This window comes from Homalodisca vitripennis, chromosome 4 (genome assembly GCF_021130785.1).
Source record: "Homalodisca vitripennis isolate AUS2020 chromosome 4, UT_GWSS_2.1, whole genome shotgun sequence".
Lineage (NCBI taxonomy): Eukaryota > Metazoa > Arthropoda > Insecta > Hemiptera > Cicadellidae > Homalodisca > Homalodisca vitripennis.
Window position 1 is genome coordinate 40335179 of NC_060210.1, and position 144179 is coordinate 40479357.

General features: G+C 32.8%; 3 protein-coding genes across 6 annotated transcripts; 2 read left to right on the forward strand and 1 right to left on the reverse strand.

The window, feature by feature from the left end:
• The first annotated feature begins 4235 nt into the window (after positions 1 to 4235).
• LOC124359183 lies at positions 4236 to 33237 on the forward strand. Of its 2 annotated transcripts, none has more exons than XM_046811718.1 (5): positions 4236 to 4306; positions 17677 to 18902; positions 22104 to 22327; positions 24372 to 24524; positions 32647 to 33237. In XM_046811718.1, the coding sequence occupies exons 2-5, from the start codon at positions 17681 to 17683 to the stop codon at positions 33076 to 33078; spliced, it is 2031 nt and encodes a 676-aa protein (XP_046667674.1). In that variant the 5' UTR covers positions 4236 to 4306; positions 17677 to 17680; the 3' UTR covers positions 33079 to 33237. The 2 variants fall into 2 exon arrangements, with proteins under 2 accessions (XP_046667674.1, XP_046667673.1); XM_046811717.1 differs by lacking the exon at positions 4236 to 4306 and adding an exon at positions 4313 to 4471.
• A 7503-nt stretch (positions 33238 to 40740) lies between these two features.
• On the reverse strand, positions 40741 to 56234 carry LOC124359184 (RWD domain-containing protein 1). Its single transcript, XM_046811719.1, has 5 exons — positions 56005 to 56234; positions 52852 to 53057; positions 50990 to 51133; positions 45972 to 46158; positions 40741 to 41138 (listed from the first exon to the last, which is right to left on the reverse strand). Exons 1-5 carry the CDS (start codon positions 56072 to 56074, stop codon positions 41047 to 41049), a joined length of 699 nt encoding a protein of 232 aa, XP_046667675.1. The 5' UTR covers positions 56075 to 56234; the 3' UTR covers positions 40741 to 41046.
• A 15564-nt stretch (positions 56235 to 71798) lies between these two features.
• On the forward strand, positions 71799 to 118079 carry LOC124359185 (repetitive organellar protein-like). Of its 3 annotated transcripts, none has more exons than XM_046811721.1 (12): positions 71799 to 72336; positions 75030 to 75209; positions 76815 to 76996; positions 77566 to 77670; positions 77964 to 78105; positions 83694 to 83742; positions 90745 to 90797; positions 94065 to 94501; positions 96640 to 96763; positions 105879 to 110802; positions 114676 to 114799; positions 116983 to 118079. In XM_046811721.1, exons 1-12 carry the CDS (start codon positions 72294 to 72296, stop codon positions 117100 to 117102), a joined length of 6483 nt encoding a protein of 2160 aa, XP_046667677.1. In that variant the 5' UTR covers positions 71799 to 72293; the 3' UTR covers positions 117103 to 118079. The 3 variants fall into 3 exon arrangements, with proteins under 3 accessions (XP_046667677.1, XP_046667678.1, XP_046667676.1); XM_046811720.1 differs by having other exon boundaries at positions 71800 to 72336; positions 94062 to 94501; XM_046811722.1 differs by lacking the exons at positions 114676 to 114799; positions 116983 to 118079 and adding an exon at positions 100052 to 100122 and having other exon boundaries at positions 94062 to 94501; positions 105879 to 105999.
• Positions 118080 to 144179: the final 26100 nt, after the last annotated feature.

The following is a 144179-nucleotide window of genomic DNA, read 5'->3' on the forward strand; positions in this document are numbered from 1 at the left end:
GAGTGATGAGAGTGATTTGGAAGGAAAAGAAGATACCAGAAGACTGGAAAATGGGAATAATAGTGCCGATTTTTAAGAAAGGCAATAAGCAAAAATGCGAGAATTACAGGGGAATAACTTTGTTGTGCCATACTGTTGTACCAAAATTTATGAAAAAATACTGTTGCAGAAAATTAGACCAGTACTGGAAGAAACAGGAAGAGAGGAGCAATGTGGTTTTAGGAAAGGTAGGTCAACGGTGGATGCTATTTTTGTGATGAGACAAGTGTTAGAAAAGAGGTGGGAATACGGAAAAGATACAATGGTAGCGTTTATAGACCTACAGAAGGCATATGATAAGGTACTGAGAGAAAGGATATGGGAGAGTATGAGAAAGAGAGGATTGCGTGAGGGAATAGTAGAAAGAATAAAGAACCTGTACGGCATATGTAAAAACAGGGTAAGAATTGAAGAAAAATATACAGATACTTTTAAAACAGAGAGAGGAGTAAGGCAGTGAAGCATATTGTCACCTTTCCTTTTCAATATTATAATGGATGAAATTATTCTAGAAGTACAAGGAAACAGAGGAGCAGAAGAACTTAAGACAATAGCATATGCGGATGACATAATGATATGGGAAAATAGGGAAGAAGAGTTAGAACGAGAGTTAAACAAATGGGCAAAAGTGGCGAAGAAATATGGTTTAGAGATGAACATACAAAAATGTAAAGTAATGAAAGTAGAGAGAAGGGATGGAAATAACAAAGACGTGTTAGTTGAAGGAAAAAGACTTGAAAAGGTGAAGGAATTCTGTTATTTAGGAAGTATCATAACAGATAGGGGCACAATAAGAGAAGAGATAGGAAACAGAATATGGAAGAGTGGAAAGTTTTTCAATATGGTGAAGAAGATTGTGTGGAGTTGGAACATTGGGAAAGAATCAAAAGTATTGATGTATAAATCTTATTTCCAACCAATTTTATTATATGGAGCAGAGACGTGGACGTGGACTAAAAATGATTTAAGCAGATTGCAAGCTGCAGAAATGAGATTTTTAAGAGGGATAGAGAAGACTACAAGAAGAGATAGAATAAGGAACGAAATAACCAGAGAAAGATTGAAGGTAGTTTCACTGCAAGAGACAATGGAAGGAAGAAGAATACAGTGGATGGGGCATGTGAAGAGGATGGGAGATAATAGAATGCCTAGAATAGCACTGGAGAAGGAGGAAGGAGGAAGAAGACCAAGAGGAAGACCGAGAGGAAGATGGGAGGACCAAGTGTGGAAAGACATAGAGAGAAGGGGACTACAGAAAATACAGGTGGATGAAGAGGAGACCTGGAAGGATAGACTAAAGTGGAGGAGGCTGTGTACGACGACCCGTGAGAACGGAAACGTCTGACGATGATGATGATGATGAATTACTTTCAAGTTAAGGTCTTAAATGAGTGTCTGTCCGACCACAACATGATTGAAATTTCTTTCGTTCCTGAACCCCAGACTAAGAAGAATTGTCAGGAGAAGCAAATCGAGGTGAGATGTTTAGCTCCTAGCAATATTGAAAACTTAATCTCTCATCTGACATTGATTGATTGGCCAACCATTCTTGCAGTAAATAACAAGGAAACAATATTATTTGACATTTTTTTGGACAGATTTGTAACTATTTTTGATCTATGTTGCCCTGTTAAAACAAAAAATCTTAAAATCGTTAGCAACTCTAAGTTGAAAAGCGTTAAACTCAACTGGTATACCGACCATTTAAGGGATCTTAAGAAACATCTAATGGCAATTTATACAGTCTACTGTCATACCAAGTCTGAACCTTCACGAAGGGCCTACGTCGGTGAAAGAAACAAGTATAAAAATGAACTGAAGAAGGCAAAGCTTAAAGCAAATGAGAGGTTAATCAGCTCTGCGTCTAATCCTTGTAAAACTGCATGGTCCATTATTGCTGCAGTAAGGAGCCCAACCCCTCCATCCAGTCCAGATATTTCGCCGGAGGCTTTCTCCGACTTCTTCGTTGAGACAGTGAAAGAGGTACGACAAAGCATATCTCCCAGTAACGTGTCTGCTGAGGATCTCCTGGGTCAAGCTCCACGTACTCCTAACACCTTTAAATGGAAGCCAGTGTCTTGTGATGAGGTTTTGCAAGTGGTGAAAGATATGAAATCTTCAAATAGTAAAGATATCTATGGCCTGTCTAGTGTTCTTTTAAAGAGAATCTGTTTCTCTATCATATTGCCTCTCACCTGGTGTATAAATCAGTGCCTGTGTATTGGTGTTTTCCCAAAATCTTTAAAAACATCTAAAACTGTGCCTATCTATAAGAAGGGTCCCAAAGATTTACCCGGTTCCTATAGACCGATCTCTGTGGTACCCGTTTTTTTTCAAAAATTTTGGAATTCATCATGAATGATCAACTCGGTAAATACTTTGAATGTTTCAACTTTTTTCAAAACTCTCAATTCGGCTTTCGAGCAGGAAGAAGTACTTTGGATGCGGTCGGAGCTTTGGTGAGATCGATTTTCGATGGTTTTGAATCTAAAGCTGCCACCTTGGCGACTCTTTTCGATCTTACCAGGGCTTTTGATTGTGTCCCGAGAGAAATCCTGCTCTCTAAATTATCTTTTTATGGCATAAAACAACCTGAATTGGCGCTTTTAAAATCATACCTGGCTGAGCGTGGGCAGAGAGTTTGTGTTGGTGGTGTTCTTTCTGCCTATCGCTCGGTCGAGTTTGGCGTGCCGCAGGGATCGGTACTCGGACCCTTGTTATTCTTAATTGTTATTAATGATCTCCCTTGTAATGTTAAGGCCAACGCCATTCTGTATGCTGATGATTCTACTCTGTTTAGCTCTGACAAAAATACCATTAACTTATGTAAGTTTATTGACGAGGCTTGCCTCGAGGCTAAGACATGGTTTCAGGCTAATGAACTTGCTCTGAATGAATGTAAGACACAACAAATATTATTTGCACTACAACCCGATCAGTGCACTTTTTTACCTAATGTCAAACTGTTGGGAATTGTCTTAGATAGTAAACTAACATGGTCAGATCACATTAGCCAAGTTTGTTCTAGATTATCTAGAGTTGTATTTTTGTTAAGACAGCTAAAACACTTTGTACCTAAAGAATACTTAAAAAACTCTTATTTTGCCTTTTTTAACAGCATACTCTTATACGGCTTACTTTTTTGGGGAAACGGAGTTGGAATTGATAGAGTTCTTCTAATACAAAAGAAAGCAATTAGGATTTTAACAAACTCAGACAGAAGTGCTAGTTGTTGACCTTTATTTATACAAGAATCCATTCTTACAGTAATAAATCTTTATATATACACCTGTCTTGTTTATGTTAAGAAGAATTCAAATGATCTTGTCCATAGGAGTGATGTGCACTCTCACAATACTAGAAATAGGCATTTACTAGACAAAGATTACTGTAGATTAAGCAAAACTCAAAAGAACTTTGGTTATTTATCCATTACCTTTTTTAATAAACTCGGTCGTATGGCAAATTCTGTAGACTTAAAGAAATTCAAACAGGTTATTTTCATTTGGCTTGTAAAAAACCCTTTCTATTCAATCAATGAGTACCTGACTTGTAAAAATGTAGATTGTAGTTTTTAACTTAAGAAAGTCCACATTTTTATTTATCTACTAAATTTTATCTCGTTGATTCTATCTTGTTGATTTTGTCTTGTTAAATTTTATATTTTTGGATTTTAACTTGTTATCAATTTTATAGATTTTTTATATTTTTTGTTATTGACTTGTTGATTATTTGTTCTCTTGTTGACTCATCATTGTTGGTGTTTAGTTTATAAGTTACTCTAGTATATAATTATGCTGACTGATTAATTGTAAGATGACTGTGTCCATTGCTCACAAGGCCTAAAGACATGAAATAAATTCAATTAAATTCAATTCCATAATATGACTAATTCAATATACAGAATGTTTTCCTGTTTTGAAATCCTGCTCTTCTGTTGTAGTCCTCACAGCTTCAGATAATGTTACAACCAATACACATTATCTTAAATAAACTGACGCTACTACCACGAATTTGTAGCATCACTAGGGAATATTAAAATTTCGTCTATAAAACCACAGAAAAGTCAGTCATCAGTCTACAAAGAATTATATTTCTGAATAAAAACATTAATGAAGAAATATATCGCATCAAAAAGGTCGATATTAAAACACCGACTTTTGTAACGAGAAAATCGATTCACCCCCCCCCCCCCCGAAAACATGACTTATGTTTTGCCACAAGGTTTTCCTGTTTATAGGTTATACAGGCTTATTTATTGGTAATGGTATGTACATGTAATTTTAACCTCTTTCAAAGAGTTCTTGATTATGAATTTAGGATTTACAATGATTAAGTTATGTTTGAGTAATTTTGTTCCTGTACCATTAATGATCATAACGTGTAAAGTAATAACAAATTGGGTTCACTTTCTGTGAGGAAATATTCATAGGTAACCTAAATGAGTTTGTAACACTACTTTTTGGACAACATATAAACTTTGTAGTCATTTTGATTCATGCTTTTATAACAACATTGACTGTAATATGGGGCAAATATAAATTTGCTTTAGATATGTAATGATTTAACTGGGTACACTATAATAAGAGGCCACCACCACAATAGAATCATATTTATGATTATCTAAACTATAGAAACAAAAATGTTGACACGAATTATGTTATATCAAAACTATCTATGTTGTGTATCTATAAAATGTAACAAACAAAACAGTTTAATATTTAGTTACTTTGTACTGTTTTTAAGGATATAGGCTACTTTAATTATATTGTGGTGGTGGCCTCTTATGGTACTGCAGCCGGCTTTTGGGCTGCAATGTAGTAAGAGGGCACCATCATAATCGAATCAGTACCACCAAATTATCAATTATAAATACCCAAACTACTATGGAGTATAAAAACATTTTAATTATAGTTATTTACAATTGATGGTGTGTAGGGTACAATAAAGAGACCCGGTTTTTTTATATCACAATTATCAAAAGAATACTTAATTATTATACCCATCGGTATAATCAACCAATAGTAATTAATTTGAACAGTAAATAAATTATCTGCACCAAATGTACACACATTTTCATATTCTAAGTTAAACACAATTTATTCTTTATGTAACTTCTAAATAAGTAAGGGTTAAACTTAACTAAGCGGCATACATTTGTTATTCGGTTGTTTATATTGAATGGTTCGATGTTTTATACAAAGGAATAATTCAATATTACAATTGATTTAACCCTTTTACTGCCGACGTCCGACATATCGGTATTTTGGTTGTTTAGGAGGAAAGGATAATGAAAGAAGCCATTTGAAGAACTTTGGATTTCTATTTTCGTCGTCTTTGACTAGAATTGACGAACTACCTAGACAGCTGTCAAAACCAGATGATCGGGTTAGATTACTGAAATCTTCGTTCATTGTTGTTGTTTACAATGTTATCGAAAGTTTTTTGAAGTGTTACTTTTGTTGATCAAGGATAAAATGAGTAAAAGAGTTACATCTAACTCTCCTGTGAGTGAGGGAACAATAATTAACAGTCTAATCGATGGTGGTGTCAAGTGCAAGACGAACTGAGTGACAATTTCCTTCAGAATTTGTCAGATTCAGATGCCGAGAACGATTCTGATATTAGTGTTAGGGCTATTGATGACAATGAAAGTGATGTGGATGACACTGATGACGATCCTGACTTAATCTTACCATCAGATAATGAGGAGTTATTAGATAGTGAGGGCACAGATAAGTTTACCTTAAACTTCCACTGGTAGGCCTAGAGGAGGCCTACCAGTTTTGGGAAAATCCTCATAGTGCAGCTATGTTTCAAGGTAGCACCTTCAAATTTGGTATATGTTCTAAGCAATTGCTCTAGTTTATAATGATATCATGCTCAAAATTTTAGTATAATTTTAAAAATAAATTATCAGATGCCAAACACAATTTTTATTTTTTTATTTATTTTTTATTTACATAAGTTTTAAAATTAAATAATGAGTTTGTTTCAAATTAAAATTTCTTTTTATTATTTAAAAAACAGCATTTAAATACGAGTAAATAAAGTAAAAATTCATGCAAATCTAATGAAAAATAAAAAAGAGACAGCATTTTTTGTAAATGAATGCACAACAGCGATTTTCCCCCTTGGCAATTTTGACTGGTACGATAAAAAAATGGCCGGCAGTAAAAGGGTTAACTTAGCATATGATTTATAATTATTAGTTATAGTAATTTTAACGTAAACAATAAACAGCCAGAAGTAATACTATTTTGAGACTTTGAAAATGGCAATGAATATGAGAAATATTTCGAGATTTGTCTCAGTGGCTTTGACATGTTGGTTTGCCTCCTGGTAACCCATAGGGAAAATTCTTTCCTCAATTTCACATAAGCTGTTACTCACTGATACCAAGGTAGGCAAGTTATATATTGTAAGGTTTCTTTGATCTCTAAGTCTATGCCATAGTTGGTTTTGTTGTTTTGTAATATTAATGTTAAATTTATGTTTTACAATTGTAATGTATGATATTCTTTTTGTTACAGTAATTTATTATAGGCCTAACTATTATTGTGTACGATTTTTTTACATATCAAAGTTGGATAATATATTGAAATTTTTGATAAAAACAACCGAATATCAAGTGTAAGCCGCTTATTAAAGTCTCCCCAAGTAAAGTTAGTTAACTTTAGAAAATTACAAATAATTACATGGCTGCAGTATAATAAGTTGTCACCAACACAATCGAATTATGATTATCGAAATTCATGACTATCCAAAAGACTGAAAGCAAAATGTCGGAACAAATAACGTAATACATATTTCAAAGAACAATGGTTTTGCTAGTTTTAAATCTTAGAAATTAATGTATAAATATTAATGTAATTTACAAATTATAATATAATTACGACAAAATGTGAAACAAAGAAGAAATGTACGTCACTGTTCTTGCCGCCATTAACGAAAAACATGATTTTAATTTTGAACTTATTTTAAAACACTATTTTACTTTGAACTAATTTGGAGTGATAACATCGAACTGAATTGTTTTAGGCTTTTAAAATCGTATTATAGTGAAGCTATACTTTTGAATGTAAAATGTAAATTATATGTATTTGTTTCAGATTACGTAAATTAACTATACTTTATTTAAACAACATTTGATCAGCATAGTACTTACGATAACTTGAGCCAATCTGAAATGGTATTTCTGCAGGTACTGATCCCGTTAAAAGTAAATTTATTAATAAAAAAAGTAATAGTTTGTTTGATTTCAACTAATTAGTTCACAGTTTTCCATTATATTCATAATACTAAATTTAGAATGTTCAAAACAAGACTTCTCAAGATCGTTTTTAGATATGTTGTGTTTGTTCTTACTTTTCATGCAGCGAAACACTATTTGATTTCCACTTTTAATTCTAGTTTTCATCTCGTCAATAAAAAGCTGGACAATTTGGATTTAAAGGAGCATGGCCATTATCTTGTAAACATTTAGAACATTGCTTAGTGTTTATAAAAACATTTTGAGCTAATGTCTGTATATTCATTGCCATTGTTCTTGTCATTGTCACTAACCTTCTCCTACATAATTGAAATAACAACAGCTGGTAATGACATCACTAGTCTAAATAAAGAAAGCTGGCAATGATTATTTATGAATATCTATAGGTCAAATGTAGTATTTAAAGTATCGATATTTAAAATCAATAATCATAATCTGATTGTGTTAGTGGCCGTTTTTAATACTTTAGCCAATTACACTAAAAGATGATTTAATGTTTGTGGTTTCAAGATGTTTGTTTTGTTGTTATGTTTTCTTTATTATGGTGACGATGGCTGCAGCGACAGTCTATCACTCTCAACAACTGGTGACTGTCGCTGCAGCGACGGTCAAACATCATCATGAAAAAGCAACTTTATAAAGTATCTATAATTTTTTACAACAAAAGTAATGGTAGCATTCGATAGCGGATTAATAAATGTGTGGATTAGTATGAAGTTGGGAACTTTTTAATCTTTGATACGTAGGAGAGAAGAAGAATATATTTAACCTGTTGACGAGTGCGCACAGCATTTGCCGTGCCGCTATGACGGTCCATACTGAGTGCCTCATTGACCAGTGACAGACTTTTAGGGAGTAAAATAAAAAACACTTTTAAATGTTAATAAACTTGTTTATTGTAGTTTAAATGTATATAAAAATACATTGTAGATTGTTAAAAGCAATAATCTCGTTTTAAAGCTTTGCTAGGGTGTGATACCTAGTTTTTTATATTATTTACTAATGATTTTCCTAACGTTTTACATTCATACAGTAATTTAGTCATGTATGCTGACGATTCTATGCTATTAACTGCCAATAGCTCAGTGGAAAATCTAGAAATAAATTCATACATTGCTGTTAACATTGCTATGGACTATTGTAGAAACAATGACCTGGTTTTCAATGAATCAAAGACGAAACAAATTTCATTTGGGAACAAGAAGGATGACATTTCAGATCTACCAAATCTTCAATCTGTCAGCTCAACTAATTATCTTGGAATCATTGTTGATGACAAACTCTCATGGCTAAATCATATTAATAACTTATGCCTTAAACTTAGCTCAGCAATCTATGCCATAAAAAGGACGAAAGCTATAAGCACGACAAAAGCCACAATAACAGCCTATCATGCTCTGTTTGAAAGCCATATGAGATATGGCTTAGCGGTTTGGGGTGGTTCAACTGAAAGAAATCTCCAACGAATCCTCATTCTTCAAAAAAAGGCTCTAAGAATCATGGCCGGCTTGGGATGTAGAGAGAGCTGTAGAGGGGTATTCAAAGAGTGGAGGTTATCAACAGTAGTCAGCCTTTATATTGTAGAATGTAGGCTATTGTGATAGCTACAACTCATAATGTCCAAAAGCACCAAGACATTCACTCTTACAATACTAGGAATGCCAATAACTTTACTTTGCCGATCCACAAGTTAACTCTCTCTGAAAAAAAACCAACCTATGCTGGGGCAAAATTCTTCAATAATCTCCCTGATGAGCTGAAGAAAATGGAAGGAAGGAAGTTGAAGAAAAGCCTGCACTCCTGGTTCCAAGAGAGACCCTTTTACTCAGTAAAAGAATTCTTGAATTGGAGAGCCGACTCGCAGAGAATGTGAAGACCTAGGCAGCTAATGACAACAAACCTGGGAAAATTTTTTTAAGATAATATGTATTTGACGCCATTTCCTTCTTGATGAATGTGAAAATAAAGAATTGTCTTGTCTTGATACTGCTCAAAACAATGATATATACAAAGGGCGACCTCACATGTTCATCATTCATAGCTGGTTTCTTTTCTTGTTTGTCCAGTTCGAGTGGTGTGTTTACACACATAGCACTGCCTGAGTAGTTTATACTTCTTTGTGTCATTCTGGGGGAGTGGCCTTATAAAATGGCGACCTTGGAGGCGTAGCGGGTCTTATGTCCTGCCTCCGTAAAATAGTTTTAAAAGTTATCACCAGGTGCCACCACGATACAGGACTAGCAACACTGTACAGCGACACTATTAGGAACAACTGAAAAGTTCCAAAAATCTCCGCTAGACGTCACAGTAATTCAGTGAGAACGAACTTGACAGTCATTAGTCTGCAATGGCAAATGCCGTGCGCACTCATTTGGGTATGTTTTGCCGCACTAGTCGACAGGTTAATTGTCATAGTTGTAATTTCTTTGCTCTTGTTTACATACGGTTAGTTTTTTGTTTGTTTCTTGTATGATTTTTGTTTATTTGTTATGGATAAGAACTATTTAGATAATTCTAGTGAGAGAATTATTATTTGAAGTTATTATTTAGTCAAGTGATACATGCTTTGAAAAGATTTTATCTTTCACGAAAGTGATATAGTGAAACTGTTTTTGTAATTAGTGTTTTGTTTCAAAATAACCCAAGTTTCGTAATCTATGTAGGCCCAGATTAGGAGTGTCAAGTTTGTATTTTAGCAAGGTTTATTTATTTTATATGTTGAATTTTACCAAATAGGAATTTTAAAATGGATAGGAACTATTTAGATCAATCTAGTATTATAAGAGAGCTGTTAGAAAGTGAACCAGTAGCGGCGGTGAATCTGATTAGTCCTAGTTTTAGATCTAAGTACCCAAACCGAAGCTGGGTTTATAATTGTACATTTTTGTAAATACATTTTTATAACAATTAGGAAAATGTGTTCAAAATACAGAATGTGTTTAGTATATAAGTAAAATTTTACTTTTATACATGAGAAGAAAATTTGAACATTGTTTCTAACTTTGAAGATATTTTCACATGTAAGAAAATTTATGCTTTCCGGATTCATAAATATGATGAGTTATGTTACATAATTTTATACTTGTACATATTATTGATAAATTATGTGTTATTGCTAACTCTTGGTGTGATATAATACTGTTTCATGTAAGGAATAACTATTATTATTGTTATATAGTGTTATATAGTATGTTACCAGGGTAATGTCAAGTTTCATAAAAAATGCTCCGTTGCAAGTTTTATCAATATAAAAATAAAAGTTCATGACATAAGTCCATCAAACTATATTATTTTCTGAAACTAGAGAAATGTATAAATAATTTTTATATTTTGGGATTTTTATTTACTAAAACAATACTATTTCTGTAGGTATGGTCCAACCCCCTTAGATAAAAAAATATATCAAAAAGTTTGAAATTAAAAAAAAAAACAAATTAACTTATAAAAGTAAGCATAGTAAAATAAATACAGATTTTAATTAAAAAATTATATATGACAATGCATAATTAAACAACTTTAATTGTATAATTTTTTGTGAAATACCCTAGTAAAACCAGGAAAAAGTAGCCTTGCGAATAGATGCAATTTAGTTGCCAGTTCTTGGGTTAAATGAAATTTTTTCTGTCACCTGTTTAAATTAAATTAAATCAAATTAAATTTTATTGTTTGTTATGGTCCTTTTATTATTTATGACATTACGTAACTGTTTAAACTATTTTTATTAATTTTAAACATGTGATTTTAATTTAGTATTTTAGACACATTGATATTGATTGATTTATTCTATAGACTGTATAAAGTATCGATGATTGTACTAAGCGATATAAAAACTGAGTCCCTTTATCATACGTACCCTGACCTTGATTGTAACTGTGAACTTAAGGCTGGAGTGGGAAAATAAGATTCACGTTATTAACTTATTGCTATCATCCTCCTGAACAAAACAATATAAAGTTTCAATGGATGGACATGACAAATAACGAAGTTAAGGAACATTAAAAGTGAAACTACTTTCTTTGCGCAGAGTAATATTTACATAATTGTTCTACAGGCATCACTTGTTCTTTTTATGATAGTAAGTCAACCTCCTATTGGTTGCTGCTGACGTCAGTTGTCACCTATTATTGTTGCTGTAGTTTTTTTTATTCACAAAAAGGTTTACCTTGAACTAGCCTGATAAGGATGCCGGTTCCAATTCAGCTAATAGTTCTCTCAAATCACTAGATTTATTCCTAAAATTAAGCTGGACTTCATCAGCCATATTACTAATAACCAAAACTAAATATAAACTAAAAATAAATCAATTAGTCAGACACCAAAAATAACAACAGCAGACGTAACTAGTAAGACAGTCGGCAAGTCACAGCGGTCAGCTGGTCACAGTCGTCAAAACAGTTGCTTGCAAAGACTTGTATTCTCAGACCGTATACAAAGAATTTCTAACCATAAAAAGAGGAATGAAGTTTGTTTTTCTGAGTAATAATATACCCCAATCAAAAGTTTGATTAGTCTGCCATCGATTGATATTTGGTTTTAAACCAAAATGGGAAGGTTGATGTTGCTTAACTAAACTGTTCTAACCACAGAACGCTCAGATAAACTATCGGGAGCAGATAACTCTGAAAATAATAGGTAAGAAGAAGCACAGTACAGAAATATACAAATTAATAAATATACAAATTTACACTTCAATTATTAAAAACAAAGTTATTTGTGATATCTAACCCATAAACATTTATATTTTTGTTCAGGAGGATGAGCAGAATATGTTAATAATGTTGAAATTTTGATCTCACTGATGTCTAATAGATTATTGCTATCTTTTTTAATACATTAAATAACAATATTGTGTCCTTTAGTATTATCCGGAGGTCATTAATTTTAGAACAGTTTTTCCTACTCGGGGTCTAAAAAAACTTAATTATTAGAAGAAACAGAATTTATTTTACTTACTGTGAAAATTAAATGCAATTATGACGATCGGTTCTTGTTTCCTACCTCCCAAAAGAAAGTGATGCTGGCAAGAGGGAAGCCACGTTGTCCTTATCTTACTTGTTATCATGCAATATAAGTAGGTTTAGATTAAGTTATAATAAATATGGTACTAGTTAAAGATAACCTTTACGTGCCCTCACATGATCTGGGCTTGAATTTGTGTACTATCTCGAGGGATGTTTTCTTTTTCTGCCAGAAATCGCGGAGTGGTGCCGAAGGCTTTTTCAATGTCAGATCACTTTGGTCGATATAGCATGTCGGGAAAGTAGCAATCAGAAATTCCCCAGGTCATCAGTGCGTTCTTCGGTAGTGCCTGCAACCCTGCACTTTTGAAAAAAAAGAAGTACATCGCTCAAGATAATTAATACCTAAATTCAAGCTCGGGTCACGTGAGTGCTCGTTCATTTTTTATATTATAATATGTAAGTACATTTCTCTAAAACCCTTAACTTATTTTCCAATATTAATAAAACTACATGGAAAATAATAAATAATGAGGCTAGGAAGAACACCTCAAAAGAGAATACAATAATTATTAAGCTGCACAATAAGCTTATTTGTGATCCTGTTACTATATGTAAAAGTTTCAATTATCATTTTATAAATTTTGTTGAGTGCAATATTTTACCTCATGTAGATGATAGTAGGACAAATGGCAATAATTATGTAAATTGTAACTTATCTACCATGAGGTGTAAAATCTTTAGATGTATCGCAATTGATGGGAAGGAAACTTTAAAAATAATTAGAAGTCTATAAAACAAAACAAATTCAGGCTTTGATGAAATAATAAATTACCAATAAATTTAATAAAAATGTGAAATTTCAGTTAGTAAAACCTATATTACATTTAATCAACTCATCCTTCAGAACAGGGGTATTCCTAAGCAAACTTAAAATCTCTAAAGTCTTACCATTCCTTAAAGAGGGAGAAAAACTTATATTACAAATTACAGACCAGTGTCGTTGCTTCCTGCAATATCCCAAATATTTTAAAGAGCTTTATGTAACCAATTAGTTGATTTCTTAACAAACAATTTAATCCAAGATTGCCAGCATGGTTTTTGAAAGGGAAAATCAGTAACCACCGCAGCAACAGAATTTACTGAGTCAGTAATAAATTTATTAGATGAAAAAAAAAATGATGGGGGTTTTTATGGACTTAAGCAAAGCGTTTGACTCTATATCTCACCCATCCCTGCTTAAAAAGTTACAAAATTTAGGCATAAGAAGCAGGGCATATGATTGGGTTGAATCTTATCTTGGAAATTAAAAACAATTTGTTCTAATAACACACCTTAATGGTAAAAATTTCAGGAATGATTACAGATCTTCAGTAAAAATAATTAAATATGGGGTTTTGCAATGCTCTTTTCTAAGTCCAATTTTATTTATTTGTTATATAAATAATTTTCCAAAATTATTCTTATACGCAGACAACACAAGTCTAAATATTGATGCATCCTCATCGGATAGTGTCGAAATCAAAATATATAGTAATCTAATAAGTCTTGCTGATTATTTCACTAAAAAAAAATATACTCCTTAATTTAGAAAAAACTAATTATTTGTTGTTCCAAACAAAAAACTGGAAAATTAATGAGCCACCAATTAGCACAGGTGAGTTTAAAATATCCCAAGTAGAAGAGGTAAATGTTTTAGAATAAAATTGTGAACAGAAATCTTAACTGGGACAATCATGTTGATAAAGTTCTTTCAAAATTATCCTCCCATTTATATGTAATGAGAAAATTAAAATATCTGTGTGATTATAAAACCTTAAAAATGATTTATTTTTCTTACATACACTTCATAATTAGTTTTGGCATATTGTTTTAATGGAGCAACAACTTCCAAAAATCTTGATTCAATTCTAAAAGTACAAAAAAGGCAATAAGAATTGTATTGAACCTAAAGCCACAAACCTCAGTTAAAGAAAAATTTGTGGAACTACAGATCTTTACTGTTTATGGACTAATATTGTTAGTCAGGTCAAGAATCGGAGAGCAAATGCTTAATGGTACTAATCATCAGTACAACACAAGGCAGAGAGACAAATTGGCTACTCCTCATCGATTGGCACTTTTTGAAAAAAACAATATGCTGAATTAACTTTTACAAGAAAATACCTGAAAATATAAAATTAGAAACTTCTTTTTCAAAATTTAAAAACAAAACGAAAAATATATGTAATAAATAAACCCCTTTATTAACTCGATGGACTTTGAGGATATTGTATGGTACTCTATTTTAATTTAGTACAAGATCAGAAATACATGGTCTTAATTTGTAAGTTTTTAACACCATTCAATTGTATTCATATAATATAGTATAAATAAAGAATATTTTGACGTGATAGAGTAGAACTCCCAACTATCCGGATTAATTGGAACTGGACCTGATGTGGATAGTAAACAAATCTAGATAGTTGGATTTTTACTGAAAAAGGCACTTTTAGGAAAAAACTTAGACTTCAGAGAACATAATCACAGTAGAGAACATTTACAGTATTTATTATCAAAAAACAATATCAATGACAATGTTTACATTACGTGATATTGAGAAACAATACTAAATCACAGTAAAATACATCATTTTTAAACATATCAGGCAGAGTCAGCTGTTTGGCCGCCTTAAATCGATTCTGCACCACTAAGTCTCGCATGTGTTTGATGGTGAACAGTTACAGGTGATCACACTGGTTGCCTGTCCATCCATTTAAGCACAGTCTAGGTTTGGAGTTCATTATCATCATCTGGAATCTGTGATCTATTGAATCTGATAATAGCCACTTGCCTATAATCCTCTACATTGCATTCGGAATATCCAGGAATATAATATCTTTGATTTCTTCAACCGTCTCCTCTCTCTCTCTTCCTTAACTGTTTGATCATTTTTATTTTATTTTCCAAGGATAACACTACACTTTTCTTTTTAGAACTTGTAGTACTGCAAACGATAATCAAACACTAAAGAACATGAAAGAGTCAACATATCAATTCCTCCGCTATCACTACACTATGTTCGCAGTTAGATGGGTTATCTACTGCGCACGATTCCTGCATACTAACTGCTCGCAGGACAATATGTCTTTAAAAACCCGATTTTTAAATTTCTCTCAATCTAGTCCGGATAATTGGTGATCTGTTATTCGTCTGGATAATTGGAGTTCGACTGCAAGTATATACATACCTACATATATATCCTAATAACAAATAATACATAGGAACAGATTCGTTTCCTTTTTGCCTACAATGCTTCCTTTTGGGAAGCATAAAACAAAAACTGATCCTCATAATGACATGTAGTTTTCTCAGTAAGTAAAATAAATTCTGTTTTTTGTATTAATGTAGTTTCTTTACGTTGCCGGTAAAGAAAACTGTCCCAAAAATAGTGGCCTCTTCCGTATAATACCAAAGTACCCAATATTGACCCAATTTAATTCAAACAAAGTAGTCATTTGTATGGTATTTAAGTAATGGCCACAAGTACAATAGCGATGTAAATGTGTCACAAGCTATGATACTAGTTAATCTTTCAAAATATTAAAAAGTAACTATATATCACACTGTTATGTTTATTACAATGTATAAATACGCATAGCATAGATAGATTTGTATTAATCATCATATTATTAATTTTTAGATATAAAAATAGCTGAATTCTGTAATTTGAAATACTTATAACATAATTCGATTTGACATTTTTGTTTCGATAGTTTAGATAATCATGGATTTCGATGATTATCTAAATACAGATACAGATACAGATAACTTTATTCATGAGCTTCAAGCACAGAATGGTGTCAAAATTTTTATAATTATAATTTATTTATTTATTTTTTGTAGTGTAGTGTCAAGTAGCACTGCTGACGTCAGGTCTTACGCGAGCGATGAACTCCTCCATGCTGTATAGTGGGATGTCTGCAAGCCATTGCCGGAGCCTCTTCTTCAACGTGGAGGGTGTGCCTTCTTTTATTGACTGTGGAAGCATATTGTACAGTTTTGCTCCAGCGTATGAGGGTTTCTTTGAGAAAATAGAAGTTCTGTGGATGGGAAGATTAAAGTTGCTATTGTGCCTTGTGTTGTAGTTGTGAAAATTTCTGTTTCTTGGAAGAGGTGATTTTATAGCGAAATCAACTGTCTCTAGGATGTATAATGAGACTGCAGTTAAAATTCCAAGGCTTTGAAAGGAGTTCCTGCAGCTTTCTCTTGGCTGAAAACCCGCCATGGATCGAAGAGCTCGTTTCTGGAGCACCAGCATTCGTTTCAAGTTTTCTTGCTTTGCCCCACCCCAGAATATTATACCATATAGTCTAAACTAGACTTATTTTAGATTGTGGTGAAGGCCACTTATTAAACTGCAGCTGGCACTTGCCTCATTGTAGTGTTAGGAAGCCTATCATTTATAAGGCTGACCAAATTCTCTTCTGTCTGTCTGTATGATATATTGAGCCTAAATTGGGCTTCAGTATTGTAAGCGTAATCAGGGAACCAAATTATCGATTAGAAATACCTATATTATTGAATACATAAACATGCTAACTATAGTTATTTACAGTTTTAATTATTGTCAGCTCTTTTTATTTTTAATATATTGAATAAAAATATTGTTCAAAATTAATTCAAAGTAAAATCATTTGTACCCATATGTTATTTGAGTAATAGCCACGAGTACAATGGCAATGATCATTGATTATTTGTGTCATAAACTGTCATGACATGTTTATCCTTCAAAATAGTAAAAAGAAATTAAATGTTATAATATTTAATAAATTAATATGCATAGCCAAGATATTTTTTTATTCGTCATTAAAATATTACTTTTTTAGATATAAAAACAGATTAACTATGCATATACTGTAATTTGAAATACATATAACTCAATTTACAAGCATAGTTTGGGTCCCCTTATTATATTTGTAATACAATTGATTTAGTTTATTATTACTAACCAATAAAACAAAATAAATAGTCAGCAACAACAAAATCTATCTGAGCCAGCAAGTAGACAATGCACAATTGGATCACTTGAACAAAAAAATTAAACCACAAACAAATAAATTCCAAATAAATGGTTATGTAAAATATGACTTTTTTTTAGAAGTGGTCAAGTAATTTATATGTTTTTTTAAATTCTTTGTAATGGATTGAAATTGGAGCTCTGTGACAAAATAGAAAATATACAACTTATTACCAAGCAGAAATTACTTTGCTTATTACACTACAAATGTGCAGTAACAAAGTTTTGTGTCTAAATATTTATAATACTTTTGAGACAAAACACTAAACAGTCCTGTTATTGTGTTTTATTTCTATAAAAATAATCAAGATACAAACCATTTATTAATTAGTCATATTTGATTTCAGGTAAATGGATCATTCCTGGCTTCTCGATGATGATGATTTAGATAGTTCTAATTCTGAATCAGAAACTGAAACTCAAACTGAACTAGAGAACCGGCTATACTCCATAGTCCATCACAATGACTTGAGTCAACCACTGCCTCCTGAATTGGCCAAGCATTACTCAGTACATTCAGATGGTAGTGGTGAAGTTGTTGTAACATTAAATGATTCTTTGGAGGATATAAAATTAGAAGAAAGCAAAAATGTGAATAGTCAATTAGACAATATCGAGTCAATTGATACCAGTACTACTACATCGGCTGTTGGCAATAGTGATTCTTTAGTCACTGGTGTCAAAAAGACTCAAACCATCCAGAATATTAAAAAAAGATTCCGGTACAGTGATATAAATCTTGATGACTCCAGCTCATTAAAAGATTTTAAAGAAGTGCAACAAGAAGCAACCACACAGGATATAAATTATTTTCAATTACAGCCAAATTTCTTTTCTGGTAAAAGAAATAAGCAATTTGCAAATCTAGTTATACCTATGCATTTTCAGAATGAAGCTCCAAATTGGAAAACTAGTGCAAATTCTAGTTTTATATCATTTGAATCTAAAAAAAAATCAAAAAAAATTATCAGAAAAATGGCAAATTCTCTAATAGAAGTAAATCCTGGAGTTAAGAGAGATATTCTGTTTAATTGTGCTCAATTACTGTTTAGGAAAAATGTTCAGGCTTTCAAAAAGAATGAAATAATGCAACATAAAAAAGCTATTAGTCAACGGACGAATAAGTCAGACACCTCAAATAATTTACCTAAAACACAAGGTAATTTAAGAAATAATTCCAAGATAAATGATAATCAAGTAAATCGTGTAAAAAATGTACCTAAAGTAAAAAGTAAAGATAGAATGAGTGGAAGCATTTCCTTGAACATTTCTCCCTTTAAACCATTTCCACAGGTGATAGATTTGGTATCTGAAGATGAGAAGAATTCTCTAGTATCAAATAGTCCTCCACTTGACTCTGAATCATCTACAATAGACTTGACTTCTGAAAACAGACAGACTACCTCAACAGAATGTAAAAATTCAATACCCAAGACCCAAGTAAAGAGATCTAAAAAACTGTCACGTACGCATATTCCTGATAAATGGAGCAAATCAATGGTTGAATTTTATACTTTGCCTTCAAAGGAATTAATGAATATGGATCTCAGTGCAGTATTTGAACAAATGAAAAGTAAGTCCATACACAAGAGTATTAGATTAAATAATTAAGAGCTGGCTGTACAGGTGGCCATCTTGATTATAGTTCCATAAGTAAGAAAAATTATAAGAACCTCATGCACTTTTACGATCTTATTTTTAGTCATAGAATTATGGTATATCTCATTTTAAAAATATAATTAATTCGCATCCAAACTTATTAGGTATTTCATTTTAAGGTTACTCAGAGAAAATCTTAACTATTTTTGCACTTTGTTGTTTAAATATTCAAGAAGTATATACTTATAAAAGATATCAAAGAAGTGCAACAAGAAGCAACCACACAGGATATAACTTTTTTTCAAAAGATGACATATTTACATTGTCATTCATCATTTGTGCGACCTTCTTTAGAACATGTCATTATAATCTACCCTTGAATTTGTGAAGAATTTTTTATCTTAGCCATGTCATAACAAATAAATTATCAGATTTTAAAACATTTTTAAAAACTTTCTCGCTTAACACTTTTTGATCTCTTAAGGTTTCAAAATAGTTGCTGTATAAATTTTGAGAAATTATGATAAACATTGAATCACAAGTGGAAATGTTTACAAACTTAATTTCTAATTAATTGGAATCAAACAAACAATCTTATATATTGCAATTTCAAAAGTTTTGAAAGTTTATGTGTTTTTTTTAACACATCACCATTATATTCATAACACTAACTTTTAGTAACTACCTTCAAAACTATGAATAGACTGATATGTTGAAATGGCAGCAACACGTGAAATCTATGTTTCTTCCAATTTTGCTGAAACAAATATTTTTTCATCACATATTTTCTGTACATATGTTTGTACATCTTCTACATGTATAAAAATGAATGTTTGTTTGTATGTCCTTTATAGAAACATTAACTATTTTACCGATCATTATGAAAATTTATGTGTATATGTATTTTTTCACGGAGAAGGTTTATATGCTATGCCCATTGGTGTAACTCGCCACTAGACGGTGCTGTAAAAGATAAAAGTTTTAAAAGCGTCTGCACATTATAAACTGCAATTACGAGCCAAGCACTATTTGAAGGCACTAAGTTATGATATATATATATACTTACTTACTCTTACTCCCAGGGCCATTTATATCGGAGGTGATATTTAGCCGCACCAACAAAGCTCCTCCATCTTGAACGGTCCTCTGCATCATCCTCTGAAGCGCCCATCTTCTCCATATCAGCCTTCACCTGGTTCCACCATCTCACTTTCGGTCTCCCACGGGGCCGTCTTCCTTCTGGGTTACCGTACATTACCCTCCCAGTTAGCATTCCTATTCTCTTCTCAAAACATGCCCTGCCCAATGGAGTCTTCTGCACTCTATTTCTCCTATTACATCCGTACTATTGTAGAGCTCCCTGATTTCTCTATTATGTTTTCTTCTCCATACCCCTTGTTCATATGATGGCCCATAAATTTTACGTAAAATTCTATTCTCGAAAACTAGAAGCTTTTTCTCATCCTTCTTATTTAGCCTCCATGTTTCGGATCCGTACACACATATATATATATATATATATACATAAATTATATATATATATATACACACACAAAATTGGTATATATATATATATATATATATATATATATATATATATATATATATATTTGTCTTTAAAATAAATTTCTGGTCGAACTTAAAGCTTGAGTGTTAGACCACTTTATAATAAAGTACATGTCAACAAGCCAAACTATATTGGCATTGGAAATATAATTCACTGAACCAGAAGTGCTCATATATGGGCAAAGCTTGCGAAAAGTGTGTCAAGCCGTGGAAAACAGCTGGTTTTTAATATCAAACGTACTATGTCAAACAGATTTTGATGTTAGTATAGAGCTCTAAATGTGGCATTTAAAAATTATTATTAACTAACCATCAAAAACTTTTTGAGAGTACTCAACAGAAGTAAAGAAAAGTGCTAGACAGCAAAGCACCTTGATTTGACCAGCAGTGCTACCAACAGAGAATGAAGAAATTTCCACTTCAGTGGATTCTTGCTTGAATATAAGTAACAATACTAAGGAACCTTTTGACTGTATCTCATAAGTTGCAGAAGTAGTAACTTCATTATACTATAACAAACCAAAATGTAATCCATGAGTGAATAAGTCTAACAATGAAATTTGTTTACTAATTTTGGTGCAATGGTTTTTATTATACATTTAGTATTTTCATTAATTCTAGAGATGGCAGCTAAAAATCCTGTAGTTATGGGCTTTTTTTTGTTAATTGAGCACTTGTCTCTACACTCTATTTATTCTAAATTATCACTACACTTCAAATACTGTGTTTTTATAATGATATCATTGGTTGTTTTATTTATTAACACTTTTAGAATAATAAAACATACTAACAAATGTAATTAATTGACATACATATTTTTCAAATTACAAGAAATTAATATATATATATATATATATATATATATACATTATACTGGTAAACTCTTTCTAAATTTTCGTACATCTCAGTATGTTTCTTCATATATATATATATACACACACACACACACACACACACACACACACACACACACGTCTGAAAAAGCACACTGAGTCATACAAAAAATTTAGAAAGAGTTTACCAATATTTGGTGGTTTTTTTCTTTTTGAATGAAGATAATTCATATATATATAGAGTTTCAGAAAATACATAGCTGTATTGGGTTTATACAATAAAAAAATGAAGAAGCTATTTACACCAACTTAGGCCTATTTCAAAACGGGTTAGGTTCAAAACAATTTTTTCATAAGCTTAACAGCAAAACACCAACACACATGAAGTTGAAATAAAAATAGATAATAACACAATAATATATTGTCACTCACACAATCAAACAGCTTTCTTTATCATTTGCTCCAGTGTAATAATTAATCAAATTCAATTAATAAACCATTCAAATAATTGTTTTACCAAATGAAAATAAGGACACAGTAATTACACACACACCAGACAAGATCACCAACTACAAACAACAACAGACAATCAGAAATAACAACCATTTAGAAGGGGGAATAAGAAGAAAACGACTGCGAATTTAAGGGTCATAGAAGTTTTAGAAAACAAATTTATTTATATCTGAAAAAATGAAAAAACTACAATACAATGAACAGGGTTCAAATAGGATTAAATAATAAAGATTATTTAATTTGAACTTTTGTAACTTTTACAGAAACGACAAAACCAAGTGATTGGAAGCTAGATCCAAGAGACCAGGCTGGTGTGTATCAGCGGACAACCCCAAAGGGTAAACACGCTTGTCGTAGATGCCCCAACTGTCATGAACGTGGCCACTTGGCACGGGATTGCCCTAAGCCTAAAAAAATACCAGTTTGTTGCCTATGTGGTGAATCATTTCATACAGACTACTCATGTCCCAACAAGGTTTGCCTAAAGGTAAGACCATCAGAAGTGAAAAATATACAGAAGTCTCACTTGAACAACTGTCCAACTGCCAGTTATAATATATATATATATATTCTCTTCATGTGAAAATAAAAACCAAATATTGGTAAACTCTTTTTATGAATTTTCGTATGTCAGCATACTTCTTCAGATAACAAAATGTGTATAAATATTTACAAAATCAAATAATTAAACTAACTGAGTTTAATTATTTGGATCAAATGACGAATAATAAATAAATGAGTTAGTTTAACCTATTTGATTTTGCGGCAATGTGTTCTATACTAAGACCATTTTGATATATCTGAAGAAGAAGTATGCTGACATACGAAAATTCATAAAAAGAGTTTTACCAATATTTGGTTTATTTTATTTTCACATGAAGAGAATACATATTGATATATATATATATATATATATATATATATATATATATAATATATATATATATATATATATATATATATATATATATATTGAATGACAAAATGTGCTTGCTCTGCCGGGACTCGAGTATTTATACAGAAAGTTATTCACAAAAGAGTGTCACAAACTTCTGTGGGTGATAGTATTCATCATTTCAAAGAAAAATATCATATGAACATAGGACGGGAAATGTCTTGTTTAGCCGCTAGCCGCCATTTTGTATTAAAATGGCATCTGTTGAAATTTTTTAAAGTAAAATAACAAAAAAAACCAGTACCAGTATAGTTATAAAAGATTAAGTAGATACAGACTATTTGATCATGTTTATTACAATTCCAACAGTACTTGTTTTAACGAAATCCGTCAATTCATAAGTGAGCATGACTACTTTAAAGGTAGGCTTGCACAAGTCTGGAGCAACAAACATTTTAATTTGATAATAGGCATCAGCTGTTTTACATCAGATATAAAAAATCTACAAGATGCCAACTATTTTGAAAGTTTTATAACTATTTAAACGGGAACTTTTGCAACGAAATCTGTCAATGCATACAGTGTTTTATTTGTGTGTGTGTGTGTTTGCGTAGTAGTTTTTTGTGGTGATTTATAGGTAGTGGTACGATGATAAATCTTGTAGTAAAGACTTTATTTTGTGCAATTTTTTTGTGGGCCAAAAAATCCATTGAGGTAGTGAGTATGTATTTTGCACTAATGAGAAATATGATACTGGTTAGGTATGTTTGTAACAATTTATATAACTCTTAGACTAAAACTAAGGAAATGGATAATATAGCAAACAGAGATCAGAAAGCAAGGACCTTTGTACTGTATTGTATCAGGCTTATATTTCAAATACTTTCCAAGAATGAAAATTGAGCATACAAACGAGGACAATGAGGGGGGTCTTTTGAAGCAAGCAGATTTGTTCTTTTAGGGATTTCATCTAATCATAAATTTTATAAGATGTGATAGTTTGTGCTTCTTTTACACAAAAGCTAATATTGTATGATTGTTTTGAAATCTTACAGAAATACCAAAATAATACAAGTATGTTACATCACAAGTTTTCTCATTAAGAAAGCTATGGACTCTTCTCCATGGCTATAATAGTTGTATTAAATTCAACTGAAATCTTTGGAGCTATTCAATCAAATGTGATGGAATGTTGCATAGAAATTCGAGTTATTTCATTGTGGATAAAGTGCAATATATTACCACTGTATATACCACTGTAATTTTTATAACAATAACAAATGTGCAATATTGTATCATCCTTTAAAATTATAATTTGTCAATAACATTATTTAAACAAAAAATGTCATTGTGCTTATAAAAACAACGAACAATCTTCTTGAAATTTTAAAGTTAAATTTTTATTTTACATTTGTAACAGCGATTTAAAAAAAATAAAAACTAGGTAAGTTTAAGAAGTTTCCTGAGTAAGTTTAGCCCTTTGTTAGAAACTAATGGCACTGCTACCAGCTGCAGGAAGAGAAATTTCATTGTAATCAAAATAATGCTTAATTTCAGGAAGTCTCTTAATTGTATCTTGAATAAAAGTGAAACATAATGTTTTAACGATAAGATGTTTTTTGTATTTTATGTCCAGTGTGGAGTGTACTTACCAAGTAACGGCTACACTGGGGAGTGTGACACATGCTACTATAGTACGCTGGAGTGTGATGTTCCCTGTGATATCTGTGGGAAAGTCACGCACCGGTCCTCTGTGTGCCCAGATCTTTGGAGAAGTTTTCATGCTACTGTAAGTAGACACAGATAGGAGTTATATTATCTCTGCAAATATGCATTCACTTTATGCATAAAATATCAGGAATTAATATTAATTACTTGGCATTCATCCGCTCCTTACGTCTTTCCAAAGATTGAATCTTTTAAGTGTAAACTATCAGCAATGACTTTGAGTAACACCATACCAGTATTAAAACATTTCATATTTTTGGTTTGTAAGCAATTTTAGATAAATGTTGTAGAAATCCAATCATTTGGATCGCCAATTATATGAAACTACTGTTAGTGGTGGCGCTTGTGTTGACTCGTGGCTATACACTATTGTTTGATGTTGTCAATAGTCATTTTGTGCGTCATCACCTCACAGCTGTGTTGACTTAACGGTCTTTTCCTTCATTTCTTGGTATGTGAGTGCTTCAAGTGCGTACTGTACCATGATGAGTTCTTAAAGGTACTGTACCATGATGAGTTCTTAAAGGAAACATGTATATTTATAGGGAGAAAAATAACAAATTATTCAACATTTGGATAATTTACAAAGGTAAATAAGATTCTTGGTTAAACGTACAGTAAACGTGATAACGTCATTGGTTTTTGACATATAAAGAAAAACATATGTTCCATTATGAAATTTGTATCAGTCGTCGAGTGAAGATATCAGTTACAGTACAGTACTTAATTACATATTTTATAGTACTGTAGTAGATACTATGTTTCTATAAACTATTAATAATGTTGTTTTTATTTTCATAGCATTAAATACCACAGTTTTCTGTAGAGTTTATGTTTATTTCCCAAGAAATGGCTTTTTCAGGGAAAAATCAAATTATCTGAAATTTTGTTTATTCAAGTGGGATCTGGGACCTCACTTGATTCACTAATTCATGTGGATAATTGGATTTCTACTGTATATTAACCCTTTGTGATCAACATTATATGATTATCCTCTCAGATCATCTGGCCGCAAGGATGGCCATGGCTGTTCTCTGCGTCAGGTAATTGATTTATGAATATGTCCTGTCCCTCAGATTGGTAGGCCACACCTAATAGCCCTCGCTATTTTGCCATTCACCTCGTCAGGCAACAACTACATGAGGACCACTGCATTTCATAGTTATAAAGTTCAATCCTTATTCAGTTGTAGTTTGAAAGAGCTGCAATAAGTAACTAAAATACTATTTCTTTATTTGCAACACATACTGTAGTAAACATTGTTCATAATTTATTTTTATCTGACTGTGACTGTAGCTGTTATAATGTATTCTATCAAATTATTAAAATACTAGTACATTTGGTAGAGACAAAGCTCAAAATATAGAAACCAGTTTATATTCTGTCGATACTATTTATACCTACTTATACAAAAAAACACAAAAGAGTGCAGTTGAGGGAGGAGCCTATTTTGCCCGTGACCTTGGAGCGGCCAACAAGAACTGAGCGACGTTGCCAAACTTGTTCCCCGCTGTAACCACAAGCCGCGCGAGTCCAGGGTTCTTAAAATACTTAACCGTTACGCTCAAAAGAAATGTTAGAGCTGTCTTGAATTAATTAACTACCTATTACAAAATGTAATTTTACGGTCATTTAAAAAAAAAGTACATCTCTGTAGCTTATTTCCATGTTGAGTTAAATGGATTGAAATAAATTATTGTATTATATTACTCATATACGAAGATCGTAGGATTAAAATCTTTAGCCGAAATATAAATTAAAAAGAAAACATAAAAATACCGCAAAAACGTTAATTTCCCGTATTTAACAGTTAGATAATGCCATTATCACTGATATATAATAAGGCATTACATGTTTGCATAGTATGTTATGTTAAATGGATTTTCAATTTGGTAAGAAAGTTATCAAATACATCTGAAATATATGTTCTTTTCCATAAATATACTTATTCAGTACATAACGGTGGGAATTGTTGCCGCAACGGTTTTGTTACGCACTTTGGTTCTCATAAATTTATAACCATTTGAAAGCATTTTTCCTACCTGGCTATTAATAGTCTTGAATCTGTGTTATGTAAAATTGTTTTCACACGTGGGTGATTTAAATATTTAAACTGGCCATAGTTGAAAAATCATACAGCACAAGTATTTTTAAAATATGAATGCACTTTCTTATAAAATTCTAAAGTCACGGTTTTCTATAACATCCAATGAAATTTGAACACAGTACATAATAGATGATGTCAGACGAGTGAAAATGTGGAGGAAACGGGTGAAATACCTGTAAACAAAAGCCGCACCAGCCAGCAGTGGTGGTAATACCAGACGGATGAGTATTACCACCCCCTCCCTTGGATGAGTATTCCAAGAAACAGCCCCTTCCTCCTTCCGGTCTCTGACCGTCAGTCAGTGCCTATTGTCGCTTAATCAGTGGCGGTTGAAAATACTGCATTCTCTTCAATTCTAGTACGCGTATATTATTTTGTGCTGAATTTTACTGTTGATGAACGTTTACGTGTTTTTAAGTGTTGTTTATTGGTAGCTATTACAAGTGTACCGATTATTTTCTGTGTAGTGTCATTAAATTGTAATATACTTGTTATTGTGATTCCTTATTTAGACAAAATGGAGTGTGATGATGTTTGTTCAAGTGCACAGCCATCCGGAAGTAAGAGCGGTAGTGGAAAAACCCTACGTAGTGGAGAACGACGTATTATTTACAACGTTTACAACTTTTTCAAAAAACTGTCGTTGACAAATTTCCGAGAAACTCTAAACTTTAAGCAAAGTGGGAAACTGTGTGCTGAGGCCTGCGGTGTAAGTGAAAGAACCGTTAACAAAATAAGTAAAGAAGCTAAGCTGTCCGAAGAAGATGGACCTTCATTATCAGAAATTAAGTTTTCAACGCCAGGAAAACAAAGAAGTTGAAAATCAAAAATAACAGGCTTTGATGACTTTGAAAAAGATGTTTTGAGACGAACTGTCCTTTCGTACTACGACAGAGGGGAATTTCCCACATCAAAAAGAATCACGCAGGATCTCAAACAAAAACTTGATTACAACGAATCGGTAACTTCAACAAATAGATTATTGAGGCATGTTGGTTTCAGGTATAAGAAAACCAATGATGGTAGAAAGTTTTTATTGGAACGAAATGATATTGTAGCGGCTCGTTTAAAATTTTTGAGAACTATGCAAGAGTTTAGAGAATCTGGTGATTGTAGGCCCATATATTACCTCGATGAAACATGAGTTAATAAAAACCATACTCGAAAATACATATGGCAGGATACGACTGAGTCTGGTGGACTAAAGGTTCCTCTCGGCAAAGGTAGAAGATTAATAATTTGTCATGTCGGTTCGGCAAAAGATGGGTTTTTGCAAGAATGTAAGTGGGTTTTTCGTTCTAAGACATCATCCAGTTCGGACTATCACGATGAAATGAACGCTGAATCGTTTAGAAAATGGTTTAAAAAATTGCTATGCATTTTGGAAGAAGGCTTGATCATCGTTATGGACAATGCTCCATACCACTCAGTACTCACCGAGAAAATTCCAAATTCATCGTGGAGAAAGGAAGAGATTCAAAATTTGCTGTCTCGAAAAAACATACAATACTGTATGAAAGAAACGAAACCAGAACTTATAATGAGGGTTCTCCCATATAAAACCCAACAAAAAACTTATGAACTCGACGTATTAGCCAATGAAATGGGACATACAGTTGTCAGGCTCCCTCCTTATCACTGCTAGTACAATCCCATTGAAATTGTATGGGCTCAAGTGAAGGAGAGGTAGCACGTAATAATAAGACATTTAAAATAACCGACGTTGAGAAACTTGTTCATGATGCTCTGGACAAAGTGACTAAAGAAGACTGGCAATCAAGAGTTCAGCACGCAGAAGCCTTGCAGTAAGCTGATTTTGAAAAGGAATGTATCCGCACAAGTGTTGTAGAGCAAATAATTATAAACTTAGCAGACAATTCTGACACGAGTAGCAGTGAGGCAGAAAGTGAAAATGAAGAAGACTCCGAGGTTTTGGCTACGATATTGCCGCCTGAGAGCGAATAAATAATATACAAGTGCAAAGGTAAGAATATTATTAAGTCAATCATGCTTTTTAACGTATTTCATTTTATATAATAGTAGGCCCTAAAAGTTATTTAGTGGAAAATTTGATTATTTCATAATTTAAAAATATAATTGTTCGATAATTTTAAAATTGATTATATTGTTATATTTTTTTAATTATTTTTAATCAAGCAACACGTCATGCAGTCTCCAATATAAGCAACATGTATATTAATTTTGTGTGTGTTTAGTAATCGTTTAAAATCACTGAAAAGATTGTTGTATCGTATGGAAATAAGCAAGTACTTTACTCTGACTAACTGACGGGACGATTTGTTTGTTTTAATCGATAGTTAGTTTGTAATAACATTAATAAACTATACAAGTAATTTAAATATAATATAGCAAACTGTCAACGCATTTTAAATATTGTTTTTCAATTATACTGATAAGTTTTAAATGTTCAGTATCAGTGTTAGTTGTGACAGCGCAGCGGTTTATCAGCCACAATGCGCCAGCCGTGCCAGGCGGCAGCGGCAGTTGTGTGGCAACGTCGCGCAGGCCAGTACATTCTATTGGTCGCCGCCAACTGCACTCTCTGGTGGTTCCTTGTATAAGACTGATTGTATTTTTATTCTGCAAATAAAATACTTTTATAACAGATCAACCTATAACTTAAATTATAATGATATTGGTATGTTTAAAAGCAAAAAAAAAATAAGGAACCAATCTAATTAAGTTTCAACCTTAATGCTAATAAACTTTGTTAACTATTTGAGAATTTATTTAAATCAGTCATTTAAAGTGATGTATATGGTTACGCTGGCATCAGGTGGTGACGCAGAACACAGACGGCCACTATGTGTGGCCCAGTCAGCTGAGAGGACAACCACCTGAGTTGGTTTGGTGTGAAATTGCTATATTTTTGTAATTTAATTAGCAAATTAATTGTCCTGTATGAAGTCAAGCATCTTATTATTTACAAATAACAATCAAAACATAAATTATTAGATAGACCAAAAGAGCTTATCTCTGTGAGGTGAAATCCTTCTGGATTTGCTTATCACACCCAGAACTTATGGATATTTGCCCCCTTAATCACACCAAGACCACTTAAATCATATCTTCTTCATTTCAAATAAAGCAAGGTTACAGTGGGCTCTTTTCAAAAAATTCATTAAATGAGTATATTGGAGTATATCAAACGAGTACCAGGTACTTTTTCAATTTAGTGTTTAAAATATTAAAATTACATTCTTTTTTTTATAGAACTTAGAAGACTTTAAAAAACTCTATTCCTGCGTATGATGGTCTCTTGGTATACAGCTGTAACCTATGAGAGGGAAAAGCAAGATCATTTCGACTATGAGTATTGTATTGATGATGTGTACCAAGAGTGGGTAAATCAATGCTGTTTCTTTTAACATAAAGCAATGTGTCATAAATGTATTAGCAGAAAACGATCATAATTCCCAATTCGGAGAAGTGATGTTTTATAGAATTTCACCTATTCAATTTTTAAATTACTCTAAATCGCTTCTTTTTGCATTAAAAGGAATTAATTCATATTTTTTTAAATGTGGCTCCATATACAATTATTCTAAAAGCTATAAGAGAATGTATTCATGAAAAATAAGCTATATGTAATGTTTCTACATTAATTATATGTGACATCTGTCTCAGCGCTGTACCGCTTTACTGGCACATGAGGGGTTAGCTTCGAAATTTAAATGTTTGTGAAGGTTCAAAAAAGGAAAACAAAAATCTTCTGAAATAAATAAAGTTCAAACTAAAATAAAACTTCTTGAAAATAATTACTGGATTTAAAATTAAAATAAAAACTTTTTGATGACTTTTAAGTTCAAACTTGTAATATATTTTGTCACTCAAAATGTACAAAGTTCTTACAGCTTGTCTTTATTCAATTTTCAAAATTCAAAACTTTCACACTCTAATCTGATCTGGCAATTCTTCACTTTAATTTTTCTTCAAAATTCAATTTTATTTTGTTACTAATTTTCTTTACTTTACTTTAAATATTACTTCTTTTCAGCGTTAGAATTTTTTATTTATTGCTGAAAGCATCTGTAACAACCACAAAACTCTTTTAGTATTTTTACATAAAATTTTATATACATGTGCTCACTGCACCAACAAGTTTTATATTGCACAGATCAAAAGGACAAGTTCCTAAATTCCCATTAAATTTAATTTTTACAATATTTATTTCCCCAAAATTATTCAAAATAACTAAGAATGAATATTGACTGAACTCCAGTTTAAAAGTTCACTTACCCGCAGGTTCGATGACGATTAGCAAAAAATTAACTCTAAGCACTTTCAAAGACTACTCGTTATTACTACTTCCGATCAACTGAGACGGAATTTCGTTATCAAACCCTGCCATATGCTATGCGCGCCTCGCTGATAGCAACCTCTTTTGTACTGTCCAGTCCTTATCATTCTTCTGGGCCTACTCCTTCCACCGGTAATCCAGTTACCCCAGAATTACAATTTAATACAATCGGTACAGCGCAAAAAGACCCAAGCTAATTTTTTACAGACATGGCTAACATGTTGACTGTATGATAACGTCGTGTCGACATGGAAGCGCAAGAATTTTGAACATTCTACCCCTTCCAAGACATTATCATCAATCAAAATATACATTTAATTAATATTTGTATTTTGAGCTGTGTTATATGTGATATTTAGTTTTATCAAGGTTCATTAAAATATTTATATAACTAAGAAACTGATTTATTTTAGCTAAATCTATGCAGGACAAAACTTCTAAATTATTTTTATCAGAACTAGCTTTCTTTAGGCTTATATCATCATAGAGCATAGAGAGTAAGTTTATCTGGTTTGCTAACTACTCTTAGCAATCCATTTAAATAAATTATTAAAAGCAGAGGGCCTAGAATTGAGCTTTGTGGCACTCCATATTTAACCTTTTACAAGCAAGATCAAACAGCTTCTTTATTATTAAACTTATCTATATAGTCTATTTCAACAAACCGTTCCCTATCATTTAGGTATGACCGAAACCAAGAGAGACATCTTTTATTTAGACCTAAACTTGCCAATAAATTTAACAACTCCTCATGCGAAACACTGTCAAAACCTTTCAACATATCCATGAGAATCCCAACAGCGTCCTCCCCTTTATCCAAAGAGTCAATGACCGACTTAATATAATGTGCTGCAGCCGTGATGACAGATCTGTTTTTTCGAAAACCGTACTGTTCTGTTTCTATTAAATTGTTGGTTTCTAAGAATTTAGATAACTGAGTAAACATTACCTTTTTGAAAATGAAGTTATAGAGAAATTGGACGATAGTTCTTTATTTATTTTCGAACTCCACTTTTAAAAATTGGTTTTATTTTTGCAATCTTTAAGCTATTAGGAAAATTACCAATGATGGGAGATGAATTTATTACATGTGTTAAGGATTTTAATAAAAATGAACTGGCATGCTTAATGGCTGGCATTGGAATGTTGCCATTTTACGCACTCACTGTTTGTTTACTTGACTCAGCTGTCACTGAACTGATCATCTGTTTATTTTGACTTCCCTAACTGTAGTGTTGCCATTATGTAAAGTAAAATCATTCTATTCTCAATAGTCCATTGAACACAGAAATGAAGTTAAGACTGAGTAATGCTGATATCTTGTGAGAAAACATCTTGTCAAAGTAGGCCCATGGGTTAATTTTGTTATTCAATATTTTAAATTGAAAAAATTAAACTGTGTTACTTTAATTATGTAACTGAAATCAGCGTTTTTATCAATACTTATAATTAAGTTTTAAATATATGTAACTCAAATTTAAAATTTCAATCTTTTTGATTATTCGAACATTTCATATTTTTTTCACACTGAAAAATAATATTACTTTAAGGCACTCTGTAATGGCTATCAAGTTTTACTTTTAATTTTTTTATTTTCGGTATGTAAAAATTAATTTTGCTAGTGTTTTCTAAGGATTATTCAAATGCAATCTCTGATCCAGTGCACAATGGGCAAAGTTCAAATTGAGAGCAACACTGTGTTAACTGCAATAAAAAATAACTTATCAATTAAAGTTAAATTACTATTTGTTTCAGACTTCAGGAGAGAAGAAAATACCTTCTGTTGTAAATGAAAACAAACGAAAATACTGCTGCAACTGTGGCCAAAAGGGCCATTTTTCACACAACTGCCATTTACTGTCGTATGCTGGTCAACAAACAAGTCCATTTGTTACAAACTATTCAGCCCAGCCTTTAGAGAAAGGAATAGCTGAAGTTCTGGTTGCTGAACATTACTCATATTTAGTTAACAACAATGAGATGAATTCATTCCTGCAGCATCTCTCAAATTCCACTTCTGCTATAATTGTCATTGAAAAGAGAGAAACAAATTTTGTATTTAGAATAAGTGGCACCTTTGAACAATGCAACAAAGTCAAGGCCGAAATAGAGGGATATGTTAACACGAAAAAGAGAAAAAGGAATTCACCTTCTCACAAGAAGAAGAAACAAAGATTACGATACTGAAACATTGAGTAACTGTATATTATCAATAAAATACTATTTTTTTATAAACTTGACATTTCTCACGGTGATTTAATGTTTGTAAAACTGATAATGACCATTGTATTTATTAAATAAATGTGGTTAATTGTTTACTTATAAACATAATCACAGTGAACTTAACTGACTGTCATTTTGCTCTTTCCTGTTTGTTATAAAAAGTAGTCTTCAGGAGTCTTTCTGAGTTGTATCTAGAGAATCGACAAGCTAATTCAATTCAAATTAAGTGTTAAATACAATAAAAAATCCATATATATTTATATTAAATCATTAATTTTGAGTATTTTGATAAATAAGAACTTCCACTCAAGCCTAAGACTGGATGGAATCTCAGTGGGTTTGGCACAGCAGATGAGCCAATTTATAACACTGTACTTTAAAGCTAATTGAAGGTATGATTTAAACTCAAATTTAATTATTCATTTATGTATTATTATCTATTATCTCTTAGTCTGGCATTATCTATTACATCCTTGGTCAGTTAATATTTTGTATTCATTATACACTAAGGTCAAAATGCTGTTTTGAAATTTAGAGCAGTTGAAGTATACTAAGAAATCTATATTGTTTTTATTAGGATTGAATGTTATTATTGTATGCAATGTAAAATACATATGTAACCGGCAATGTGTTAAATCAGGCTTTATATAGAATACCTAGGTATTATATAAATTGCCTAAATATGGCCCAATTTTATACTTTGCCTAGACACTCTATAGGGCAATGCTCTTCTGGTAGAGTATGAAAATCTGTGTTTCATCCGTGTCTTTCATGACTAGAATGTGTCTCCCATTGCCCCTGTCTATCCTGCTCTAACGCTACCGTTAGTCTGGTGTGCCTAGTAACTACAAAGTATTGTGCTACATTTCAGTTTATTTGTATTGTTTCTTCAAAACGTCTATAGTGGATACCAGTGTTTATAGTCCTAGTGATCGTTTATTAGTAATCACACTTTGTTTAAATGCTAAACTTGTTAAAATACACAACTCCACTGCTAAAAATAGTGCTTTTTGACAGAATATGTCTGTAAGAAGCTGGTATTGGAAGTCGAAGATGCGAAGTCAAAATAAAAAAAAGAGCCTTGTCACTACTAGCTACCCAACAAGTACGCTGCAATGCTAGTAGAAAATGCTAAAAAAACTTTAACCATTGAAAGAAGGAGACAGTGTTATAAAATATTATGTTCATAATTTTGATTTATTTTTATTATCTTCAATAAATACCTAGTTTGCTATAATATATGAAGCTCATTTAGCTGTTGGCCATGGTGGATGAGACTGAATATTAAAAGAGCTAAATAGCAAAAATGTTACACAACATAATATCGAGCTCTACATTAGTTTGTGCGAGCCGTGTCAGAAGAAATAAAAGGGTTTGAAAAAAGGGTTGGATGTTGGGACCTTAAAAAGTTATTTAAGTTAGTAGCCTCAAATTCAGGGCAGCGTTGAGCTTGTAAATCAAAGTATCTATTAAAAAAATTATTCCTATTTGACGCAAGATGAAAATACAGACCGTTGGAGTAAGAACTGATGTTTGTCCAACTTATGAAAAATAGAGCCTGGCATTCTAGAATAAAACGAACTGCCTACAAAAGTCTTTGGCTGTAAAATAAAACTTGGTCTTACGACATCTTGTCTACCTTGAGATACTTTAGATTCTATTAACAGTAAAGAAGATTTGGAAATGTTGTTAATAACATGCACACAACAGAAGCATCATAAAATCTTGTACCTCCATCCAAAACTGATCATAACACATTAGAAGTTAATGAAGCCTCCACCAATTTATTAGCTGATAATATAGCTGTCATCCAAAATCCTTCAAGCATTCTAAAATTTGTAATGTTTGTATGCCAATGAGGAACAATACTGCACAAAATGTTTTGCTGTCATATTTTACAAACTTGGGACTGCCAACGAAGTTCTAAAACAACCATTCGCCAGATCACAATTTACCGTATGCCAACAAAGCTTAGTAGTTGAAGACGTATTTGCTATGAAACAGGATTTGGTATTTGTTGCAAAAGCTCAGGAGTTTGGAAGTGTCCAAGGCTTTTTTCAGATGCAAAACAAAATGTCAAAACAAACAATGAGCTTGTGTTGACGAATGGAAAATCTAACTCAAAGTGTCATAGCTCTCTTTTCTGCTGTAACAAGTTACAAGTTTTTAATTTAGGTTCGGTAAAAGTTTGGCATATAATCTCTAGGTATTAGATAGAATTCCCAGATTTCACACATTGCTGGTAACATATGTTAACCCTAGTAGTGGCAGTCATTTCACTTGTTAATGGAAGGCTGTTTTGTGTGTTGCGTAAGGTATTTTTCTTTTTATGTTTAAAAATACATATATTAACAGCAATTATGATGTATTATACATTTTTCCAGAAAAGATTGGAGAATAGAATTTGGTTCAGATAACTTGAATTTAATAGGTGTATATTTGTTATATAATTTATATTACTTAAATTTTTAGGTTTTTTTACATTAATTGCATGGGACCTTAGTTTTAATATATTTTTATTCCTAGAACTTTGAAACTTTGATAACCAAAAGTTGTAAAATATTATGTAGTTTTTGAAAATGTGTGTGATAATGTAAAAACGTGACTAAATCCCCAAACACGAGCAACTCATGCAATTTAACTCAAATAAAGATAACTTACACGTCATTTCAATACAAAATAATGCCTTTTGTTACACTTAAAACTATAAAAGAAACAAAAAGTAAACTTACAGCATGGTTGCAAAGTTTGGGGAGTCCAAAAATAAAACATTTTTCAATTTTCAAAAACAATTTTCTTGATTCAATCTTCTACGGATATTATGTTATGTCAGTTGTATGTCAAGATGTACAAAAAGTAAAATTATTTGTGTAGTTAGAAATATATACAGAGCTTGGAAAAGTAAAAAAAACACACACACTATACTACACTAGGTGTTTACAAGATTACTAGTCAGTCACCGTTTTCTTCTGCAACCCAATTTTTCCCCCTGCGAAGTTGCCTCTAATAATGTTCCAATTTATGAAAACATTCTTTGTGGACTCCCACATTGCACTCCAGTGGTGGCCAGCTATGTCTCCTCCAGGCCCAACAACTGGAATGAGTGTAGGAGATGCCAGGTCCTCCCTAATCAACTCCAGGATTAATTTCTCCCTGGACATGGGTGCGTTAGGGATGCTCTGATGTGCTTACACATTTGATGACACACACATGTCCAGCAAGTTGAAAAAGATCTTTTTCTAATACCTCATTCTGTGTCTGGAGCAGAACCAATGGTACAGGGACTTGTCTTTTCTGTCCACAGCACCCATCAGTTTACTGTATTGGTTTATCACATTGGGTTTGATGGCTTTGATGTCACTCCCACGACTGTGGACAACTTGATCCTAGGAATAGTACGCAGTCGAAATCAGGTAGGCTGGTTTCCTTGTAACATACAAAAAGAACCGGGTCTCCCGGTTGATTGTTGAAGTGCACAGTCTTCTACATCAAGAGCAGTACTCAACTCAGACATTAACAGGTCCTTAAGAGTTTTTGTTTATAGTCCCTGTCAAGTATGTGCTGTTATCCAGCAGTCACAGAGCAAGGGGCAACTTCGTTTAGAATTTGGAATGACATAATAGCCCTTACTCCAAGACACCCACCTTCTCTAACAGATTTAGTACAACTTTTTGGGTGAATGGATCTCGTCCCTCTACCAAGTAGTCCTTGCCCGAGTACAGCTCAACTCGAACGACATTCAGTGTTTTAGAGTCTACAAGTTCAAACTTTTTTACTCCAAACCTTGCATGCCATTTGTTTGGCATGTACGGTATGAAAGCACAAGGATTCTTCATACTTCCGTCCAAGCTTAGATTTTGATGTGGAATATAGTGCCACTTAAACGCACAGTACATTGCATTCAGGAAAGGTTGGCTTTTTACCTTTACATGGCCTAGTTGACCTTTGGGTATCTCCTCCCTGGATGTGAGAGATTCAGCATTGGCAGGCTCATGGTTTTACCATACCAAGCTATGAACTCAAGGAAATCCGTAGACCAATAGTCTGCCATAGCTTTGCGTCCGGTAAGGCCCATGTTGAGTATGATTGCCACAAAAACTTTCATCTCTTGTACAGTGGTATTATGCCATGAGTGAAGTAGTAATTTTGTTTCAGACCACCAGCACTTTTTTCTCTCAGTTTCCTCATTACAAATTAGTTGCCCGGTGATTACACTAATCTGTCCTTCAGTCAGAAAAAGTGGAAATAATCCAGAGGTTTATGGTTGACAGGGCAATCTCTCGGACCTGGCTGTGCCACAGTGAATTTTGATTCTACATTTAGAGGTTCCTCCTTATACACCCGAACCAAACTCCTGAGCTTGGTAGTGGTGCTACAGGCCGGTCATCTAGGCCTGCGGTGTTAAGGGACTGATTGAACTTGTCTGGCAGCTTATGGTGAAGGTGTCACTTGGTATGCAGAGTCAGTGACTTGTTCAGATTTTCCCTATCTATGTCTACCATGTTCCTCATAGGACCTTCCTCATATAGAGTCATCAGAGTCAAAGTCTGAATCAGGAATAAATAGATCATCACTCCCTGATGAGTAGTCTAGTAACGATTCACTCATTAGCGATTCTGTGTCCGACACATCACTCTCATCTACACCTAGTTCATGCACAAGTTTTCTCAAGTCACCGGATTGATCCTTGAAGTTGTCCATTGTGCATTGAGTTTTAACCAAAGAAGAGTTCCTGTAGAAAGAAGTCCAGAAAAGGGAAGTCAAATAAAGTATATAGACCGAGAGAAAACAAATCAATAGCGAAGGATTTTTCCGGACATTTGCCATCAAATCAGTAACACTACATCTTTGCAATCTGATCTCTTCTTCAGGTAAATGACTACTACCTAACACATAATTACAAACTAGGTTAAAATAAACACATCATATCAGAGCGTTGTAACAAGCGTAAGTCAGGAATCACAACCACCATGTGTGTCAACTACACTAACTCTAAAACATGCACTTAATAAAAAACTAAACACAACACTAATTATTAAAAATTAACTACAGGATACAGGTCACAATAGGTCAGCATTCTTCGACCAACTATCTACGACTGACCAGAGGCCAATGGCAAATGGTGATCGTCAAGGCAAAAACAAGATGGCGGCAAAGAAAAGGAAGGGGACAGGAGTGGACCCTTTTTTTATTGGTTCATGCTAGATGAACTTAACACCATACTGTGACTCTGCATTGGTTTATTACAAATATCTATTCTGTTTGATACTTTTGGTTTTCTTTTTAGTTCTTTTTTCAGAATTGGCAACCAAAGCAGTCTAATCTTGGCTGGTGGTCTGCCAATGTAATGTATGTTACCTCTATTAATTTCTCTGAGGTTCTAGATATATTATGTTGACTTCATCCCAATTACATGATGGTTTTCGGACCAACAATGGTGTGCAATTTTTTACTTTTCTGTGAGACCCTTACTTGTTTTCTTTGTGTTCTTTTATCCTTACGTTTAATGGTCTTTATGCCTCTCCTATGTATTCCCTATTGAAACTACATTTTATACTGTAAACACAGTTTTTGGAATCCTGTGTGCCATTTTTTGGTATTGTTTTACGAGTCTTTGTCTAAGAGTATTGTGTGTTTTAACCGCGGTTCTAATGTACTTTCTACCTACTCTTCTGATTTTCTCTGATAATCCAGCACATAAGGGATTGACATAAACGTAAATTTACCACTATTCTGTTTTTCTGACTCAGGACTGAAGAATCACATATAATCTGAAGAATCTGGTTCGGTTGCACTTATTTATTACTAATTGAGGGTATCCATTGCGTCCAAGGACTGATTAAACTTTCTTAATTTCCTCTTTTAATCCATCTTTATCTGAGCATAAGCTCTTTGCTCTATCAAATAACAAGTAGGCCACGTCTTATTGGATGTGTGTGTATTATAGAAAGGGATGTCCTTAAGACTATTGTTTTTCAAAAGAAAACACTCAGGAAAATATTTATCAATAAAACCATCAAAAATCTGTTGAAGAAGGAGTGGCCTACTCTATCATCAAAACTAAGCAAGTTATGAAGAAAGTAATGTACATTACTATTTTTTTATCATAAAAAAATAGAGAAAATCTTACCTTCTCTTACACCTCATTTGAAAAATTCAGCCAATTTACAATTCACTTTATTTCTGTTCTTATAGTATGTTCTGAGTGTCTGACCAGTTTAAAGTACTTATTTTTAAAATATATTGAGCTTGAAGTGAAAAAAACTCAAAAACTATTAATGATACACAAAATTTTTAAGTACAAAATTGTAGGTCTTTCTTTTTTTAAGGTTGGCATTTTAACGTTTTGTGGAGTAAAAATTGAGCAAGATATGGCCATTTAAAGTTTGTGTATTTGCGCAAAGTACCTTTTTTGAGTCCTTTTAGCATAAATCTTTTTAAAAATAAGACTTGAAAAAATATTATTTAGATGACCTACCTTATAGCTCCTAAAAAACCTACAAAATGCTTTTTTAAAAGACTTGATAGCTTAACAACTAAGCTAGTTATGGGGAAAAACCAAAATCTCATTTTCGTAGAAATCTGAACATCTATATAAGTATATTGATGAATACACATAGTGGCTCTATTTTAGGGTGTTTACAAAAGGGCATCACAAACTTCTGTGGCTGATAGTAATCATTATTTCAAAGAAACAAATTTTATATAAACATAGGTCGAGAAATGTTTCATTTAGCCACTAGCCGCCATTTTGTATTTTTTATAAAAAAATATTTCTAAAACTAGGTAAGCTAAAGAAACCAAATTTGGCACATAAATTTGAATTAACAAGATAAAATATTTTTAAAACAACTTTGGTATTTTCTATAACATTAACAAAATAGCGTTGGCTGAAAATCTTAAGTCAAAAAAAAAAAACAAGTAGTTATAAAAACTTTACTAAACACCAACTATGTCATTAAAATTCCAATGGTACTTGTTTCAAAGAAATCCATTAACGCATAAATATGCACGATCACTTTAAAAGATATGCTTGCACAAGCCAGGAGCGCTAAACACACACAGTTTAGAGGTATCAATTGATTGTTGCTCTTGGCTTGTGTAAACCTACCTTAAAAGTGGCCATGCTCGCTTATGCATTGAAACAATTTACACATTTTTTCATTCAATGTTTAATTAAATTAAATTCAGCTATTGCCAATGATGCAACTTTTATTAATGTTTTTATATATATATATATATTATATTATATATATATATATAAATATATAGTAATTCACTGGTTTCCCAAACATACCTTCCAACAACCAGTTGTTTTCATTGTTTGGCTATAAACTAGGTTCTTCTAGGTTTCTATGTGTTCTTATTTTGGTTTCATTAGTGTTACTATCAGTCGTAATAAACTGTAAAAACTTAAATCACATATAACCAAAAGGACAAACTACTACACTTTGGTTTAGCGACATGCTCGCCCAGTAAATGAGAGTCAGGCCATCTACACAAATTTAATTATATATATTTCTTAATTATATAATGGGCCTATATACATAATACATTCATCTTAGTTAAAACTATATACTGGAAATCAATTATGATCAAATGTTGTACAAATACTGGTTGAATAAGTAGGCACAGCAGATTATATTTATTTTTCAAAAATATGGTTTGAATATTAGAAAGTCATTAATCAGGTGAAACATTTTTAGATTAGTTAGGAAATAGTTTAAATAAATGTTTTCTCAATGTTCGGACAGGAGAATATAATATTGTTACTATCGTGTGATCCAAACTAAATAGGAAATAGGTAATGACATTTTTGTATAAATAACTGGTGTATATTCACAAAATAACATAACAATATCATTCATCACATTATTGCTTGCAATGAAACAAAAGGCAATATACAAAAGACATTGCGCAAATAATTTCCAATCATCCATCATCGTCTTGAAAATCCTCATCTTCTATGTCTAGCTCATCCAAATCTTGAAATAGAGACTCGTCAACCTTGACAACCTCACCTCCTATAACAATTGTCATTAGTATTTACAATATTGTCAATCATTATGACTTAATCTATATAACATAGTAAAGATATCAACACACAAATTGGACACCTTTCTTAATACTATCTGGTTACAGAGACAATTTATTAAGAGTGAAATAATTTAAATTTTAATAAAAGATCATTTTAAAATAGTTACTGACAGACAGTTGTTGTTAATACAGCAAGTGCTGTTTTGGATTCAATGTTTATTTAAATTAAATTATGCTATTGCCATTTAAACAAATTTAATTAATCTATGTATACATATATATATATATATATATATATATATATATATATATATATACATTAATTCCAAGCAGATATTACATTGATTCCATGGTACTTTCACATAATTTAAACAGCAGTGGTTTATGGTACTTTGGACAGGATTTTCATTAAATTACTGTTGGACCCTAAAGTGGCCAGAACCCTCATATTCATATCTACGTACGTGTGTGCGTGCGCGTGTGTGTGTTCAAGCTAAAAACAACATCAGTTTTGCATATAGTTAAAAAAAAGTAACAAGTTAGTCAATAATGTCAAATCTAATATTTGTACTGCAACAATTACATTGTTAGGCAGGGAAAACAGGCAGGCATTTTATTACAATTACTCAGATAAACTGTCTGTCATTAAAATGGTTAAACAACCACTTTTATTACTAACCTCTGAAACAACTGACAATTCTCCTTGTACACTCCTCTATTTATAGAAGATAACAGTCTGCGGCCTATTTTATTTTTTTAAACAAAACTGTAAATTGAAAATATTGAAACTAGTACAATGTTTAAAATAAAATTCTAAAGTAAAGCAAACATTAGGGTCAAATACGCATGTGGCTTTGTTAATAAAAAAAAACAACACATCTGACAGCACTCCATGGTGTGAAATGTGTAGATAAAGAGGAGAAAATGCGGTACTACTAGACTTTTGGGTTGGCATTGATTTTACACCTCTTTCAACTTGGCACCCTTACTCTCCTATGCCTGGCTATGAGCTATACTTAACAAGGTGTGCCATGATTCCAAATGACACACACCAAATTCTTGTACTGAGCTGTATATTATCTCTTCTGTGACACAGGTTCACACCAACAAAAGTGTTTTTGAAGTGTTCTGTGTAACCACTTAATCTTTCAGTTCAGTAGTAAATAGTGGTGTTCACCATACATTCTGACCCTAAGCGATTATATTCTCAACCCATTAAGAACATAAATTGGTTTAATGACCAGGGATGATAACTTCACCCTGCACAGCATTAAAACCAGGGAAATCAACAGTCAGAAAGGGAACACCAAAACCTAACAGAAACATATTTAGCCTGCTGCAGCTATCAATAATGTAATGATCTCAACATTCCCAATGCTCCTTAACCAAGTAAGTGCAAAACTATGATGAAGAGGACAGGGATAAAGAGCAAAATTGAGACTGGGTGTGTGTCACAAACTGAAGTCTCATTGTTCCCAGTTATTATGACACCACATAACAACATGTTGCACAAGCTTTGCTAAGGTTGCATGTAGTATTTCAAGCATATAGCTCATTTCATTCTCAAGATGTTCTGTGGTCAAATAGACAGAGAGACATCATACAGAAAAAAATTTCAAAAGAAAATTGTGTCAACCTACTGAGTCATAGGCTTCAATGACACATCCAAATTTTATGGTTGGGTACGCATTATCATAGAATTTATTTTTGTCTATGTAGAAATAAAGTTTCAAGCAAAATTTAAAGTCCACAGATGATATCTTTATCTAGATATCTTAACGAATAGTTAGTTATGGATATATGTTTCTATGTCACATACTAAATCTGCAGATAATATTTGTCAGAATATCTTGGCACAGATGCATTCATATTTTTGTTTGTTGAGTTACATTTCATCGCAGTATTCAAATAATGAAAGTTGCGGTGAGGTAGATAGGGCACTACAATGCTAAAGTGTGCTGAAAGATCCTTTCACCAACTTTTAACATTGATCTCCTTGTCTCTATTATATCTTTTTATCCTTTTTACTGTATGAATAATCTATATGTGATAATATGGCACATGTTAAAACCTTGTATGCTTGTTTACAAGTTTATTTATTCTGCTATTTTCTCGTTGGAATCACTGTTACCACATACGACCAATATAAAAATATTTACTAACGCACAGCCAAATCCCATGGAGTAGCAGCGCCATAGTATTAAATGAAGTTTCAAGTCTATAGGTAATTTTGTTTCTGAGATATTGTGTGAATAAACGGGCAGACAGATGAAAATGAAAATTGCAAAATGACAGATCAAATGAATTATAGCAAAATTTATGGGGCTGCTTAAATCAAATTGCCAGCAATCAAGAGATCGTTTGGTGTCTTGAGATTTCTTGATATTCCCAGGAGATCCACCAAATTGCTACTAATCTGGAGATTGCTTGGTGACCAAATTACAGAGTGTGAGGCATCAAGCGACCATCATGAGCAATATCCAAGGTCAGAGCATACACAGTACGGTCTCAGAGTAGCTACAAGGCACTCTCTAGTGCTTATCAGTTGTATTAGGTGAGTGACTCCACCAAACTAAGATGACAAAAATTAATTTCATACATTCCAAGATAGTTCTTGAAGTTGTTTATTTCTGTTTTAATGTTCTTCAAACCGTTATGCCACTGAACTAATTTCTGTATTCAAACTAATTTTTTTTGCCAAAACCTCTTTTGTATTTTCTTCTTTTACGTCCATTAGGGTGGTACAAAAACTAAAATGTTAGAAAACGTATTCTCCACATTCATGCCCTTGTTCTATTTGGTATTATATAATACAGAAACAATAGGTTAATATGGCAATATTTAGAGGTCCCCATGATTTGACACTTTAAAGAACAAAAGTGAATTTTTAGTAAAACATAGATACTTTGGTACAAAAACAACTTTATTAATTAAAGTTCGGATCAGTAGGCCACAAGAAAGAGTCCTTGCATAGGAAAGAAGATGCTTTTTCTTTACCATTGTCCGCTATGTAACGTATGTTTCGATAGGACTCTTGTGATTAAATTATTTACTAGAGAGTAACTACATACTCACATACTGTATCATTTCACATACTTAAGAGATTAGAGAATCTCTGAAGGGTCTTAGACTTTGGTGGGTGCTGTAGGTTTTTAAAATCGCAATTTTGGTATTGATACTGACGCGATAATCAAAAAGTGCTAATCCAATCTAGTGTTCCGAAAAAACCATAGTTGGCCTTTTTAATGCTACTAAAGCGACATTCCTAAGAATGCAGTTAGGATATGCTTCAACTTGCTTTAAAAGAGGATGTCATTCATAACTGCCTTCTTAGCTTTGGACTTATCTCAGTGATTGCCTTCTTTTTTCTTTAGATGTAAAGGTAAACTGATCCTTAAATAAATATATTTTGAGACTTTACTTTCGATTCGAAGCTTTTATCACTAAGAAAACATTACACAACTGTAGAAGCTCTAAGTAGTCATCTCGGGACTGCTTGATTGATTTAATTCTAAGTTAGCGCCATAATAGTCCATCATATCTTTTCTGAGATTTTTCGTTTGGTCATTAGCTTCAAACAAATTATTTACTATCGGGAGGAAATTTTTCCTTGTCAATCTGAGACGTTTCTTGAAACGCTTAAATATGGCAACATCAGAGCCCTCACTAACTCCAAAAGCTGTACTAAAAACGAAGGACAGCACAACTTCAAGTACATGGTGATTACATGGAATCCACATAAGGCTAGAATTTAAATTGTTTTCAAGAATGGCACATGCGCCACTCTTCAACTCTGTATTGGTAGCTGTTGTGTCAAATACTAAAGCAAGCAAATTTTTTCTGTTTCCAATCATCCAGAGCATGTAGACAAGCTGTAGCCTGTTCATGTCTAGTCCCACGATCAATCTTTGGGACTCCTATTTTTAGCTGAATTGCTTAAAAATAACCTTTAAACGGTTAATTTATACAAATTTAAATTAAAAACGAGAACTTTCAAATCATAGGGACCTCTAAACATTCTCAGATTGGGCCAAATGTTTTTCTTGTGATTCAGTATGCATATTGGAACAAAGGCAGCAATGTGGAGATACATAATTCAAACTTTTTATTTTTCGTATATAATTGTGAACCACCCTAACGTCCATTGCAAAAAAATGAATTGGTACCACTACAAATCTCTTCCATCATCCATGGTGCTTGATCAAGAACCAACAAAATACTAAGCAGAAGATTGCCCACACAAGAGATTGTTTGCTTGATTTCAAGGACAAAAAGAAACCCTTCGACCAGCGATGTGATTGCCAGCGGCAATCAGATTTCTGGTCGACAAGCAACCACATTGCCTAATCCAAGAGTATCTTTTCACCAGTTAGAAAAAATCAATTTGTTGCTGTGCTTATTATAAACAGTTATTTTTACAAAACTTTTTTAACTATAAAATATACTACAATTTGAAATAATTTAGTTTACACCAATACCGAGAGAACAGATTTTTTCCAATGGTGATATTAGCCATTTCATTATGTCATTGCTTGGTAAACTAAGCAAAGATAGCATTGTTTTGATACCCAATAGTAATATGAATTAGGGGGGAAATTACTTTGATTCCTTTTATTCCCTATGGCCATTCAAACGAATGTTGGCCCAGATACAAATCCTATTGAATGTTTAACATTGAAAATCTTTCTTTCAGTTAGTGTAAACATGTTTTTTTCCATAGTCATTGATTTTATCAGTGAGTGCACGTAAATCATACTTTAGTGTAGTATAATAAATCCAAAATGGCTGTGTGTGTGTGTGTGTGTATATATATGTCTTACCTTCAACTTCTAGGAACTTGAGGTCAGATTCATTTAGCGATTTATCTCTCAGAAACAATTCTTTGCCTGTTAACTTCTTGTTTTTTTCTTCTAAAACCTTCTTGTTGTTCAATCCCAATTCTATCTCAAATGCTTTTTTCCAAGCCAAAAATGTTTCAACTGTCACTCTCGTGCCCTCAAATCGTTTCTGAAAAATAACATACCGTACACATATTATATTATATACAATGATATTGAACATTCACATAGACAAAATAACTTGAAATTAATGGCATTTTATGTGTTCAAATAGAATGTGTTTTAGATGTAAAATCTTTCTTAACTCAGGGTCTATTAAAATCCATAAAGGACATATTGTTAGTGTGATATAAGTTGTCATATTGTTTTGAGGTAATATAGTCATAATAATTTTGGTAACTATTTACAATTTTGTAAACAATAAAAAGTACTCACTAAAGTTTTGGTACTCTACAAATACATAACTAGGGCCATTCAAAATAGTTTTTTTCTCAGTATCAAAATTTCCACCGCCTGACTTAGATTTTAATTTTATCTGTACTGGATGGCCTTACTTACAACAGCTCAGCATCGAGAAGACTGACACCTAAAACCTTTCTCATCTGTATGTGTTTCCCAAGGTTAAGTACTTGGGCATAATCCTTGATAGGATGCTAAACTGGGAACCCCATTTAGAAAGAGTTATCGCCAGAGAGAAATGGTCTTTAACGCAATGCAGATGTGTAATAGGAGAGGCTTGAGGACTTAAGCCGAGGCTTTTGTATTGGCTTTACGTCTCCTTGGTCAGACCTGCACTTAATGTTTGGGGCTGTTGTATAGTGGCCAAACCCCGGTGCTAAGATGGCGGTAGCTTGTCTGGCTGGCATCCAAAGAATGGCTTGCCTTGCTATCACTGGAGATTTCAAAGTGCACCGGGTGCAACTCTATACTGTTGTCACGACCTCAACCCCCCCCCCCCCAGATTTGGTCATCTGGGCTATGGCCAGACAAACAGCATGGCTGTCTTCAGCAGGCAGGACTTTGGTCAGCCTCGAGCTACAGCAGAGGGGTCTGCAGAAGTAGCATTCTGATTCAGGAATGCTCTGCACATGATCTCTAATCAGATGCCACAATATTTTTTTTGACAGACCCTTTAACCCTTTGAACGCCGATATAAATTTAGTAATTTTTTAGATTACGCTCATTTAACCCTCGAGCTGGCAGTTGAAATTTCCTCAAGTGGCAGGCCATTTTGAGGTGTTTTGCAGTAGTATTGGTTTTTATTTTTTTTTAAATATAATTTGATTATAAACCTATATGTATTATATATCACTGTTTTCACAAGAAAATTTACTTTTTATTCATGGAAATAAAAACCCAAAAATATAAGAAATTTATCACTTTTTTTTACTAAGTTTGTTTTCAAAAAATAAAAAAGGTATGTAAAAGTGGTGGGGGTGCACCTATAAAAGACATTGTGTGAAAAAAAATATTTCCGAAATACCCAAAATGTTGAAAATTTTTTATAGTTTTAGAAAATGTATAGTTTACTACACTTTTTTAAATTAAAACAATTATGAAATACTCTAATCTGAAGATAGTACAATACGGCTAAATTCGTTGCTATGGATACGACTGTGTTACAAAAATTCATCAAAACCTTAATTATTACTCGAAAAATTCATAAAATACATTAAAAGTAAGCCCATAAAAATAAATAAAGAAGCTTTATATCATGATCATCGCATATGAAAATGATCCTAAAGCTAACTAAAACTATCACAACACTGCACATAGCCTAGAACACAAAATCTCACTAATATATTTTTTCACATATATTTCTTCATAACATGACAAAATAAACTGATAAAACACAATATACGAGAATTTATACGCATGAATAAACACACTTATTACATAAAAACACTTATTTCATGTAATAAACTTACGTTTTAGATGGACAAGAATAACGCGACCGGGTAACAATACAACAACAATGGCCGACTGTTTACAAACAACTCTCGTTTTCAATATGTCATACTTAAATCATGGCATACAAAACAAAACAAAATACATCGATCAAATCAGCAACTATTTCTGATTCCAGTGGTATATGAATCATTGCAGTTTAGTTCGTGTATTGATTATAACAGATGTCAAACGGGCACGTGTCAAATCGACTGATTTTCAGGCGACTGCCACTACAGAAACATTAATATCGACTGACAATCAGGCGACTGCCAGTTGTAGGGTTAAGGTGAAAAAATAAAAATTCCTTAAAGCTAATTTTTTTATTCATTCCTAATGACTAATTGTCACACACAAAAAAATAAATTTTACAACAATGAAATACTTGTATTAAAATAATCACATTTTTTCATAATAATGGAATATTTCAATCAAAATCGAATTTAGGTTACAGAGTAATCAAATGCATGTGATGAAAAATATGAAAACTATGTACAAGGATAACAAAACAAATAAAGTGTAATATGCTGATCTTGATTAGTTTTATAAGTTCTGATAATATTAGATTTAGGCAGTTGTACGGTAAACTTCAAAACAAAAATCAGGATGAAGCCATGGGGTCTCGGGACATGACTTGCAGCCATAATTACTCAACAGAAAAGAAACAATAAAAACTTTATTATAACACCTAAAACATGGTAACAAGAACTTTTTACAACTGTTTGTATAAGGAATGACAACGCAAGAACATTTCCCAAAGGCACAATGCGTGCTCCACTGACAGTCGGTAATGGCGGATAGTATCGTCATCGGCGTACAGACGGGAGTGGGAGAACAGCTGCCAGCAACAAAACAATTTACTGTTTACCTACTGCGGCCAGCTGACAGCTGCAACTGGATTATTTGGTCAAGCCAGTGTATTACTTTGTATTGTGGCTTATGTATTGAACTTATAAACTTCAAAAACAGTAATAAAATATATTTTTATCGATCGGCGGATTATTTCGTCTTTAGCGTTATAAGACCAAACAACATCGCGGATTATTCCGTCTACGGCGTGCTAAGGGTTAAGATTGAAATATGTTTTAAGGATGATTAGTCAGAGGGAAAGAAACCTCTTCCATCAGTGGAGCTTGAATGGTTTACAGACGGCTCTAAAACAAGTGGCACAGGTGTCGGAATTGTGGAGTCTCACATGTAGGAAGCTAGTGGCCACTATGGGTCATTATCCCACAGTCTTTCAGGCAGAATCACAGCCATTATGGAGTGTGCTCGTGAGAATCTTCGTCTGCGGTATAGGAGTAAGATGATTAGCATTTTCACAGATAGCCAGGCAGTATTGAAGGCATTGGACTCTTGTGTGTTCAACTCCAAACTTCTCGGGGATTCCTATAAAGTCATTTTTACCTTTGCTAGAATGGACAATGTGACTGTTTGTTGGGTTCCTGGTCATGAGGGGATCTCTGGGAACAAAAAAGTTGATGCCCTGGTCAACTTGGGCTCAACATCCAATAAGACGCCGACCTCAACTGTTCTGTGGCATTTCCATGTGTGAATCCTTTGGGGTTGTCTCGAAATGGGTTCATATTGAACATGAGAGAAGGTGGAGGTTGCATCCGGGTATGAGAATGAGCAAAATGGGTCTACAGTCACCTTCCCCCAGCATGGCGTCTGACCTTCTCTCACTAAGTAGATCAGTGTCTTCTCAGGTTATGGGTCTAATCACGGGACATAGTCACTTGAGGAAGCATCTTCACAGAGGTGGTATTCTTCGGGAGGATCCACTCTGTAGAATGTGTGATGAGCAGGAAGAAACTGCTGAACATCTGCTCTTTGATCGTCCTGCAATAGCTAGGGAGCTATACACCATGTTTGGTAGTTTGGAGGACAATGGTGATGAATTTCCACAGGAGGATCTGATCAGTTGTCTTCAGTTTAATGCTTTACATTTTTTTCATTTAACTTACAATTATAATTCATACATCAAATCAAAGAGCTACTCAAAGTTTTGTTCGTTGTACCAGTGTGCATGCAGGTGCAATGTTTCATTTAATTTATAAACAAATTAAGCTACATAAATAAGTTCATTTCTGCACTTGTGTGACAACAAAATTCTACAGGCCACGACAAAATACAACAACAGGGAATCCATCAACATCACTCTCTAGAATCCCTATTCCAGCTTATATATCGTTTATCCATCAAGTGTTGAGAGTGATGCTCACCACAACCAATCGGAGAGAGAAACTTACAAAAGTCGATGTGAGTTACACAAGTTCCAAGATATTTGGCACACCACATTCACTAGCGGCCACTCGCACCATTCTGTTTGTCTATTGGTGCTGCTGTAGACTGCAAAGGAATTTGCCTGTCACCACTTCACGGTAGGTACTGGTGGGTGGCACCTCACTCTCAACACTTGATAAATGGACTATTGTCTGGAAAATTAAATCTCACTTGAAGAACTGACTTAAAAAGAAAACAAATATCATATCTATCTTATAGAACTCCATTTTTAACCAATGAGTTGACAGAGTTCAAAGTCATATCCGAAAAAACAAAAGATATTGAGAGCGCGCAAACAAAGAAGGTATATCAGCGTAAACAACTTTCCAACTTAAAGAGCCAGTGTCACACAACCAGTAATTGTGGAGAGCACAGGTTTAGGGTAAACCCGCCTCCAGGCTGTGGCAGTCAGTACACGTGATGTGTATACCTGGTGCACCGCACTGAATTTGTTATTCAACAACTGGATTTTTATTGACTAAGTAACTGTTTGTGACAATTTTTCAATTCTCAACAACTACATAAAATGAAGAATATTGTGTATTGTATTGTGCCACCATCTAATGAACAACAACCAAAGCTTGTTAACAGTTTTATATATTTATAAATTCTTTTTCGTTTTTACCTGCTAACTCAGGCTACCACAGGAAAAAGTAGCAAACTCTAATTTTAAATTTATTAAATTAAATTAAAACTATTAATGAATTACACACACACATATATAATATACTGATAAAATAAATAAGTTAATAATTTTGCATACAAACCCTTTCAGCTTCCTCTTCATCCTTTATTCTTTTTTCTTCTGCCATTTCAGCCATTTTCCTTCTCATATCTGACTGTGAATTGAGCCATTCTTGCGCTGCAGATACTAGTGTGAAGATCATTACCATTCCAATATTTTCATTGCACTAAATTAAAAAACCAAAACACTACAGACTCGATAATTGCACTTTGAAATTATTTTCAGATAATACATAAAATATTAATGCATTAGACTTCCAGTTACCCAACCTTAGTTATTCAGACCACTGGTCCAGCTTGGTCATTCAACTAACATTATTCAATGTAAAAACTAGAATGGAATAAGTAAGTGCTATACGGTGTTATGATTGGCCTAATTTCGATGTATTTGATATGGAAAATAACCATAAACAATGTTATTGATCTAGCAAATAGCACAACAGTTGGCAGGGTGTGTTTTTGCCACTAACCAGCTGTCCTATTGCATCAGCCACATCAGTAAATGAGTTGTCATCAATAATATTAAGAAACGCCAAAGACAAAAACTCATAAGAATATAAATCAGTAATTTTTGAATATGCAATGAATGTAACAAATTGTACATAGGACAAACAAAAATAAATGCTATAACACGATTTAATGAACACTATGCAAATATGAAATATGGATGAAACAATGTACTATTACCAAATACTGAATTGAATCTGGACAAGCTTTTACAAACACTCAAAGAAGTTACAAATATACTAGACTCGAATGCTTGGAAAACATTTTAAATCAACAAAAAATAGTAACAGACTAGTTATAAAATAAAAAGACCTACGAAACAAAATGGTTCATTTAGATAGCTGTGGAAAATGCCGAGGGAATAATTGATTTGTATTGGCTTTTAATTGGCATGTATAATACATATATTTGTGAAAAACTAATTGATTTAATGGTGAGTTTCTGAGAAAGCTAGAACTTGCAAGCTGTTAGAAATGATTTTTACAGGTAATGACAATCTATGGCGAGGACATGTCTGATATGTTCAAGTCCAAAATAATTTTGTTATAAGTTTATTTGATAATTTGGTATTATCTGGAGGCCACTATTTCTGTTTTCTGAGGAGAATCAATAAGTCGAGGACCAAAATAAATCAAAGCATTAAAAAGAACAGACTTTAACCTATTTTGAAATGTACAAGTCATTACGACGAATGATTATCGTATTCTGCCAACCAAAAGGAAGCGATTTTGGCGAGAACTGAGTTAAATGCATCGCCACATGTATTCTGCCAATAAAAATGAAATTATAAATTAATCAACTGAACGACCATCAATGAAAACAAAAACTAAAAGAACAACAATTAATTATTTGAAAGTGACAGGTGATTCGTGCGTTTAGGCCTACTTGAAGGGTTGCTCTTCTAAGCCTATTTGGAGGTAGTTTAGTGAAAGAACGTATGATTTATCAGGTATTTTTTTATTCATTATGAAACAAGGAAAGTACTAGTAACATTAATGAAGTTTATTTTGGTCAATAATAAGGAAAATGTCCATAAATAGTGGATTGAATTGAAATTTGGATAAATGAATAAATCCTATAAAATAATTTTGTAACCACTGTATGAACATGTTTTGAAGAATGACATTACGCTATCTATGAAAACCATTATACAGTCTCATCAGAACTCAAATATTTGTAGTAGACGAATTAATTCTAGGCTATATAATGTTTGGTGATTTAAATAGATTTGAAAATATACAACAAACTTGTTAATTATAACTTAAATTCCCATGTCCAATAGTACATTCAGAATACACTTTTAAATCAGTCAGTACCCAGACACTAGAAATATTAACATTAATAACACAATTAACACTATTCATATAAAAATATTAACCTGTTCTTTAAGGTGTTCTCTGAGAATTTGTTCATCTTCTTCATCCAATCGTTGTGTGCTTTCTATTTCAATTATTGGAGGCTCGTCAGGGTATTTAGGAGTGTATTCAAATTTTAAACTACACATAATTCCTGCTTCTGCATCCTCATCGAAGTCATCAGATTTCACGGGAATTAGGAACACATGGTACGGTTCATATGTCAAAACTGAAAAAAAAAAACAAAAAATACAATCAATAAAATGAATAATATTAGAAGTACACTCACACATGTAATCTGAATAGCAAAGTAGTTCTTGAAAAAGTAAAAATACATGGTTCTATTTAATAGTATACTATAATTTCTGACTATTAGGCTATTATGATATTTCTGATTTGTCAGAAATTATTTTACTGTTCCACTACCACATTTTATAAATGCAGCCATCACTAACCCATCCATTATCACTGCCACAGATATGAAACCAACTATGATACTTGGTAAAACCTGATAGAGAAAGATGTAGATTCTACATGTGAAAATACCTTATAAATTTTAAATTGGATCTTAAAAATATAAATTTTAATGAGTTAAGAAGATAGTAAATGATCATAGAGATTACATGTTACAAAGCAAAGAATTCTTATGCTTAAAGGGTGGAGAATAAACAGTTTATATACAAAGTTTATTAAAAAAGTATTTGATTTTATTTTCTATTATGCGAAGAAATTACTGAAGTGAGGTACACACTTGCACATCGATGCAGTCGACTATAGTGGGCAGGCTGGACATATGACCTCAACATTGAGTCACTACAAGCAGTTCAACATCAAGCCTTGAATACTGAGTGCCAATCGCATTTTTGTTTTGCGCAGTATGATGAAACGTGTGGAACAGGAAATGTATCAAATTTTATTAAAAGTCTAGCGATTCTCAAGTTGAAACCAATAAAAAGTTCTAAAAGCTTCAGTGAAGATGCTTCGTGTGTAACAAATAAATGAGTGGTACACAAGTTATAAAGATGGTCACATTTAAGTCGATAGTGAACCTAATTCTGGAAGACCAGTAACAAGTTAAAATTATTACGTTATTAATCATGTCACATTTAGTGATGGAGAATCAACATATTACTGTGCTTGAACTAGTTATGGAGGGTAGCATCAATAGTGGTTCAGTTTATTCAATTTTGACAAAAGATTTGGCCATCAGAGTTGCTGCAAAATTTATTCCAAACAACTTGTCAGCAGAATAAAACCAGTTGCAACTTGATAGTGCTAAGTACAATTTAGTATGCACCTAAGTTTTGTCTAAATATTAATTAATATCAGGAAGATAGCAGTGCTCTTTTCAACTTGTGTCACATCAGTTTACTCAAGTATTCTCAATATACAACTCATATCGTATCTACCATATATGTGACACACCGTATTTTTAAACTATTAAAAAGTTTTAGTATACAAATTGGGGATTTTATTGATTAACAGTACAAAACGGTGCTTATAGTGTCAAAAACAAATAAGACTCACTATACAGGGTGATTCGGGTAGTGTTACCGGCACTTTCTAAGGTTATTGTACTATAAAAAAATAATGAAAAAAGTTCAATAAACATAGGTCCTGAAATGCTTTGTTACTGAGTAACGGCCAACAAAAGATTTCACCCACAATTTAGTACCTGAGGTTAAATGATCATTTGCTGGGAGCTTGGGAAGAGGAATTTAGAGATGAATGCAGTTTTTTCAAATGGTTTTTGACATGATAAATTGAATAAAGTTCGTTCCATAATTGTATCTCTCTTATTTTTTAAGATGTACTATAAAAAAAGCATTCAAAAAATGATTTTTTATGTTTAACGTACAATTAATTGGTCAAACAGGTAATAAAAACAAATGTTATAAAGAAACTTGTAGAAAATTTAATACTGAAAAAATTATGTACACTAAGGCAATTACAATGAAATGTTTTTTAAATTAAATTTTCTACTAACACTTTACAGTGCAAGAAATATATATCAGTTGTACTGTGCAAGGCCTGGAGATCTTGTAACCAAACATTTAAATAAAAACTATCAGAAAAAAATCTTTCATGAAATATAAAATTTTTACTAATGCTGATAATTAGGAATTAAAATATTAAAATGTTAAATGCCCATGTCAATTAAAATGTGTGAAACGAGACTTGCGGTCTTAAACACAGTGAAGGTACTATATAAACGACACAGGATCACAATGAACTTACATGCTCAGCCTGAAAAATCATGATCAATTAAAAAAACTGCTTGTGTGTAACACTGACACCAACACACTTTCTTATAGCTGACATCATACAGTGCTTGACGTTATTCTACTTCCACAATAAACTTCTATATATTGAACATAAGTTAATATGTTATAATTAAATTACGTCACAACCAGAAAAAACCTTTGTTCTGTGCATTGTGATTTATGATTCAATCCAAAATTGCATGGAGCACCATTGCACGCAGAATTCTGTTAGAATCCAAATCTAACAATCAGATATTTGGAATTTCAGATTCCCAAATTTTAAGTTATACGTCACTTGGTGTAAATTCCTCCTCTCCAGTTGTTAACAAGTTTCTTGATATGGAAATTTATGCTCGTATGATATGTACAATAAGGCTGAACAAATGTCTAAACATCCAAGCTTTACTGCTATTGACTTTAGCAGTTTTTTTTTTTTTTTTTGACAAACTTAAGTATATTGCCTTTACAAACGAACGTATAAGTGAAACTCCTATTTGATTAAAAATGCTAGACAGAGATTCAAACAGAATGCTCTAAACTTCTTTCCATTTGCTTTTATGCAGAGAAAATATAATAAATTTAAAATCTTTGTGGGGAACCAGGAAAATTTTGTGAACGAATTCAAGCAATTGATATCTGAGGTTTAATAGTTATGTAACACTGCGCCTAACCCTAGCATTGTTTAACAATGCCAAAAATCTCCCTCTCCCCATAGGGAATTACTTAATTTAGGAATGGCCCCTTAGGTTACCCTAATTTTTTTACTGATATAGATATATTGAATGTCTTATTATTAAACATAACCATTTTCATAAGAAATTAAGAATCTTAAAATCACAGTTAAGCCTATATCCTAAATACAGTTCTACAATTTAAAGTAATACAATTAAACCTAGGGAGAATTCAACATACTTTCCATCTCTCCACAGTAAATTGAGTCTAGAGCTTCAATTTCATTTACTTGCTCTTCTTTATTATCCATATTGGTAATGCAACACTTTTAGGGTTTGAGATCACCAATAAAAATCGAATTTCTAGTATTTTGAAGCATGTGTTTAGGTTATCTTGTTTGTGACAATTCTCTAGAACGATACTCTGTCTCTAACACAGACTACACAGTAGTACCTAACCTCAAAAATCCTAAGAAACATGGAAATTGGAATTTTTTTCTTCTTTTACTTGTGGTGCAAATGCAAAAAGTGAATGAAGACAAAATTCCAATGTACATATATTGTGTATAATTATATAGTGTATAAATATATACACACACAAATATGTATATATATGTTTATATATATACACATATATGTGTATTTGTGTGTGTGTGTGTGTGTATATATATGTATATATATATATATATATAAAATGTTTAGAATTTGATTCCATTATAAATTTCAAGACGTACTTATGTGAATGATAATAATCCGATTGAAGAAGGGTTGGTAAATGTAGTAGAGTTGTAGAGTTTCTTTCCTCAATTTCTCAAACGAACCTTAACGTTCTTTAATATACCCGATACATTAATTGAATATTCCTCGACACGACTCCAATATTTTGTGTAGTTAGGACTATGTAATAATTCAATATCTGAGGTAATTTTTGCAAAAGTGTTAAATCTCAACCTGCAAATCATAATTTTAAAGTGTCTGTATAAAGTACTATTTCCTATTTACGACATATTGGTTAAATTTGGTTGCATTTGTATGTAGTTTTAGCCTTGATGTAATGTGAAAAATATACGTGAGCGTTAATCAACCATTTATTCCTTACTTCTCTACATACATCGATATGTTGTAATGGTTTATAGTCTGAAAAGCCATCACTGGCTTTTTTAGCAATTTTATCAGCAACTTCATTTTCTTTGAGACCTATATGTCCGGACACCCAGTGAAACGATATAGCGATTTTACTAGTAGTTAATTTATAAACTACTGGAATTGAAAAGGCAAACCGTACTTTATTTCTTTTCCTTTCAAAGTTGCAAATATCGTCACAGAGCTACTTGAGAATCAAATAATATTATTAGAGCGGCAATTCTGACTTCTGATAGGTCTGAGTATTTTACAGCCCGTGTATTACACATAATTCTGCAGAAGTAATTGATTTTGATTTGTGTAATTTCATGCTAATTTTTGTGTTGTTCTTATCATTGTAAATTCAAATTACAAATCGTGGCCTAATATTTGATCCATCGGTGTAAATGTGTAATTGGGTCTTCATTTCTGTATTTAATGTTTGGACTGACATTTGTTACAGAACTACAAACTGAAAGTCCGCTACTTAAGGATTTTATTAACGTGACGTCAACTAATTTAATAATAAAGAAACAATACATATTACATATAATCGTAAAGTAATAATTTAAAAGTTACAGAGTTTAAAAAAATACTGCAATTACCCTTAGTTAAAAATAGAAGAAAATTATTAAAGGACGTTTACCAAGTTCCCAATTTGTGATGTAATCATTTAAAAGTAGATGTTCTAGTAAAACGCCAAGATCTAACGGGTTGCTGACATAGGTGATACCTCACTTCCATATTAGACACAGGCTCAGAATTAAGAAAGTTTTTTCTTGCCTCATATTTTTGCCATGTCCGTTACAACTGTAAAAAAAGAAAAGGTGCTCCAGTCTGTTACTAATCCACCGTTACTCTAACGGTAGACGACAGAGATGACCTTATACGCGCCGGAATACACTATTTTAATAACGGTAAACTTGAATGGAAATAGTCTAAAGTGGAAGACTCGACATTTTTCAGCTGTTATTTGAGGGACGGGGTTATCAAGAATACTGTTGTAGTATGACAATTGAATCAGTGTTTTTTAAAAGGCGCGGATTTACTAAAAACCATTTTTTTCGGAAAACTACAAAAAAACTGTTTATTAAACGAGGCTATTTTATATTCATTATTTTTGTTCTATACTTTCAAAAGATGTATGCAAGAGTAACTTGTTAGTGCACTTAAACTTTTTTAACATTTTTTGTTAATTAATAAAAAATTTATGAATTTTCAAAAAATCCGCCCTTTTAAAAAAATCCAAAATTTTCTGGAAAGAAAATAAATTAAAAACATTTTTAAATCACGTGTATGTGATTGAAAATAATGTTTTGACATGTCATATAAATCAATATAATACATGAATATGAATTATTGAACTAACCTAGCCATCAGTAAGCATCAAATCCAAGCATTTTATTCCGTTTTTTCTTCAAAGTCACTATCGGGGAGAATCTTTCACAAGCAGTGGGTTGGCCAGGTTACAACTCGGTATAGAACTCATTAAATTCTTCAAGAATATATTCGCTTAATTTTTTAATATCTTCCACCTTTGCTTTTTTAAGTGTAACCTGGCCACTGGATATAAGCCAAATTATTCACCTACGGTACAGCACCAGTATGTTCATTTGGCCATAAAAATGTTATGACAGACCAAACCATTTATATTGGTTGAATCCCTTGATGTAGCCTTTTTGTCATGCTCGTATACAAAATGAAATAGGTTACTAATAGAAAAGAAACCTTTCTTTCTTTTGGAGCGTTTATAATAATTAGTGCTCCCAAGTTTTAAAATCAAAGAATTCAGTTGCATCTGATATTTCTTTTACAGTAAACTTTTCAGAGTTGGAGCTGCTAATAATAAGTTCCGTGAGTTGGTGGATATGGTAAAGCTGGTCATATGTTTTTAAAACTCTAGAGATAATACCAAATCTCTATCGCAGGGGAGGAAACTATGCCCTCTTATTGGGAAGAACTGTTCGACTTTATGAAACCTGCCACTGTCAGTCAATATAAACAGAAACGTGATAGGGTTTGATTTTTGTTTTGTCCACTACAGCTGTCACAAAACAACCGGAGTGTAGTATATTTTTAGGTGGAACTGAGCTTAAAAAATCATTTAAAAATTTGTGACTTCATTGGGCCCTTTCCTTCCTTGACTTGGTTGAGTTACTTTCTTTCCTTTTTTTCTAGGACTCGGAATAATAGGATCATCCATGGCAAAAACTATTTAATATACAGCAAACAATGCGAACAAACACTACTACCCTCTTTACAGTAACTTACTGTGGCAAATAGAGTTTAGGTTTGTTGCAACAAAAACGAGCAACCAGCTGCTTGCTACAGCCACAGAGGAATATTTTTTTAAAAGGGCTGATTTTTTTTTTTTTTTTTTTCAAAAGCTTTATTTCTGGTTCAATTACTACAAGTAAATAATTATACACAGAAGTTTGAATCATAGAGAACAGAAGAACATAGAAATATTAACATTAGTGGGTTTGCTCCAATGGAGACACCCTATAACATAATACAGTTAACAGAAAATAAACAATAAAATTAGTACTTGACAAACAATGTAAGTTTCAAATTATAATAAAATGTCTTGAGCAAGACGTGCTTTCAGTCTTCTGTTGACAGTTCTTTGGCCAATGTTAAAATGGACAGCACCTGTTGATTGGTCCAGAGTTTCTAGAAAATGTAGCACTTAGTTTTCGGATGTAGTCACAGATGGTCGGAATTTCTAATTCATTATGAATCTGTCGGTTTCTAACAAACCATGGAGAATTTGTTGCTATTCTCAAAAACTTGTTTTGGAATACTTGAAGTTTGTTCATTTTTGATTTATGGAGGCAAGGACCCCAAACTGGACAAGCATAAGTTAAGAGGGGTCTGAATATTCCTTGGTAATTAAAAGAGCGCATTTAAGTTTAAGAGATGATCTTCTATTGATAATTGGGTACATTTGTGCCAATCTTGTGTTTGCTTGATTTAATTTTGAATTTATGTGCTGTTTATAAGTAAGTTTAGAGTCTAATAAGACACCCAAATATTTAACAGTTCTGTCATTTTCATTCCATGGTATGATGTTATCTTGAATTTCTATATTCCTTAAGGGATTGAATTTTCTTAGCGAAAATATTTTCGCTTCACATTTTAGAGGGTTAAGTGCGATTTTCCAATTAACGAACCAATCCAACAGTAGGTCTGTATCAGTCTGAAGCATGTCAACTGCTGTGTCAATGTCTTGATGTTGGGAAATCAAGGCAGTGTCATCAGCGAAAAGAGCAAGCGTAGAATGAGCTGGAATGGGTAGGTCATGCATGAACATATTAAACAGGATAGGTCCTAAAATTGAGCCTTGTGGCACACCAGCCCGGATCTGTCGAACAGTGGAATGAGTAGAATTTATTTTTACTGAAAAAGTCCGGTTTTCTAAAAATGATTCGATGATGTTTTGCAAGTAATTTGGTAAGTCCAGTTTGAAATAGCTTATACAGAAGGCCTTTGTGCCATACTTTGTCAAAGGCCTGAGCAACATCCAGAAACAAGGCAGCAGAGTGTCTTTTATTTTCAAACCCTTGCACTATTGTTTGTGTTAACCTCGCAAGTTGCTGCGTAGTAGAATGTTTTGCCCTAAAACCGAATTGGTGGGGAGGAATACATTGAGCATCTTCAATGAATCTGCATAGTCTCTTCTGTATTAGCTTTTCAAATACTTTTGCCAGAGTGGGTAGTAGGCTGATGGGTCTGTAACTAGAGGGATTTCTAACAGGCTTACCGGGCTTGTGGATAACAATAACTTCAGCATGTTTCCAGGATTTAGGAAAGTAACCAACGTGTAGGCATGCATTAAATAAAGTTTTTAAATAGCTGATGGGCTGTTGGCGGGAGTTCCTTTAATATTAAGTTTGTTATCAAGTCATACCCAGGAGCTTTCCTCAACGGTAGGTATTGGATAACATTTCTAATTTCAGATGTTGAGATATACTGGTGGGAAGCTCAGCAGATAAGATTGTTGCTATTTAAAAACCTGTTGACTTCATCTTCAGTTTGCAAATTAACAGTAGGGTTAGGGGAAAAAGCATTTTCAAAATAATTCGCAAAAACCTCACATTTTTCAGAGTCACTCTGGTACGTCTCCTGGCCTTGTTGAAGGGGAGGGATCGTAGAAGGCGTTCTGAGAATTCTTTTGGTTGCCAGCCACATTGAACTATCGCCTGGGTTTATTTCACTCAAATATTTCTGATAGTCATTAATTTTGAAAATATCTAATTCTGATTTTATTTTCCTGATGAGCCTGTTAAGCTGCATGCGATCTTCTGGTTGCCTGTGTCTCTGCCACCGTCTCCTAAAAACATGTTTTTCTTTAATTAAATTAAGAATTCTTTGCGGAGGGCGATTAGGACAAAAACATGGTTTGTGATTGTTTTGCGACTGCTTTTTTAACCGAATTTTTAATCAGCTCAGTGAATTGTAGTACACAGTTTGTCAATATCTTCGAAAGACTGTAAACAATTCGGCAAGATAATATTAGTTTCTAATTCGTTATGAAATACAGCCCAGTCAACTTTACCATTTATTAGTTTCAATGGAGGATTGGTAAAATCGGGTTTAATTGAAAAAGTTACAATTACTGGTAAGTGGTCAGACGTTAACTCGCATAAGGTTTGCTGTACTATCGGTTCATTGAAATTATTAAACAAAAAACAATATCTAATATGTCAGGTTGCTGGTTTCTCTGCCACGGATAAAATGTTGGTTCTACAGGAGCAGATATATTAATAGTTGTACGCATCAAGTAGTCATTCAATTTATTACCCTTTGGGTTATTAGTGCGACATCCCCATAAAGTGTTTTTACTGTTTAGGATCTCCCATTAAAATAGTAGGACTATTAATTATAGAGAATCCTATTAAAATCTTCATCAACAAAACGTTTGTTAGGAGGTAAGTATGCTGATACTAATGAAAAGTTGAGTCCATTTTGTAAAATTATTTTTATGGAAACAGCTTCTAAACTTTGTAACTGGGGAGCAAGAAATTCGTGGTGTTTTATGTTTCTTTTGATCAAAATTGCGACACCCCCAGAGGCATGAGGAGCCACTCGGTCCTGTCTGTAAATAGAATAGCCACTTATTTTAAATTTATCATTGGGCAGGAAGTGAGTTTCAGTGACACATGCAACATCTATATTATGTCTTACTAGGAAATCTGTAAAGAGATGTTTTTTGTCTTTCAAGCCATTGGCATTCCAATTGAGAACAATTAAGTTTTTAAAGAGAGTTGGGGCCTGATTGTTAGTCACGGGCATTTTTTAAAGAAAGAAGCAATAACCTGCTGAATAACCTTTTTCAACTGGGGTATGAGTATTTTTACTACATTGCTTATTATTTCGTCAAGACCTGAGATGTTACCTGCTTCCAGAGATTGTGGATCCTCTACGGAGTTTGCAGTTGAAGGAATGTACGACGGATGAGCCACCTCAGCATAGCTGGGGGAGTTCATATTCAACGGAGATCGAGGTGGAGATGATTTTGGTTGAGTTTTCCCTAGGTTCGTTGAGTTTTCGGGTCGTGTCGTTGTAACTTGTGGACGAGATTCTTGGTCGTTCCCTATGGAGGATTTCTTGCGACCGGTCAATTTCTGCTTTGATGCCCTGGTAGTATTTACACCTCCTGTAATTTGAAGTATGTTCCTCGCCGCAGTTAACACACACTGGTTTGGTTTCTTTACTGACCGGGCAGTCTGAATAGAGATGGGATCCCGAGCACCGCACACAGCGAGGGTCCAGTTTGCAGAAGTTTTTTGTGTGACCAAAAGTCTTGGCATCTCAGACACTGTGGGATGTTTTTTTGACTTCCTTTTAATTTCCACTTTTAACTATGGCGTGAAACAATTGTTTCAAGGTTCATAATATCACGACCACTTTCCGAATTCTCCACTCCAGCTCTACAAAAACAGAGTGGCATTGGACTTTTGTTTTTGTTGAACAATCTTGATACTTTAATGGGTCGGGTAACCCATGTCACATAACTCTTGATTGATTTCTTCGTCAGTTAAAGAGTAGGGAACATTACGAATGATCACTTCAAGGTTTTTGTCCTGGGAAGGTTTAAACGTGAAAAACTTTACTTGATTTGTTTCATAAAAGTTAGTTAGTTTCCTGTAGTCATTTATTTCTGTTAGGTTTATCTTGATCGATTTAGCTTTGATTTCAGTTGTGAAACTTGATATTACATTACACTTAATATCTTTTATTATTTCTTGGTGGTTATTTACGTCACGCAAAAATATTGTGGGATCTTAGATCGTGATTTATTTTTCTTTATATCATCAGGAGATCCTTGTTCCATTTCATGTCCTTGTTGTGAGGAAGGAAGACAGTAGCTATGATCTGCAACATTGGTATGGGTTGGTTCAAGTATCTTGAATCGGTTTTTTGAATGAATCTCACTCACATCGAGGTTAGTACTTCTTAGAGGTGGAGAAGCATTTGCAGTTTTAGTAATATGTCGCTTTTTTGGATTCACGAAGTCGTTGTTGTTATCGGGAAGAGGAACAGTTAGCATTTCATTCATGTCTAACGTCGAACTTTGTCCGAGCGGGAACAATTCATTAGCTGGCTGGCTGTCATAGCGGTAGGAGTAGGTTTAAAAAACATTTTAGGTTAAGCCTTTTGTTTACAATATTTGAATTGAACATCAAATTTCTTGTGTGAACGAATCTTGTGAATTAATCAAACAAATACAATCTAAACACGGTAAAAAGTTAAAAACAATAATTAAAAACACTTAAATAAAACTTTTGAACAAACAATTCGAAGAAAATAGCGGACTAGAAAAACACTAGGTAAAACTGTTTTGTCAGTCAGCTGAAGAAGACAGGGCTGATTTGAAGCAAATCCGCCCATTTAATAAAAACCATGATTTAACAGCTGGTTTTACTTGTATAAGGAGATGACATACAGGCGCCCTTTTAAAAGATACTGATAAAGCTATCTTCAAAGAACACAAAACATTGATTTAACAGCTGGTTTTACTTGTATAAGGAGATGACATACAGGCGCCCTTTTAAAAGATACTGATAAAGCTATCTTCAAAGAACACAAAACATTAAAAAAGTGAATTTGACAAAAAATGTCGAATCCGCCCTTTTAAAAAAACACTGATTCAATTATTACTTAATTGCTAGAAATCATTCTAAAGCTCGATTATATCTGCTTGTACATCAGTTTTATAAAGCTCTAGTGTAATTTATATTTAGTAGACAAAATTAATTCTTCAATTATGTTTAACACACAAAATAAATTGCTCAGCTTAGCTATGTTTATGTGTGTTTCATAGATGCGTAAAATTAGTATACATTAATGTATGTGCATTTTAAACTTATACAATCAAAAAACTGAATTTTAAAATTTCTTACTAATTAATAATTATAATACGTATTGCAAATCCATATTTATAATTGATTTTTTAATTGTATAATTAACTCCCAACAATAAAATTGTACGAATGATTCATTAGCCATATTATAAAATTACAGTTAAGAGTTTTATACAATTTGGCAATGCTTTATTAATAACATAGTGTGTTAAAATTTTATTTTATTATAAATCATTATAATCATAAAGAGTTTAATGAATAATATGAGATTAATTTTGAAATATTACCAAATTATTCTTTTAATTACATCAAAATAAATTATAGTAACGAGGCTAAGCAGATTTACATTATGACAATTAACACATTCCGTGTTTCATTAATTGATTGTACTTCAATAATGTTCTCATAGCAATAACCACAGGAAAACGTTGTTCAAAGAGCGTTGCGTTGCGCTGCGCAGAGAACTGTCGAACGACTGTTTCGAAATGGTCAGTCGGTAACAGTTGATGATGGCAGAATAACGCCGCAATGCGTTGCCCCTAAACAACGACAATTTCCTTCTTCAATCGGTTAGAATGATAGGATTACCGCCCATCGACCACAGCGACGTTATTAAACACTGATTACATGACATGTGTTACAAAATGAAATATAAAGATGCATGTACAATATATCTAACACCTTCCTACCAAAATTGAAACAAATTGAAACATTACATATTCTTTAACATATAACCATAATTGCAGACTCATAAATTAAGAATCAATAAATTCCAGAAATATTAATAGTTATAATACAATATAACAGAATTATAAAATCACTATTCACAAATCCAGTCTTTCAATAGGCTGCCCTCCTTTGTAGAGCTTCTAACAACAATATAATTGTTTATGTTTACCCGATCAGTTGGACGTTGCGTCGGACTAGTGTTCTAGGGAGTGTTGTACGGGATTGGCAGGTTGATATGGGTAAGGAGATACGTCACTGGCAATGACATCATGGGTTTTTCTTCGAGGACCTTCAGGAGTTCGGCTCGATATAGCCCTGGAAAGGGATAACTCAGCTGAACCTAAAACTGCCAAGACCGGGCATTTTAAAAGCTCCACTACTAACTGTTCAGTGATTTCATTAGTTTCTTTATCTATCCCTACGTCAACAACACCAGTCTATGATTTGGTCAATATGTCTTTTTCACAATACCTCTTTACTTAACTTTCATATATACATGACATTACTAAACTGATTAATCACAATACCTTCAACCCATTTACAAGTTGTACGGAAGTATTTCACCAACACAGATTGATTTATAGACAAATATCTTGTCTTATTACTCTTACATTGCCCTTATATGTACTAAGCAATTTCTGTTTAACATGACAGAGGTTTTGGCCAGACCAATAGACTGAGGATGATACGGTGCAAAATGTTGTCTGTTTAATACAATTACGTTCAAGAAACCTTTTAAATTAAATTGAATTAAATGGCGGATCATTATCACTGTGAACCGTGACAGGTAAACCAAACCTAGCAAATAAAGATCTTAAATTGTCAATAGGTAGATAGGCCACTGTTGAGGTAGTTTTAAAAATCTCAAGCCGCTATGAATGAGCATCAGATTACAATTAAATACATTTTCCTTTAAATAGGCCAAAATAATCTATATGGAGATGCTGCCATGTTTTTTCGGACAATGCTACACATGTTTTTCTGCGTTAGTAGGACTTCTGCTTTTTAAAGGAAATAGCAACTATTTACCAAACGCTCGACGCCCAAGTCGATACCTGGTCAATACACCTTTCATTTTTACAATGCCCAGATGAGATACATGAAGGTCTTTTAACCCGTTGAGAGCCAAGTATTTATTGAGTGGGTGTACTGAAAAGTACCAGCCGTTTTAAAGGCATTTTGCAAGGTTTCAGTGACAAAATCACAGTTATATTATTTAAATAAGCTCTCGACATATTTTTTTATTTATCTCTAAAAACTCTGCCTAATTAACAATAACAAAGTTACCATAAAATTAAATTACGAATAGCAAAACTGAACTTACCTAAAAAAATTCCAGAATATAATTTGATTTTTAACCACATTATCATTACCTAAATTTCATATCCTCTTCATTGTCCATATCACTGGAAAGGGTATTCAATTGTCTATAAATCTTGAGAAATGTATTTCATTATCTTCAATAATGAGTGAGTTGTACAACGTTTAAGAAACTAATTTCTGAAATTTATCGGTAGCCATGTCAACAAAAAATGTTTATACTCGTATGTCGGTTCTAGAATGATTTTCGTTTTAAAGTCAATTGATCAGAAGGTTAGTATAACAATTTATTTTGAAAAAACTGTTCTTCACGAACAATTTAATATGATGTTATTATAAAAATATGAAGTTTTCGAATTTTAGTGTTTTTTTCTCAAGCGTCCGGTAAAATCGGTCGTTGGCCCATTTCGGACAACTTTTGACGTCCGGTAAAATTTCACGTTGGTATTCAACGGGTTAAAATTAATCCTTGCAAGGACTTTGGTACAACTACTCGATACCCCCACATAATTCCACCCATCTCGACAGTCAATTCTTCTCGTCTTTTAAAGAATGCCTGCAGTTCTGTATCTTTCCCTGATAAGAAATCAGACCACCCACGAATGATCAAATTATATACCTTTTTAGGCTTTTATCTTTCTGAGTTACTACTTTACGTGATTACCATCAATAGGTACTGGACTTTCTTTTATACGATGCATTATATCCCTAACTCATCGCTTGTAATTTCAGACTGTTTACATTCAAAGGTAAACGTACAAGTTCATCACCACTATTTTCTTCCACTTACCATACTTAATATAAAAGTGTAACCTGATAAAATCAATGAAACGTTGCAATTTGCCAACTGAAAACACTATAATACCCTTCTTTGAACCAAAAATGTGCTTAGCAAAGATTTTTGATCACATTTAAGAGTAAAATGTCTGCCATGTAAATATTGATAGTATCTTTTAAAACCAGACGCTACAGCTGTCACTTCTTTATCTATTTGAGAATAGTTTCATTTTTTAAACATTTCATTTATTTACAATCTGTTCAATTTGAGATGAACAATAAGTAAATATTATATACAGAAACAACATTAACAATTAAAGTTTAGTTAGATGTTAACCATTGTTAACACTAACATAATTAATTCAAGAACCTAAAAGGACCTAGGATAGGGAGACTTACGAGGGTTAGATTGTGTCGTAACTGAGCGAACTTCATATAGTTTGAATTTTCGAAGTGGAGGATCTAAATACTCGTGCATTTCCTCTTAGTTGTTTACAAAGACGTCATTTGATTCGAAAACATTGGTGAAATACTCTGCAAGTGCCTCAGATTTTCATTATTACTTTTGGCCCAGTTTCCATCAGGTTTTTCAAATAGGGGAAATGTATATCTTAGGCTGCTTAATTCTTTTAATTACTTTTCATAGTGAATGGTCTGTAGCTTGGGTTGATGAGAGGGTATACTCTTCAACCTACTGGTTTTGAATATTAAACAATAATCTTTTCCGATATTGAGCTGCCTTTTTGTAGTTTGCCTTATCATTTGGATTTCTACTGTTTTGCTTATTCTTCTTAATCTTCTTTCTCAGCGATTATTTTCTTGATGTGTTACCGTAATATAACCCTGTCTTGTCAACTTTTAAAGAACATTGTAAGGATGTAGCCACTTTGGCAGAACATTTCAAACAATCAATAAAGTAGTTTGTTGCATTTTCGAAATCCTCAACACTTTTCAACGAAATGTTCAAATTCAAATTTTCATTTAACGAATCTCAAAATTGAACCTAGTTAGTAAATTTGTTATGTAACATTTGACTTGACTTTTTTTAAATTACTTCCGTGCTTAAATTAAGTATAATTGGTGAATGATCAGAAGATAGATCAAGGCAGGATTTGATATCTGTGTAGTTTTAATTAATACCTTTTGTAACACAAAGATCTACCAAATTTGGTATTTTTCTCATATCAGATGGCCAGTATGTAGGTTCACCCGTAGAAAGATAATTGTAATGATTATCATTTAGAACCCTTAATGGTTATCGTCCTCTAGGAGTAGACAAACGAGAATTCCGGGTGTTTCGCGTTGTAATCACCTCCTGCTATAAATTTATTTCCCAATGTAGTGAAAAACTGTTCAAATTGTTGTTTGGTTTTAACATGTCTGGGGGGATAATAAATTTCTGAAAAAGTTATAGGGCCTAACCAATCTTCAAGAACAATACTGGAAGCTTGAAGGTGATTCTCTCTAAAGCTGGGTGGTTCATAATGCTTAATTGTGTCTTTTACTAAAATGGCACTACACCCATGGGCCGTATTGTCAGGATGATTGGTATAGTATAATGTGTATTTAGGAATTTTAAAATAACTTCTGTCTGTGAAATGAATTTCTGAAATAAGCAAGACGTCTAAGTTAAGAATAGTTTCGTGACGCATAATACATAGGGCGTTCAACGCCTTCATCATCATATTTAATACGCGTCGCAACCCCATTAAGCTTGCAGCCACTGTTAATACGGCTGGCGCATTCTGGTCATAACAAGCTAATATTGGCGCTGTTGTAAGCAATTGTTTGACTTTATTAAAATCATTTACACAATTTTCATAGAAAACAAAAGGTATGTCCTTCCTCAAAAGATTGTATATATTACTAATGCACTGCTTAAATTTGGCATAAAGCTGTACTAAACAAAACCCGCAAAGGCTTTTACTTGCGTTACATAATTAGGAATTTGCACTTAAACAATTTAGTTTTAGATTTAAAAGCATACACACCATCCTTATCAATATCATATTCAAAATATTCTAGTTGTTTAGCAAAAAGATCACATTCTTATTTTTTTACTGTACAACTCTTGGAGAAAAACAGTTAAAACCCTTATCTTAATTTCAGGACCGTTTTACCGAATAGGCACGGTAGGAACGTGCCTAGGGTGCAAGACAATTGGTATTGTTTTGGGGGGTGCCAAAAAATGAAAAAGATTGCGGTGGTTGCATTTGCATGAGTGATTGCGCTACTTCTGACATCCGACCCAAATAACAGCCGCCCAGCGCGGTGTCTGCCGCTTGACACTGTCATGATGTCTACTAGCCACGCAGCCCTTCCCTCGTTCCTTCCACCACCTATTGTTGCTGCGCACAACATGAAAATCCGTCTGCACCCTGCAGTGTGGTTTCCGTTTATTGTGATTTCGTTCCTTATCCTAATCAATGTGATATCAGTAGGTGCTGAAAATTGTGGTAGTGGTGTGACTAAATTGAAACTCACGATTTTCAGTACGTCGTTATTTAAGAAACATACAATAAATGCTGTCTAATATTTTTTTACTGTTGTTATTTTTTTAATAATGAGGAGTTAAACTGGGGAAAGCTTATGTTTTTAACAGAAAACTGTGTTCTCCCTATATTTTATTATAAAAATCCATAAAAACCTCAAAAATATTTGTGTCTTGTTCTATTAAATTGATTAAAACTACCTAATCAGTAAAACTTATTTCTAATGCAATATAGGTGTATATTTCAATGTAGTATGAAGTGAGATGTTTAGTATATGAGAGAGATCGCCGCATTTGACGACAATAACATACAAAGACTTTGTACTGTGCCTTAGTGTACCAAATACTTGAATATGGCTTACTAGTAAAGGATCCGCATTAGAAATTCCTTATTGAGAAACTGGAGGGTATTCAATGATTTGTCCAAATGGTAGGTGTCAGGAAGGGGCTTCCCTACCAGCAAGTTCCCATTGAAGACCTGTCCCGAGACCTGTGACTCCACTCTCTTGTGAACCGGTTTTTTGTGCTGATATTGTGGTACTACACAAGATCCTCAACGGCAAGGTTGACTATTGCATCTGGTCCAATTCAGCACTGTCCAATTGAGACCTGTTCGTCAGCCAATACCACCGCACTATCTTTGCAATAACAGTACGATGCTCTAACTTCAAAGATCTGTAAACGGTATTCAAGAAATTGTCGACTTTTTCCAGAACAGTGTAACGGCGCTCAACACAAAAATTGTTGACGTTTATGCTGAGGAAACATTATTTTGTTGCTTCAATTAATTCGTATTACTGAATAGAATGTCTATCTCAACTATCACTTTTGGTTGTGATTGTTGTTGTATATAAATATACACAACAACATATATTAATTCGTCGCGGTTTAAATTTGTATCTGCATTGTTAATTGATAGTTGGGATTCGTTTGCATGTTAAAATACATCATACTCTATTTTTTATATTTATCTACTTTTCTTCTTCCAAAACAAAAATAAGAATTGTTGTGATTCCAAGTCAATTGTAAATTTGATTGGTTGGTGGTAGGTACAAACTCTATTTTAGAAGACATGTTTTATATGGCTTTTTGTTGTCCCTCAAAGTAGACGGGATACTTTGAAAGCCTTTTATTTGATAAGTTATCTATGTTCTTTGAGAGTAATATTTCCAATTCAATTTGTGGCCGAAATAAACTACTAAATATTTGACCATTTAAAAAACATCTAAGTATAATGTCTTCAGAGACTCAGTAATTGATGCACCGTAGAGTGGTGAAATCGGAATCTAAACTGACGGCGGGGAATAACTAAGTTAGAAATTATTTCGGTAGAGTAACTATGGGTGGGAAGAGGGAGTACAAACCCAAAATCCTCAACTTTAAAAAACTGTTGTTTTCTTTGTTTATGAATCACAATAATTTGTGAATGGTCCTAATTATTGAAGAGAGGCTCGTGAAAAGTGGGTTCTGAGCTGAGGAAACTGTGTAATACCATATCAGGTATAACATAACACTGGAATAAACAAATTTTCCAACGATTTCAAGTGGTATAAGATCTTCAGATAAGCAAATGAATTTTACCTGACTCAAATTTTTGTTATAGAGAAGAAATGACTGATTAGACTATACACTATAGACTATATACTATAGGATGAAAATTCTGTTTGGAACCCCGTCAAGAAGACACGTGGGTTGGAGGTAATAATACTTTGTTTTGTCTATCTATTGCATTCATACGTTCTAGCATTAGTTGTCAAATACGGATAAATTATAATAAACTAGGTAATCAATAAAACTCTAATTAGTTATTGTTATTCTTTTTTATATTAAACAAATCTAAATTTTTTAAAAAATATAAAAGTTCGTAACAAACTTGTGTTCTTATATTTCCCAACGCAGTAAACCATTCACCTGTATGCTCTGTATTCAATGATTGTGTTTTTATTGTATTCACTAGGCAGGTTGCCTTTCTACAACTATACAGCCTAAAACTGCATGCGTTTATTGTTGCTATATAGTTCACGTCCTTTTAAAAATATTTTTACCGCTTTAAAAGAAAAGTATAACGTTTGGTCATAAAATTTATATTATTAAGAGAAAAATATAGTGGGTATAATATGGAATAATGCTAGTTTATTTCTTTTTTGGGATCAAATAAAGATTGTTCAAAACACTGATTTTGGCGGGAGTTTTTTTTCTATATTTTTGCAGAACAAATTTACTTATTTTACTATTTTTGTTTTTGTGATTAAATATTATAACTAAAAAATGATTTGTTTTGTTGGATGTTTTTAAAGGAGAGACAGTTTATTATTGTTTTACTGGATTGGGAAGATAAGTAGTTAGAATGTAATGGTAGAAGAAACGCGATCTATTGTTTTGATTGTCCTTTCCATATTTTCTAAATAAACGACTATAAGTATTGTTAACAAAAGTGGAAAAGAGTTGAATACATCTGATTAGGATTTATATTTAAACCCGATAAGATGCAATGCATATTCCCATTCATTCGTAACGATAAGTGGAACAGAGCGTGTTAGGTTATAATCACTATCATGATTACTTTAGGCTTATAAATTTGTGATTTTTGTGCTGAAGAAAATGCTGCACTCCAGTTTTATTCACCGTACAGGGATAGATAAAACAGTGTGTAATATTTTCAACAAGATATTTACAATATCTTGCAGATAGTAACTCTCCGGACTTGGTACAAAACACAGTTAAAATGGAGGAATTTTTACCATCTGAAATTGCCAGAGCTGTGTATGGTATGTCTTAAATATAATAACATTTGTTAAGCCTATGTTTTACCTGTCAGAGTGGTGTTCATATGTGTTGTCACTAAGTTATCTTGCTTGAAATGCATGCCAATAAGTATAAACAATCTCACTGGAGAGAATTTATGTTTTGGCTAGTAAAACCAATTATTATTAGGCTAGGGAGCATTTATAAAATTAACTGTTGTTTTGGCTAATTCAAACATGAAGGCAAGGTGGTTAGTTAATTAATTGTCCTTTTAGTTCAACTTCAATCATACCAGATGGATGAACTGATACATATTAAAGCTTAGGCAATTATTTTTATTCTCTATCAATCTATTTCATAAACAAATAATTTTGCTATTGACAAAAAAAAAAGAAAAACTTGCCTAACCATTACTGTTACGAAGTTGTCAACCTGTTGTCATACATCTATGCTACTAATTGACTACTATAGTTCAACCTCCCTACCTGTGCTAAATGTACACTGCCCCAGTGTATCCTAGATAGACTTGCCATACGTCCCGGTTTGGCCGGGACAGTCCCGGTTTTACAAGCTTGTCCCGGTGTCCCGCCCTGTTACCTGCTTGTCCCGGTCACGTCAGAGGAGCCGAATGTTTAAAACAATTGAGCTAGGCCTAGTTGTAGTTTAGTCTAGAGGTTCACAACTACACAACACTCTATCGGTTCAGCGTGGTCCCGAAATAAGAGAGTTTTCAGTTCAGTTGAGAGAGTTTTCTCCATGATGAACATTGCCTGGAGTGATGATCGAGGATTAATGCACGAATCCACAGTTCGAAATTTAATGTTATGCAAAGTTAACTTTGCAGTTAGCTGCACTGAATTTTATGAAAAAATAAAAAGCAAAAAAGACTTATTTAGAAAGATTTGCTCTAGTGAAAAATACGAATGGTATAAAAAATAAGCCTTGCTTTTACATTTTATAGCTGTCAATGTTTTTAAGGTATAGCCTGAAGTAAGCTTGTATTGTTTAATGGTTTACATTTATTTAATGAAAGCCGTGAAAAATATAACCCAAACTGTATTTTTATTGTTATAAGATATAATCACTTTTATACTATTTAGAAATTAAATTAAATTCATACAATTATACACAAAGTTTTTTGGTTTTTATTGTTAATTTGACTTCATATTTATCCCCCCCCACGCATTTCGAACAGAGGTGTCCCGGTTGGCCGGTGAAAAATTATGGCAAGCCTAATCCTAGACTACCTGATTTTTGTATTTTTATATTAATTTCATATTAATCTGCCTATTGCAAGTTTGCCTAGTCCAGTTACAGAATCGTGGTTTTTATGCATTTTTACTGATTATGGCACCTAGAACACCACCTCACAAAATCAATGATGCCAGATTTGTCAATGTTTGTCACGCATCAACTTTTCTATTCTTGGGTCTGTATTGAAATGTCAACAGATTTCAATGTATTTTAAATATAGATGGCAATGTAATCCAACTGTGCTGACAAATGATCATTAATTACAAATATTTGTAGCTTAGGTTTTAATACATATTTTTTGAATATTTTTAATTAAGTGGTTTTAAATTAATATTACACTAACTATGGAAGCTAAAAGATATGATTATTTTTTTCATGACAAGAGCTAGTGGACATAGTTTTTATTTCTTGAAACTTTAGAATGTTCTCTTTTACTATAGGCCTATAATAATTTGCTGAACAAGACGATTGGGCTATTTCATATAAACACGTGTTACATTTGAACAACTATTAATAGCTTGCCTACTGTATAATAAATGGCTACCACGACAATTAAATCAGCATACCAAATTATCAATTAGAAATACAGTACCTAAACTATTGAATACAAAAACATGAAAATTATTTACAATAGTTATTGCCAGCTTTTTAAAATGTTTTACATAACAATATTGTTGAAAACTGATACAAAGTAGGCTAAAATTATTTGTGAGGTATTAGAGTAATGACTGCAAGTAGGCTATATTGGCGATGAATATGTACTATTTGTATCACAATCTGTTAGACATGTTAGACAATAGTAAGAATTGTTACATTTAATAAATATACATATTAGGTTATAAATTTGTTAGATATAATAACACAGTTGAACTATATAAATACTACTATAATTTTAAAAGCCTATAACATAAACTTGGTTTATTTGACAATTTTGTTTTGAATTGTTTGGCAGTTTATATAACGAGGAATATCGATGTTCGATTGTCATGGTAGGAGCTTATTATACTGCAAGAGCTTTAATAAACTGTAAAAGAAACACACACACACAGGTGCGTGTGGATCAGATTTACAATTTTCAAACTTAATTTCACACTTGCAAAAAATCAATGGTCACACTTGTTTATATCAATGGTCTCTAAATATCACAGCTCATAAAACAATCTTCAGATTCAGAGTCAAAATTACAGTCAATCTTACTAACTGTTAATTTATTAGAATGATCAAAATAGAAATGAAAAAATGATTAAAAACATTAAAACATAAAATATGAGCTTTTAAAATAGGTGTAAGTGCATTACTCATTTTGAATAACCTAGAACAGGTAAAATATCTACTGAAATCTTATGTTATTATATGATATTCTTTAATCGTGGTTGTGTGTTATCAAACTTAAAGATGTCCAGCCTCCATATGAGAAGTAATATTGCCATTGTACTAAAATCTGTTTTGTCATATCTTGTAGGGTACTTACTGTCTGTGGGGTGTAAGGAAGCAGCCAGAATATTTTTGGATACGTCACCAAACCTTACGGAATGCAAGCAAAGAGTAAACACTGGCAAACCGTTGACACATGCAAACACTCTTCTTCTTGGCCGAAATCTCACAGAAGTTCTTAACATAGCTTGTAGTTTTCATAGCATAGGTAAGATCTTTTTAGTATATTACTAAATATTGAATGTTTGGGATTAAAGATTGTCGTAGAAAATTATAACTCTGTAAAAATGCCCAGACGTGTTTTATATATAAATTGACAGGTCCGTACTGAGAATCAATTCTTTGTTTGCAGTTGATTTTTTACCATGGAAGGATTGTGTTCTCATTATTCTATTAGAGGAGTTTGAGGAAAAACCCTTGGTTCTAGCTCAGTTCAAACCGAAGATTTAGTGATAAGTGAATGATACCTCAGTTATGTTTTCTCATAGAGACACTAAATTGAGTAAGTTTTGGAATCACATTAATAGTATTTCTTTTTCCATTGCCTCATAATTGATGTGGAAGTCCAGAACAAGCTTCCTTTTTCTGGCTGTGTGTGTATTAAGAGACAAGGATGCCCTTAAGAGTACTGTTTTAAAATAAAAAAAAACACAGGAAAATATTAAACTATCAATCAAACAATAACAAATCCGTCAGAGGAGTGGCTACTCTTTATTAGATAAAGAAATGAGCTTATGCTCAGATAAAGATGGATTAAAAGAGGAATTTAATAAACTTGAATTGGATCTTACACTTAATGGATACCTTCAATCAGTAATAAACAAGTGCAAACAAAACAGAAGAATCATTCCTGAATCAGTAAATCAGAAATACATTTGCGTTTATACCAATACCTTATATGCCAGTATTATCATAGAAAATTAGGAGAATAAGTAGAAAGTACATCATTATAACCACGTTAAAAACACACAACACTCTTAGATAAAGTCTTGTAAAAATAAAAACAAAAACTGGCATAGAGAATTCCAAAACTGTGTTTACAGTATATAATATAGTTGTATAAGGAATACATGGGCAAGAGAAAAAGACCATTAAACATTAGGTTTTTTCCTAAGTATACAAGAACACAAGGAAAACACGAGAAAGGGGTTAACAGAAAAGTAAAAAATTACACATCATTGTTGGCCCGAAGACATGGTATAAATTGGGAAGCCAACATAATAGATTGGGAATCTCATTTCTTTAAAAGTAAATGAATCAAGGGTTCGTAAATTAAATTAGTATACAAACTGTCAACCATCAATTTAAATTAGGCTGCTTTGGTTGCCAATTCTGAAAAATAAAATAAAAATAAATTTTAAGAATCACACAGTTAAAATATGAATATAATTCAATAGAAATGAGACTCTGATATTGCATAATTATTATTTGAATAATTATGAATTATGGTTAAATAAACATTATAAATTATGTATCCTTATGTCTAAGATGTTTATTTGGATAGTAATATATTTGGAATACAAATTAATAGATTTAATTTATATTTCATTATAAAAACTGTAGCAGTTGAGTGGGAATCATTTTGTGCTAAGTGTGTGTGTGTGTGTGTGTGTGTGTGTGTGTGTGTGTGTGTGTGTGTGTGTGTGCATGCATGCGTGCGTACGTGTGTGTGTGTTTTTTGACATTTTAGAGAGTCCTCTATGTTGAAGTTAACTTTTGGGCAACAAGTATATAATAGAAGTTACTAGTATTGATAATAAAAATGTAAATGACAAAACAGTGTTTGTACCTTGGTTTATTTAACTTTTTTCAGTGAAACAGGCACAAGAAAAGCGACAACAAAATAAAGATGATATTGTGGGAGAGACTTCATTTGGCCTGCTAGAACAACTGAGAAGTTTTGTGTTGAGGGAAGGCAATGAAAATCTGAGTTTACAGGAAAGTAATGTTCAAGAGCAGCAGCCTAACTGTGATCAGGCACATCAAGTGTCCGAGGTATTTCTTACCAAACTTCCAGAAGCTGTTTTAGTTTTATGCTAACTGTATATTACCTGTTTTATGGCATGTAAGAAAAGTATTAGTAAAGTAAATTTTAATGTTTGTCTTTCTATCTGTCCGCAGGACATCTCAAGAATTAAATGAGCCAAATATTTGAATATTGCATGCTACCTTAGTGAAGAATCTTACATGATACGTGTTGTGGCTTACTCCTACTTGTATATATTTGTACCAATAGCCTTTTATCCAACATATTTACTAGAATAAATGTTATTCTAACGAAACTGTTACATAAGTCTTTTATGCCTGGTCTTTTTCACAATACCAAATCTGCGTGTTATTGATATAAAAGTTACACTCAAAAATTTGTTATAAAGGTATTGGCCCAAAATGGTTAATATAGCCTACGTTTCAACTTTATTATATTTGTACATTAGTTTATTTCAATAGAGAATATTGTTTCTATAGGTAATGACTGAATGGAGTGAATGAACTTTTAATGCATTTTTTGGCTCATGAATAGTTTTAGAACTATCTTTTCTTTATCATTGTTTATTGTTACTTAGGTTAACAACGGCAAGGAAGCAACACCCAAGAAGATTGAACACTTACAGACCAATACAGAACAAACATTTTCACCTCCACTTACACTGGATTCACTAGTGTTGCAGGTAATACAAATATTCTTAAAACATAAATTTGTTTTCCAAATTATGTTTATTATAATTTATTGTCACACCAATGAAAATCAAGATGTAATGTAGAAATTGTTGTGGTATATGTAGAATTCAAGCACTAAATTTATTTATGTTAGTACAAAAAATAAAACACTCAAAATATTTTAAATACGTAATAATCTCAAAAACCATATAAACTGTAAATTTGGTTAGTTAGCCAATTATTTTTATAAAACAATCAGTTTTACTACCAAGATAAATCAACTAAAATGTTTATTTGTAAACAGGATGACAGATCACAGCCATGTTCACAGTCTGATGTTCTCCATTCTGAACCGTCACCACAACATCTGAACACTCCTAAGAGAAGCAACTTGCAGAAAGGAGAAGCTTCACTAGCTGAGAACTACAAGAACTTGGTACAGGAATGTAAGTATTTACTGAAATCAGCTTTAAATGTATTTACTAAATTCTTGAGCTATATTTAGCACATAGAAAATATATCAATTCACTCGTCATTTTTGTTAACTTCGTGAGTTCTAAATTGTACATGAAGAACGATTGAATTGAAATTAGGATCGACTTCGACTGAATTGGCTTATCTGGATGTAATAAGTGAAATGCTAGGTGTGAGAGCATTACTATTTAGGGGCCTGGTAAAATTTCTCTACACAATACCTCGAAAACAAACTGACGTATATTATCTTGAAATTTTGCATGCAACTTCTGCTAAGCCATGACTCACGGTCTGACCTACTCCTACATTGTTTTAAATATTGCACATTACTAGTTGAGCGTTAGTGAAGCCTATCATTCAAAGGACTGAAAGAATTTATTTCTGTCTGTATTTAAGCCTGTTACACAACACATGGTGTGGCGTACTACTATCTTGTTGTTATATATGGTATAAAAACGTACAAGTAGAATGGTAGAATGATTCAGTCATTATGTGTTTATGTATTACTTTTAGGTGTAACAATGCTAAAAATTGAAGACCATGATTTTAAATTCTTCTGTCTAAAAAAAAAGTATTCTATAAAAGCTAATATAACCCTTAGCGCTTCAATGGATTTCATAGAATGATTTTATAGAATGTCCCAGCACTCCAGTGGCCTGCAATGCAGGCCAGCGCCATACTCAAACTAGCTCCGGTAGCATAAATAATTTTTTCGTCCTTGCGCTCCAATGGCAGATACTAGTTTGCTTGAACGCTCCAATGTCCTGCATTGCAGGCAGCACGTATTGTGTCATATTTCATTTTCTATGATTTTTTGTAGTGTATCTATACGGTACCAAATCAAGTTTTCAGAATTAGAAATAACCAGTGAATAAAATGCAATATTTCAATAACCGGTAATAAATTTTTTAGTTGAATTAAATGCAATTCTTTATATTACGTTTGTAAGCGAATTGCATATCATGTTTAGGTCAACCTTTATTTTTAGACTTGCTGACTGATATTGTTACCTCTATGTCAGACATTGAAAGGGGAGACGACGCAACATCTCAATATCATCCTAAAAAACATTTCTAGACCTCCTGGTTCTCAACCTATTAGACAATTGACTTACAGAAAAAAACTTATCGATTTACTCGTAGGTGACATAAGAAATCCCAAAAAAAGAGGACGACCGTCAGTACAAGAAGACGAAGAGGGTCGTTTAAACGGGAAGCTACACATACCAGAACTTCTTCCACCAAGAAAGAATAAAGACTGTGCTGTGTGTAGTAAGAGAAGTGGTGAGAGGAAACGTACAAGAATGTACTGTGACACTTGCACAAACAAACCGGGATTACATGCTGGTAACTGTTTTAGATTATACCACACAGCGAAAAGGTTAAAGGACTAATTTTGATTTTACAATTTTAATATTCCTGCACTTATAATTATTATATATACCAATACTTATTTTATACTTAATATTTTTATTTATAAATATGTATATTATTGCAAAATGCAATTGGTTTTACACTTTTATATTGTTATATATGTATTATTATTATTAACGACCAAATTTTATTCAAATACTATTATTAGTAACTCGTTAAAAAAGTTATTTCATTTATTAGCAATTTTTGTATGTTTTTGGTAAATTTGTCTTGTAAACATATGTTATAGCAATATGCTATGGTTTTTACACTACTGTATATTGTTTAGGTTAGGTTTTATTCAATTTTTAAATTTTTAAAGAATAAAAACCTTTGAATCGATTAAAATCTATTTATTTATCCTAGTATCACCTTTTAATAAAGTATTATTTTAAAATCATTTGTACATTAAATAAAAGATAACCAAGAAAAACAAGTAAAATACATGGAATAAGCTAACTAATTAAAAAATTAGCAAAGTGTTAGTACTTAAATAGCTATGGTGTGCAATGCAGGCCGCTGGAGCTGTGGGACAGGCTAACGTATTTTAATTGGAGTTGGTGGGGAGTCTGCCCGTGCACCGCCATGGCCTGCAATGCAGGCCTTTGGAGTGCAAAGGGATAATTTTTGAGTTTTTAAAATTCAAAATCATTTATATTATATTGTATAATATATATATATATATATATATATATATATATATATATATATCCTTATTTTTTAGACACAATGTTTCATTATTAAAATCTAACTCAAAATCATCAAAACCTTTAAAGACTAAATCGTTCTCTGTTTTAAATAAGCTTTACTCCTTTAATAATGTTGTGTAGCCAAACACCTGTAAGAAATATTTATTGTTATAGTCTGGTCTATTTTTAGGAATCAATCAAATAAGTATAATTCCTTTTTTGGCACAGCTTTTACAAAATCTATCACTCTTGAGACTGGAATAATTGCATTTATGTCCGTCTGTCTGTCTGTCCGCACAATATTTTGAAAATGAATTGACCTATAGACTTGAACTTTTGCATTATGCTTCATTTTATATATGAGGAACACTGAGTTCTTGATGAGAGTGCATGTTGCTCCATGAGATTTGGCTGAGTGTTGGCGAATTTTGTACATTAATCTTTTGGATTAACTGTGATGGACATGAGAGAAAAGCTGAATAAATAAATTGTGAACAAACTGTTTACAATCATGAGATTCTAACAAGTGAAAATTTTATTCATAGAGTAGAAAGAAATTAGAATGTACTGGAGTCAATGTCAATAGTCAGTGACAATATTTGACTTCAGCGCACTGTTGTATCCTCACTAACTTACCAGAATTGTTGTGGAACACTGCTCTAAAACCTAACCACCGTACAAAAATTTGAATGTATCATGTGGCAAGATTTCTTAAGAAAGATTTCAACTGTACATTTTGAATATTGCATGAAACTTCATTTCTATATAGACAAGAATGAGTTCTATGATGGTGCGTGTGCAACCTTGGAATTTGGCTGAGCGTCATCACCCAGTAGGCTAACACAATTTCTCTTTTACCTGCAGGGTGGATGTAAACATTTCTTTCTACATGTTTTTACGTTTGTCTATCTGTCACAGGACATCTAGAGAATTAAATGAGCTATATAGATTTGAAATATTGCAAACAGCCTTAGCAAAGCTTGCTACGCAACACGTGGTGTGGTGGCTTATTGTAATTATTGAATTTTGTATGGTCATCTTAAAACAATTTCTGTAGTAACTAACGTAGTTGTTTAATGCCAAAGGCTTGAGTTTGAACAAGGAGGCAGCATTAGTCGATGTAGAGGCATTTTAATCTCTGGTTAAATTTTTAGTTTACATTCCTTGTATAGAACAAATAAACTGGGGATTTGTTATGAACAAACAATATTTTACTTATATAAGGCCCGGCTATTTGAAAACAAGACAATTGTCAGCCAGCGAGCTAATAAGAAGTAAACAGGGCACTGATTATCTCCTCAGTTACTGTTAAGTCTGTGGATATCAAAGTATCATTGCTTAGTCCAGTAGTCTGGTTAGAACTGACGTTTAAAGTGCATTGAGTGAAAACCGTTTGTCGGAAAAATTATCAGTGCAAAGATTGAGCAGCATTTTGGGATTAAGTTTCTGGTTAAACTTAAAAAATCAGCTATCGAATGTTTGAATAGAACCATTATCAGATTTTGTTCACCATTAAATAATATCTCTATTACAATAGGTTTTGTCATTGGTACATAAATGTACTAAAATTAGTTAAAAATATCTAAACAATCAGAATTTGTTAAATGAAGTGTCTGGTAACTCCACAATGTCGCAGACACATGTTTTTTAATGACACAGATGGTTTCATGAAAGCTGGGAAGAGGTGGAAGATGATGAGCATTTCAGTTACGCTTGCACTTCAACTGATGAAAACATCCAAAGAATTAATAAAATCATGACAAAAGATTGTCGTTTACCCATCCAAGTTATTGCTGAATAAGTAAACATGGTTGAGACTGTAAAAAATGAATAGACTAGGTAATGTGAGTATTTTAAGCTTAGGAAATATATCATGAATCTCTATCCCCAGACATTTTATACACCTGACCACTTTTTTTGCCACAGGAAAACTTCTTGAGCTCCACTGGTATTACCCCAAAGAGTAATACCATAAAGTAAACGTGAATTAAGAAATGCATTATAAGCTTGGGTCACTAAATCAACATGAGTACACATTTTTAATTTATGGATCAGAAACAAAACTCTAGTAAGGCAAGTACATAAATACTTTGTATGAATTTCCCATATCAATTTAGAATTCAAATTAGTTCCAAGAAGTTTAACAGTCTTATGCATAGTAGATTTACTTAAATTAAAGATAATTTCTTCAGTTTTATTGTGATTTAAGATAAGCTTGTATTGGATGAAAACCAAAGATCACAATGCTCCTTCACATAATTGATTACCAATTCATTACGTTCTTAGTCGTTTCATTATGTGTGGACATTTTGGAGCACCTTGAGTATGATCAAACTTTGTTGGATAGAGTCTATTATATGTGATAAAACTTGGACTTTTTAGTATGACCTGGAATCGAAAAGACAGTCTGTGCACTATAAAACACTATCATTCCCACAACTGAATAAAGTGTGACAAAGCAAGTCAAAACTGAAAACCATGTTAATAGTTTTTAATGGCATTGTGTTGGCTAAACATGTTCCTGAGAGTCAGACAGTGAATCAAGTGTACTACCTAGAGGTTCTTACAAAGCTTTGAGAGCGAGTTAGAAGAAACTAAAATTCTGAACTGTGGAAGAACAACTCATGGATTCTGCACCAAGACAACGTACCAGCCCGTAGCGTTGAATTATCCATTCAACGGGTTTTAGCAAATAAGAAGATCTCAATATTGCAACATCCCGTCTATTCTCCTGATTTGAATTTTGGCTGATCCCCAAGATCGAAATTCGACTGAAGGAAACTCATTTTCAAACCGCTTAGGAGGTGAAACAATGCAGTACACATTTTGAAGGCGCTCTCAAAAGATGATTTCCAGACTACTTCAAAAAGTGCAAGTATTTATACATGCAGTGGTGTATTGAAAGGAGATGAGAGGAGAGTATGTTGAAGGGGATAAACAGGAGGTAACGTTAAACTTGACCAATTTCAGTTTTTTACAAAAAGTCTTGATTTCAAATAGCCGCTTCGTGTACAGTGGTTAAATAGTTACTTTAAAGAGTTAACACTCCTGAATTACTCTGATATGATCTTATTGGTCCAGATTATGTACTTTGGAAATGGTAGTCACAGGATAGAATTCTTTATGTATAAATATTAACTGGAAAATAAGACATCTTAAATCAACTTAGTATATATTATATACAAATCAAACAAAGATATTTGATTCCGCTTTTATGAGCTTTCTGTCCAAATAAGAGGTCCAGAAATAAATTTCAATCTTTTCTTTATAGATTAAGATTAAGCTTTGTAGATTATGAAAGCTTAATTCAGCTGAAATAATAGGGAGATTCATAGTTTTTTTTCCATAATAAGAACTTTAATAATAAAAATTGTTGTTTAGAGTAGCAAACCAAATTATTTTATCTTTTGTAAAAGCGTTGGGAGATAATATAATAGGTTAGTTTTATGCTTGTTCTAGGTAGTGCAGGGCTTGATTTGTCATCATCTCCAGATAAGTCTCATACAAAGTAAGTTATTCATAATTATTATTAGTATAATATATTTACATATCATGGTAATTAATATTAGCATCATTTATTTACATATTATGATAATTAATATTAGCATCATGTATTTACATGTAATGTTTGTCTTGTAAAAGTTTTTGGTTGGAAAATTGAAGAAACATATTAAACTGGTCTATTGAGCTGAAGGACACATACGCTGTGCACATACTTTCATTATTTTTAAAACTCAGTGATACGTTGAATGTTTTGTGTAAATCTGCAGTGAAATGTTTTGTTAATACGCATTACGCTTAGCAAAGAAGGAAAAATTATAAGTATAAATAGAAAATTTCTAATCTAATTAATACAGCTTACAAAATCAGTGAAAAAAAAACTATCTCCTAAAAACTTGTCATAGAAGATATTTTTGTTTTTCTGTCATCTTGCAAGTTTGAGGAGTTCCATAAGTCTTTACGTATCATATGAGGGCTAATATGTACTAAAGGATCGAAAGGGCAAAAATAATACTCCCTGTCACCGAGACCCTGAGGATCTACTGTGACTTAATCCTAAAATGTAGACAAACTAGGTTGTCTTGAAGCTCCAGATCTTGAGGTTTCCTAGATAATAATATAATAATAATAATAATATTTATTTGCCATAAGAATCACAAAAGATCATTGACAATGTCATTTAGCTGCTAAGTAAGCTTAGTCATGAGTCCATCACATATTCAAACATGGTCAATCAGTATTTTATAATCAATCAAACACAATATTAAAAAGGATTACAAATTATAAATATTATATGTTAACTACAACCTAAAAATATTTACATAACTAATACAATGTAAGATTACACCTTGTGAAAATCCAAATCATAAAATTCCTTGCATAAATCAACATAATGATTTTAACATAATAACCCTCCATTTAACTGATACTATCCAATATAAATACCAAACAGTACCCATCAAATACTCCGTCAACAACAGCCTCTCTCCGCATCAGTTAAGTATACATCCTTCAAGCAAAGACCAGCAAAACATGATTAACAAAAATGGTGATTTGTAACAGGCCTCGTGCAAAGTTCTAAAAGTCTATTGGATCAATGACAAAAAAGTCATCTAGTTTATAAAGGGGATGTTCTAATAGCCAGTTATAAAACTTGTTTTTAAATTGCAGGATTGGATATTTATCCATAAGTACCTTTAATTTATTGTAAATTTTCATAGATATAATGGTATGGCTACTTTGGCATTTACTCAGTCTAGAAAACGCTATGAGGGCTCTATCCTTATTCCTTGTATTATAGTTATGAATATCATAATTATATTTATAACTACTTTTATTTTTAATTGCATATAGGGTTAAGTCATAAATATAGAGATTAATTACTGTTTGTATTTTCATTTTAATAAATAAGGGTTTACAATGTTCATATTCTTGTGAATTTGTTAAAGCCCTTAAGGCTCTTTTTTGGAGTATTAATATTTCTCCTATTCTGCTACAATTTCCCCAGAGTATGAGCCCATAACGCATTATTGACTGAAAATATGCCAAATATGCTGTTCTGTTATACGATTCCGGGATTTTATTAGTGAGACTCCTCAAGAGATAAATGATTCTATTTAGTCTTGGATTAATCGAGTCAATGTGTTGGCTCCATGTTAAATGGTTATCAATAAACACTCCCAAAAACTTGACTGCATTAAGGTAATCAGGATTCTCAGGGATATTATTTTTTAAACTAAATATAATTTTTTGTGTTTTATCTTGATTTAGAAGAAATCCATTGGCATTGAACCATGTGGTGGTACCCTGAAGAGCGTTTTCAGTTAATTCTTCCAAAGCATTAATGTCTGCAGTGGAATTCACCAGAGTTGTGTCGTCAGCATATAATATAGTTCTGGCTTTTATAAAATCAGGGACGTCATTTATTGATATTAAAAAGAGGAGAGGTCCTAGGACTGATCCCTGAGGTACACCGAAGTTGACTTTTAGTTCTTGGGACCAAATACCATCAATTAGAACTTTTTGACTTCTATTTTGTAAGTATGATTCAAAAAACTTAAAGGGGGAGTTTTCAACACCATAAAACTTAAGTTTATTTAAGAGGTAGTCATGATTGACACAATCAAAGGCCTTGCTCAGGTCACAGAGTGTGGCCTGAGCATAGGCCTTGTTTTCAAATGCCTGAAAGGCTTCTTGTACTAATTTATCTATTGCATCTACAGTTGACATCCCCCTTCTAAAACCGAATTGTGTTACATTAAGGTAGTTATTTACTTCAAGATGCATACTAAACTGGTCATATACTATTATTTCAACAATTTTGGATATTATTGGTAGTATTGATACAGGGCGGTAACTTTGTGGTGTACTTACTGGCCCTTTTTTGTATATTGGACATATCCGAGATATTTTGAGCTAGATAAGTCGTTTCCGGCACACAGATGTATAACAAGCAGTTCTGCCTGAAAGACGTTCGGATACACGAGACTTTGATTTGTACTGTATATTTTCAGTGGGAGAAATGAATATTGGAAATGGAATGAATATTCGCATGATATATTCCTTGTTTATAATGTCCTATCAAAATAAGAAAATAATACATAGAACATTAAAATCGAACTAGCAAAAATAAAATGTCAGGAATAAAAATAAAATTTAAAAACATTTACTAATTATTAGACTAAAATATAATTAATTTTACATTTTATTCTAAATATTCATATTTTCGGTCTAATCCATAGACATACATGATGCAATTATCATTCGTCTTTGTTTAAAGGTATTTTATATTTGAAAAAGGAGTGCCCTTTGCCTAGTGCTGTCCACCTGCTTGTCTGTTCTGTGTATCCTACATAATAATAATGTAATAATGTACATAATAATGTTCCGTGTGAGCCATAACTAAATATAGTATCCTTTGTCTACCCAGATAATAAGATAAGATGATAGACCTTATCTGTTAAAAGTTAGATAGGGAAATGCTCTAATAACTAGTAGTTTATATAATTTATAAGTTTGTACCAAGAATTTGAATTTAGATCTAATTCACATAATAGTGAACTGTTATTTTTTAGATTTTTTCAATAAATATTTTAATTGTAACTAAAATTCCCTGTTTAATACTTTTTTTGTTTACCTCTTATAGCATATTTAAAATATATATTATTAAAAATATATATATTTTAAATAAATAAATATATATATATACATATATTAAAAATTAGCTTTGAACTTAAATATATATATATATATATATATATATATATATATTATATAGATGTCTTGCTGTTATAGGAACATCAATGGATTTATTAGTGGTGTGCTAAGGGTTAAGTTCCTCCTTCGATACCAATTTATCTCGTCAATGGTAGCGTAGCGTCTCCTTTCATGGGCTTCTTGAGTTTCAGGAACTTAGGAAAATCACAAGGGACCAAATCTGGTGAATATGGTGGCTGTGGGACAAGTAACGATGTGTGAACAAAGGCGTTATTGTGGTGCAAAAGCCAAATTTTGTTCTTTCACAAATCCAAGTGTTTCTGGCGGATTGCTTCACGCAAGTTGCGCACAACTTGTAGATAATATTCCTTATTGACAGTTCTACCCTGTGGCCAAAAGGTGTAAGTCATAATGCACCATGCCCTTACAATTGCAAAAAAACTGTAAGCAAAACTTTCACATTCAACCAAACTTGGCATGCTTTTTTCGGTCTTGGCTCGTGCGGCAACTTTCATTGGGGATAGAGTACAACAGCTCATTAGCAATGGTAATGTGCTGTTGATTTTGGTCAAAATTGAGCAATTTTGGTACAAATTTTGCACTGACCCGTCTCATGCTTAAATCTTTGGTAAAAATTGAATGGCATGAGCCAATCAATATTTTCAGGTCCTTGGCAATACCTCTAACAGTGATTCGATGGTTGGCCAACACTATTTTCTTTACTTCATTAATGTTTTCGTCTGTTCTTGACGTGCTCGGGCGTCCTGTTCATCACGCTGTTCATCATTCACATCTTTTTGGCCCTCTGAGAATGTTTTGTACCACCGATAAATGTTGCTTTAGTCCAAGGTAGCTTCTCCATAAGCCACACTCAACATTTGGAATGCGTCCACACACTTAATTTCGTTTTTAACACAAAATTTGATACGGATTCTTTGATCCAGATGAGCCATGACACATAAGTAAATTAGCTGTCAACAATTAACTGAACCCTCAAAATGGTCGAACCTGTTGGAAAATGGTGGAAGCCACAAAAAAAACCAATATACATAACCCGTGGAAGTTAAAAAGATATTTTTTTAACAGACCGTGTACTTAATGCAATTTTTCTTTATTAATGAGAATCATATTTTCCCTCTACCACTTATATTAAATATGAAATGTTAAAATAAGGAAATTAGGTCTCACTCTGTTACTATTACTCTATTATATTTATTTGAAAAAATTTAGCCCCTCTATATCTGAGGCCACGCGAAATAAAACACAAAGAAACTTGCAGTGTTTGATGAAGGCCTAACCCCATACATCTGAAGGGTTACTGCCAACTTACTTATTTTTTTTTATAGAAAACCAATTAAAATTGGTAGCTTCAGCCACCCTGGTTCAACACAACACACCACGCTCTTGCACGCTCTGAAAATAAACCAGCCACGCCTCGCTACTAGGCACTTCCATTGAATCATATCCCATTACTTAACACTTCGTCATGTCATGCCACGCTCTATTCTGTTGTCTGTTTGTACTGTAACCTACACTTGCTTTAACCTCACAATGATTATTTATATAGTTGCTTTGAAACTCAAAGTTTTGCACTCAGCTTTGATTAAGAATAACGTAAAAAGATTTTTCTCCCCAAAGTATGACATGAAATGGTGTCTGAGTTGGGTTGAGAGCAAGGGTGGACTACAAGAATGGGTGTGGTCAGTGGTATTTTTAAAATCGAGTTTGTAAATGAACACTATTATTTTTATAGTTGCATACGACAATGATTTTTATGTTCAGTATTTATCATTTGAGCTGATTTGTTTCTGCGACTTTGGTGAGGAACTTAACATGGAACAAATCTTAGTAGGAACAAATCGTAGTATAATACACTACAATCTTGTCTCTAAAATTAATTTTAATACACTCACTGAAAGGTCAGTCTTATATGATGTCCAAATCTTGTTCATCGCTGAAAATACTCTTTCAACAGCTGTGTTATTTCCTTAACCCTCTAAGTGGCAAGCGCCATCTGAGACGTATGATTCACCCGCCGCGAAGTGGCAAGCGCCGTCACAGCCATCGCTTCACATTTAAGGCCGTTGCTCCGCAACCGTCCATTATTTTTAGGCCTAGTTTGAACTATCGTATTCTCCATGAAATTTCCTATACATATCATATAGTATAGTGTGTATTCATGTTACTAATGTTTGCTGGCTTAAATGATTCCGACGGTTTTCGTTTGACCTGGCGGCAGACGAGAGAACAGCTGTCTACTCGTCTCGTTACTGTTTTGTTTGGCGACTTTGCGTACTGTTATTGTCAGTATATTATTGTTTATCGCGTTAGTGTTACCTGTAAATGTTTAGGTTATTCGTTTGTCATGGAAAATGTTGGGGTACTTTGGGATTATACCGACTACACCAGTATGAGGAACACAAACAAATAAATTTATAGAAAAAAAACATTATAGAACGAAAATGCAACTCTTCAATTACAAACTTACAATGATTATTAATTGTTAATGGGTTTCCTGTGACGCCCAGAAAGCAGCAATATCAAGGATGAGTGAGTCTAGTGGATTTCCGCCTTCAGCAGCAACTGCCGACCGCAACGCATATTTTAGATGTAGGCAACTAGTCATGATCTTGTAAAAAACGAATGGCCCCCTCTTCGCTCCTGGGTAAATCCCAAATTCTCATTGTGTCACCCATCACTAATCTATTACACACACAGTAAAACACGGAAGTACAACAAAGCGACGCACTCGACAGACACTTCGGCACGAAAAGTACAAGAATGCGGCGCACCAGCTGAACGGGCGGCGAGAATCTGTAGTCACGTTATCTACTAGATCGCTCAACTTTGACCTCTGTCCGAGGATGGGGAGGGGTTTGCGATAAGACAATTCCTGTTTTATATTTACAAAATATACTGTGCTATGACAAACTAAGCCACTATTATACTATTATAGGCCCTACACTACTGGGAGGAAAAGACAAGCCCCTTCTAGTGACTCGGGAGTAAAAAAACCAGTTTATACATAGATTTAGTTTTTCCCATCTAACTTTTTTGTTCTTGTAAATAGAAAAAAATGTATAAGAAGTAATTTGTTTAGAATAAAATTGTGTATATTCTGTGAATTTGACATTATTTTGTAGCTCCAGTAGTTTCAAAGTGACGGACAATACAACTTAAAAATTATTTTTTCTAAAAAAATTTTTTTACACATCTACAATGATATTAATCTGAAAATAATGGTAAGGCACCAAATATTATATTTATTCTTATTCTATATCTATAGTTCATAAGGAAAACAAAATATATAATATTGCTAGGTTATCACTTAGATAATATTTTCTAAAAATAAGTTTAACGATCACGGCAATTTGCCCAAAAACGGCCTGCCACTGAGACCACAAATGACCGCCACTTATAGGGTTAAAGGGCCACTAGGTGCTACCTTGCTGATATACTTACCATTGGTGGGTTTTTCATTAAAATGCTTGAACATTTCTACTCATTGTTTATCTGTTTCTTGGTTGCTTTCAAATCATTTGAAAACATGTCACTCAATATTACTATCAGAGGATGGATCAAGAAGTTGTTTTTCCAAGAGGTAATTGACTGCTGGTTGGACATTACACTACGGGAGTGTTTTTAAAGTTGTCCATTCAACGGTTTGGTCACGTTAATTAAGAGACTTACTAATTCAGAACACCAGCTTTTGAAAGATTTCATGTATCCACAATAGAAATCCACTAAAAATCGTTATAACACATTTTAATTAATCTATGAATTGTATTTTCAGAAACAGGAATGGTGGATGCAGAACACCTATAAACCAGCCAATCAGTGCTCCACGTAAGTAATTAGGAGATATTTAAGGAGATAATATTTATTGCATATTACCAACAGTATGTACTGGTACATTATTTTCAGCCATTTTTAAGCGTTTTTTTTAAAGTTCCTTGAATTGACTTATTATATTGTTATTATATTATATGCAGTACAGTAAAGCCCCGGTTGACCAAATTCGAGTCAACCAAAAGTTAGGTTAACCAAAACAGTTCTATTAATGAGAATGTATATGTAAATAAGTTAGAAATATAGTTATATTAAAAATCAGAACACTGTGCAACTCTCCGCCTCTGAGCTAAAGAGTGGGTTTGTGCATGACGCTTCACGGTAGCAACTGACTGGGCAAATAATGTGTCCTTCAGATAATTCATCCTTCCCCTCCCTCACCAACCGCCACTACGTTCTGCCACACCAGCCACCATTATAACTTACAGGAATAATTTTTATGTAATTAATTTCCCCTAGTCACACATTCTAATTGGTTATTTTTAGATGTAATTGGGTTAACTGAAAAATTGCTGATCTGAAATGGCTATCTCCCCTTTATTTCTGTCAACAGGGGCTTTACTGTATTTATTGTTTTTTCAGAATACTTTGAAGAATTTGTTTTAGTTCAACTGTTTTTATAACATGAGAAATATAATCTTTAAATTTGTTAATAACAGCTTTGTTACAACTTTTTGTACTAGTTGATCACATTATACAGGGTTATTATAAAAAAAATGGTGCGGTTTTAGTAATTCGTGGGTAGATAGTAGGGAAATTTATAGATGTTATATTGGTATCTGCAAGCCTGCAACCCAAAATGTTGTTTATTAGCTGTTCTAACCTCAAAACCAGTTCTTGTATTGTTTTTGCGGTGAGTTTAATGAGTTACTTTTCTTGGATAAAGATGAAACACGGTGTGTTTTATTGTTGGCTGAATTAAAACCCATAATTTTAATTCAATGACATAATTTTAACACCATACATAAATAACATAACACGTTGGCTTAAACAATTTGAAGAAACTGGATCAGTTAAGAAACATAAATCAACTGGCAGACCAGGTGTACCAGACTAAATAGTTTAACTAATTAAACAATCGGCAATTAGAAGTCCTTGGAAATCCATCCCTCGTCGAAGCGTTGAATTACGTATTCCAAAAACAACAGTTCACAAAGTTTCATATAAAAAAACTCAAATTACATGCTTATAAAATCCGGATACTGCAGGAATTAAAACCCAATAATTGTGTAAACCATACAAATTTTGTTGCAATGTTGGACAGAACAGGTGAAAATAAATCATTTTTAGATTATATAATATTTACAGACAAAGCTTCTTTCCATGTAGATGGATGTGTTAACAAACACAATTCACAAATATGGGGCTCTGAAAACCCACGTGTAATTGTTGGGAAACAACATGATTCACCTAAAGTTAATGTTTGGTGTGGTATGATGAAAAATCGCATAATGAGCCTTTCTTCTTTGGTGAAAAAACAATGGAGTTGTGTATCTTGACATGTTACCCAATTATTGCTTCCCTCAGCTAGATGAACTCGAAAACATTCATCAAATTTATTTCCAACAATATCCTGCTCCCCATACTTCAGTGCATTGGTCACGGATGCTTTGAACGAAAGATTTAGAAATCGATGGATAGGCCGGCAAGGACCTATGCTGTGGCCTCTAAGGAATCCAGACCTTACAACTTGTGATTTTTTTTGTGGGGTATATCAAAAGCATTGTTTATTCACAAAAAAAATCACGAACTGAACCACTTAAAACACAGGATTAATGAACCAATGACAACCATAACCGAATAAATGTTAACAAATGTTTGGAAAGAAGTTGTGTGTCATTTGGACATTTGTTGAGCGACTAAGTGCGCATTGAAATTTATTAATTATGAAAAGAAAACTGTTTGCGATGACAAATTATATGAATAAACAACATTAACTGCAAGTAATTCGGTTTTTGTTTAATCCATGTTTGAAACTGCAACATTCTTTTATGATAACCCTGAACATTATAGATAAAACATTTACAAAAGAAACAACATTTGTTATTTAATATAATGAAGTATAGTTGTTATAAGGGATGGTTTGATCCTGGAAGAAACAGATGGGATCATCATTTCTTCAATTAGTCTGATATTGTTTTAGAAACTAGATTCATTTGGGGTTAATCTTATTAGGCTTTTAATTTTTTTGTCAGTTAAGTTACTATTTATTATTATTTTGTGACATTCACAGGTTTTTATGTATATAATATTTTTCTTCATACTTGTTTGTAGTAAGTCAACAATAAATGCAGTGTAGTTAAAATATTTTCTGCCATTGTAAAATTGTCAGTTTTCTTAGTTTTAAAATATGTGTTTATTTATAAATTTAATTTAATTTATAGAGGTTTACAAGAAAAGAAAGAACAATTGGTTGTGGATACTTGGATACTTTAAACATTAAAAGTATATATTGAAAATAATAATTTGTCTGAAACTCTGACAAGATTTATGGTTTATTTATTTGTGTGCATATCATCCTAAAAGATTTAAGATATTCTAAATAACGCAGGGCCACCAAGCTCAAAAAGTTATGACTATATTTGATTGTTGTCTTTTATTGAATAAAATATGATTCTTGGCGGGTGGTTTTGTCAGAACTGGTGGAATGGAAACCTATCCATCTCAATAGATATATTTCAAAAATCAAATTATTTCCATCAACATTTAGTAAAAAGAGGTGACTGAGGTACTAAGAATTGTTTGCACCTTGATACCATAATAAACTTTATCTCTTTCAGAGTTAAGAATCTATTAATACCATAAATTTTTATTTATTATAATATCATAATTCATAAATACCATTTTTCTTAACAGGAAAAAGTAAAAAGGTTAAGAATGTCTTATTTCGCTACGCTAAGTTAGGGCTAAGAGGCCCTTTCTAACACATAACCTAGAGACCAACAGCCTAAAGGTGACTTTTAATGAACTACCACCATTTGCTGGGTAGGCAAGAACGGGATCACTCAGTGGTCACCCATCCAAGCAGCAACCAAGCTCAACCTTGAGTGACTTTGTTATCTTACAATAACTGTTGTATCCACACTGCGCCATAGGAACAACCTTATTAAACAATTTAAAAATTATATATTTAACATGCAGCTCGTTTCAACATTAGAACTGGCAGTAGTCATATATAAGTAAGCTGTTATAAGTTGTCATGTAACTAAACATATTTTGTTGTAGATATTGCAATTTGACTAATAATAAAAAATGTTTTAGTAGTCCCTGAACTTGAAGTGGAGAATCAGTCAGCCATTGCAGCAATTGCTGGTATCACGTTCAGGAGCTCTCAGTCATCACAAGTACTGGTAACTAACCCATCCCAAATGGCTCCGATATGTACAAGTCTACCAACAAGTACAAACATGAACCTGCTTAGTGATCCGATTGTCACTCCAGCAAGTACAGGTGGCCCACAAACTTACTCTTTGACCAGTACCAACACACAACAGGTCTACTCAGCACAATCCGTAGCCATCTCAACAAATTGCAATCTGGTCTCGTCAGTGACTCCTAGTTTCAGTGCTCCCCAGCCCATTATGTCTACTGCTTCAACCAGCTTTCTGTACCCCAATACCCAGCCGATGGTTTTAACCAATTCCGATGTGGATGGGATTGACAAGCTACCTGATCCTCCCATCATAATGCTCAATAGTCAGGTTAGTTTTTTGTTATTTATTTAAATTATGCCTACAATCACTTTTGACACCTCTTTTTGTTAACTGTTATATAATTAATGAAAGTTGTCTGAAAATATCAATATTATGTGATAAAATACTATTTTATTTGGTTCAGTATAAGGTTTACTGGCAATAAAAACATATCCAATATTAACAAAAATGAAAAGGTTAAAGAGATACTCACAAGTTATGTATCTAATTATTTATTGTTTAATATTTTTACTATAATTGTAAAGATATGATAAATAAATATAAGATGTCATGTCGCGTGATAGCAACATTGCATAGTAGTATGGCTGGTTTATATTGTACTCATACACTATTGAACAATCTTGTTCGTTCAAAAGATTGTGTTTATATATCCAAATGGGTGAATGGACTAGGACAAACAATTATATCATTTTTGGAAACCATAGAAGGGTACTATTCTGACTTATACCTGCCAGTAGAACCTAAACTGTACTACAAGAACTTATATTTGGGCAACACAGTCTGTCAACCCAGGAGCAGTTTGTCAATAATATCAAGTTTTGAGGTGTTCCTAGGATAAGGAGAAAACTTGATTGATAGGCCAAGTTCATTGCAGAGGATGACAGTTAAAATCTATGGCTTCCATAGAATTTAATGAACCTAGTTATCCTAGACATTACAGCGAAGATTCTGTCATGTCTGCTGTGGCTGGTAGAATCTTCAAATCAAACCATGAACCAATAAGCAAATCTTTAAGACCATTTCTTTCTTTTAATCAGCTTAAAATCAGATCAGATTGCAAATTTAAACAATTTTATGGGTGCATTACGTAATGGGTAGAATAAATATACCAGACATCCAAGGCAGGTCCTAGGATTGGCACCTCACCTGTTTTTCATAGATCAAGTTATGGTGAAGGTCAGAGTTAGGATGTTGGGTTAGGAGCCCTCTGTGGTTAGTGCCATATGGTGTAGATCCGAATATGAAGGTCCTAATGTCGAATGTAGGTTAGAGCCCACTGTAGTTCACCATATGTAGTTGTTCAGGTTATGTTGTATAAAGAAACTCACTTTGTGGTGTCATATGTGAATAGTCTCAATGTGAGTTGTGTGAATAACTCCTTGTGGTGTTGTAAAACAAGTTGAGTGTTCGTCAGTGAGTGTAGACCTAGTTCAGTCTGAATACTGAATAAGTAGTATACTCACCACTTTGATTCACTTGAGGTTATTAAAAACTTTTGTCAATTTCATTTGTATAAAATTTATTTACTTACTGTAAGTAAATTCTTTGCACCAGCTTGATTCACTATCATAAAGTTACCCATTCATCACACTACAATAGTGATTCTACCGCAATACTTCAAACCAAACCGAGTTGAATATTAATTTCTCTTCACAATTTACACCTTTGAATCACTACTTCTCAAGTTATGATTGAATTTTATGAAACATTTGCTCTTTCATTAACAGAGCAAAATACATATAACTAGTGTATATGTCTTTCCCAATGGGTTAACAGATTAATATTCTTTTATATTTAAAATAAAGTATTATCTTTTAAATTATATGTTGTTATTTCAAAAAAATATGAGTTTTATAGTTTTATTTGTTATTTTATGAACTATATTAAACGTTTCATAATTACACTACTATTCATTGATAGGTGAGGTTTTCCATATTTGTATTTGTGGGAGCAGTAATGATTGGCAGTGTATTGAACTACTTACAGTATTACAATCTTGGTTAAACTTACATGGTTGGTGTCATTACCAACATCTAAGGTTTTTGGTTCTTGTTGCCTTGAAACTTTGCTAATACAAATTAAATTAATTCATGAGATGCTATGTTTTGATGCGATGAGAACCAGATAATTGTAGATATTATTATGTAATATTGTAATATCTATAATATATGAGCATTTGCACTCAAATCATATGTTAAATATGATTATACTAGGATTTTGGTCATTTTCCAACATTATATGTTACAAAAAAGCGTAACACTACGTTTTGAGGATTGAAATCTAGCCTTTTCTTCAAATGTAAAACATAGTTAGGTTTTCAAACCATCCATTGTCAGTAACAAACTTTAAACAGAGAATAACCCTACTATTATTGTGTTTGTTATGGCTAAATATAATTTTTTCAGTACCAACCAGTGGATGCTAATACCAGTTCTGCTTCATATTTTGGAGGACCTCCTTGTGCTGCTTCTACTCCTCGCAGTACGATGTTCGCTCCTGAAGACACAGCGTGTATTATATATCCTCTAAGTGAGTTGAATAATTTGAAAGTTTCAACATTTAAATTATAAGTGTGTATTTAGCTTTTACACAATCACAAGTAAGAAGTTATACTGGAGGGTGTGTTTTAGAATAAAGTTTACCTCAAGAGAATGGAGTCAATATCCAGAAAATTATGTTGCAATATACATGGTATATTGGCACTTGAGAATGTGGTGAAAGGAATAATACTCAATCCCGTTGCTGGGACGCTGTATTATGCATGTTGGCTGCCCATTGGTTGTGTGTGTTAGAGTTGAATGGGTCCCTCGAACAACGTTGTAACTGACAACTTTTATGAAAATGACTTTTTCGCGGAACAACGTTGTAACTATCATTCTGCATCGTGTGGTAAATTTAGTTTTGAATAAAACCACCCTGGCAGCCCGGAACGGCTGATCGAATTGGCGGGAAACTGGCATCCGCGCTCAGAACAACGTTGTATCTAGCATGATGTCGCCCAAACTGGCGTTGTCATTTCACCCGGCGTTCAAAATCGTTTGAATAAGGGAAGAAAACGCAAAATGAAGATTAATCAATGGAAAGACACCAACCGCAAAAGAGCCAGGGATGCTGGGAACTCCTACATTTCCAAGAGGAAGAAGCCCGTTCCTGGAAAATTGCCACCTGAAATGGTAAGCAGAACAACGTTGTATCTACACCTAATACTTATAGTAAAACAACCTGGTATAACCCCTTCTTCACAAACACTGTTTTTTTTTTTAATTAATAATAATAACTAAACTAAGATTCCAATGTATTTTTAATTAATTGAAATTGAAATTAACCTTTTGTGTTTGATTGAAGCCGATTAAAAATCTGAACCTATTGCTCTGTTCAACACCATACATCACGTATATCTCCAAACTACCTACTCTTCTGATTTGCTCAATAATTTAACAAGTTTAACTTTACCACTATATCCTAACTTTATTTTCTTACTTTTACTAAAATTTAAATGTTAAACAGTTATAACAAAAATAATAAATTGAAAAGGCACCTATATTAATACACTTTGTTTGCTTGCTTACAGGGTAGACAATGCAGCTGCAAGTTCCAATGTGGTCAACTTAATCATGAGGAAATCCTACATCACTTCAAGAACTTTCATGGATTGAGTTACAACAGCCAGACTGCATTCCTCGCCAACTCGTGTATCAAGGTAGTTGATATCAATCGCCAAAAGGTGAGTGAAGATATTTCCAAGAGGCATTGTACTGTTGAGTATTATCTCCCCAGAACAGATAGTAACATTCGCATTTGTCAAAAAACAATGTGCCACATTTTTCAAATCACTCCTCGTCGTATCCAGATGCTTGTAGACAAAATCAAATTTAATAAGCCATTATCTGATTGCCGTGGGTCCCATGGTAAACATGGACATGTTTCTGAAGAGACCAAAGAGCTTATAAAACAGCATATTCTCTCATTTCCATATATGGAAAATCACTATTCACGGAGAGACAGCCAATCAAAATGTTTGGATCCGTCATTGAATGTTACAAAAATGTGGGAACTTTTTCGCATTCAGCATCCAGAGAACAATGTAAAACTTCACTTATACCGTGACATTTTTAACAGTAATTTTAAATTACGATTTGGTCTGCCAAGGTCCAATACATGTGCCTATTGTGATTGCCTATACATTCAACTTACAGAGTGTAAAAATGAAAACGAAAGAAAGAAAATAGAGGCTGAAAGTAAAATACATCATTTTAGGGCAGATGCTGCTTACAAGGCTCTGGATAAAGACAAGGTAAATGCTCAACAAAATCCTACCGATGTAGTTTTGTGTGTAGACCTTCAGCAGGTTTTGTTTTGCCCTAATCTCATACACAACAATGTATTTTATCAATGACAGCTCTCATGCTACAATTTAGCAGTACACGACATGGCAAGAATGAAGCTTGTAGGTTTTTATGGAATGAAACTGTAGGCAAACAGGGATCAGCGGAAATAGCATCATGTATCTTGAAGTATATTGAACTCAACTTTCAAAAGCTCAAACCAGGCCAAACCCGTACACTGAAGCTTTGGTCAGACCGCTGCATCGGCCAAAACAATAACTGGAGATTGATCGGTGTAATGCAGCACCTGGTGACCAATCATTTCTTTACTACCGTTGAACAAAAATTCATGACTACAGGTCATAGCTTCTTCCCATGCGATCGAGATTTCGCTTTGATAGAAAAGGCAAAAAAAGGCAAGCACGTTTATGTCCCCTTCCAATGGGTTGAAATAATAGCTCATGCAAATTCAAATCACCCTTTTACTGTTTGTATTATGAACACTGAGGACTTTAAAAACACAGACATTGTGTTGAATAGCTTGGCCACAAATAAGTTCAATATTACAAAGCATGTTTGGTATCAAATGACTGCAGACGACCCAACTACTTTGTGTGGCAGGACGGCTCACAATGTCTTACAGCCATGGTATGGTCATGTATTATCCAAAATAATCAGAGAACGAGATGATGTAAATACATCAAAGACGAGCACTTCACAGAAGAAGAGGCCTTCAAAGAAGGAGGTGCGTAGACATCCTCCCATTGTAGTTGAACAATTCCCACGGTATTATGAAGGCACCTTACCAATCAAAGCTGCTAAGAAAAAAGACTTACTGGATATGTGCAGGTACATACCTCAAGAGTATGTTCCATTTTACGAGAATATTTCAGTGGAATAACCAATATAGTTTACATGAATAAAATTTAAAATTTTACATGATTGAATATTTTAGTAAAATGAACAATGACTATTGTAAAGTCCTTTTTTATAAATACATATCAATTGTGTCTTACTTAAGTATTACATAACAATAAACTACTGTTTAACTGAACTCTAGTGTCATCTTTTCAAAGCCCATATTTTAAACTGTGACTTGTCCGAAGAACCAAATTTTATGGAACAACGTTGTAACTAACGTCAGTAATATAACTTCATCTCCACAGAAAATATCCCAACCAGAAAGTTTTTTTCACTTCCTGAAAAATTTCACTTTTATCAGTTACAACGTTGTTCGAGGGACCCATTCAGTTAATCAATCCTCTTTTTACAGTGTCATCTATTTATGTGTTATTGTTTTATTTACTAATAAGATAGTAGACTAATAGGATTTCAAACTGGTTTGTTCGAACCTTATTTTAGCATACTATTCATTCTATCATTATAAGTTCCTATTCCTAACTGCTGTCTCATTGCCTTCATCCCCAGGTAGAATCATTTAAAAATCATATTTTCTCAAAGTACACAGGGCGTTTATTTCTTTTTTCAATAGATTTGACTTAACTGGCATCGATTTTCTCAGCACATTAGTGACCTCCTGCCTAATCTCTTCTGCTTCCACAGGTATACAAATCTTTTGCTGCAGTTTCTACTGAGCAACTTATTTTTATTTTGTAATTATCAATAAGAACAACATAAACCTTATAGAGTGATCCAAATTTCTCTATATTTCCAATTTAGTTCAAAATATTTAAATTTGTTAGTGACTCTTCAAAAAGACGCAACTCATGCAATTCTCTACAAGACAAAATTCAAATAATGTTTCTAATCTAAAAATGTTAATAAATAACTATAAGCTGGATCCAATCGACAGCACTGTACTAAATTTTTGGAATTGATTATAGAAAAAAGTTAGATTGATAGAGTATTATCTAATTTCTCATCTGAAGTCTGGAGTTCTGTATAGAGCAAAGAGAAACCGTATCAAAATCTTAAATTTGCAAAAGCAGGGTGTAAGTACTATGTTAAAGCTTAGACAGGGATACTTTGTGCTGCATTAACAATGAGAGTGTATGCACTTGCTACAATCAAAAGACATTTTTACTTCTTAAACTGTGATAAACTTCAATGTAGTTTTCTGGAGTTAGTTTACGTAAGGCTACTCTTAAATTTATATACATTGAAATAAAACTGTGTAAATAAATATATTTACAATTTCAGGTAAATTTCATAGACATTATAGGAAAGATGGAAATTTTATGCTATAAAATGTGAGCACGATAATTGCCTTGATATTATACCCAGACTAAGCTTTTTACAGAGGTGGTATTGTACAAACCTTGAATGCGTTTGTTAGCCACTCTTAACCAATTAAAACTCTTGATGATGGGTACCATTCGGTTAAAAAAAAAAAATTTAACTTGGATATTTCCCGAAATTATAATAAAAAAAAATATTAAGTAATTAACAACTTTTATTCTCATACTTTTTCAATATCTGTAAGATTCCTAAATCACGACCAATCAAAGTTAGGAAAAGTAATAGTTATATCTAAGTTATTATGCATCGTAGAACAAAACATAATTCTCTAAGGTCATTTAAAATCATATTTGTTCTTATGTGTATTTTTATATCTCGTGAAATTTTCAGATAGTGGCCACACAGTGTTCTGAGCAATATACAACATTGTGGAAATAACTGAAAAGAACCTTAACTGCTATAATTTTTAATAGGCCCAAACTAATTTTTTTACAGACAGTATTTACATATAGTTTGGCTAAGCTTGTACAACATATTGTACATATTGGTAGTGTTTTTAGTGAAAAGGAATGGAAATAGCTCAGTTATTATACATAATAGAGCTAAACAAAAGTTGTTTTGAATTTCCTGGTCATTTGCAATAGTGTTTGTTATTGGTTACATGGTTTTTTTTATATATCAAGGTTTTTCAGATCATGGTCACATAAGTTTTGAATAGTAGGTTATACAGTAACATTGCAGAAGTAATGCCATAATTTATAACCTATTCAAAGTATACTTGGTACAAGTTACTTATATATTGTTTGAATAAATTCATAAACTTGTTTCAATGAACAAAAGGTTTCAAGATGGCAGCCATTTGCATTTGTGCAAAATGTTTATCTGGGGTATTTCACAACATATATAAGAACTGAAACTTTTAAAAAAGTTGCCAAGCAATTTCAAGCAATTTTTATTCTTAAATTTTTTTATAACTCTTAAGGTTTTAAGATGCAGGCGTTCAAAGATTTTAAAAGCATACAATAACACTGATTCGTTATAAGTTAATATGTTTACAGAAAAATACATTTATATTCATAGGAACAGCTTTATTTCACAATACATTATTTTTATATTATGCATTTGATGTGCAAAGTTTTGCTTTGGATAACACTTATTGAAAACATATATTACTTTTATTAGAAGTTTCCTGTTTTGGTTCTATTTTTTTTGAATTTTTTATGCTCAAGAGTGTATCAAAAGTTTCATATTTATATATTTTCAATGATTTTATATATATATATATATATATATATATATATATATATAAATAAAATATCATATTTCATATATAATCATCTATTAATTTAAAAAAGCACATGGCAAAGAACAGAGAGGACACCAACATGTCCTACCAATTCATTGTCTTGTTAAGTCTCCAGGCTTTGTAGTCTTGTACCCCCACCATTTCGCACCAGTATGATAAAAATCCAATGTTTCAAACACATTTAGTTAATACTAGTTTCAATTTAATATTTTCAATCTATTTTAATTTTAATTTTGTTTTAAATTTATTCTTATATGTGCACATGGTAGTTAGTTCTACCCACAGAGACGAGGCTAAGCAGATACAACGATGACTTCTGTTTGCCAAGATTCCTACGAACATCCACCCTTTCAAATATTATTTCCCAATATCATTGATCTGTTACAGTCTAGGAGCTAATGTTCCAAGGCTAAACATGGAGGAATTAGTTCCAAACTGAGCCACCATGGAGCAGCACCAAAATGAAGCAAATTTATTTTTCTGTTTTTCTCTCAATTCTCAATTTATTTTAATTGTGAAAACTTATTAGTAAACCTAGAAGGTCATAAGAATTTGATGTTTAAAAGCAGAAAAATTATTCTATTTATAATAACAAAAGTACAACACAGAACTTTTATTTAAATATAGAAATGAAAATTTGCAGGTAGTAATTTTGTGGGCAGTAATTTTATATGAATTTTAATAATTTTACTTATAAAATTAGCTGAATAGTTTGATCAGAAACCTTCTTTTTGCTATTTCCGGTGTTTATCTCTTAAGTATGCATCATTGCTGTTGCCGGCCCACTGCGGCCACGCCAGCCATGCCTCTTGGCATCAGCAGTCCTTGACTCTCACTCAAAAAAACTGCTTAAATGCTGTCAGCTTCCTTTAGACACTTGTTCAAGAACCGAGAAACTATCTCATTATTGCAATTACATTTTTATGTAAAAATTATTTACTTTTAGCTATGGCAATTGAAACATTGTACTCTAACTTTGAAATTTTGAAATAAAACAATTCTATTTGATGACTAAATGAATTTCTACTTGTTGAAGACTGTTAGATGAACTTATAAGCCAATACTACTTTAGCTGTAGTATACAATGTTAGTTTGCCTTCTACTGTCTGATATTACGAGTGTCATCATCCTCCATCTGCTGCCCCTTCGGTAGCGAATGTGTAACGCAACATATCATTTGTAGTAACAGTATATGTGCTCAAATAACAAGTTGATAGTTTTGTTTATAAAATATTTTTGTTTAAAATTATTTGACAATTGGTGCAAAACAGATTTGAAAATTCTAATCTGACATTGCATTTCATTTATAGTGGCAAAACTATTTCTATTTCAGTTATAAATTAGTCAACAACGTGGTAGTAAAAATTTGGAACTTCATCAAATGGCAACTAACAATTTGGGGCTCCATACTATTTAAAATTGACCTACATATTTTGAACTAAATCAATAAGGCATTTGTTCCTGATAGCAGAGATATCTGGACATTTTATTCACTCTATTCTACAATTCTAATATTTATGCTATAATTCATGGATTATTGGTAGTACTTTTAGTTTTTGTATTTGATACTATTCATTGTATATATGAGAGGCATGTTTTTAAAGTAAGTACCGTTTTGAGATTAAAAAAATCAACAAGTAAATTTTTCAAACAAAACTTTATTTACCTGAAAGAGCATTCTTTCCTCTACTTCTCTACATAATTTCCATTATTATTAAAGCACTTGTCGTATCTTGGGACCAGCTTTTGTATGCCGTCGTCAAAGAAGCTTGCCACCAGACTGCACAACCACTGTTGCACTGACGTTTTTACTTCTTTATCGTTGGAATGACGGTTCCCCGCCAAATGCGTCTTCAAGTGCAGAAACAAATGGTAGTTGCTAGGCGCTAGATCGGGACTGTATGGAGGATGGTCCAATTGTTCCCAGCCAAATGAAGTGATGAGCTCTTGCGTTTGTTTTACTGAATGTGGATGAGCATTATCGTGGAGCAAAACGACACCTGCACTCAGCATGCCAAGCCTTTTTTTTTTTAATTGCGTGGCGCAGTTTTTTTAAAGTTTCACAGTACGCGGCTGCATTAATCTTTTCACTGCGAAAATTGACCAACAACACACCCTGTCTGTCCCAAAACACAGTGCACATGATTTTCTGGGCAGAAATTGTTTGCTTGAATTTGACTTTCCTAGGAGATTTTGAATGCCGCCATTCTATTGACTGTTGTTTTGATTCTGAAGTAACGTAGGCTACCCACGTTTCATCGCCTGTAATGATATGGCTTAAAAAATCATCGCCCTCGTTACTTTAGCGCTCGAGAAAGCTCAATGCACTGCCCAATCGTTTGGTTTTGTGCTCATCATTCAAGATTTTCGGTACCCACCGTAAACACAGTTTCTGATCATTTAAACGTTCGGACACAACTTCGTAGAGAACACTTCTTGATACTACAGCAGGAAATTTTTCAGCTAAGGACGAAATTGTGAACCGTTTGTTCTCTTTCACTTTACAGTCCACTTTTTGAATGAGATCATCGGTAATGACTGAAGGTCGCTCACTTCGTTCCTCATCATGAACGTTTGTGCGGCCATCTTTGAAGGTCCTAACCCATTTCCGCACCATTCCTTCACTCATAATGTTTTCACCATAAACTTCACTGATTTGACGATGAATGTCAATTGCTTTTAAGCCTTTAGCACAGAGAAAATGAATCACAGCACGCACTTCACAGTCAGCGGGATTCTCGATAGTCGGTGGCATTTTAAAATCAAGTAAACAAACAAAGACTCGATCAAACGGCGTCGTGATGGCGTCTGTGGCTTCCCAACTGATGTAGCTACACTATGCGTATGCGCTAAACGGCAACTGCAGCGCTGCGGCGGCGTAATTTAAAAACGGTACTTACTTTAAAAACATGTCTCGTATATATATATATATATATATATATATATATACATATAAAATATGTATATATAAATTTTATGTATAATATATGAGTAAAGGGATTCTTATCGTACCTTTAATTAATTAGTCAATAATTTCCTTTCAGTCTGATGTCGAAACGATATAAAGAGTTAATTTTGAGTTTCTTTGTCACCGACTTATTTTAGATTCCTTCAGATGAACATGACTCCAGATTCCAGGAGTCAAGTGTGTGACAGTACCAGATCCCAGAATGTGCACTAAAAGGGAGGTGAACTGGAGCTAAACTCAACACTCATATTGAATCAACCCTTCCCACCATAGCTACGTTATTTGTATTGTCAGTTGTATCTGACACTATTCATGTATATTATATATAGAATATATGTATCTGGAATTCTGCACTGCTCTTTCCAACTTTATCCAACAAATCTAGGTCTTTTAATTTCCTGCATTGTATAATTGATGGAAGCGGTATTGTTTTAGTATTGAAGACATTTGTATTACCTTCACAAATTTTGTGGAAAATTTGGGTTTGTCTTTTTTTGCCAATTAGATTTGGGTTTAAAAAATTAGCTTCTAGTCATGAGTTCCTGACATATCTGGACATTTTATTCACTCTGTTCTACAATCAACTATTCTACAATTCTAATATTCATGCTAGAATTCATTTTAGAACGACTTTATGTCTTTTTTTAAGGAATCTAATAATTGGTTGTACACAACTTATCTATTGTTGTTTAATTCAAGAGAATAGTAGCTGTTATGTTTATATCTAGCTAGTCAGTTAAGAAGTTAGTTAGTAGTATGCTTAGTTGAGATAATTAAATAAATAAAATTATCCTAATAACAATGTGATTGTCTTACTTTTCTTAATTAATCTTTTTTATTTTTTAGTTTCTACCACTCTGCCAAGAAAAAAAAAGAAAGTCAAAGAAAAGCCACAAGGAGTGACTTCCTTAAGAAAATTACTCCCCAAACCTCCTCGTAAAGATCCTCCAAATATTATACATGTCAAGGTTTTACCTCAAAACATAGATGAAGAAGATGAAGATGAAGAAGCGAACGATTCAAACAATGGCTTGGAAAATGATAATAACGAAATGGAGTTAGCCAAAGAACTTCCAGAACTTGGAGAGGGAGGGGAACATTCAGAAATTGAAAAGGAAAATACTGTGAAAGAGGATATACTTCAGCCGAGAAGCAAAGATGATAACAGTATCACTATTGATGAAAAAATGTCTAGAGAAAACAATACTGATAAAGAGAAATCTACTGTAGAGAAAGGTAATGATAAAGAAACACAAGTAAATACACCAAAACCAAAAGCGCTAAAAAAAAATATTAGTCGCTCAACCCCAAGACGAAATAGCCATATTCGTGCTCTGAGTTTTAATACACCTCTAAAACCAACAGTTAATAGAAAATCTAATACCTCACCAAAAATGCCTAAAATAAGATTTTCTCCTCGTACCAATAAACTAAATAATATAAAACGTTCTTCCTTATTTAAATCTCCAACCAGTCCAAAATCTCTCAAGGATCTTTCCCGTTTAACAGAAGATGATGAAAATGAATCTCATGAAGATGAAAAAGAAACAAAGAACAATGAAAACTTGATTGGAAAATCTTCAAAGACACAAACATGTGGAAGAAATTTAACATCAACACAGAAAACTCCAAAACAATCTTATTTACATTTAGAAAATGAAGAAGCTGAAAAAGAGAACAGTGGAGACTTTTTTGAAAAATCATCTCTGACAAAAATACCCATTGCTACAAGAAGCCCTGCACCTAAGTTGAGTAATGCATGGAAAGAAGTGAATGATATAACAATAACTGAAAAACCACAGTGGGATGAAAAAATTAGAAGCTTCATCAGTGGGGATTTTGTTGATCCAGCTCCCCCCCCTAAGATGAAAACAAAAAGAAAGACTAAAGAAAAAACTTCTTCCCATGAAAAAATATCAAAAGAAGTGTCAGTTCAAGAAAATAAAGGTGAAAGAAGGTCATTGAGATTGACGAAAAAGAATGAGAAATCCTCAAAAAAATATTCTACAAAAACAAATTGCTCATCAGTTGTGAAAGACACTCCTAAAAAAGTTATTTTAGCTAGTTCCTTGCAGAGTATTAAAAAAAGTAACCACAGTAGGAAAAGAGCTTTAAAAAAGCCTCATGGTGAATCACAGCAGAGTGTTTCTAGCAGGGAAATAAGTTCTTCTAGTGACGGTAGTTTTACAACTTTAAACCAAACTGGTTCAAGTTTGAACAGATATGACAATAAAAATGTAGATATTGATTCATCTAAGCCAAAAAATGATATCCTTGGAAAGTGTTCTGATGTAAATGAGAAGGAACCAACAACAGAAGACAATGTTTTAACAACTACAAACAACATTCTGTTAGAAGATCTTGTTGTATCTTCCAATAGTTGTTTTCCACAAATAGGGGATGATGTGGGAAATGAACGGAATAAATTATCAAAAGAGATATCAAGGAGATTAAATGAGAATTCTATGGAGAAACAACCCCCTGTATCTGATAATCACACAATTCTAGAGTCAGATGAGACACCCTCTTTAAAAACTTGTTCACCAGAGTTTGCACTACCCCATGTGCCCACTTTAGAAACACCACTAAAAGAGTTTCAAATCATTACTCCACAAACATGTTTGAACACTCCCATGTTGAACATCATTAGGCAGGATGTATCAGTTCTTGAAGAAGATCTGTTATTAACACCCAGTCTGCCGCCAACCCCGCAGGTGAACTTTTTTAAACAACCAGTTAAAACACCATGTAAATCAAAAATGAGCCCTAATAATAATCATAAGTATAATGAAGACAAAACCAGATATGTGGAACAAAGTTTGCATTATGTATCTGATATAAAAAGTGCCAAATCCCCCACAACCATAAATGAAAATAAAACACAAAGTTCATGCAAGCAAATTCATGGCATAAATTCAGAAAGTATCAATAATGAGCCTCAAACTACTCATGAAAAGAATTCAAAAGCTGACGCAATAATTTCAAAGAAACTTAAGCAAGAAAACATAATCACAATACAAAAACCTAAAAATGACGTTATCAGTACTAGTACAGATAGTAGTGAAGATGATATTGTCAACAACTATGTTGCTAAACTACAAAATAACAAAAGTAATGTAACAGTACAAACTAAATTAGCCAATAAAAGTAAAATAAATACACCACCCAGTAAAACTAATATATATACATCTTCAGAAAGCAGTAATGATGGAATAGATTATACAGTGAAAAATAATCAGACAAAAACTAACATGTCAAAACTTTCTAGTATGATCCTACAAAATGAAAGAAAGAAACTTGATTGTAAAACAAAAATACCTGCCTGTAATAAAAAACAGAAAAAAATGCTTAAGAAGTGTTCTCAAAGTACAGCAAGCCTTAGTTCAAATTTTGTAGAATTAAGTTCAAGTAAAAAAATTGAAAAAAGTATCAGAAAGAAAAGTAAATCTATTGATAAGAATAGTATTTCAGAAGAAGAAAAGGAACAGAATTCAGCAAAACAATCAAAGAAGAATAACAGTCCAAAAATTAGTTCGAGCGTTAATAAATTTGAAACATCATTGACACCAGAAAAAGTTCGACAACAACTTCAACTTGATTTACTAAAACGAGAAAGACAGATGATTTTTGGTGATGGAGTTTCGTTTAGTTCAGATTCAGATACAGAAACAGAAGTTTTTGAAAGAAAAACATTTGTTGCTAAGAAAACAAAATCAAACAAGTCTGAAAAATTAAAAAGAAAATCATCACAAGAAGTAAACAGTGATATTTCTTCTACTATATTTCCTACCAAGGATCAAGAAAAAGAAAAGTTTGAGAAATGTGCAAAATTTGAAAACTCAAAACAAAACAAAGCAACTAAAGATAGTATTGAGTTAAAAAAAGATGACAGTACTGTTGAGGAAATCACTGTAATGATAAAGGCTAGTTCTGAGAAAACCCAGCATGAATTGGTTGAAGATAGTAATAAAGAAGTATTAAGAGCTGTTGAATCAATAGCTTTGATTTCTCCTTGTCAATCTTCTCAAAGTACAGTTATAAAGTACACTGAGAGAACTACATATACTGAGCTCTCTAATAGTAGTAGTTATATAAATGAAAATAATTCAGAATGTATAGAAAATTTTAAGGTACAAGAACACTTAGCAAGGAGCGTTGGATCAAAAAACATTATTAGTTCTGTTATTAAAGATAAGTCATTAGAGGACAATTATAATACAAATGAGGAAGATGTAAATTTGAGTAATTCACATGTTAAAAATAATGGTGTACACGAGAGTGAAATTACTAGAGAGAGTGAGGAAAAGGATACCATTTCAGAAAAAGACTTACCAAGACCTCCAACTCCATATAGAATCAATCCAGATAATGTAAGAAATGTTCCAAATCCTATCAATCAGTCACAATTTAGTGAGAGCTCTGAAGTTGAAGAAAATCATATTTTTGTTGTAAGTAGTACCACTTGTACCAAAATAAATACTAGCTTTTGTACATCTGAGTTTGATCCTAATATGAAATGTGGTTTTGAAGTTGATGACAATAAAGTTATAACTGCTTCTTTCTCTGAGATGATACTACATTTGGCATTACCAAGCAAAACTTGTAATCATATAAAAAAAACCTCTCAGGAAAAAATACCATCAGGTGGAGAAATTTCAAAATACCCAGCTGGTAAAAGAAGAGTAAAACTAACACCTGTTTGTGATGATAAATATGAACAAAAACTGAAAGTAGATTATGATATTGATGAGGAGGGCCATATTATTAATAAGAAAGGAGAAAAACGAATTGTTAGCGATTTAGATGTTCTTGATGTAAGTTGTAGCACTATTGAGACAAATATTTCATTGGCAGAGAACAATGCATCAATTCCGAGTTCATTTGAACTTATTACTTCAAAACAGCTAGTGAAAGATTCAAAGGTGCGGGAAAATGAACAAAAATGTAATTTAACAAAAAATATAACTGATAGACCTGAAACATCTAGAAATGAAAATAAAAATTGTTCATTTTCTGATTTGAAAAAATGTGAAGTTGATAATAACACAACTGAAAGTAAATATGAACAATATATAAGTAGAGAACGAAATCAACATTACACATGTAGATATGATAGTAAAATGACCTCATCTAGTGAGAGTGCAGGTAGACCAAAAGAGGGATCTCGTAGAAAGGAAGCTGATCAGATTTCTTTGAATGAAAGTGTGTCAAGTGAAGATAAAAGAAATAAGTATATTCATAGAACACATTCAGATAGGAGGAAAGAAAGAGAGTCAAGTCATAGAAGAATGGATAGTTCTCATAGAAGAAGATCATCCGAAGAGATCAAACAAAACAAGAAATATTTTGAAAGAAGAAGATGTAGAGACTATGATCGAAGAGTTTACTCAGAAAGAAGATACTATACTTCCACTCGTAGGCAACGAAGAGAGGAATCGTCTAGTCCTGAAAGTAGAAGACGTGGTTTTAAACAGCATACATCAGAGACATCTCTAGCAAGATGTCACAGCAGTAGGACACTTAGAAGTAATACAGATAAGAATGCTTTATTTGTTAAAAAATTGAATGTGCACTATGAAGATGTTGACAATGTAGAAAAAGTAGGAAACCGAAGTGGAAAAGATGAAAGTATACTAAACCCCACTGTAAAAGTTGATCCTAGATCTGCACAGATCATAACTTACAGTGATTTAGAGAAGAATGAGTCATCTAGTGATGGAGCACCCAGCCTCATGGACTTTGCAGTAATGCATAAAACCAAAGATAACAGGTTAGTAAAAACAGTATGTCACTAACTGTGATTAAATATTGGCATGTTATTGTGAACTACATCCAGTAATAGCTAATAATGTTTCATCTGTTGTATCTTATAAATTACCTGATTTAAAGGAAAGCTCGAGCAAGAACCTTTGCAGTGGTAAGTTGTGATTAGATTAGCATATGCCACTAAAATTGCATGTGTATGTTTATAAGCAAATTTCCATTAGGAAAATTAGGTACCTATTGTGTTAACCTGTGCAACAAGTAAGTCCAAGAGATTGAAATTAAAACTGATTCTAGCTTTTAAAACACTTTTGAGTTGGTTTTATTAAAGTGTACAAAGAGTGTATAAGTCGGGCCCTTTTCTCGTAATGGTGAATGGTATTAAAATACACTGATTTAATGAATACTTAATGAACCTAATAGAGTCTAAATTGTGATTTTTGGTGGATTGGTCAATTTTACTCTGTCCTACAATTGTATTGAGACAGGAACTAGAGTTCTCTGTGTAGAGTCCACTTTGAAAATAATGTGGTGTATCTGAGTTAACTTCAAACCTAAGATTTAATTTTAATTGTGGGGTGAACGAGTTTAAAAAGTAGTAATTATACACATACAGATAGAATATAAAAAACTAAAAAATCCAAATATAGTTAAAAATGTGTTTACTATAATCATAGAAACTAAACCCCAAAATATCAAACAAGAGTTCTGAAACACCTGGTATACTAATTCAATACCGGTCTTGGAAAAATTCTATCATAAGCCTTGTAAATTTTTTTTAAAGAAACCTCCATCTCTTGAGTTTTCATGTGACCTTATTTGCTGGATCAAGTACTATCTTTTAGAGAAGGCATTTAGAGCACAGTTTGATGGTGTATATTTTGAGAGTTTGTTTCTAATTCAGGAGTGCCTCAAGACTCTTAAGTGGGTTGAATCAACAACAACCCTTTAAATCTCAGTAAAGTGGTGATTGTTACTCATACTTGGAAACCATCTCTCATTATTATTTAGGAGTTTTGGAGCAATATGATCAAGAGAAAGAATTTGAAAATAAATTTCTTGTATAATGCTTTACAGATCCTAGATCCAAAACCACTATGAGAATGTCACCATTATCTATAGTCGATTCCATGTTTACCATGCAGGACAAGTCTACTTGGAAACCATCTCTCATTATTATTTAGGGGTTTTGGAGCAATATGATCAAGAGAAAGAATTTGAAAATAAAGTTTCTTGTATAATGCTTTACAGATCCTAGATCCAAAACCACTATGAGAATGTCACCATTATCTATAGTCGATTCCATGTTTACCATGCAGGACAAGTCTGATGGGAAAAAGTCGTCTAATACATTCATTTGGTAACATTTGTTTAGTATTATACAGGTTACTTCAATTGCCTCATGATCTGCATGAATTTGTTTAAAGTATATTTTACTAAATGCTGTAGATGGAGGTTATATTGGTCACTGTTAAATTACATGAAAAACATAAAACCAATATTTAAGACTTTTATTGTTTTGTGAAGCCTTTCGATAGCGAGGCTATCTTCTTTTTTTGATGATGTGTCTGAAGAAGATAGCCTTGTTATTGAAAGGCCTCACAAAACAATAAAAGTCTTAAATATTGGTTTTATGTTTTTCATGTAATTTATATTTTACTACTTATAGTTAACAATACAAATATTCATATATGTGTGTTTTTTTATCTGTGATGCCTTTTCACAATAAAAAGGTAATAAAAAAAATGAGCTTCCCACAAAACTGTCAAAATAGACATGAAAACAATGATGAAAACTCATGAAAATCAGTATTATAATAAGGAAACCATATGTAATCCACACCGCATTGAAAGTTACATTACAGAAACATTAAAATATGATTGATACTTAAATTGACATACTTTGACATAACTGAAGTTCATATGTTATACTTCAAATTTTTAATGCAGTGTATAAAGGAGCATGGCCCAGGAAATTAATGTTTTCAGAATGACTAGCTTCACTGGACCTCTCATTTTGAAAACATGTCTTATGGAGTATTGCACAGTGAATGTGGAATTGAGCAAAGAATACCCTGGGGTTACAAGAGGTAATAATCAAGGCTGCACAAAGAAAATTCTCTTTCTGGGTGGTATGAAAGTTTCCTGAGCTGATTTGAAATATGTGGAAAAGTAGCATAGTTGTTTATCTCTTTTAGCTTGTCATACAGATTTTGTTGTATTTATACAGTGTTTCATTTCATTAGTTTGTACTTACGGACCAAGTTATTAGATATACTAATATTTAAAATGTGAGAAGAGTCAAATTTCTTTGTAACAACTGGCAAGTTTGTATAGACTGTGAAAATGGTATGTTAACTGTGACCTTGTGATTAAAACATATCTGGTATGTTAACTTAAACCTAGCTTCTTTTAAGATCTCATTTCTTTGTAATTTAATAATATACTGGGTATTCAATATCTCTAAAAACATACCACTAATAATGTCAAATGGTTCAACTCAAGAAAGTGAAAAAAGTGGAACTCTGCTCATAAACTCTGTATATAAAAACATAGTATTTAAAAATCATTTCATAAATCTCCACTGGATAAAACCTATTTCTAAAAAAGGCCATTTTAAATTTTAATGTTGTAATGTCTGTTTGGTTCACAAAACATTCTTACTGTAAAAACTTACCATGTCTGGTTCTGGAACACACTATAATAAACCTTAATTATGTCAGTAGTATTGAAACCAACCAGAAGTAAATTAACCCTCCGACTGATAATAAGAAACTACACTAGTTTCTAATAAGAAACCAGAATGATACACTAGTTTTTGTCTTTGCAAAACATTATAACATATATACACTTATTTACAACACAAAAAAGTGTTTTGATAAAAATATAAAGTATGTACTACTACTTTTTTTTTGGCAGTACGCATATCCACATTTGTGTTTGATGGATTCTTTAGGCAAGACAAATATCGGATAACGATCAATTTTTGTCACTGTCACTATCTATTTGTTCACAACTCAACTCTCTTTCCACCTATTAATAGTCATCCAGACTAACCGACAACAAATCTACAAAGAAACATCATAATGCACTCCATTTTCAGATATGTTACTTTCATCATCAGAACTAATATTTTCATCATCCAATAGTTCACATATATCAATTCGATAACAGGATTACCCATTCCACAATATAACAATCAATCATGAACAACTATATTACAAGCCTTCATAATAACCTAGCAACAAAGAACGTCAAGGCTATGCAGCATGTTACCAGTTGCATAGTCTATCAGCCATATGCTGTGCAGCATTTGAATCTATATCAGCTGACAACGAGTAATATTACGAATATAAACCATATAAAATGAATTAGTATTTATGGGTAGAGGATTCGACTGGTGGAAGTTATGTCTTTATAACTTATACGGTTTTCACTTAATAATATCCCTCCTGTATTTTGCAGTCACCGGACTCTCAGGAATATGTTTGACGTTTTAAATATGAGTTTTTCTATTGCCAAGTTTCAATTTGGCAAGTTTTGTATGGAAATAAAAGATTCTAATCCTTGAAACCTGAAACGTGCTTAATTTCTGACATAGCAATGTAAAATATTCAAAATTCTGTTATCATTTCAATTTGTTACTCTTATTAATTATATAAATGTATAATTAATCAATTTTAGACATTTAAAAATGAATTTAAATTATTAAAATAGAAAAATTAAATATATTAAATAAATCACAATAAGTTATAATAGTACTGTATACGATTTATGATAAAATGGTTTAGTTACAACATAAAACATATCAAAAGATATGCATGTATAGTTGTACAAGTTTAAATTACTCATACAGATGTATAACTGTATATTATTTTTAGGTCTGCCACAATTTCTCCCCATAGCTCTCAACAGCTGGATGTGGACAATGATAAAGTAGATTCATCCCTGAGTCATAAAAGGAAAGCTCTCGATGATGGTGAAACAGGATTGGATACACCTCAAGTAAGTATTTTTAGTAAGATTGTTAAAACACTATATAACATAAGGGACTAAATTGAGATTAACGATAAATAAATAAATAATTAAAAAAAAAGAAAAAAAAGTTGTGATTTTTTTTAAACAGACCTCGTATGATACACACACAAACACTTTTTATAATGCAATAATAAATGAGAGCCAAACATAAATAATAACAAGTGTATAGCTGAAAGATATTCAGTCAGAATTTTACTGTTTACTGAATAAATATTTGATGTGTTAAAAAATAGAGCGCCATGTTTCAAAAACTGGATTTTCTTCTCTTCCTCACGTGTCAAAAGAACTTGAGACCTAAGATTGCACAGATGAAGAATTTAATTTAACATATGAAAATGAACTTGCAAAAATCAAATTTGACAACAGAAACAAGTTGTATATCAATAAAACACAATTCATTCTAACTGTTCTGGACTTCATGTAATTGAGAAAATTTGGCTATTACAGTAAAATTTGCAGAAATGCAGAAGAATGTAGGCTTTGTGGCCTATAAAATCTCAATGATATGTACGATGCAAACTGCAGAGGGAAGCACCCATCTTGTTCATAGAATTGTAAAACGTATTTAGAAAAAAAGATAACAATAACTACGTACCTTCATCAAACAGTTCAAACTGTAGTCATATACTACTTATTAAAAGTCAAAACTATAGTAGTGTATGACTACAGCTTGAACTGTTTGAGGAAGGTATGTAGTTATTGTTAATAGTCAGTCCGCAGTTCAGGGCTATATAATATGGAAATTAAAAAAGAGATCTTTAAAATAGCTACAGGGGAAAATTAAACTATCAGAAATAAAAGAGTGCAGAGAAAGAGACAAAATATACTTCTAGTTCTTAAAATAACGTATTTTGTTCTAAGACAGCTTTTGTCAAACATCACAATGTTTCTCTTGCTCAGTCCTTGATATTGTTATTGGCCAGTAAGGAGAGATTTATTATCAGCTTCTTTTGTGAATACATGATATACTTTTGCAAATCAGTTCCAGATCTTATTTAAATATGCTCACGGAATCTGCAATCAACCCGTAAAAGACATTTTTGATAGTGTGACGATCTGGATTTGGAACTTCTTTGCTACAGACCTTCACTCTTAAAAAATGGTTATTCACCTGCCAAATTATTGATGGGTAGGAAGATAAGAAGCATTGTGCTCATTTCAGTAGTAAATTTTTGTACATTCCTGATCAAGAGGAACATGTGGGATACAGGAGTGAAGAAATATTTGACAAAAAGACTTGTTACCTGAAAAGAACTTCCAAGAACTTCCTCTTGAAAGTAGGATTTGGAGTCAAAATCATAAGACAAGAATGGTTGTCAAGTCAAAGCTTCAACCCCAGTCATATATCTTATAAAAATGGACGTTTGACTTTATATAAAGCAGAGGATGTCATGTAATGTTATGAAAACATGGGTCTTAAATGTTGATTTGATTACATATACAGTAATTGTATTATGGCTGAAAAACTATTCTCATTGTTTATTTAAATTGTATTAAAACTAGTTATTAGTAAATTTGGTTGTATAAAGAATAACCTTTGAAAGATAAGGAACTCATAGGTCCCTATTTGAAAAGATACAATTTTCTTTAACCTGGTTCATTCAGGTTTCAAGTTCACTTTTGATTTGGTCACACTGTCACTGAAATGTACTAGTTTCTCAAACCTTCTCAAGGTAACGGGATACCTGACACAGCAAGAGAATATCAACATCTCAAACTTCTTACCCTTAGTCCCTCCTATAGTCCAGTCCATAACCCCAAATGAGATGTAAAGTTTCAAATTTTTACTGTACCCAACGTTATTTCATGTAATTTGTTCCTTCCACATAATTTTATGTCACATGTAAGTTCATTATGGTGTGTCGGTGTACCACCATAATCACAATCTTCATGTTATTCAAAATTCAATTCGATTTTTGAAACCTGGTCTTTTAGCTGGAATTTGGTTTCTAAAATATAACTGTTTTCTTCCTCACTACTCATACTTATACTGTGGTTGTTTACTTCAACCACAACCTTGTAAACATTATATGGAAATGTAACTTAATCTCATATCAGTGTTTGTTTGAATATAAACATTTTACATGTAAACAATTAGTACCAAGTGAATTTATTTTATTTTTTATATGGCTGAATCCATTATGTTTCAGACCCACAAAAAGCTGAAGTTGGGTGAAGTGGAGATGAAGGAAGCAAAGAGTGTTCTAAAACATAAAATGGCTGACATGTTGAACGTTCTACACCCAGACACAAGCAATGAAGCATCTTAGCATCTCTTGTCAGCCCTAGGGCTATGTTGTGTACAAAAACAGCAAGAGGAGGTTAGGTTGTTGTGTCTGCAGCTACGAGATGGTGGAAACAAGGATTAATAGTTTTATTGTCAATAGAAATTAGGAACGGTAATCTAACACATACTTGGGTATTTTACAGAGTTTCCTTCCTATGGTAAAATTCAGGTAATTCCAAGTAGTATTGTTTATCCTATGTGATACGGAGACTCTCATGGAAAAACTTCATGTACAGATTAAGTTTTAACTTTTATAGTGTGAAACCTACTAGCGTAGTCTGTTTTTTGTGGCAATATAGATTTTTTACATCATCAGTTTCAAAGAATCCCGGTGGAATCCCAAGTTAATTTTATTTATTAGTTCTTGTAAATACAAGTGATTTATTTTATCTAGGAGTATTGTAGTGAGTCCATACATTTCATCTTGACACTCACTGAATAACAAGTATTATAATGGCACTTTCTTTTCTATAATATTAAATTAGTTATTTATTTAATTGTTTTTAAACATTAATAAACCAATAACTGTTGGTCTAGTGAATTTAAATGTTATAATAGTTTTTGGATTACCTATTGTATCCTAATTTATAAAAATCTACGAATTACTTTTTAAATTGACGATAAAGCAATGTATAAAAGCACCATATTAAATTGTCTAACCATATGCATTTAATTGTTATAAAACTAATTTCTTTAAGTTTAAAGAAAAACTGTTTTCTAGTTTAGCCTTATTTGTGTAAACTTCCATAGACTATTGATTTTGTGCATGCACTTGATACGTGGTCAGTACTTATGACACCATGTACATTTGTTAGTTTATAATGCTGAACGTTTTAAGATATGTAATGACATATCTTACTTATTGGAATGGACATTTTTATTTATTTAGTCTCTAAAAATTGTTATGTAACATTGATTTCCTTAAATTTAGTCCTCAAAATATATTAGATTTGTATTGTGTGTTCGGCTACTTTTAATTAGCTGTTATTATTACCTGATTTAAATTCCCATCACTCATCTGTTTTACTCAGTATTGAGCAAGAGATTGCTGACTGGGTGTTTGTAAAGGTTTTGCTTACTGTATTGTTACATAATTGTATCACCCGTGTTAGATCATTTTGAGCTATAACATGACAGTATTTTTAGCACTATGATAGCTTCATCTTACAAAGTGCTAATCTTATTTTGTACTCGTTATGTATGTAAAAATAATAGTATTTATTAAAATGATTATATTTACTTATTACAATACTATAATTTCTTGGTTTTGTACGGTGATTTTAGTTTATATTATTTTATATACATATTTGGTATTAATAGAAAGGACTTGCACTCTAGATGTGCCTTTTGTTGATTTGTAATACATCCACCAATAGGGTTTCCAAAGTTACAATGTTATCTTATTAATATGTTCACTTAGTTTAAAATAGCTGATTACTGAAACTCACATGTCGCTTAAGCAGTAATTCTCAATTGTTTAATTAACTTAATGATAATAATATTAATATCTTTATTGTCATATTAATATATTATAATCCTTGACAAATTATAAGTACAGCATTTTGCACTGAAAAGTGCAAAGTCAAGATATAGTTTATGGTAACTAATTGGTTGTCTATTTTATTTAATGTTGTACAATTGAAGTTTATGAACAAAATGTGAATGTGGTTGGAAGTAAAGAATTAGATAATGGCTTTCATTGGTATTTACAGGACAGCATATTTACAGTAGATGAAGGACTAAACAAATCTGGATCAAAAGGTTGGAATATCTTCAAGTGACCATCACTTATATCAGGAATGTTTGGTGGAGTATCATTTACAAAAGATATGCCTATGACATCTCCGTCATTCAACAGGAAATTGCTTGCAAAGTTGCACTTAGAATTGCTAGTACTATATTAATAGTTTCAACACCAATGTTACTTTAGTTTATTTGACCCATTGCAATCATTAGTAACGATCTATGACGATGGTGGGGTAATATTACTTCTTGTTCAAACAATATTTTCCCATAAAAATATAAATATTCAACAGTTATAATGCTGAATGAATAAAATTATACCACATTATCAAAGGTTATGACACCCATATCATAGGCTGGACTTGAAAGTGTGAAAACGTAAATTAAGAACTTGCTGCATTAGTGGCTATAGAATAATATTAAACTTCAATATTTTTATCCTATAATTATGGGAAGTATTTAATTATAAAGATATATTGATATGCATCATAATTTTGTAATATTTCATAATATACACTTATGTTTTATAAAGTAGTATCCATCTTCTTCAGGTGTCAAAACCTAAACCTAGTATGTGTTTCAGTTCTTGTAAAGTAACAATGGTAGAATCCTGTTCTCCTGTCAAATCATACATTGTCATAAAGAGCTTTAGATAAAGTCTTGTGCAAATTCACCAAGTTCGCATTAGTAATAGTTTCATACTAACAGCCATTAGAATGTAGTAACAATCAAACAGAGCAGTTTTTATGTTTTTCCAATTTAAGTAAACACAGAATCACTAGTTTAGTTTAAAGTTGTTGTCAGATATTATGTAACCAGGCACCTTTTTGTAAACATGTTGTCAAGGCCATAGCAGTTGAGGTGTCAGAACAAGTTACGTACAGTGTAAAAAAAACTTGACAGTCAGTAACACGAGGGTATCTACAAAAATAAAGCAAAGCCAAGGCTCTTTGTACCGTGATGACCAACTCTCGATAGATCTCACTTGGCAAATTTGCGGGACTCGATTGGATATATCGTTGTTGAGCCCCTATATAATGTGTTAAAATTCTACATCTACTAAAAAATGATTTGATGATTCTTAGCTATGTTTTCCAAAAGAAATCATTCTTTCTTAGTTGTTTTATTATATAAACTTGTAGTTCAAGAAACGAGACGTAATGCTTTCAGCATATTTCTTCTGCCAAAAATGGTTTTCCCCCCTTGGTCAGGACAGATTTATTAGTGATAAAATTGTGGATGATAATATACATTATTTCTTAAAAAAATATTTTTCCATGGTCTCCTCTTCCATGTAACTTGAACAGTGCAATGCTATGCCATAAGTTGTCATAGTCCCTAAATCCTTCTAGTATTATCAAAAGTATAATTTCTTTTATTTTCTAAAGAATTACTACATTAGAACAACATTTTATGATTTCATTTGTTATACTTACAAGATTAATTAATTACTCTTATACATGGCATAAAAGCATCACAATCGTTTTTCATTTTATTTCACAGTTAAATTTATCAAATTACATAATGCACTATGTTCAAGTTATATTAATTTATGCTATCATTATTAACTTGAAAGTTATCGATTCTATAAAGCAACTATTGTTATTCTCTAAATTTTATTATTAAAAAAATAAAATATAACAGTCATGTATAATATGATGATTTAGTAAGTTACTAAATGCTCTAACAAAAAACTCTGAAAAAGCTCCCACCCTATTGACAGGTTTCCCTTTGCTCCATTCAAAACCACATTACACTCGGCTCCATTCAGCCAAATTTAAATATAGAGAATAATCAAGATAAATGGACAAACTTTTTCATCATTAAAAATGTATATAATTTACAAATTTATTGCTCACTAAACTGGTCTGCTGAATTTACAAAAATTACCCTGCACAGAATTTAATGTACAAGTCTCTTTTTTTATACACATATTTTTTATATAGTGTGTTTTTATTTTAAAACACACTATAAAAATAGATATAAGAAAATCTGTAATTCTTTTAAACAAACAATTGCTATTAGCATAATATTTAGTAGTATAAACGACTCGGTGGAGCAAAGTGGTATGGTTAACTCAATCCTCTTTTTAATAATTTTTAAAGGAGAGGCTGGTTTTCTTTTAAGCCTTATTTCTGTCCATCCTTATGGGCCACTGGCCTGTATGAGGATCTTATAGAACAGAATAAGGAGAAGAGTTGATACAGTACAAGGTCAGTGGTACTGATAAAAGTCTATGGTCATAGACACAATTTGATCCTGTGCTACCACTAACTCAGATTCAAAGTTCGTCGTAGACTGTGCAGCCATTGACACTTCATAACACAGCACTCTGAAACAGCATTGAGTTGAACATACATTTGTTCCCCAGCCATTTGAACGCTTGACCATTTGGTATTACATTTTCACTTGGCACAGAGAGTTCCCCTTTTAGGCCAAATGGATCTATCATCAATGTCTGAGGAACTGTTTATAAATTTTCATTCAGTTACAAATGACACAGGTGTTCATAAAGGAGATATAATTGAAGTTGCAGGCTCAATTGTCTTATTAATGAAGCTGGGATAAGCAAAAGGAATGTGCTTGTAAAGCATGAAGGGCATTCCGTTTCCCTACTTTAAAATCTATTGCAATAGATTTTAATTGACTACTTGTACAAAACTGGATTTTGAAATTTTTGAAGTAATTGTTGGATTAATGGGAAACAACTATAGTTACAGATATAGTAGATGGTTTCTCTATAGTTTATAAGCCATAAAGTTCTTCATAGATTTATTATTCTTCTGTTAAATTATGCTCATTCAAATACAATTAAAAGCAGGAGTATGAGAATAGTCAGTGTTCTAAACATTCACATTGAATCTGGTTTTCTATTATTGCTACTACAGAAGTTACCTTGAGGCTTAATATCTAACAGCTGTCAATACTTTTGCAAATACAACACTGAGAGGTATAGGGAGGTTGTCAGAAACCTTGATATATTGTTGCAGTGCACTAAACACAGTATGAATCGTGTTTAAACAGTATCTGACCTTAATCAAGATGGGGTCATTATCAAGATGCTTTAGCAAGTGATCTCCTTCAATATAGGGACATTCCAGCGCTTCTGAAAGTTTTAGAAGCATGCCTTGAAGCTCTCTTTTTAAAATTGACTTAAATAAGCTGGTACATTTTGTATTCTATCATTCCTGGTCTCAAATCAAGACTCTTTAAGCCTTTAAGGAGTGCGTGTAAACTATACATAATGAGTAAGGACGTCATATGACGTATATTCTTATAGTGGCCCAAAGGAATATGGACGTCTTATGACGTTTAGCCTCTGTATTTTTGTATTATTGTAAATGCGATGCTATTACTGATTGCCATTAAGTAGATTTGTCTGTAAAGTGGTTCCATCTATCGGCAACATACTTAACTTAACTTATGTTTGTGCTCGGATTCACTTGTAATCTGATTTTACCACCAGATCGCATTAGCCACCTGTTAGAGGCCACTGACTCAAGGTCGCCTTGAGCGTGCATCGCTTTGCTGTCAGAATATGCCACCACATTATACTAGCCATTCCTTGTATACTGCATATTGTGGCCATATTTAGAGTGACATATTTGTTGAGCAACCATCTAGTTTGTTACTGTTGTCTAAATGGCAGACAGTATTGATTGACTCTGCCGTAGTGAGGAAATGAAGACATTTGATTTTGAAAAAGTACTGAAATATTGACTTGTAGAACAGGTAGTTTTTATTAAGCTTTCAAATGTAAATAAACATTTTTTAAGAGATTTTAATTTTTTACTCCTTTTGGTAATTTTTTGGATTTTATCCATTACTCATGCCTATCAAAAGAAGACGTCATATGACGTCCATACTCCTTAAAGGGTTAAGGGGCATCTTGAAGTGAGGGAACAACTAGAAATCAAATCAGGGGAGTAGGGAGTCTGATGTAAGATGAGAATGCGGTTTTCTTTCCAAGAAGTTTTTGATAAAGTGGGAAGAATACGATGTAGTATTGTTCTGATGAGTCTTCCAAGATTTTGTAGTCCACAAGTCAGGACATTGATGCCACACTGTATTATGTGGGCAACATAGAACTTTTATAAATTTCTCTTTAATGATAGTCTGCCATTGGGTGCGTACTATGATGAACTAATCAATTTCAGTAAAAACACTCCAAACAATATGACCTTGATTTTCCTTGAATGGTGCTTTCTGATCTTGCTATTCCTGATGAAGCAATGTCACATGTATCCACTGTGATGACTACTCTTTGGTTGCTATAACTTCCCATACATCCACAATTTAACACCTGTATAGCTGTTTTGAGAAAAATAGGGTCATTCTTTGTGCATTCTAACTTATCTGGAGCAATTTCAAGATGCAACTGTTTTTGTTCAGCTGACAAAAATTTTGCTTTATCTCTGCAAATGACCAGATTTTCTATTTAAAATCAAATAAACAGAACATTGCTGATGCTTATCTCTGTTTTTAGTTCATACATAGTAATATGTTGATCCTCCATCACTAAACTGTGAACTTTATCAATAACTGTGTCATTTCAACTTGTTGCTGATCTTCCAGAATGAGGTTCACAGTCCACTGAAGTGCAGCAATCTTTTAAACCTGTATCAATATATTATCTGTGTCACATTTAAAGCGTTTTCTCTTTGACAAAATCCGACCAAATACGATTGTTTCACGTGTTTCATCATACTGGTCAGAACACAATATAATGAGCACTCGGTAAGAGTTTGATGTTTAATTGCTTGTAAGTGACTGACATAATGTCGAGGTCACATGACTTATCAGTGCATACACATCTGGATCCTTGCATAATAGATAATAAGGCTAAATCCTCTTTGAATACACTTCGTTATTGGGAATTTTATTCATGCTATTTCCAACTCATTACATGCTATTGTGATCTCACTTGTTCTTAGTTCTAAAACTAATTTTTATAAAATTTGGTATCATAATTATTGTACTTTTAAAATTACATTTTATTTTTAAATATGTAGTTATAACCTAGTACGTCTTGTTACCTTATTATATCAATATTTTACTGTATTATTAAAGGAAGAAATTATATGCTAATATGTCTTGTCTATTAGATATATTGTTTTAGTTTAAACTAAATTGATTTGTATAATAAGTTTGGTTTATACAATGTTCATTATATTAGAGATATTAATATTAATGAAGATCAATAAATTAAACAGTAGTACTTCTTTAAAATATTTATGCCTGTTTAACCTGTTATAATGTTTTATAAGGTTTGTAACATATTTTATGTATTTACAATGTTTGTAATAACTGTATGTTTTGTAAATGTGTAAATAATTACTCTAATTTAATTAGGAAGTGCTTTTGCTCATATTGAGCTATTTACATTGAGTATTTCTTAATTAAAGTTGAATTTAAAAATAAAATTATTTTTCTTACCCGCTTCAGTGATGAGAGTGATTATTTGAGCTTATCATTTATGTTTAATCCATTTAGACTTAGGTATTATATGAAGAAAATATTTACCTGATAAGTTCCTTATACAACCTTTATTGTGTTTTTAAACACACTGATCATCGATTTAAAGTTTATACGATAAAATAGTAATAGTGTTATAGTGTTTATTTCAATTGGCAAAACTCAATTGACAATGTAAATTAAAGTTTGAAGTATTGTAAAAATTATAGTTATACAAACATCTACATCCCATCAGTTGTTAGAAGACATCATTTATAGCTATCAATTTCCTGTCCATTATCAAACTTAAAAAATTAAAAAAAAATTAAAAACTTAAAAATTCAATAGAAGTTGATGATCAAAACAACAGTTGTAGAATTAGTGCAGTCATTGAAGCGAAAAATACGGTCTTACCTCCGAATTTTTTTACTGTGAACTGATTTGCATGACATTTTTGAATTAGGCTCATCTTACCCTTAACTTCAAAAGTGAAAATGATCTGAACTCCGCCTATTATTTTTAAGGGGTGTAAACAACCCCTTAATGGGAAAATTGAAATTGAGCCATTTTATCGCTAGAAAACATGTATAATAGTAAGTGGTGAAATTGTAAAGTGTTTTCTAACACAATTACCTCATATTAAAATCATTTTCAACCCCTTGAAAATCTTACAACCTTTGCAAACAACCCCTAAATTGAAAAAATCACAAAAAAATACTTTGGTATGACATAAAAAGATGTAAGTATAGAATAAGTAATATTTTATATTCTCTATAATAATTATCAAATATTTAACCCCCTTTCAACCCTTGAAAACTACCCCTTGATAAAAAACAAAAAAAATTTTTGTAAAATAAAAAGGATTTAAATATTATTCCACACTCTCAAAATGATTATCATATTCTTAAGCTTTTCTACCCTTAAAACTACCCCTAAATTAAAACAGTAAATATATATGATTATATATTTAAAAATAATTTAATTTAGAGTAAAAAATTACCATTTATTGAATAAATTATTTACAAATTATATAAAATTCACTCAAATGTGTTATATATACATATAAGAACGTTGGTATGTATTCATGCCTACGTTTCAAAAATATGTGAGCCATATTATGTATATATGTACACATTACAATAGTTTTGGGTCTCTATTATACTGCGTACTTTCACATTGCTCCAGATATTCACACTCCGAAATTTTCAGTTACTAAGTAGAAAAAAAATATGATAAGTTTTTGGACCATAACTCCTTCAATTTTCATGCTATCACAATTTATAAAAAAACCATTGTAAAGGTAATTAAGAGAGCTACAATATCCTTCATTGCAATATGTAGTAAAAAAACCTTTTTCTCAAACGGTGAAGGGTTAAAGGGCTTAAGAGAGGCTGTGATTGCGCTGCCACGCGCTCTTTAAACAAATTTTTCATTCTTACACTTTTATACGTATATGTCGTCATTTTGGAGATATTATGAAAAAAGATGGTTTTCTTTTTAATTTGAATTTTTTTTAATCATGACTTTTTTTGAAAAATATGTATCCTGAAGCACCCAAACTGATAAAATCTATCAAACTCTTCATAATAAAGTTAGTTCTAGGCGGAATACGATTAGTTTTAATTTTGGTGGAAATGGCACTTATGAAACTCATTGATTTAAAAGAAAAAACATTAGATGCTCCTCTTCAGTTGCTATCTAATCGCCGATGAGTCCGGACCGCTTATCTACAACGTCCCGTCTTATCTGATTACACGATTCAGCCTGCCTAGTTGAGGTTATACCTGTCGTTAATTTATTTTTCATATTGCTATCTTTATAAACCTTTTTTATTACAATGTCGGAAAGGTGTGATAAGTGTGGAACCGTTTTTCTTGCTAATGACGTTATAGCCAAGTGCGTTGAGTGCAAACGTTCATTTCACCCCGCGTGTTCGCGTGCTGGTTCGTCGCAAAATTTCACGAAAGGCAAACATAAGTCTTGGAAGTGTGATACATGCTTTGAAGAAAACGCCTCTTTATCGTCTGTTCGTAGCAACGAAGAAATGGATATTAAGAAATACATGGCCGATCTCCTTCAGTCTCTAAAAAAAGACATTAATAAAAACACGGATGATAAAATCAAAACTGTTTTAGAATCCGTTAACTGTTTATCGGCTGAGCTAAAAAACTTGCAGTGTAGTGTGACTGAGTTACAGAACTCTCACCAGAAGATGGAAGATCGCTGTGACGACCTCCAAAGAACGAACAACAAATTGAAAGAGGAGGTGCGAGATTTACACCTTCAGCTGCAAGACATCGAGCAGCATTCACGCTCAGCCAACATAGAGATCATCGGGCTTCCAGGAACACACGGGGAAGATATATATTATTGCCTACAAAAGATCGCTCACGCCATTAATGTCCCCTTCAAGAGAGAAGACTTCTCGATTGCCCACCGGCTGCGCCTGTACTCTAAAAAGCATGTCCATCCGCCGATAATCGCGCAGTTCGTCTCTAGGAAGATGAGGGAAGAGTGGTTGACGGCTGCAAGAAGAATGAGAAATCTAAACGCTTCTGACATTGACTCAGCGCTGAACAACAGCCCAGTGTTCATCAACGAACATTTAACTGCGCATAACAAGGCAATTCTCGGGCGAGCACGGCGACTACAGCGAGAAAAGAAGATTAGTTCGATTAGAACATAGTTCGTCAGTCAACGTGACAAATATCAACTTACTTTTCCATTTATGATACATAATTTACTCATGTTTTGAAATTATTGCTTAGTGTTGCCAGTCATTATTTCAACATTATTCAATTTAGGTGATATAAAAAGCACACTTTCAGTGGTGAACTGAGTAGCTACTGATTTGTGAGCTGTTTGCTTTCTCGTTGTTGCATTTCACAAAGTATAGTTTTGAGATATAAAATACAGTACATTCTTTGTATTATGTCTACTTCCTGTCCTGTTTGCGTAAAAAAAGTCTTAGATACAGAAGAAGGCTTGTGCTGTGATGCCGAGTGTGAGAGATGGTTTCACAGAGAATGTGTAAAGATGTCTAAATCTGAATACCAACGATTTAGCAACGACAACAATACAAAATGGTATTGTCATAGAACTGACTGTAAAAAGACACTGGCAAGCCCAATAGATGCCAAGCTGGATACCATTCTCTCTAAGTTGTCTTCCCTTGCCACTAAAACAGAACTCTCAGAAGGACTACAACTTATAAAAAAAGACCTGGAATTGGTGACCTCCAAATTACTGGAACTTGAGCCTCGCTTGGCCTATGTTGAATCTGAAATAAGCACTATCAAGGATAAACAGGTAGCGGGTTGTGATCAGCTTTTTGAAGATGTTTTATCCGAATGCAACGATCGTAATCGACGTGCCAAAAATGTTATTGTACATAACATCCCCGAGTCAAACACAACCTCAAAAACTGCGGATGCCGTTTTTGTCCAGGATTTTCTTGCTCATTTGAAATCTAATGTTCAGTATTCAGATGTTCGTCATTTTAGATTGGGGAAAAAAAGGACAAATCGTCCTCTCATGCTTTGTATGCCGTCTGAAGGCACTGCTATTCACATTTTCAAAAACTTCAAGGAAAATGATGTTCCTAATAGCATGCGTGGAATATCAATCTCTCATGACCGCACTCCTCGAGAGAAAAGACATCTGGAGACTCTTCGTGCCACCTTAAAGTCCAAACAGGATGCTGGTGATACTTCCCTAACGATTAGATATAAGAATGGAACGCCTTCTATTGTGCCAAAAAACGAATAAATTCCAACGGTAAACAGCAGCATGTTTCTCTGAATGTTTACTGCCAAAATGTAAATGGTCTTCGTTCGAAGCTTATTGAGTTAAAAAATAGTTTATCTGCATGCCTTGATGATGTTATTCTACTATGTGAAACAAATCTCTCTCCTGATATCCCCGACTCCGAAGTTGTTGGTGATACTGACTTCATTGTTCATAGATGTGATAGGTCTGCTGCTACAAGTCACAAAAGTTCTGGTGGAGGAACCCTACTTGCAGTTCGTAAGAAGCTTTTGTCTAAGCGACTATACTCTGGATTCAACATCGAAAGCGTCTTTGCCCTTGTGAAATTAGGATTTGGTTTTGATCTTCTTCTGGCCTGTGTCTACATCCCCCCTTCAAGTCCTCTTTCTGTTTACCGTGAATTCTGTGATGTGGTTACTGAGACAGTCGAATTGGCAAATTTCCCAAAGAAGACACTCATTTTCGGAGACTTCAACTTGCCTCACTTCGATGTCAATTTACCTGTATCTGGCCTCCCTCAACATTGCAGCGAATACCTCCGTGACATGTCTTCTCTGCACTCTCTCTTCCAGATAAATCATGTTCAGAACCATAGAGGAGTAACATTGGACTTGGTCTTTCATTCTGATAGCGAGGTGCAAGTTAGCAGGGCTAATGATTGGTTGATTAAACCTGAAATTCATCATCCTCCTCTGTCCCTTACTCTTGAGTGCTATATGCCCTCTACTTGTGACAACAGCTACAGCGGCTACAACTTGGGGAAATGTGACCTCCCAGCTGCTTTTACAGTCCTACAGGAGGCAGATATGGGATTTATTCACCAGCCGATCTCAGTTGATGAAAAGTTCGACATTCTGGAAAGTTCCTTAGAGAAAATCGTCAAAAATGCAAGTCCGTTGAAGAAATTTGGTATCTCACGCTTCCCTAGGTGGTTTAATAATGACCTAAAAAAATGCATTATCGAAAAGAAAGCTGCGCATGCACGTTTCAAGAGAAGTTTCAATCTTGCCCATTATTATGAGTTCTCGAGGCTGAGAGATGCTTGTAGGTCGCTGTCTCGTGAATGCCACATTCAATATTTGTCCAATGTTCAATCAAACATATCTTCTAATCCACGAGCTTTCTGGGGACTAGTTAAATCTCAAAGAAATACTCCTGATATGCCATCTAGTCTGCATTTAGATGATGAAGTGGCCAGTGACACAACAAGCATTTGCCAGCTGTTCTCCAGTTATTTCAACTCAGTCTACTCTCCCTCGTTACGAGTTTCACCTAGCTTTAGCTATGCCGTCTTCGATTCTCTTTGTGTCATAACAACCTCAACAGAAGAAGTTCTCAGCAAGCTTAAGAATCTGGACACTACAAAGGGAGCTGGAATTGACAATATACCGCCATCTATGCTTCATCACTGCCGATCTCTCTTAGCTGAACCCCTCACAGTGTTGTTCAATGAATCACTTAACAAAGGAATCTTCCCTAGCTCTTTAAAGTTGGGCTTCATCATTCCTTTACATAAAGCAAATGATCCCAGCGACATACGGAACTACCGTCCAATCACTATTCTGCCGGCAATTGGCAAAGTTTTTGAAAGTATCGTGGTAGATAGACTGAATCCTTTTCTATCCAAAATAATCCATCCTTCCCAACATGGTTTTATGAAGGGCAAGTCTACTGTCTCCAACCTCCTGCTCTTTCAAGAATATGTTTTGTCTGCTTTTCGCAAGAACTACCAAGTTGATACAGTCTACATCGATATGGCAAAGGCCTTCGACAAGGTCGACCACACAATTCTTGTGTCTAAGTTGCTGGCTTACGGAGTGGCTGAACCTCTTTTGTCATGGATCTCTAGTTATCTTCAAAAACGTTCTCTGGTCGTGAGGATTGGTTCCGCCACTTCCACTCAGTTCTCACCTTCTTCAGGAGTTCCACAAGGTTCTTTGCTGGGACCTTGCCTCTTCAATGTCTTTGTCAATGACCTACTAGACAAATTAACTGTAAAGGCCTTACAATTTGCTGACGACCTGAAGATTTTCATCGCTGTGTCTACACCAGAAGACTCTCAAGAAATTCAAAATAGCCTTTCCGGAATTGAGGATTGGTGTGTCAGGAATAACATGTCTGTAAATCCCAGTAAGTGCTCTTGTATAACTTATCACCGCATCAAATCTCCAGTCATATACGTATACTCCATTTCTGGTACATCCATTCCACGGTCCCAGTGTATAAAAGACCTAGGCGTTATATTTGCCAGCGACATGGGATTTTCTGGACATATAGACCACGTCAGTAGCAGAGCAAACAAGATGCTTGGTTTCATAGCAAGATTCTCCAGAGGCATCGACAACCCTTCTGCTCTTCGCTCTCTGTATTGTTCCCTTGTGAGACAGCTTGTGGAATATGCAAGTCCCGTGTGGTCGCCTTACACTGTTGGCAATAGGACGAGACTGGAGGCTCTACAAAGGCGTTTTCTTCGCTTGATTGGTGTCCGGCTGGGTTTTGCCTATCTTGATGTGCCTGTGGAGGAACTGTCCGGCAATCTGAACTTGTCACCTCTTGCCCTGCGACGTGACGTGGCTGATGTTGTCCTTCTCTGGAAGATAGTGAATGGTCGCATGAACTGTCCAGATCTCCTAGCTGAAATCGACCTCAGAATTCCGGCAAACACAAGATCTCGAGATCTGCTGGGTCGAAGATATCACTCAACCAACTTCGACTTCAACAGTCCTTTCGCAAGGTTTATTCGCCTGGGAAATCGGGTTGCGTCTGGGTGTGACCTGTTCTTCGATGGTCTTCACCAGGTTCGCCGGCAGGCCTTCTCTCTTCTTTCTGCTGGGGTTGTACAGGCGCGGACCATCGCGCGGGGAGTGGAAGTTCTCACCAATTAAGCTACTGATTATACAGCAGTGGCCAGCTGTTCAGGAGGAAGGTCACCTCACTTATCGCAGCTCAAGAGTGATTGGAAGCGCCTCTACGGAGTGTCGTGTACTGCAATTTTATATAATAATTTATTTCCCAGCTACTTATTAATTACTCATTTTTAATACTAATATATGGTATTCTTGTTATTGCTAAATTACATAGTTTATTAGCTGTTAATATTAGTTCTCATTGCTTTTATATATTTATTATATTTTATTTATTCCTGTTATTGCACTTTTATATAGTTTATTATTGTTGGTATTTATTATTATATATATTGTATTGTTGTTAGTATCTGGTTTTTGTTAATTAATTGCTGTATTTGCAGAACACATCTTGCAGTTTCATTTTTTTTGTTTCAATAGTTTATATTTTTGTTTACATCTTGTTGTTTATAAGCTTCATAATGTTATTGTATCGCATTCTCTCGATTTATACACTTATTCTTTTTTGTATTTTTATTGCCTTATCGCTTGTATCAGCTATTGTGTAATTTATTGTAAAATGGTTTGTCCGTTAATAAATAAATAAATAAATAAATAAAATAAATTAGTTTCGCCGGATTCTTCAACGGGAAGATCCTTGTCAAGGTGGCTGAGGGTGCTGAGACCGAACGAGTCATTGGACTTGCTGATCTAGACAAATTTGATAAATGAACACTATTCCGGCACAAGGTACACTGTTAATGTATTACTATAGTTTATTGAAATAAGTCGATGAGAGAAAAGTTTTGTTATATTTTAATTATTTATTTTGGGTACAATAGTAACACTTATACTACTTACATATAATATATGTCTACCTAATTTAAAGAAATATTCTTTATTATATTCATCAAATAACAGAAAACTATTATTTCTTATATTACACTGTTTATTCGCTTTGTGTTTACTAGCTTGTTGTTTAAAAGCCTCACTGTAACAAATTATATTAATATAAATTTTAGTCAACCGTTTTAGTATATTAAATATATTAATTAATATGGCACAAAAGTAGGATATTATTTTTAGTTTTTTATTTTTTCGAGATCAGCAGAAGTTTGAATTGTTTACCACTATGAACAGTTATTGTACCAATTTTTTAACGAATTCTCAATGTTAATTTTATTTTTTATAAAGTGTATTTGGACAGAAATACTGTACATAATGCATGTTTACATAATATACACAATAATACATTAGTTTACGATATATATTACAGATTTTTCTTACAAAAACTTGAATTATTCAATCTATTACATTATTGATATAATTGATATAAGTATTTTTTCTTCCAATGTACATTTACGTTTATTACAGATAAAGTAGTCAAACAACCTTCGTTATAATCTATGTTTTAGTTATACCTCATTATAAAATGTAAGTGTATATGTATGTGTATGTGGGCGTATGTGTGTGCATGCGGATGTATGTGTGTACGAGTGTATGCGCATATGCGTGTCAATTACATATATGTAAAGGAAGGCTTAATTTTTAATTTTATCGATATAAGTATAATTTATGTTTTGTTCTTAATGCATGTCTATATAATGCATACGACCACCAATTGTTATAATAATGTATGTATGTGTGTGTGTGTGCGTGCGTGTGTGTGTGGGGTGTGTGTGTGTGTGTGTGTGTGTGTGTGTGTGTGTGTGTGTGTGTTTGTGTGTGTATTACATATTTCTCCTATTGTTAAACAGAAAATTATAAAGTTTGCACAGTTATTTAGAACAGAAGTAATCAAATCAGTTATCTTAATTTAATTTAAGTACAAATGCAATTACCTATCATAAAATAGTTTGATAATAATATTATAAACATTGTTTAAGAATTCCTGTATGTTCTTCTAGCCCTTAAATATCTATACAGTTAAATAATCAAGTTTGTCTAGTTTTAGTAAAATTAAATTATGTGCCTACCTACATTGTTTGCATGCTAAGAATTTAATATACAAGGTGTTAGTTTAATTATACTTTTAATTTTAGAATTTTGTGCTATTTGTAACCTCACTACTATTTTATTGATCGCACATTCATATCATAACTGTTATTATTATTATTTTTTGTATATCTCTTAATTTATTTTTACGTATAATACTCTGTAAAGGTTAATGAGTCCTCAACTGGGTGGGTGGTTTGTGCCGAGGGTCCTGCTCATGAATGGGGAGATGACGGCTGTTTAAATGTAAACCATTGTTTAGAATTATATAATATGCAACAAATTAGTAATTTTTTTCTTAGTCAGGAATTCCATGAAAGCTTAAAAATATTTCATTGTAATATCCGAAGTTATTGTAAAAATTTTAACGAACTTTTAGTATATCTGAATGATATTCCACGCTTGGACATAGTTGTTCTGACTGAATGTTGGTTGAGAGAGGGTGAGGAGGGGGAGGTTTTGGAGGGGTTTGACATTGTACTGACGAACAAGCAACGTAACAGAAATGACGGTGTTATCATTTACTTCAATAAACGCTTATCAGCTACTGCCTCACAAGTAACACTTGGTGACGTCTACGGCATTAACTTAGAATTCAATTACTGCAACAAAACCTTTTACATACTTGCCCTATACCGTACCTTTGACAGTGACTTGGAATTTTTCTTAACTGAACTAGAAAATTATTGTAATCGTTTAGATAAGAGCAAGATGGGAATTATTTTGGGTGACATTAACATCGATTTACTTAAGAATACTTCAACATGCGACAGATACTTAAACTGCTTACTGGGATCGGGATTTGTTCAATGTATAGATAAACCAACTAGAGTGACTAATAACTGCTCGTCATGTCTGGATCACATATTTCTACGTTACTATGACATGAACAATGTACAATCAGCTGTGTTCCAGACTGGCGTGAGCGACCACTACAGTACTGGCCTGACTATCACTGCCACTGCCACATCGCTTCACAATGACAAACTTACTGACGACTCTACTACACAATATTACACTGATAAGCATCTGCTCGGCCGTAATCTCGCTCACTTGAACTGGGAACCTGTTTTGAGTTGCCAGGATATCTCAATATGCGCTAAACAATTTGAAAATACAATATCTGATCTTATTAAAACTTCCTCAAAACCCTTAAATAACTATTCCACACGCTCAAAAAAATTAAAACCATGGATTACACCCGATTTGGTCAAATCGATTCGCATTAGAGACAAAATAAGTAAAAAATTAAAAAAACAACCCTTTAATAATGATCTCTATCAATTTTTTCGTACATTCAGACATATTTTAAGTAAATCTCTTAAACAATCCAAAAAACTATATTACAGAACTAAACTTGAAAATTATAAAAACAACCCCAAAATGTTCTGGTCTATCGTAAACGAGCTTGCAGGTAAAATTAAGAAGAGAGATTCTTTTCCTATCCATAAAGTTTTACCGGATACTCCGTATATATCTCATGGTTTGTGTAAAGAAGTAGCTAATGATTTTAACTCCTTTTTCTCCGCGGTTGGACACAATCTGGCTAGTGCCATCGATTCAAGTGGGGACCCGGTTTTGAGTGATGCGGATTACAGACAGGACACCGTGTTCACATTGACCACTGTTACTGAACTTGATGTAATACGGCACGTGACTGGACTGCGTGGGGGATCCGCCCCTGGACGTGATGGTGTCTCGGCTGATATGTTAAAGGACAATATTTATATCTTCTCTAAGCCCCTTCTGCATTTAATAAATTTAAGTATTTCTTCTGGCATTTTCCCAGATAATTTTAAAATAGCTAAGGTCATTCCCTTGCATAAAGGAGATAGCTTCTTAGATAAAAATAATTTCCGCCCCATCAGTCTTTTAAGTGTATTCTCCAAGATCCTTGAGCGTATAGTTAAAGAACAATTGGTTGCATATCTTTCTAACAATCAAATCTTGTGCGAGTGTCAGTATGGGTTCAGAGAGGACAGGAACATTTCTGATGCTCTTTTTGATGTCAATAGACAAATCAATGAGGCTATATCTGACAACTTGCGCATTATTTTAATATTTCTTGATTTGAGGAAGGCCTTTGACAGCATTGATAGAAATAGGCTGCTCCTTAAATTGGATGCCACTGGAGTTCGGGGTAATGCGCTTTCATGGTTCTCAACCTACCTTACAAGTAGGCTACAGACCGTGTCTGTCTGTGGGACAGAGAGCGACGCGCTTCCGGTGGACTACGGGGTGGTTCAGGGCAGTACGCTCGGCCCAATTCTGTTTTTGATTTATATTAATAATATCTCTAAATTGAATTTATATGGCAATCCTGTTTTATTTGCTGATGATAGCTTAATTTTAATAAAAGGTAGCGATTGGGGTAATGTCCGTTCTAACGCTCTACATGACCTCATGGTCTTAAAAAATGGTTTGACCAAAACATTCTTTCATTAAATACATCAAAGACTAAAGCATGGCGCACACTGTAGACGCGCCGCGCCGCGCCGAACCGCGCCGCCTTTTGGAAATAATTCCGGCTTAATAGTTTGCATGTGTTCAAATGGGAGTGCGCACACTAGAGCGCCGCGCCGCGCCGCGCAGCCGCGTCCGCCGCGGAATAATTCCGCTGCCAGAACTCTTGGGAGAAGTCGAGCGGAATTTGTTCCGCTGGGGCGGCGCGGCGCGGCGCGTCTACAGTGTGCGTAGGCAGCGGAACCGTTTCTTAGCCGCGGTTACCTTCGGGTGTCTTCGTACTACCTCGGCCATCGTCGGTGAGGTATAGCAGTCGACGTAAAAATCTAACATTTCCAGAATAATTCATGATGCAAAGCTAGAGGCCATTTCTGGGTCATATAACACCGCTCATTCATTTCTACGCTCAGATCCTACACCCACAGCACTAGTTCCTTTTCAGACTACCCAATATATGCCGCAACTACCAACTCCTATTGGTCAGATGGGACAATACCCAGGGGCACAAGAGGGACGGTTTGCTGTTTCACCTGATGGATCCAGTAACTATTCATACACCTCAAACTCAGCAGGGTCAAGTGATACAACATCATATGATAAAACTTATTGTAATATGTAGGAAGTACTGTATGCATAATTTGTGTGTTATTTTTGAAACTATGCTTTCTTACAGATAAAATACATTACATTTTTGAAACAAATAGCCTATTCCTTATTAAAAAAGCCCTGACCAGCGATACATTGTTAAATAATAATTTATTGCTGAAAACACATTTGATGTTATGTTTTCTAACCGAAGAAGAAAAAAAAAATAATGAGTAAATTGTGGTTTCAGAAAATATTAAAATTTACAAAACATTATTTGCATATATTTAATAAAAACGACTTTATTGTAAGTTTATCCATATTTTTGTATTTAATAAAGACTTAGTTAATAACTTACCTTAAACAAACCGCAAGCCTTTCTTCAGGTGAAACTGGTCTTGTTTGTACTGGTCTAAAATATGTGTCTTGTTTTTCAATTAAAGGCCTAAGCATGTTCAATAGCTCATAAAACTTTTCGGGGGACATTCTAAAATATTGGAAAAATTTCCGTTTGTCCTTTAATAAATCGGGGAAAAGGTGAAATTCCCCGTATTTTTTCCTATTCTCATTTATAGGATGAACCCACATTGTTTTTTGTCTCTTCTCCTCCTCTGATTGAAGAAGACAAAATAAAAACAGATCTTCATCTTCAGAGCTGCTCATCGTGTAAATTATTAAACAAAACGAAACAACATAACCATACGACTGCACACTAATTGATAGCACTGCAGCTGTGGTGAGGGAAGGAGTTCGGCGCGCCCAGTATGTGCGACGGTCAGCGGAATTTTCCAAAAGGCGGCGCGGTTCAGCGCGGCGCGGCGCGTCTGCAGTGTGCGCCATGCTTAAGTTTATGCCCATCTCTCTCCGAGAGACCACAGACTATACCCTCGGTGACCTCGTGGTTCATAATTGTGGCAGTTACAACAATGAACTTTGTTCGTGTGAAACTATTGAAAATGTATCGTCTTATAAATATTTGGGTGTCTTCTTTGACAAGCGTTTAAAATGGTCTGCACATGTTGAATATGTAAAAAAGAGAGCAAGGAAATATATATTTGCGTTTAAACACTTAAGTGGAATTTTAAATGAAAAAGAAATTAAACTTGCTTACTTTGCCTATGCCCAATCGTTGTTCTCGTTTGGAATAATAGCCTGGGGTGGAGCGTATAAAACTCTTTTACAGCCATTGCAAGTGGTTCAGAAGGCAATCTTAAAATCCGGTTTCAAAAAATCTAGGAGATACCCAACTGACACTTTATATCAAGAAACTGCCATTCTATCAATTCGAAAAATCTTCATTAAAACACTTCTTGTTCACATTTATAAACATTTTTATACAATTTTCTCTACAACTTCACATTCTCATAACACACGATATTCACGGAATATTGGAGTCGCATCAATGCAGATCAGTAAATCCTTCTCTGCTACAAATTCTCTTTATATATCCCATCTTGTGTATAGAAATATCTGTAAATACTTTCCAGACAACCAAATATTCACCTCACCTTCAATACTTACATGTAAGAAACGCTCGAATGAATGGCTGTATCTTATCAGCGCGGAGGAGGCCGAGGCAATTATCACGGCTGATTACAGAAGGACCTGACTTTGGACCCTGCCTCCCCCCTCTTGATGCCCCTTCAACAGCACTGATGCCTTTAGATGGACTTTTCCTATTTTGTACATTTATTTGTTTTATTTCATAACAGTTCGTAAAGAAATTGCTAGTAATGTGTTAGGTTGTTCTGCAGGTAGACTTTTTGATCCTTAAAACACACCACTCCTTAATTTTGCTTTTCTCCTCTTTTAATATTTCCTTTAAACTATTTGTAGTATTTACGCTGATAAATTTCAATACCGTATTATGTGGATTGTGTGTGTGTGTGTGTGTATGCGTGTTTTGATGTTATAATATGATAATTAATTAATTACCAGATTCAGTTCGTCCAAAATCTCCAGGGAAGCAACTCGAGCCTACGCACAGGCTTTTCCGCCCATGTAGGCTCATTTCCTAGGCCACTTTAAATTTGATGTGTATAATATTTTTATGTATAATGTTGTTATGTAAACATTCAACTAGTATAGTAACAAGACAATATAAATTTAATAGTAAATTTGCACACATGTAAATATTTTTTGGAAATAAAACTATGATTCAATTCAATTCAATTCAATTCAATTCTTATTTGCAATACAGCTCACTTATTTTACGTGCAAAAAGACTTTTAATAGTGCTCATTTTAAAGCTTATTTCAAGCACTACAAAACCCTTTTTTATTAGAATGCCTAAAATGCATCTGCTCGCCGCTAGATGGCATTGTCCACATCGATTAAATTTCAGACACAATAAAAAACTGCTTTGATCTTTAATATCTAGCTTAATATTGCACTTAGAATACTTTATAAAAACCCAAATTGTTTATTTATTTACCTGCTACAATTTTGTTATTTATAATATTTTGAATAAAACGTATATTTTTGGAGATATTTGCAAAAAACCGATGAAAAACGTGAAAAAAATGCGAATTTTAAATTGCCAATAACTTGAAAATTATTGGATTTTTCGAAAAACTGTATAGATGATTTTTTGCTTAAAATTAGGCCTTCTATCGATATCCGAGGTTATTTAGAAGAAAAACAATTCACCCCCGAGAAGGGGTGGCAACCACCCCCAGGGTGGTTGCGGAGTTCAAATCATTTTCACTTTTGAAGTTAAGGGTAAGATGGACCTAATTCCAAAATTGTATGCAATTCGGTTCACAGTAAAAAAATTCGGACCAATAATGCTTCAATGACTGCACTAAATAACCAATCAACGAAAGATTAGATATGATGATTGATAATAATTAATGAACCAGACAAATGATTTTGTTTATAAATAAGAATGTGTATTATGCTGAAATTTTGCATAATTCTTTAAGATATAAAATGTATATAATTTAATGTGCATTATATAAAAAAAATTATAATTTATCAACAGTTATTTTCAAAATTTAGCCTTTTTACCTTTGAAATTACAAAAAAATGCTTAATCTGTAGACAACCTTTAAAAGAATAACTTTTTATATTTTTCATATTAAAAATATTTATTAAAATTGTACAAGAAAAAAGATGCAACATTTTTTAGATAATTATGTGTAAAACTATCAAATTTAAGTAAGTATATGTAAGTAAGTATTACATCGGGTGGACCGATGCTTCTAGGTGTCGAACGAGGCGACTCATCTCTTGTGAATTACATTACTGTATTCTCACCCCAAAATGTTGTTAAAGTATCAACTTGAGTGTATAATAAGTTGTCTAATAATATGAACAAACAACAGTTGTTTAAGGGGATTATGTATTTACTTTTTTTATTAAGCCATATAAAAAATTAACAATTATTTGTTTGAAGCTTAAAAATGAAACATTAGAATAATTTTTCTGTAATACTTGGAAAACAATTTATAAAAGAATGTAAAAAAGTTTTTCATCCATGATAAATGTTTACATAACTTATTTTAGGCGGCTTATTAAAAAAATGATTTACTGATTTAAATTTGTCAATAATCGACCATTTAAAATGTAAATGGCTTGAAACAGTCACAACTTTTTTATTTGATGTACGGTTGGAATCACAAGGTAAAGTTGGTTATAAAATAAAAGTTAGAAAATTAAAACATTCTTGTGAAATACTTGTGCGGGGTGTGGTTTTTTAATTTAACATAGGCCACCCACCATTTTCAAATAACAATTGAAAAATTAAAAAAGAACTTATTGTATAAAACATTTTGAAAAATGTTGTTACAGTTGATTCAAACTGTTCTTGATAGTACAAATATTTGTAAAAACAACTAGGAGTAAAACAAAGTATTTCCAGACATGTGTCTGATTTAACTGTTCTATCATTTGGAAGTTTGTGAGTCATATTTTAAAATATTATTCTCATTACCAAACACTCAGTATATATTTTATTTAATTAAATTAAGAACAAAAATAGTATTGCTTCTATATTTTGTAGGTGTTATTATATCTTCAGGAAGGCTACAAATTTATAAATAAAAATATACAATAAGCACAAAAAAAGTTGGATTTTTTTGTTTTCAGTAACATGTTTCTGACTAAGGATAATTAATATTGTCCATTGATATTTTGGTTGGAAAAATTGCAATTAATTTGATAAATTAGTTCTTGGAGATGTTTTTTACTACCAGACAAGACCACAATGGCATCTTCATAAAAATAATACAAAGGAAGTGTGAAATGTAAAAAACCAGTCATATGTTTCAGAATTATCTGAAAATCTAGTGATGGATCTGTTTATCGCATTTCTTCAGGCCAGGGATAGATGATAATGTTTGGTATGTGAAAATGCCATGCCTGAACTGGGATTCGAACTCGAGTTCCTGCGATAATCTAAGATGCTAATCACCCAGTTTCCAGGGATTCTTACAAATTAGAAAAACTTCCCTTATTTATACTCAAAAAATCAAATTCTTTTACTTCCATTAATTGAGGAGATTTTATAGAATAATAAAACATATGTAATTTGACTTTAAACCAATATTTATGTATTGTAGGCCAACCTTACCCAAATTAAGTTAGGGAAAGGTTTAGACAACCAGGTATAAATTTTTTAAAGCCTATGAAATGTTTTTTTAACCTGTTTAAAAACTGTTTCCTATTCTATCAATAACCCAAATTCAAATTTCAAGTTATTAATAAGAAAGTTTTATAATTACTACACAGTTATATAATAAGCACTTGAAGATGAAGGAATAATAGTGCATTTTTGTTTTTGATTGATAAAAAACCTTTTCTCTTTAAGAGAAAATGGCTCCATCTTGAAATATATATTTGCAATGGATTTATTTACAATGTAATTACTGTCAAAACAAGCTGAGGATCGAGTGTTGTGTAATTAATTTTAATTTGGCCTTACACGAAACACGAAAGGCCGTACAAAAATAAAATTTCATAATTATTGGAGTGTTTGTTTATAAATTAAGTATTTATTAAGCTTGTTTAAAAATGTATTTATTCTGCTAATTTATCATTACCATTGTGGTTACCCATAAGATCAATGTAAAAATATTTGCTAACGCTCAGCCAATCCCATGGAGTGACATGCACCATTACCAAATTCAGTTTTGCTTATATAGTATAACGACTTGGATTGTAGATATTAATATTTCAGAATATTAATATTTAAATTATCAATGAGACATCCAAGACGATATAAAAAATGTTTTGATTAGTAAGCTCCGAGTGAATATTCAGTACAATTTATTACTGAATTGTTAACTATTAAATATTATCTGGTTTGTCTAAAATAAAAATCACAGTTCTAAATAAAAATAATGGATTTATTTTACACTGGCAAAAGTAATAAGTAGAAGTTATGACCTTTCAAAGGCCTTTGATACTGTTGAACATAGTATTCTAGTCAATAAATTGAAATTTTATGGTTTTAATCAATTAGTTTTAGATTTTTTTAACTCTTATCTGACAAATAGGTCACAATGTGTATATTTAAATGGCTCATATTCAGTAACTAAACCTGTTAACTTTGGAGTGCCGCAAGGCTCAATACTGGGGCCAACATTATTTATTCTTTATATAAATGACCTCCCAGGAAATCTAAATGACAGCTGTGTAAATACTTATCTCTTTGCAGATGACTTGGGGCTATTGGTTAGTACTGAATCAGCCTTGGACAGTGTAAATAAACTTAGCGATAAGAATTCTACTGTCTTGGATTGGTGTTCTGCAAATAAACTTTGCATAAACATTGGAAAAGTTCAAGACCTACCTCTTAATTTGTACAGTAAAAGTAGCGAAAATAGTATTAAGTTTCTTGGAATATATGTTCAGTCGAATCTCAAGTGGCATGATCATATTAACTATATAGCCTCTCGAGTTGCTAAAGGTGTTTTCTTAATTAGGGCATTAAAGGGCACAATTTCAACTGATTATTTATTGTTTGTATACTATGCTTATGTTCATAGCTTTATCACTTATGGAATCACCTTATGGGGCAATACACAGTATGCAACAAAACTTTTTATTCTGCAAAAAAGGGCTGTTAGATTGATTGCTGGTGTATCTAACAGAGATCACTGTAAAGCTTGGTTTGCAAAGTTTAATATTTTAACCCTGCCATCCGTTTATGTATTAAGTGTTTTGATGTATGTTAAAGATAACTTGAATGACCTTGTTAGCCTTAGTGATAACCATAACTATTTTACGAGAAATAGGAATGATCTGTTGCTGATGAAGTGTAAATACACAAGCACGCAAAGTAGCTTTAGGTATCTGGGAATCAAATTGTACAATGCTTTACCTGAACATATAAAAATATTATCTAGGCCTAGGTTTGAAACCTCGATAAAAAACATGTTGCTTAAGAAGTGTATATATAGTGTAAATGAATTTTACAATGCTATTAATAGTATGCTTCTTTAACTAGTTTCACATGTTATATCTTGAATCTTGAAAAAAAATCTTGCATCTATAACTTGTTGACGTTGTTGTTATACACTACTGTAGTGTCCTGACAATAAATGATTTGATTTGATTTAATGTTTCAGAATTTTCATCACTCTATTTTCCACAAAGAATTGACAAACCGTTTAGTAAATTTAAAAGGTCCTTTGGCAAGAAATAAAAATATTAATCAAATATATCAAACTAAAAATCAGAGCTCTCTTCTGAAATATAATAATAAAGTTTTCAAACGAAAATCAAATACCACTTGGAAATAACTAAAGAAAAATGTTCCCTTTTAAGTTTACTCAATACATATAGAAAAGAAGCTTCATGAAAAATGTCAAGTCTAATCAGCTAGATTTTTAGATATCGTGCAAGTCATAGGCTTTGCTAACCCTCAGCCAATAATATATTAATTATACAAGTACAAGTATTATGGTGCTTAGCTTAGTTTGTGAACATATGAAAGACTTCTTTATTAGCAAACGAGCACTGAAATGATGTGTCTGGTAGTGTTTATAACATTAACTTTGCCAAATACAAAATCTGCACTAAACGACTAAGTAAGGTATATTATTGGTTGACCTTTAACGAAGTCTATCACTTGAGGGAATGGAAAAATTTAATTTCTGTCTGTCATATGTTATCTTAAAAACAAACTGTTTTCTATATGCTGGAACATAGAGTTTGATTATGGTGCATGGCACTTCATGAGATTTGGCTGAGCGTTAGTGAATATTTTTACATTGGTCTTATGAAGGCAACAAAGAAATAGCAGAATGAATAAATTTGTAAATAAACTCAGTACAGTAATAAGAGATTTTAACATGTGACAAATTAACATGTACAGCTTAATTATCCTAACACATAACATCATTTATGGTGACTTGGTGTGTAGGAATTTATTTATTTTAACACTGATATTAAACCCAATTTAAAGAAAAAAATGTGAAAGTACCACGTGGCAAGATATCTTGAGAAAGATTTCATTTGTAGGCTTGAAATTTTGCACTAGAGACTAGAATAAACTGCTGGTGTATGTTCAATTATGGAAATTGGCTGAGCGCATCTTTGAAGTCACTCCTATGCTGACACAATTTATAGTTTGTTTGCTGGTGGAAGTGAAAATTTCATTTCTGTACAGTTGTCTATCTTTCTATCTGCCAATAATAAAATTACCTGTAGACTTGACATTTTGTATTGCACCTCTGTGAAGCCTGTTACGTAATCTGTAGTGCAGCGTACTCCTACCTTGTAGTGCTTAAAAAAAAAACAAATATTTTCATGAAATAGTAAATGAACATGGTATTGAAACTATAACAATTTTTTCACTTAAAAATCAGCAACTGAATTATAAATTTTTAACCTCTTGAAGATTGCCGGCACATCTATTGGTGCTTGAAAAAAAGAAGTGCACTAATCTGCCATTGTCTGATCTCAGAAGAGCAAAGAATAAGTTCACCCAATTTTTGTTATTTCTTCAATTATGCTTTATTTATTATATAATAAATGTTTATATGACAATTTTGACAAAAAATGTCAATTAGTGTCTTTTTATATGATACAAATTACACCATTTTTGAATAGTAAAACAAAACACAAAAGAAATTGTAATAATAATGTTTGAAATATATAGATGAGTGAAATAAGATCAAAAACATATAAAACTGACTAAAAGTTATTATATAGGAAAACGAATATAAGTTTTTCATAGCATTAAGAGGTTATGAATAAACAC

Coding starts and splice junctions, on each gene's coding strand:
- LOC124359183 (XM_046811718.1), top strand. CDS start 17,681: ATGGATCATTCCTGGCTTCTCGATGATGATGATTTAGATAGTTCTAAT. Junction 18,903..22,103: donor AGTATTTGAACAAATGAAAA/GTAAGTCCATAC, acceptor TAACTTTTACAG/AAACGACAAAACCAAGTGAT. Junction 22,328..24,371: donor CCAACAAGGTTTGCCTAAAG/GTAAGACCATCA, acceptor TTTTATGTCCAG/TGTGGAGTGTACTTACCAAG.
- LOC124359184 (XM_046811719.1), bottom strand. CDS start 56,074: ATGGATAATAAAGAAGAGCAAGTAAATGAAATTGAAGCTCTAGACTCA. Junction 46,159..50,989: donor ATGAAGAGGAAGCTGAAAGG/GTTTGTATGCAA, acceptor GTTATTTTTCAG/AAACGATTTGAGGGCACGAG. Junction 41,139..45,971: donor CAAGTTCCTAGAAGTTGAAG/GTAAGACATATA, acceptor CAATTGTTATAG/GAGGTGAGGTTGTCAAGGTT.
- LOC124359185 (XM_046811720.1), top strand. CDS start 72,294: ATGGAGGAATTTTTACCATCTGAAATTGCCAGAGCTGTGTATG. Junction 83,743..90,744: donor CCAGATAAGTCTCATACAAA/GTAAGTTATTCA, acceptor TTGTATTTTCAG/AAACAGGAATGGTGGATGCA. Junction 96,764..105,878: donor GTGTATTATATATCCTCTAA/GTGAGTTGAATA, acceptor TTTATTTTTTAG/TTTCTACCACTCTGCCAAGA.